The 143,529-nt window shown below is 45.4% G+C and overlaps 4 protein-coding genes across 7 annotated transcripts; 2 read left to right on the top strand and 2 right to left on the bottom strand.

Annotated features, from left to right (window-relative positions):
* The first annotated feature begins 22,012 nt into the window (after positions 1–22,012).
* Positions 22,013–35,030, top strand: ATP6AP2 (ATPase H+ transporting accessory protein 2). Of its 2 annotated transcripts, none has more exons than XM_036460515.2 (9): positions 22,013–22,181; positions 26,498–26,628; positions 27,330–27,461; positions 29,758–29,853; positions 30,001–30,138; positions 31,724–31,777; positions 32,656–32,805; positions 33,600–33,719; positions 33,755–33,799. In XM_036460515.2, the coding sequence occupies exons 1-9, from the start codon at positions 22,142–22,144 to the stop codon at positions 33,788–33,790; spliced, it is 897 nt and encodes a 298-aa protein (XP_036316408.1). In that variant the 5' UTR covers positions 22,013–22,141; the 3' UTR covers positions 33,791–33,799. The 2 variants fall into 2 exon arrangements, with proteins under 2 accessions (XP_036316408.1, XP_036316406.1); XM_036460513.2 differs by lacking the exon at positions 33,755–33,799 and adding an exon at positions 34,017–35,030 and having other exon boundaries at positions 22,015–22,181.
* Positions 35,031–45,908: 10,878 nt separating this feature from the next.
* Positions 45,909–46,772, top strand: MPC1L (mitochondrial pyruvate carrier 1 like). Its single transcript, XM_036460461.1, is given in 6 exon segments — positions 45,909–46,287; positions 46,290–46,310; positions 46,313–46,471; positions 46,474–46,519; positions 46,521–46,576; positions 46,579–46,772. Coding segments are annotated over 6 exon segments (855 nt in total).
* A 7,969-nt stretch (positions 46,773–54,741) lies between these two features.
* CUNHXorf38 (chromosome unknown CXorf38 homolog) lies at positions 54,742–66,409 on the bottom strand. Its single transcript, XM_036460666.2, has 6 exons — positions 66,138–66,409; positions 65,812–65,946; positions 61,080–61,199; positions 59,580–59,729; positions 58,899–59,078; positions 54,742–54,904 (listed from the first exon to the last, which is right to left on the bottom strand). Exons 1-6 carry the CDS (start codon positions 66,345–66,347, stop codon positions 54,743–54,745), a joined length of 957 nt encoding a protein of 318 aa, XP_036316559.1. The 5' UTR covers positions 66,348–66,409; the 3' UTR covers position 54,742.
* A 3,642-nt stretch (positions 66,410–70,051) lies between these two features.
* MED14 (mediator complex subunit 14) lies at positions 70,052–128,240 on the bottom strand. Of its 3 annotated transcripts, XM_036460502.2 has the most exons (31): positions 127,722–128,240; positions 123,109–123,135; positions 120,363–120,468; positions 115,084–115,257; positions 114,329–114,458; positions 113,773–113,901; positions 113,350–113,457; positions 112,683–112,815; positions 111,744–111,894; positions 111,155–111,266; positions 105,438–105,563; positions 103,563–103,641; positions 100,815–100,974; positions 99,113–99,307; positions 98,600–98,734; positions 95,904–95,980; positions 91,752–91,912; positions 91,519–91,665; positions 90,172–90,263; positions 89,078–89,230; positions 88,553–88,822; positions 86,549–86,686; positions 84,109–84,220; positions 81,191–81,322; positions 79,295–79,477; positions 78,148–78,383; positions 75,670–75,849; positions 75,470–75,577; positions 74,049–74,174; positions 73,286–73,478; positions 70,052–70,672 (listed from the first exon to the last, which is right to left on the bottom strand). In XM_036460502.2, the coding sequence occupies exons 1-31, from the start codon at positions 127,934–127,936 to the stop codon at positions 70,599–70,601; spliced, it is 4,362 nt and encodes a 1,453-aa protein (XP_036316395.1). In that variant the 5' UTR covers positions 127,937–128,240; the 3' UTR covers positions 70,052–70,598. The 3 variants fall into 3 exon arrangements, with proteins under 3 accessions (XP_036316395.1, XP_036316396.1, XP_036316397.1); XM_036460503.2 differs by lacking the exon at positions 81,191–81,322; XM_036460504.2 differs by lacking the exons at positions 115,084–115,257; positions 120,363–120,468; positions 123,109–123,135; positions 127,722–128,240 and having other exon boundaries at positions 113,773–113,932; positions 114,329–114,459.
* Between the last annotated feature and the right edge of the window lie 15,289 nt (positions 128,241–143,529).

Here is a 143,529-nt window from a genome sequence, read left to right as displayed (position 1 = left end):
CAGACGAAACGGGAGGGAAAATTGCCACTGACACAGCAAACACCCTGAAGAAACGTATTTATCAATGAGTCAATTTTTATCCCATAAGAGTAATTCGATTACATAATTACGTAGCCCGATACCGTGTAGTGGCAATTTAAGAAGGCATTTGAATTGCTCTTGTAGGCCCTAATTTCAGATTAACTTTATATATTTTTTTGGAATTATTGATCAAACCAAAAATCAATATTGAGTACGCAGCCAAAAGTTGTAAGATAAAGAGGGGTGTTAGGCAGTTTAAAAATATATTATGTTGCCTTGTCTGGATTTTGTGAGGTTTAGGTAGCTGTGAACTCTTAAAAATTCAGAATTTCTTGTGATTTCGCATCATACCGAACATTGGACCTGTAAGCTTATGTACCTTTCCTCAAAGAAGGACCTCAGCCCGGCCGGTGTGGCTCAGTGGTTGAGCATCAACCTATGAACCAGGAGGTCAAGGTTCGATTCCCAGACAGGGCACAGGCCAGGGTTGTGGGCTTGATCCGCAGTGTGGGGCGCAGGAGGCAGCTGATCCATGATTCTCTCTCATCATTGATGTTTCTCTCTCTCCCTCTCCCTTCCTCTCTGACATCAATACAAATATATTTTTAAAAATGCAAACAGCCCTAGCCGTTTTGGCTCAGTGGATAGAGTGTCGGCCTGCAGACCAAATGGTCCCGTGTTTGATTCTAGTCAAGGGCACGTGCCTTGGTTGCAGGCTTCTCCACAGCCTGGGTCCTGGTCGGGCTTGTGCAGGAGGCAACCAACCAATGTGTCTCTCCCTCTCCCTTCCACCCTCCCTAAAAATCAATGGAAATTATCTTCCAGTGAGGATTAAAATACATACATACATACATACATACATAGAAAGTTATCAATAATATGGATGAGAACTAACTGCTAGTTGTCAAATAAATTTATAAAAGTGAAAGGAAAACAAACAGAAAAGGGGGGGGCGCCCAGAGTGGGCTCCAGTTCTGTGTCTGACCACAAGATGGAGGCAAAAGGGTGGCCCTCCGTTCAGCCAAAAACCTCGTTAAGAGCCAATCAGGGAAGTGGGTTTCCGTTTCCTGCGCTGCCTCCCCCTTGGCCGGGCTCAGGCTGTCACAAACCCGCACTCCTGTTTGCGAGCTCGGCTGGAGCCGCAGTGTCTTCCACACAACTCGCCCCGCTCCTCCGGGTAAGGATTATGCTCTTGTTAACTGTTATTAGGAGAGTTTTCTGACTCAAAAGTCTCGGGACTTAAAAGCACAGTCTTAGCTCAGTGATGGCCAGCTCCTGCACTGCTGTGCTTGGCGCTCTCACTACCGGCTGCTGTTCGAGGGCATTTCCCCGGCTCTGCCCGGAGTGCTATCTGACCCAGCCCCTTGCCTGTCTGCAGACTGAGATAGGGGGCCCTCTAGCTTTACCAGGGCCTCGTGAGGGCTGAGTTACTATGGTAACCATAACAAATAGGACTGACTAGCCTAAGAAAGACAACAGTCAAACTAGAGTTGAGCCTGGCCAGCGTGGCTCAGTGGTTGAGCGTTGACCTATGAACCAAAAGGTCATGGTTTGATTCCTGATCAGGGCACCATCCCCAGTGGGGGGCGTGCAAGAGGCTGCCTCCTGCAAGTCCCCCACTGGGGATGGAGCCTGCAACCTGGACATAGGCCCTGATGGGGAATCAAAGCCTGACCTCCTGGTTCATAGGTCAATACTCAACCACTGAGCCACGCTGGCCAGAAAACAAATATATATTTTTTAAAAGAAAAAGGAGGAGGAAGAGGAGGAGGAGGAGGAGAAGAAGAGGAAGAGGAAGAGGAAGAGGAAGAAGAAGAAGAAGAAGAAGAAGAAGAAGAAGAAGAAGAAGAAGAAGACGACAATGACGGAGGAGGAGGAGGAGGAGGAGGAGGAGGAGGAGGAGGAGGAGAAGGAGGAGGAGGAAAAATATGAGAATCTGGGGTTCGGGTGCTGAGCACTTTTGCTTCCAGGGTTGGTGAGTTTGAAGCCTGAACTCACCGGTTCTCGCTGGCCTCACCTCTGGCTCCCCATGTTTAGGGGTACCACTGTCCCTGCCTCATAGTGCAGGTGTACGACTATAACGAGATAACATCCCCAAAGCGCCTGAGGTGCCTGTAGGGTTTTCAAAAACAATGGCTTTCCTCCTGCCCCCACCCCCCAGCCGGCAACATGAGCCAACCAAGCCCGTAGCGCCGGCTCGGAAGGGGCCCGAAGACGCTCTTTACGGCCACCTGCACGCGCCCCGCTCCGGTCTGCCCGATTGCTGACCGCAGGGAAGCGGGCACCGGGAGAGGTAAACGCTCCTGCTCCCGCGGAATGTGAAACGTTTAATTAGATGCCAAGGATTGAAACTCTTGATTCAGAGCCCGAAATGGCTAATAAGGTTTTATTGTTGCTATTACTTAGAGTTTTTATAGAACTTTAGGCTGGCAGAGTGCTTTTCAATCACTCGAGAGAATCTAACTTTGTTAACAGCCAGATGAAAAGAATGTTCTATTCATCAGGAGAGACAACATACATAATATTTTAAGTATTTAAGAATTACGACCCTGCTGTGAGAATACCTTCCGCGGGGATGCGGAGCCGGTGCGGGCACAGGGCATTCCGCAGACACCAGCCCGGTACCTGCCGTGCGGGCCGGCTGCTCGGGGAAACGGGGAAGTTTCAGAAGCAAACGTGAGCCGCCTCCGGCTACACAGACGGAGCTTTTGTCCACACGCGATTCCTGAACATTCTTCTAAGGGAACTCTTAAGGTTTTATGGGCGATCGTATTCTAAAGCCGTCCATGGTTCCAATCCGGCTTAATTTACGAGCGCTCCGGGTCAGAGTGGCCTCCCAGGACCCCGCGCTGGGGCAGCTGCAATCGGAGCCAGGCTCGCACCGATTCCTCTGTAAACGCTCTCAGCGGGCAGCCCGCCGGGGAGCGTGTGAAAACGGGTCTCCCGCCCCATACGCACGGGGGGCAAATTCAGGCCCTGCCTCGTGGCTGTGTCAGTCAGCTTCCGCAGCAAGAGCTGCCTAACAACCAAGTCAGAGGGCAGGGGCACGTCCGAGCGGGAGTGGAGCAGGGGGTAGAGCGTCTGCCTGAGGTCTGAAAGGTCCCAGGTTCAATTCCAGATCAAGGTCACAGGCCCGGGTTGCAGGCTTGATCCCCAATAGAGGGTGTGCAGGAGGCAGTCGATCAACGATTCTCTCTCATTGTGAATGCATCTGTCTCCCTCTCCCTTCCTCTGAGATCAATAAAAATGTGTTTGTTTGGGGACGGCCCTCTCCAGTCCCCATGTCATCCTTACTAGTGACCAAAGCAAGTCACATGGCCGAGGGGTGAGATGGCGGCCGTCTGTGTGAGGGACCGCAGGTGAGGCTGGGGAGAATAACTTTCTTGGGAAGGAAAAAAAAAAAAAAAGGCAAAAGCAAGCCATAGCAGCCACGCAAGCATCCATTTTGACAGGAGAAAAGGTTTTCACCCGGAGACCCAAACGGATGCAAACCAATTCCTAGCCTCGCCTCTTGGAGCAGTTCCTAGGCCAAAGGCCCTGGGAAATTTTTGACTAAGCACTAATGGGCAATTTTATCAACCTAATAAAAGGGTAACTCATTGACTGTACCTTCATGATGCCCACCAGCCAATCAGGAGTGAGTATGCAAATAAACCAACAAAGATGGCAGGTAATTTGCATACACAGGGGTGGGATGCTTGCATCATTGCCATGGTGACGACACAGGCATTCCGCACCACCCCAGCCACTCCAGGCCTCTAGGCAGTGTGGGAAGGCAGAAAGGCGGCTCTGGCCAGAGCGAAGGCGGTGCCGGCAGCCAGGGGAGGGAAAGCCCATTCTTGCACGAATCTTCGTGCATCGGGCCTCTCCTATATATATATATAAAATTGATTCAGAGAGGAAGGGAGAGGGAGAAAGAAAGAGAGACATCAATGATGAGAGAGAAACATGGATCGGCCGCCCCTGCACGCCTCAACCTGGGTTCGTGCCCTGATCCGGAATGAAACCGTGACCTCCTGGTTCATAGGTGGACACTCAACCACTGAGTCACGCCGGCCGGGCAAGGGTGCTTGTGAACAACACTCAGCACCCTCCTCCCACCACTGCCCCCCCCCCCCCCGTCCCCATAGGCAACCTGCACTCACAGCCCGAGGCGGGGGGGGGGGGGGGATGCCGCCCTGCAGGCAGAAGGAGCGGAGGGACCGGCCCGGGGCTGTGCTGGGACCAGGCTGGGGTGGCGGCCACACACGCTGCGGAGAGGCTGTGCTCCCTGCCATTAGGCCGAGCCGCAGCTGGCCCCGGGCCAGGCCGCCTCCGTGCCCATCTGTCAGGGTGGCACCTGGCCCTCTTCTAGAAGCAGATGGTTTCAATTGATGTTTCCTTGCCAGTCTCTCCTGCGTTAACTCTCCCAGCCCGCCCTGCCTCAGCCTGGGGCTTGGGCTCCTCCCGTGCTCTGCTCTCCCGTCTCTTTTCCCTGGGAGCCAATTCCCTCCCTCCCTCCCTCCCTCCCTTCCTTCCTTCCTTCCTTCCTTCCTTCCTTCCTTCCTTCCTTCCTAGTTTTTAGTTTTCTTCAGTAGTAAGAGTTTAAGTGGGTTTGTATATATGCTGGGAGAAATCAATAGCCTGTACTTTTTCTTTTTTCAGAGAGAGAGGGGGAAAGAGGGGACAGGGGGGAGGGAGGGGGAGAGAGAAACATCAATGTGTGAGAGACACATCCACGGGGCCTGGGAGGGAATCGGCAGCCCAGGTACACGCACTTGACCAGGAACTGAACCCGAGGCCCTTGGGGTGCGGGCCAACACTCTCGCGGCCGGTTGGCAATAGCCTGTATTTTCCGGGACAAACTAGAACCTGCAAAGCACTGACAGTTACAATAAAAATCATGTGTTTTCCATTTCACTGACCTTGGCGTGCAGCTCCCCTCCTATTCCCGGACCAAACCGGCTCGGGCCTTCCTGGCTGTGGACTTGGCCTAACAAACGCTCCCGGCCAGAAGCAGAAGCCACGCCCCTCCCGCCACACCTGAGCCTCAGGCCGGCCATGCAGGGCCTGGGACCAGTGTGTTTACAGGTGTTTTGCGTTAAAGGCGAGGCCTGGGTCTGGGCGCTGAATGCTGCAGACATCCCCAAGGCCAGGCTGCACCTCAGGCCTGAGGCTCCGGCCGGGGACAGGCGGCTCTGGGGCTCTCTGGCCCGAGGACAGCAGGGCACCTCCCCCTCCCCCCCTCCAACTGGCCCGGCCAGTGTGGCTCAGTGGGTGAGCCTCGACTTATGAACCAGGAGGTCATGGTTACATTCCCAGTCAGGGCACAAGCAGGGTTGCGGGCTCCATCCCCAGTAGGGGGCGTGCTGGAGGTAACTGATTGGTGATTCTCATTATGGATGTTTCTCTCTCTCTCTCTCTCTCTCTCTCTCTCCCCCTTCCTCTCTCTGACATCAATAAAAATGCTTTTAAAAAACAAAAAGGAAAGCACGTTTAACCCGATACCTGGGCCCCCAGAGTCCAGTCCAGTGACCCAAAATTCTCCATCATGTCTGTGTCCAGTCATTGCTCCTACAGACCGAGCGCCGTCCCAGGCCCTCGTTCCCTGGAGAACTGGGAACGCCTCTGGGGGGCGGCGCCCAGAGGCAGGCCCAGAGGAGTCAGCAGTCACAGCCTGTGTGGTCGGCAGCGCGGGGCCAGCTCAGCGCGGAGCCCCTGAAGGAGTGGCCCACCTGCATGCGGGGTCATATGTGTGAAAACATGAGCCCTGAACTGAGGGCAGCCGCGGACTGGGGCTGTGACGGCCACGCGGACGGGCTGTGACGGCCACCCTGTGCTCACTGAGTCCACTCGCAGGCTATTGATGTCAATTGCCTCCTCCTGTGAAGTGTCCGGCCGGTGTGGCTCAGTGGGTGAGCCTCGACCTATGACCAGGAGGTCACGGTTCGATTCCCAGTCAGGGCACAGGCCTGGGCTCAATTCCGGTCCAGGGCACGTACCTGGGTTGCCGGCTGCATCCCTGGCCCTGGTCCGGGTGTGTGGGAGGCAGCCCATCCATGTGTCTCTCTCACATCATCGATGTCTCTCTCTCTGTCTCTCCCCCTCCCTCCACTCTCTCTAAAAACCGAAGGAAAAGCATCTGGGGTGAGGATGAGCAAAACAAAAGGAAAATGAATGAATAAGTGCAGGGGAACCGGTGTGCCCTGCTTCTAGCACAGGCGCAGCTGCTGGGCCCCAGGACGGCAGCTCCCCCCTCACTCCGCGCCACTGCCCCCCCCCCCCGGCACCCCCCCCCCCCCCCCCCCGCCCCAGGGCTCCTGCAGAGGCTTCACCTGGGGGACCAGCCTCCCCGCCCCTCCCCTTGGGCTCACCATCGCCCCACACACCGCAGCAGGGGACGCGCTGGCCCGCACTCTCCAGCCTCAGAGTCCCTCATCCCTGGGGGCATCGATGTCCTTTGGGGCGCTGACCCCCTGTGGGGCGGCCCCCCAGACAGCCCTGAGGCGGGCTCAGCCGCATCTCAGCCCCAGCCGGCGGCAGAGTGCTCACTGCAGTGTGGCGGGAGGGGGTGTCTGGGGCCCGAGGGGCGGGGAGCAGGAGGGATGTTTACCAAGGCCCCTGGGAGAGGGGGAGAGGAGGCAGGGAGGGAAGACAGGCCCAGAGCTCTGGAGCCAGGGTGGCCCTGCAGCTTGTCCTGAGTCGCACCTACATGGCCGGATTTTCCTTTTCATTTTTAAAAAAATATGTTTTTGTTGATTTCAGAGAGGAAGGGAGAGAGAGAGAAAAAAAACACACCAGTGACGAGAGAATCACGGACCGGCTGCCTCCTGCACGCCCCCTGCTGGGGATGGAGCCCGGAACCCGGCATGTGCCCTGGATCAGAACTGAACCCAGGAGCCTTCAGTCCACAGGCCCGCACTCTGTCCACTGAGCCCCACCGGCCAGGCCTGGATGATCAGATTTTCATACCCCAGCAGCCATCGCTCAGTGGCAGACCCTGAAGGGCAGGAGAGCCGAGGGCATCAGCCAATCACCCAGCGGCGGGCAGCAGCTTGCCTGCATGGTGCCAGCTGTGCCCTGAGCGGCGGGTGCGGTGACAGGTGCCACAGCGCAGAGGCCACGTGGGAGGGGCTCCCCAAGAGCCTGCTCATTAGGGGCGAGGCCCCTCCCCATCACCAATAGCAGCCCGCCGCAGAGGTCAAGGCCACGTTCCCTCCAGGCCCCATCCACTCAGCAACCCTCTCTGAGCGTCTCGCATGGGCCAGCACTGAGCTGGGCTCCGGGGATTAGATCTGAACAGTTAGGGTGCGTGCACTGCGTCCAGGTCTGCAGGGAGGGAGCACTGTTGGAGGAGTCCGGGGAGATGATAGTGACCTAACCCAGTGGTCAGCAAACTGCGGCTCGCGAGCCACATGCAGCTCGAGAGCCGCGGTTTGCCGCTCTGCTACTAATGAGTTGGCCGACCCGTGGGATAGGGACTTAACCACAAGGAACAGCAACAGCCTGTGATTATTGGAACAGAGAGTCTAGCCCTTTTATTTATTTTTATTTTTTTAATTTTTATTTTATTGATATTTTACAGAAAGGAGGAAAGGAGAGAGATAGAGAGCTAGAAATGTCGATGAGAGAGAACCATCGACCAGCTGCCTCCTGCACACCCCCTACTGGGGATGTGCCCGCAACCAATGTACATGCCCCTGACTGGAATCGAACCCGGGACCTATCAGTCCGCAGACCAACGCCTACCACTGAGCCAAACCAGTTTCGGCTAGCCCTTTTATTTTTTTAATAGATTTGAATTGATGTCAGAGAGGAAGGGAGAGGGAGAGAGAGAAACATCCATGGTGATAGGGAATCATGGATCAGCTGCCTCCTGCACATCCCCCACTGGGGATCAAGCCCGCAACCCAGGAACTGAACCTTGAACTCCTGTTCGTAGGTACATGTTCAACCACAGAGCCATGCGGGCCGGGGCTGAGCTGGCTCTTAAAGGGCAAGTACATGGGTACCAAGCAGACAGCAGGCAGAGGAGGCCGAGCCTCCGAGGACACAGATGCAGTGGCTGTGGAGCGTAGCGGGGGCGGCATGCGGATGCCAGGCTGAATCTTGGTGATTTGACGATGAACCTGGGGAAGCAAAGGAGGTTTTGTAGCAGAGCAGGGTGTGGGGGAGACATTTTAGGGGAATACCTGAGTGGGACAGGTTAGAGGTGGACCAGGCAGAGGGCTGCTGCCAGAGTCCAGAAAGGGACCACGAGGCTCAGCCAAGGCACAGCGGGGAGGATGGGGGCAGGGACCAGGCTGAAGCAGTTCTGGGGTGAAAGGGGGTGGAGCCTGAGGGGGCCTCATGCTGGGTGTTTGGCCTCAGGTCTTCAGACAGTAGCTTGATGAGAATTTATTTGAACGCTCTGCTTAGGAAACAGCTTTCCGCCCTGTCATTTGGTCTGGGCAGGAGATGGAAGCAATCAAAGGCCGCTGCTCAGGATCCAGAGAGCACCGTCCAGTCAGAAGCACAGGCTGCTTTTGCAGCTTGCTCTGTTGCTAAGGAAGTAGGTCTCCGTTTCGCATTTTGGCTGATCTTCTTCCTTATGGAACAGATGGATGCATTTTCTCTCCTATCTTCAGGATCTAAGGGCAGAGGCCGGAGAATTTGCTGGTACATTGAATGTGCATGTGCAGGAAGGGGCAACAGGAAGATCACAACAGGCTCCGGGGCTGAGGTGGGAAGGCTGGGGGAGGCACGGAGGAGCACGGTGGGGGAGGCAGGCGTTTAGTGTTGGATGTTGATGAGCTATTAGGCATGTAGGCGGAAAAATGGAGAAAGTGGCTGCATATATTACCATAAAGTTCCAAGATGTGATCCGGAATGCAGCAAAGACAGAGAGATGAAAAATAGAAAAGTGGGGTTCATAGATATGGAGGATAGAACAACGCAGTCTAATGAGTATTTGATTGGCATCGAGAAGGAACAAAATGGAAGAAAGGCAATATTTGAAGAGATAATGGTTGACAATTTTCCAAAATTATTGAAATGTATGAATCTTCAGATCCAGAGTCCAACGAGTTCAAACAGGATAAAAAGCAACCCACATTGAGACACATCACAGTGAAACTGTAGAAACCAAAGGAGAAAAACAGATTCTAAAGCAGCCTGGGGGGCGGGGAGGGCAATTACCCAGAAAAGAATGACAATTAGGGTGTCAACATAGTTTCCAACGGCAACTGAAGAACCCAGAAGACAGCTAAATGCTCTTTTTCTAAAAAATCATAATAATTCACATATCATGCAATCCATTTCTTTAAAGTGTGCAATTAAGTAGTTTTACATGAATTCACAAAGTTCTGCAGAACCACTTCTGTCTGACACTGGAACATTTTCATCACCCCAAAAGATTGCCCGTCTCCTGGCAAGCACTGAGCTACTTCCTAATTCTGTAGATCTGCCAGTTCTGGACATGGCATGTAAATGGAATCCTACAATACGTGGTCCTTCGTGCCTGGCTTCTTTCACTTGGCATGTTTTCTAGGTTCATCCACATTGTAGCATGTGTCTGAACTTCATTCCTTTTTATGGTCAAATGAGATTCCTTGTGTGGATAGACATTTTATCTCTCTATTTGTCAGTTGGTGCATTTGGGTTGTTTCTATCTCGTGAGTATCTACACTAATAAGAGTAAAATACAAATTGACCATACCTTTGCAATGCCCACCAGCCAATTAGGAGTGAGTATGCAAATTAACCCAACAAGGCTGGGTGCATATGCAGGCACCAAGTGGGAAGGGACACTTGTGTTGTCGCCATGGCGATGACCCAGGTGTATCACACTGCCTAGCCCTTCCAGGCCTCTGGGCAGCATGGGAAGGCAGAAAGGTGGCTCTGGGCCAGAGTGAAAAGATGGTGCCTGCAGCCAGGGGAAGGAAGACCCATTCTTGCACAAATCTTCATGCATCGGGCCTCTAGTTATGAATAATGTTGCTATAAACATTCATGTGCAAGTTTCTCTGGTGGACATGTTTTCATTTCTCTTGGGTGTATACTGAGGAGTGGAATTGCTGGGTCAGATGGGAACTCTGTGTTTGACATTTCAAGGAACTGCCCAACTGCTTTCCAGAGCAGGAGCACCATTTTACATTCCCACCAGCATTGTATAAGGGTTCCAATTTCTCTATATCCTTGTCAACACATATTATTATCTGTCTTTTTTATCGTAGCCGTTCGAGTGGGTGTAAAGTAATATCTCATGTGGCTTTGACTTGCCTTTCCCTGACGGCTAATGATGTTGCACATGGGATTGGACATTGGTATGTGTTCTTTGGAGAAATGTCTATCCAAATCCTTTGCCCATTTTTAATTGGGTTATCTCTTTATTATTGAGTTGTAAGAGTTGTTTATATGTGCTTGATACTAGACCCTTATCAGGTATGCTTCTCAAATGTTCTATCTCATTCCATGTGTTGTCTTTTCATTTCATTGATGGTATTCTTAGAACCAAAAGAACTTTTAGTTTTGAGGAATTTTTGTATGGGGTAGAAGGGAGGAGTCCCGCTTCATTCTTTTGCATGTTTGTATACAGTTGTCTGGCATTATTTGTTGAAAAGACTGTTCTCCCCACCCCCTCGCCCCCATGGAATTGTGTTGGCACCAAATGCTGTCCTTAAAGTGCTGAGAGAAAATAACCATCAACTTAGAATTTTATGCCAAGATACACTGCATTTCAAGGAAAAGGGTAAAAACATGACATTTTTAGACAACAAACGCTGAGTGGTTTTACCAGCAACTGACCCCACATAAGGAGCTCCTTAAGGGGTGCTCTTCTGGGAGAAGGGAGGACATCTGAGGTGCCAGAGGAGCATCTCACAGCAGCATCCATCTGTCACCCTAGGAAAGCAGCCACATTCTGCAGCCATGGGGTCCTGCCACCGGCCAGGCAGCCACCGGGGGGGCAGACTCTCCGTGGCGAGGTGAAGGCTCTCTCTGTTGGACCTACAGGGGAAGCCAGCCAACCACAGCTAGCAAAGCCCCCATCTCCCGGCAGGGAAGAGAAGCCCATCATCTGAAGCCTAGAATAGAGATGAATGGGGGGGGGGGGGGGCTGCCCACCCACATAGCTGTAAGCAGACGGGGCATCTCTCCTTTCTCCAAGCTGCCCTGGTGTCCTGCTTCCATTCCTGGGTGCTGAGACCCTGTCAGGCATAAACCTCATGTCTGCCACCCTCTCTCCCCATCCCTTCCTCCCTCTCTTACTGTTTTCTTCATGTTTATGATGCAACACTAAATCTCCTCCACTTGATCACAGACTTATTCATATCAGTTTTCTAAAAACATTTCCCATGAAATCCAATGGTATTTAACACCAGTAGAATGGACCTTATGTACTATGATCACAGATCAGACAAAACCATTTTAAAAGGTTTAAAAAATATATTTCTTTATTGATTTCAGAGAGAAAGGGAGAGGGAGAGGGAGAGGGAGAGGGAGAGGGAGAAGGAGAGGGAGAGGGAGAGGGAGAGGGAGAGGGAGAGGGAGAGGGAGAGGGAGAGGGAGAGGGAGAGGGAGAGGGAGGGAGGGAGGGAGAGAGAGAGAAGGAGAGAGAGAGAGAGAGAGAGAGAGAGAGAGAGAGAGAGAGAGTGAGAGAGAGAGAGAGAGAGAGAGAGAGAGAGAGAGAGAGAGAGAGAGATCAATGATGAGGATCATTGATTGGCTGCCTCCAGCACGTCCTGGGGATCGAGCCTGCAACCCAGGCATGTGCCCTTGACTAGGAATCAAACCTGGGACCCTTCAGTCCGCAGGCTAATGCTCTATCCACTGAGCCAAACCAAATAGGGCAAAGCAAAACCATTTTAATATAGGGAAGTATCCAGTTGCCCTGAGACATAAAAAAATGCAGAATTCCTGTAAAGTTCAAAGGCCTTTAGACCTAGGCAGGAAGAAATGTAAATACCTTTAAGAGTCAAAGAAATACTAATTGCCCCAAGGAGAGGAGGCTGGTGGTGGTGAGCACACAGTGGAGTATGCAGATGTAGTATTACAAAGTTGTACCCCTGAAATTTATGTAATGTAATTAAGCAATATAACCCTAATAATTGTTTTTTAATGGCTAAGATAAAATGTTGTTAAGTGGAAAAAAAAAATCAATTGGCTTCCTCAGCCTGGGTGGGTTTGCAGATGTGAGAAGACTGAGAAGTTGGGTGTAATGTCGGGGGTCCTTGAAGTTACAGAAGCATTGACAGAGCAACTCTAAATGCTCTTTCTGCGACCTCAAGGCTGAGAAGGTGAGACACAGCAGTGGTTTCCGAAGTGGGAGTCAGAGGAATTGCCCAGCTCTCTGCAGCTCCAATGTGGCCAAAATTTCTGGTCAGAAACAACTTCAGCTTGGTCAGTGTGGCTCAATGTTTGAGCATCAATCTATGAACCTAGAAGTCATGGTTCAATTCCTAGTTAGGACACAGGCCTGGGTTGTGGGCTCAGTCCCCAGTAGGGGTGTGTAGGAGACAGCCAATCCATGATTTTCTCTCATCGTTGATGTTTCTCTCTCTCTCTCCTTCTCTCTCTCCCTCTTTCCTCTCTGAAATCAATTATATAGGTGTGTCCTATATAATAGAAGCCTAATATGCTATGTCTGGTCAACTAGTCAGCCATTTAAGCAATCAAAGTGTTACATTCTAATGATATGCTAAGGTTACTCAACCACTCGCTATGATGTGCACTGACCACCAGGGGGCAGACTCTCTAACCAACAGGTTAGTTTGCTGCTGGGGTCTGACTAATTAGGACTGGGCAAGATGGGCTGGACACACCCTGGAACCCTCCCACAGTCCCTCCCCAGCTGGCCAACCTCCCCTGTCTCTCCCCGTCCCCAATCATGCACCCGTGGGGTCCCTCTGCCTAGCCTGTGCCTATTGCAATTCGGGACCCCTCGGGGGAGGTTGGAAAGCCAGTTTCGGCCCCATTCCCACTGGCCAGGCTGAGGGACCCCACTGGTGCACAAATTTGTGCACCGGGCTTCTAATATATATCTCCTATATAATAAAAGGGTGATAGTCATGACACCCTCACACCGTAACAAACAATCAGCAGGAGGCTGCATGCACGGTGAAGCTCATAGGGGTGGGTGGGACTTGACTAATTCCCTTTAATGTGCACGAATTTTATGCACTGGGCCACTAATATATATATAAAATAACAAACAAACAAACTTAAGAACAGACTTCTGTCTGGAAGCTTTAAAGTTGAATCTAAAAAGAAAGTGATAAGAACACAAGGTTGAGTCTCAATTAATTTTTTAACTAACAAAGCATGGGAGGAAAATATAATCTCAGAAAAAAATCAGCCAAAAGTATGAACTTCACATCTCACATAGAAATCTTTGAAGTTTGAGACTATATATATATAATAAATTTTCAGAATGAATTCTTGTAGATGTCCATTATTATTCAAAGGAGACCCCAAATTAAACATAAGTTAAATCACTGAAAATGTGGTGAATTTTAACTAATTTCAACATTTTCTTTGAAAACTAAGGACATTAGAAACTACTGAATACATTTTTAAAATAAGACAAATTACAAAATTGTAGATTTTATAATAATACCATCCCTCACACACATTTACTTATCCAGGCATTCATATTCAATAAATACTCTTTGAGTGCCTACTATTAATAAGCATTTTTGAGCCTTTCTATACATCAGGTGCTATATTATATCATCTTGTCTAATCCTTGAACAGCATTTAGGATATTTTATTATTTAGAATATATTATTTGCTTTATTGCTGTAGCACAGATGAGGAAACTGAGGCAGAGAGAAGCTGAGTGGCTGGCCTAGTGACTAAGTGGCTGTGCCAGGTGTGAGCTCCAGGCAAGGTACCCAGTGCTCTGCCTTCCAACCACTATCCTCTGCTGCCTCCGTGTGCCCACAAGAAACTCAAGCTGAGACAGATGTGAAAATGAGCTCTTGCTTCACTTAGGGAGTTGACACAAGCACTGAAGAGAGCAAAGGAGCACAGGAACAAAGAGCATATGCAGGGAGGGGCAAGAGGAGGGTTGCAGTGTGGGTTTGAAAACACACTGTATTCTTATGGATTAATAAGAGGCCCAGTGCACGGAGTTGTGCACTGGTAGGGTCCCTCGGCCTGGCCTGTAGAGATCAGGCCAAAACCAGCTCTCTGACACCCCCCAAGGGGTCCCGGATTGCAAGAGGGCACAAGCCAGGCTGAGGGACCCCAATGGTGCACGATCGGTGCCGGGGAGGGATTGTAAGAGGGCTCCAGGGCGTGTCTGATCTGTCTCACCCAGTCCCTAGCAGCTGGACCCTAGCAGCAAGCTAAACTGTTTGGAGCGTCTGTCCCCTGGTGGTCAGTGCATGTCATAATGACTGGTCAGACACTTAGCATATTAGGCTTTTATTATATAGGACTATTGTGTTCTTTTCCATACTAACAACTGTAAACCTACTTTTGCCCTTCCCTGTATATCCTGGTAGAACAAATTTCACTAGTTTGGGGTTAAATGAGCACACATGGCTTGTTTTATTTTATTTTAAACATGTTTTTATTGATTTCAGAGAGAAAGGGAGAGGGGGAGAGAGATAGAAAGAAACACCAATGATGAGAGAGAACCATCGATTGGCTGGCTCCTGCATGACCCCTACTGGGAACTGAGCCTGCAACCCAGACATGTGCCCGGACTGGGAATTGAACTGTGACCTCCTGGTTCAAGGGTCAAAGCTCAACCTCTGAGCCATGCCGGCTGGGCTGTTTTGTCTTTAAATTTTTAAAAAACAATGTTTTCAAACTTACACAAACTGAGAGTAGTACAATGAACCCCCATGTGCCCATCATCCAGTGCAACTAGTATGAATTCATGGCCCATCTCAGTTCCTCTATGCCCTACCCACTTTTTTCTTCCCCACCTCCTCCCTATTGATTTTTTTAAAGAAATACCAACCATCATATTCTTTTACCCACAAATACTTCAATATGTGTCTTTAAAAGAGAAGGAATCCTTATAAACATAACCACAATACCAATTTCGCCCCCAAAATAATTAACAATGATACCTTACTATCACTTGTTCTGTAGGGAAGGAAAAATATATAATCTTCTCTCTACCCTTCTAGGTTCTTGGCTGAGACACACACACACACACACACACACACACACACACACACACACACGATAATAACAGGACAAAACAAAAGAAGTGTAATGACTTGTATACCTCCTGTGTACATAGGAGACACCCAGGAAAACCAAGTGACTTCCCTAAATGACCCAAGCCACCACCTTCAATACATCTCTGCTCCTAACAAAAGATGTTTTCAGATGGAAACCAGTTATGGGAGGTGACAAGGAAATGGCGGTAAACAAGGGGGAGGCTGTAATGCAGACCTAAAGCTGTGCATCCCCCATTGATAAGAGCCTCCAGAGACTTGGGGTCATTACACTTCTTTTGTTTTGTCCTGTTATTATCGTGTGTGTGTGTGTGTGTGTGTGTGTGTGTCTCAGCCAAGAGCTGGACTAGGGGTGAATTCGGGTCCCCGGCCAAAGGGTAACTTCTACTCCGTTTTCAGAACTCCCCGTGCCTGCTGTCTCTTAGACAACCCGCCTAAAAGAATCCTGATGCCAAAGAGGCAGGTTTGGGGGTGGCAGATTCTGCTCCCCTTCAAGTCTCATATTCAAATGAACTGCTCGAGGGTCCACACACCGAGGTTAATAAAAAGCCCAGATTCTTTCTTGGGGCCCCTCTCCTGGGAAATTATCCAGGACACAGTCCAATTTCCGCTTTTTGCTGCCATGGCTGCCCCCAGGTTTTGCTGGTGAATACCAGTGGTCTTGCTCAGTCCGGGGACCCGAATTCACCCCTAGTCCAGCTCTTGCCCCCTTCCTCCCGAGAGCCCTGGAATAAGGTGCCACGAGTTGGATCCCAAGTGCATGGCTCTACTTTGGCTTGAAACAGCCCTTGTTTCCACAACACACTGGGGGTTTGCAGGCCCAGCCCGGCCTTGGCCAGAATTCACCTTTCTTAACAGTCAACACCAAGGGTTCCCATATCTCCTCTCTGGCCAGCAGACACCCACCAGGACACTTTCAACCCATCAGAGAGGGATATTATGGGGCAGAAATATAATAGTGGGGACCAGATATAATTATAAAGAAATACTAGAGGCCTGGTGCATGAATTTGTGCATAGGTAGGGGCCCTCTGCCTGGCTGGTGATAGAGCCAATCGAGGCCATATTGCCAAGTCCTGATCAGGGCCAATGGGGGCTGCCCTCCCATGCAGCCTGATCACCCACAACTGCCCTTCCCTGATGGCCATCTTGTGGCTGCCATCTTGTGTCCACATAGGGACAGCCATCTTGTGTGTTGGAGTGACAGTAAATTTGCATATTACTCTTTTATTAGATAGGATAAGTCATGCTCTGTTAACCATGATTGTTTTGTTCTGGTTAAAGAAGGCATATTCTGGGCTTGCTCTCTCTCCTTCCCTCCTCTCCCTCCTTCTCCCTCCTCTCCCTCTGCTTCCTCTTCTTCCTCTCCCCTTCCTCTTACCTTTCTCCCCATCTCTCTCTCTCCTCCCCCTCCTCCCCATGAAAAACAAAATAAAATAAAATTAAAATTAAAATAAAGAAAGCATGTTCTGATCTGACTGGGAATTGTATTCCTTGGGGCCTGGGAGTTAACTTGGGAACTGCCTATTATCAAGGAAACAGCCTTGTTTGGCCCTTTGCACCAGCCCCCCCTCCCCCGCCCAGGCAGCATTGCCTATCAATTATACCCCTTTTTATTCCTTTTGCATACTCCTCCATGCCTGTAATCCCATTTTTATTTTTGCATACCCATTCTTATTCCTTTCACCCACCTCCCCACGCAATCTTCATCCTTGTACCCCATACACCAGGTAAGCAGCTGGCTTATAGGGGAGGCAGAGCAGATTTTTGTGGATGACCAGCTGCTCTCCCATGCAGCCGGCAGGATTGGAATAAAAACTCATATATGGTTTAACCTTGTGTCTGCTTAATTATCTCAAGGGGGTTAGCCCCGGACCAGCTGCTGCTGTCCATTGCTCCCCCAGATGCAAGTCTTGTGAGGTCCCTTAGAGGTTAGGAGGTGCATGGCTGTGGGGGTGAAGTGGGGGGAGGGGAAGGTATAGGTCTGCTCCGGGGCGCATGCTGGGTCCTTCATCTTGAGGATGTGAAACCAGACCCATTGGTTGCCTGGTTTCAAAAGGACACACCTGCCTGGCTAGTGTGGCTCAGTAGTTGAGCATCGACCTAGAACCGGGAGGTCATGGTTTGATTCCCAGTCTGGGCACATGCCCAGGTTGTGGACTTGATCCATAGTAGGGGGCATGTCGGAGGCAGCCCATCAGTGCTTCTCTCTCATCATGGATATCTCTCTCTATCTCTCTCTATCTCCCTCTCCCTTCCTCTCTGAAATCAATAAAAATATTTTTTTAAAAAGGACACACCTGGAAAAGCTGAAGAATAGTCTATTGAGACCCTTCCCTAAGACCTCCCCTAAACTCCCAGCCTTTAAAATCCTCTTCCTCCCCCACTTCATCCCCACAGCCATGCACCTCCTAACCTCTAAGGGAGTCCAAAAGACTTGCATCTGGGGGAGCAATGGGCAGCGGCAGCTGGTCCGGGGCTAGCCCCCTGAACCTGCCCAAGGCATCTTTCCCCTGGCTTCTCAGTGAGGAAGCAGCCCCACCCAAGCTCCCCTGTGGCTTACTCTATCCTGGCCCTTCCTGGTCGCCCAGCCCCCGCTGTGACAAACACACTCTCACAGTCACGGGGACTCGCTGGTGAAATCTTTCCGGCACGAAGTCAAGAAGCCACACACCACCGCCGGCCTGAGGCAGACCTGCTCCAGGCCCAGGCCCCTTTCCGGTAGCAGTTGTTTGCAATCCTTGCCAATTACAAATAACAGATTTTACCATGCAGCTTCTCTTGGCTAGAAACAAATTCAAATCCCAACTTAGGAGGCGCCTGCTGCATAAGGTAAAGCATACAAAATGTTCTGGAGGATCAGAAACGATGGAACTGACCTTTGGCTGGCTGGGCGCCGAGGAGGAGGTGTGTGGGGTGGGAACGACTGATCCCGCAGGAGGGAAATGGCAGATGAGTTCATTTAGAAACAATTAAGTTACATCGGGCTATGTATAGAATGGGGCTGAGTTGTTATTTCAATTAAAAAAATAACTCCTCTAACTTAAAGCTCCAGTGTTAATATGGCATTATATACTGTATGTACTGCTCGCTTAGGAATGTAAATATCAGGCACTCCAAAATAAATTACAGCCATAAAGCAAAGTCTGACCTAGTTCTTAGGAACATAGACTATAAAACACTATAATGAAGGCAAAAATCCACATCAAAATCTTCATCGCCTCAGAAGATGAAACGTAAAGAAGTTTAGTCAGTGGCATTACCATTGAGAAATTATTATTATATTAATTAATATTAATTGTTATTAATATACGGTCGCCACTTCCTGGCTTGGTGGGTGAAAGGTGAGTGCAGTGCAGCGAAGGCAGCAAATTGTTCCACAAGCAGGGCCTCCCCACGCCGCACTCGGCGCTCTGAATTATTAATTAGGATGTTCACTGTACTGCGTGATGCATGAGGTTAGATTTAACTTCATATTCTGACGATCGGATCTTGCCACCTTCCCAGGTTGAAAATTAGGTTGTAACAGCAGCATTCCTTATGTTTGGTCAGGAAACCACACGCGGAACCAGGATGGGGAACCCTTTCAAGCTGACCCAGAGGGGACAGGTCAGTTGAGGTCTAGAATGGACCCCCAGACAAACAGGAACTGGGGAGAGAGCAGCAGCCACGATGAGCCCCTGGTATTTAGACTCCCAGTTTCAATCTTGCGGAAAATTCTAGAAGTATTGGGAATGGCATGGGCTTTGGCCTTAACCAGAACTGGGTGCGGATCTAGGTTCTGCCAACACACAAAATACAAAAATAGGGGATGAAACTAATAAATTAGGGTGCATCTACACAATGACATATGATGCAGTTATTAAAAAGATACACTGAGTGGCCAGATTATTATGGTCTCTGAACATATAATAATCTGGCCACTCAGTGTATATGCAAACATTCTGTGAAATGGATGGGTAGCGCAGCATTTCATGTAAAGGCAAGACATTAAATGTCTGTTGAAACAGGTCTCGTCAATTAAAGTTTAATAATGCTGTAACTGACAAAGGCCAGTTTATTTTATTTTTTATAGCTGAGTCCCTTAAAAAAATTTTTTTAATTGATGTCAGAAAGAAGAAGGGAGGGGGAGAGAGGGATAGAAACATCAATGATGAGAGAGAATCATGGATCAGCTGCCTCCTGCACGCCCCCTCCTATGGATGGAGCCCACAACCCCAGCCTGTGCTCTGACCAGAAATTGAACCCAGGACCACCTTGTTCATAGGTCAACGTTCAACCAGTGAGCCACGCCAGCCAGGCTGAAGCGCCATTTTCCTCACATCACATCTGGATGTGTAGCATCAACATGGTGTGTGATTGTTGACGGGCACCTTGATCACCTCGCTGAGGTCTCTTGTCAGGTTTCTCCCCTGTGAAGTTACTCCGCCCCTCCCCCCCCCCCCATCACTTCTTCATTCTACAGAGTTGTATGCGCTAGCTTTTGAAAACAAATTCTTAATTTTAATTGAGTGGGGGCTGCATGGTCTTGGGGCATGACATGACCTTGGCCTCCACAGGGCTCCCCGATGGCTGATTTGCAGGGACCAGGCCACCTCATCTGCTCTATCTGGGATCACTCAGAATTTACTGCTGGAATTAATGGGGTGTGGGGAGGAGGGACGGGACGGAGGAAAAGAGTTAGGAAAGCAAACTGAATTATGCATATATTCTTTCAAATATTATGTGTACCTCTCCTGCAACTCAAGAACCAAGAGTTTGAAGTTTTTGTTTTCTGATTCTTCCTCCCATCAGGGCAATGGCCTGGGAGGAGAGGTGTGGTGAGGGAGGAGGCTTCCTTTTTAGGCTAGGGGTGTCGAACTCAATCAGAGAAGGGGCCAAAATCTAAAATCCAGCCTAAATCGCGGGCCGAATGGTTTACTGAACAGTCATAAACTGTCATTGTGATGGAAACGCAGCGGAGTGCAGTGATGACAGCGCGGTGCGGGCCACATTGCAAGGCCTGGCGGGACGGATTTGGCCCGAGGGCCTTGTGTTTGACACATGTGCTTTAGGCAAACATTACATGTCATACCTTCAACCAGTGTCCTGCCACTCACACATCCACTCCTAAACGCTTCACGGGAAAGTTAACCGAATCACCGGTTCCTCACAAAGCGCTCAATTGAATCCAAAGGGCTGCCTTCATGAAGCAGAGCTGCCGACGGGTCAGAACGGGACCTTACGGATGTGCCCTCCCCCAGGTTTCAGTCTCAGTGTGGGAAACAAGAGGCTGTCTTCCTGGCTTCTGCCGCTGTAAGAGGCAGCACTGCCGCTTTAAGACCTCAGAGGAAAAGGGCCTTAGATTGAAAGGGGAAGAGATTCACCCTTAGCTAAGCAAGGGATGTTATTTCTCAAGACATGGGTAGAGCCGAGACCGGTTTGGCTCAATGGATAGAGCGTGGGCTTGGGGACTGAAGGGTCCTGGGTTAGATTCTGGTCAAGGGCATGTACCTTGGTTGTGGGCATATCCCCAGTAGGGGGTGTGCAAGAGGCAGCTGATCGATGACTCTCTCTCATCGATGCTCCTAACTATCTCTCTCCCTTCCTCTCTGTACAAAATCAATAAAATATATTTAAAAAAATAAATACTTAAAAAAAAAAAAGACATGGGTAGAGCATGAGAGATGATGAGATTTTGACGTTTTCTTGCGAGAGGGGGAAGAGGAAGGATTTCATTCCAGTCTATTTACAATATTTTTGGTCATCTTCAAATTAAAAGACGGAAGAATGTTCTGGAACTCTTTCAAGAACAGAACAATCCACTCCTTTCCCTGTTCCTTTAGGTTGGATGGGTGCGCAGGCGCTCTGCTCCACCTTCAGCTGACTATGCCCCCAGGTAAGGTTCATTTAGGACAAGCTCTTCCCAGGCCCCGGTCTGGAACTTGTCCCAGGCTGGGCAGCGAGGTGAACGGAGTGAAATTTCAGGGCATGTGAAGAGAAGTGACTCCACCGTGTGCTGCCTCCCCAACAACTTAGTTTCCTACCTGGTAGGATCCCCTCCCCACATCACCTACCCTTGCCTATGGGAACGCACCCATCTTTCAAGGTCATCAGCTGGCAATCGGGGGTTCTAACTGCAGATGTTTACATTGCGTTACTTCTTTCCGCCCAGCACGGGCAGAGCGGCGGGGAGGGCGGGCCTGGTCTGATTAATATGTGTAGCCCTCACGGAGCCCGCAGTGAGTGGACGAAGGAAGTAATTGATGTTTCTGTCACGTCACTCCTGGTCGATCAGGAAGTCAGACAAGCTTAGGAGATAGGGTCACCTCATTTAGCAATCCGCACACAGGCCGCCCAGGAATATGTGAATTTCAGACAAACAACCAATTTCTTTTTTTAGCGTCAGTACGTCCCGTGAATATTCATCCTAAAAATTACTCGTGGGGCCCTACGTGGAGGACAGGGCTCCCGGCTTCCTCCCCGCCGGAACTCGGCATCTGGGCAATAGAGCGAGACCAAACCAGCCACGCAGCTTCCGCGGCTACCCCCGCGCAGGGAGAGCCACGCGACCGGGCCGGCCGGCCGGTGGGCACCCGTCACCGGGAGCGGCACGGGGTCCGCTCCCCACACCTGCGACCGCCCGCGCGACCCTCTAACTCGTGACCAGCTGTCACGGGCCAGGGGGCGGGCCTGCCCGGCTCCGCGATTGCTGTCTCCCATTCGAAGGGCCGCCCGTCCGTCACCTTAGCCCGCCCACCCATCGCGTTAGACCCGCCCACTATCCCGACGCGCGCCGGCCACGCCTCCCCCGCAAGCCGCGGCGTCGCCGGCGATTGGCGGAGCGCGCGGCACCGGTGAGCGCGGCGACGGTGGGGCGGTCCCAGCGCTCGGGCAGCGCCGGAGCTCGTCACCCGGAGCCGCCGTGGTCGCTCGCGTCCTCCCGCCGGTTCCTGGTCCTCCCGCACCGCCGCGGCCGCCGGAGCCATGGCTGTGCTCGTCGCGCTTCTGCCCTTGGTGGTGGCGGGTGAGGACCGGGCGGGCGGCCCGCTCCGCGGGGTCGGGGCGCCGGGCGGGTGCTCCGGGGGGCGGGCGCCGCAGTGCGGGCGGGGGCCGGCGGGCCGGGCCGGGCCGGGCCGGGGCCGGGCGGGGGGCGTCTGAGCGGCCGCACCTTCCTCCTCGCGGGAGGCCGTCCGCCCGCCTCGCCCCCCGGCCTCTTCCGGCTCCGGCCCGGGGAGGCGTTTCTCAATGGGGTGCGGACCGCAGCCGTCCGCGAAGGGCAGGGACTCCTTAGCTGCCGTCAGCGGCTGGTTTCTTCCGTTTCCCTGGCGTCTTCCTCCCTGGCCGCGGGCCCCGTGATCGCTGCGGGAGACAGAGTTGGAGGGGTCATTGACGCCTGGCTGTTTCTAAAGGGACTCCGAGCCCCTCAGCGGCCGGTCCGTGAGCGACTGTCAGGGTTCGGGAACTGGCTGTGAGTCACGGTCTGGGGGTCACATGCCAGATCATGGCTTTCCGAGGAGCCGGCTTCCCCGCCGTTCAGCCAGGGGCGTGCAGGCAGCCGGGTTCGGCCTCTTGTGCATCACGCCATTCGTGTGATTCCACGGCAGCCCTTGCGCAGGACAGAGTGGGCACGCCCAAGCACATTGCCCAACGCCGCCAGGCAGCAGCAGCAAGGCTGGACTTGAACCCAGACCAGCTCTCCTGAGCGGGGGCCTTCCCAGCCCAGGCGCCGTGGCCCAGGCGGTGGGAGGCCGCCGCTCTGGGAATCAGGGGGCTGGGGCCTGGCGCGTGGAAAACAGTTGGGAGGAATTGGGCTCCGCTCCCCAGCCTGTGCCTCTGCTTGCACAGTTCTACTTCTTTTCACAGTGTTCACGCTAGTTCTCCTTTTCCTGCCCCTGGATTTTAGGGCTGTTCTGTGTCTCTGGAAAGTCATTCTGATCTATCTATAAGTTACTTGGGGGCAACTTTTTATTTTAATTTCTTTTTGTTTTGTCAATCCTCACCTGAGGACATTTTTCCATTGATTACTAGAGAGAGTGGAAGAGAGAGGGAGAGACAGAGCAAAACATCGATGTGGGAGAGACACCCTGATGGGTGGCCTCCTGCACGAGCCCCCAACCAGGGCCGGGCGGAGGGGGAGCCCACAACCAATGTACATGCCCTTGACCTGAATCAAACCCCGGACCATTTGGTCCAGAGGCTGACGCTCGATTCACTGAGCCAAACTGGCCAGGACTACTTTAATTTTTGAAATTTCATTTTTGAACCTAAAAAATCTGCACACCATGATTTATCTGAACATTGCTAATTCCACGTTTAGTGTTATAAATGATATTATTGTGTTTCAGGGGGTTTTGTTTGTTTATTTTTGGTTTGGTGGATGGTCTGAACATGCTTTCCTACCAGAGTAGTAGTCCATCCATGCAGACCAGGAATCGCATCCTGTCAGCAGTTGCATTGCTTGGTCTTGTCAGCTGAGGTTCAATTAGTTTTTTCCACAATGACTAAAGGTGATTTAATGGAAGACATTTTTAAGAGACCAGACTTCTCTCTTAGTGAAAAGAACAGGTTCTTTAAAATGGTGACCAAGTCAGAGAGAGACTAGAGGAGGGGGGTTAGGGTATGAATACCACATCACAAGGAGTATCTGAAAAAGTTCGCATGTTCAGCCTGGAGAGGAAAGGCGCAAGGTCAAAACACAGTTCCCAAAGGGGGGGACTCCGCCTCTGGTTCAGCCTGGGAGGCTCACAGGACACACGTGGGAGGTTGGGGTGGGAAGGAGGCATTTCTGGCAGCACAGTCTGAGTGTTAGGGGTTCAGTTGAGAGACCCCAGAAGTAATGTTAGTGAGGTGCCCTTGCATTTGCTCCCCAAGGCTCTGGGAGTGAGTGGAGGTGGTTAAACTGAAGGGTGGATGAACAGATCTGTATTTTGAGGAGGTGACAGAAGGCAGGTCTTAAGGCGGCTAGTTCCCCAGGCCTGGCGAGGGCCTGAGCGTGCGCACTGGCCGTGGGTGGGAAGGACTCAGGGGGTGGACGGGTGAGCTGTGGTGCTGAGGAGGGATTTCAAGGCGCCCCGTTGGAGTAGCTGGGTGGCTGGCCGGGCATCCTGGAGGGTGGAGACCACGGGAGAACGGATGGAAAGCTGGGCAGTTCCTTTCCGAACCTGTTGGCTTTGAAAGACCCACGGGGCTGGTGGGGCCCATGGGAGGGGCACAGCAGACTGTTGGGGGTGCAGGTCTGAGGCTCAAGAGAAATCCAGGCTGAAAATCAAACTCTGGGGGCCATCTGTGTGTTGGGGAGCTTTCAGCCTCAGGAGAGAGAGGGAGACTAGGAGAGTGGGGGCACTTACTTTTTGGACTAGCAATTAACAGTCAGGTGTTTTGTAGAATACCCTCGCTTTGGGTTTGCCTGATATTTCCAGATGATTAAATTGGGGAAAATACTATACAGGCCTCTCCTTTTCAAAGACTGTAACTTTTGTGCATATATTACGAATATGTAACCTATTATACCAGTGTGTGCTTGGTAAACATGTGTCTAGGGGAGCTACGTTCAGATTTTGTGTTTTGTACTGGAAGGATTGAAACCTGCAAAGTCTGGAGTCTGTGGCTGATGTTCTCTAAAGTTCTAGGCTCCCACAGGACTGCTGTATGGACCAGAAGGAGAATCTAACTATAAAGTCAAGGCAAAGGCCCAGCCGGTGTGGCTCAGTGGCTGAGCTTCGACCTATGAACCAGGAGGTCACGGTTCGATGCCCAGTCAGGGCACAGGCCTCAGTTGTGAGCTCGATCCCCAGTGGGGGGCATGCAGGAGGCAGCCAGTCAATGATTCTGCCTCACCATTGATGTTTCTGTCTCCCTCTCTTTAAAAAAATCAATGAGCCAAAACCGGTTTGGCTCAGTGGATAGAGCATCGGCCTGCGGAGTGAGAGGTCCCGGGTTCGATTCTGGTCGAGGGCATGTACCTTGGCTGCGGGCACATCTCCAGTAGGGGGTGTGCAAGAGGCAGCTGATCAATGATTCTCTCTCATCGATGTTTCTAACTCTCTATCCCTCTCTCTTCCTCTCTGTAAAAAATCAATAAAATATATTTAAAAAATAAATAAAATAATCAATGAACTTGTGTGCGTGCATATTAGCATAACCAATGGACACAGACACTGGGGCGGTGGGGGCTTGCCCGGGGTAGGAATGGCTTGGGAAGGGTATCAATTGGGGGAAAAAGGAGACATATGTAAAACTTTAGACAATAAAAAAAAAAAGAGAAAACAGAATACAAAAAAACAATGAAAACCTTTAAAAAAATAATGAAGCCACGGCAAAGGAACTGAGTGTGACACTGCTGGGCCACATCTCAAAGCAGGGCTACTCCAGGTGCAGACGTGGCTTTTTAATGTGTGTGCTTTGAAAGAAAGCGTCTCTTGCTGCCCATTTTCCTTAGAGTTTGCAAAATACTCCTTCAGTGAACCAAGATGTGTACCCATTACAAACGGCTATTCCATCCTGCGCATTTGTTTGGTCCACCTCGGGTTAGAACAGTTTGGAAATTTCTGCTCTGGTGGCTGCACTGAATTGCAACTCATTTTATCAGCACCATCGGAGGCCTTTTGTTCACTGTCAACACCGCAACACCAAACATGGTCAGTGCCAACTACTGGACCACACCGGCTGGGCTTCTCCTCATATCCCTAGACTAGCTGACTTTATTATTACAAAATACCTTTTCTCACCTTCCTTATATGTCCACTGGGAATACTAGTTCCTGGGTTTTGTTTCTGTAGCCTGGTGTTGTGTATCCTGACTGGTAACATGCACCCCCACTTCACTGGCCTCGTTTCACTAGGTCTGTCTAGGGATGAAAGATCTGATCTTCCCTAAGATACTAACCTACTAACGTTTTAGGGTGAAATGCTAGGACATTTTGTGAATTTGCATTTCGAAGAGAGGGTCGATGGTAGAAATAATGTAGAGTTTTTAAGATTTCATTCTTGGTAGTCTGTGCTGGAGTTTGGTTTTTTGTTTCTTAAATTCTGGAGAGTGCCACTGATTTCTAATACTTGACAGATTGCCACGTGCCCCTGGTTAAGAGCCATGTGTAGGAAGCCCTCTAGATCATCCGGGGAACCCAGTTTCATAGTTGTGTCTTTGTTACAGCAGGATGCGTGTGCTTCAATTCTTTGATACCTTGAAATAGAACTCTGATGTTTATTTACGATCCGGCGTTTTGTCCCATCATGATTTAGTGTGCTAAGTCACTGGGAATGGGGAAACATGCTGCATACTTTCCAACATGGATGCAGAAGATTCATGTGCTCATCATTCACTTACTAATCTCTCTTCCAGGTGTTTTGGGGAACGAGTTCAGTATATTGAGATCTCCGGGGTCCGTTGTTTTCCGCGATGGAAGCTGGCCTATCCCAGGGGAGCGCATCCCGGATGTGGCGGCACTGTCCATGGGCTTCTCTGTGAAAGAAGTACGTGCATTAAAAATATGTATTGGGCCCTGGCGGGTAGCTCATCCCGATATGGTTCCATCCCGGGTCAGGGCACATGCAGGAATCAACCAATGAATGCATAAATAAGTGGAACAACAAATCGATGTTCTCTCTCTCTCTCTCAAATCAATTAATATTTTTTTTTAATTAGAGCTGTTTCTAAAAGCATTTTTGTTGATTTCTGCAAATAGCCCTAGAAAGCAACAAGCAAACATAGGTATATTTGGTACAGGTTGCAGAAGTAAAAAGGCTCATTTGTAGTTAGGGAGATTTGGGATAAGTACAAGCTTGGCTTATGAAACCAAATCCTTATAAATCATTGCCCATGTAATAATTTACTCATAGTAGTGACACTCTTCGTATATAAGAGAATGCATCTGCCCCACTGTTAATAGGACATATACTTCTATTGTTTTCAGTACAGATTTGGTTTAGTTCCTGCTGCTGTTACAGAACACTAGCTGGGTGGCTTCTAAGCAGCGGCCATTTCTTGCTCCAGGTCCTTTATAAGGGCACTGACCGTGGTATTTTGTAGAAGAGCCACACTCAAGGAACCAAAGAGCCGCATGTGGCTCTCGAGCTGCAGTTTGCTCACCACAGTCTTAGCTGTTTTCCCAGAAGCTCCAGCATGCTTCCCCGAATTGGTAACTCAGCGCAGTTTGGCGCTTTTCCACCTTCAGGACCTTTCCTGGCCGGGCCTCGCTGTGGGAAACCTCTTCCATCGTCCCCAGGCCACGGTGATGGTGATGGTGAAGGGCGTGGACCGGCTTGCACTGCCCCCGGGCAGCGTCATCTCCTACCCGCTGCAGAACGTGAGTACCGGGAGCCAGCGCTGTGACTGCTTGTCAGCTGTCACCAGGAGCCGGTTCTCCGCGCCTGTCTGTCTGTGCGCTGATTGATAAGTGAAACAACTGGAACAAGCAGTGAGCGGCGGCTGGGAGTTTGCGGAGGCTCGTCTGGCCCCGTGCACGGAGCACTGTCTCAGATAAACGGCAGACAAATGGCCCCACTCGGAACAGTCAGGCTCGGAAAACGGAAAGCAGTTGCCGTGGCTCCCTGACACTGTCTCGGGCGTTATCTTGTCACTTTCCCTTCAGAATTCACCTCATTTTTCTGGAAGGCGACTGGAGGCTCCCTCCCTCCCTCCCAGCTTCCAGCAGGCGCTGACAGCTGCTGTGAGACCCTCCTTTTCCTCCCCAGCAGGCAGCACTGACTCACCAGTCCTCCAACTGTCCGGCCACGTGTGCCGTTCCCCTAGGTGCGTGTCCTAGTGTTCCCTCCTGAGCCTGAGGCCGGAGTGGCTGCTGCACGGGCAGAGCTGTGGTTGACTCAGGATGCTCCCGCAAGCGTGAACGTTCTTCTCTCTTCATTTGCTCATTAACTCACTTTAGGAGAATTTTGGGGAGAGTTAATGTGCATCTTGACTAAGAGGAAATGATTTTGTTTCACAGCATCATGAGTGGTGGGATTTGATCAGTAAGGTTTATATAATCCCAATAATTTCTGCCTGTACCATGTTAGCATTACTTTGCTGCTTATAAACATGAACCTTTTAATAGTAAAAGGAATCACTGTAAGAAATCTCCATTAAAGCAAAACCACTACTACTATACTGCTTGTTTTTTTAAAAGTATATATTTTAATTGATTTCAGAGAAGGAGATATAGGAACATCTATGATGAGAATCATGGATCGGCTGCCTCCTGCACGCCCCACACTGGGGATCAAGCCTGCAACCCAGGCCTGTGCCCTGATCGGGAATCAACCATAACCTCTTGGTTCATGGGTCAATGCTCAACCCCTGAGCCACTCCAGCTGGGCTACAGTGCTTGTTTTAGTACCATAATATTGAGATTAAATAATTATTTTGTGGGGAAAATTATCACAATTTATTGTTAAAACTAAGGGAGAGCAAAAAGAGATCTGTGAGGACAGAAGTCAGACTTGTGCTTATTCTTGTGGTGGAGTGACTGATGGGGAAGGCTCTAGGGTGCTGATCACGTTCTGTCTGGATCTGGGGGGATTATAGGAGTGTATCCATTTGTGAACATTCCTTGAGCAGTTACCCCAAGGTCTGTGCACTGTATTGCATGTATGTTACACTTCAATAAAAAAAAGTTCAAGGAAGGTTTTACCACAAGTAGTTATTTCAGTTTAATATCACATAGTCCTACGATAAAAGCCCTTTGAAATTCTGTGACATAATTTAGGCCTTGTCTAAGAGTCTTCAGTGTATCTGAAGACAAACCCTAAGTCTTATTAAACATTTTTAAAATTTTGAAATGAAAAATGAGATCTGCCAAAACCGGTTTGGCTCAGTGGATAGAGCGTCGGCCTGTGGACCGAAAGGTCCCGGGTTCGATTCCGGTCAAGGGCACATACCTTGGTTGCGGGCACATCCCCAGTGGGGGGTGTGCAAGAGGCAGCTGGTCGATGTATTTCTCTCATTGACATTTCTAACTCTCTATCCCTCTCAATTCCTCTCTGTGTAAAAATCAATAAAATATATTTAAAAAAATAAAAATAAAAATAAATAAATACACATTTCTTAAAAAAGAAAAAGAAAAAAGAAAAAAGAGATCTGTTTCTTTCAATACAATTCAATTCAAAATCTTCTGACCTGGTTTCTTTTTATTAAATGTATTGGGGTGACATTGGTTAATGGCATTCTACGCGTTTCAGGTGTACACTGACCTTCTGAGTAAAAGTTTATATTTTATTGTAGAATATGCATTCTTTGTCAAATGTTTAATTAATATTGAGACCAAATATACTGCTGTTTAAAATACACACATGACCACCAGGAAATGATGGTTTATGCAAGACAGCATTGTGTCCGTGGTGTTTGCAGGTCATTTCCTGTTGGGGCGCATTGGGGGACAGGCTCATTGGCCCGCTAGGTGGCTGTCTGACCTTCTGTGCCCTCAAAAGGACTCAGTGTTCGGATATGATTTGGGTCTTTTGAATTTCCCTAGAAAATGCTGATGCCTTTTTTTTTTTTTTTTTTTTTTTTTTTTTTTTTTGAGGCTCCTTTTTTAATACCATCTGAATGATTCTTCTTCGCACTTTGGTTGAGATAATAATTAAGGTCCTCCTCTTCAATTTCAGGCGGTTCCTTTCAACCTGGACAGTGTTGCAAATTCCATTCACTCCTTATTTTCTGAAGAAACGCCAGTAGTTTTGCAGCTGGCTCCCAGCGAGGAAGTAAGTGATAGACTTTTTATTTAAGATGCTTTAAGAAAATAGCTTTCATTAGTTAATGAAAACTCAAAACCAGTTTTATGAACAATGCCGTGGTACATTGGACTTACTCTGTAGGACACAGCTGAAACTTTTGGATTCTTCTTGCAGAGAGTGTACATGGTGGGGAAGGCAAACTCAGCTTTTGAAGATCTTTCAGTAACGTTACGACAGCTCCGCAGTCGCCTGTTTCAAGAAAACTCTGTCCTCAACTCACTTCCCCTCAATTCCCTGAGCAGGAACAACGAAGTAAGTATAGTTACCGACGCATAAATTAATCTCGTTACTGCTTTCCCATTTGTTATGCTGCTGACTTTTGCAAGTTTATGGCTGGAGTCGATTCTTCTTTCCTTAGTGCAGTTTTCTCGTGGACTGCGTGAGTCCACGCCGCTGGTGAGCTGAACTGTGGTGGTAAGCAGGGTTACATTCTCCAATGAGGGTTGTCACCAGTGAATCGGGACAAACCAGAAATCACGGGACTTACCTGGCGGTGGATGAAGCTGGCCACTCTGGCAATGTGGGTGCCCTCATTCACTGCCACTTCTGATGTGTTCCCTCATGTTTCTAGTTCATTCTCCTTTGTTTCTTTTCTACTTTTTATTTTTTGCTAATCCTCACCTTAGGATATTTTTCTAGTGAGTTTTAGAGAGTGGAAGGGAGAGGGAGAGACAGAGAAACATCATTGTGAGAGAGATGCACCGATAGGTTGCCTCCTGCACACGCCCCACCTGGGGCCAGGGATTGAGCCTTGACCGGAATAGGACCCGGGAGCCTTCTGTCCTCAGGCTGACATGCTGTCCACCTAGCCAAACTGGCCAGGGCTCTAGTTTATTCTGACAGCGAATGGAGGGAGCCACCCTTACTTATGACTCCTGTCTGTCAGTTTCACCACCCGCTCACACACCCTCTTAACCACATGGCACGCCACCTGTCTGGCACCCTCGCTGCCTCCTCCTATGGTTGACCAGGACCATGTCCTTTACTCTCCAATGTAGGACATGCTCAAGGGATGTAGGCAAACGGGGCCACTGGCAGGGCCTCACTGCAGTGTACCAGAGCATTCTGACATCCTGAGGAAAAACTGTAGAGTTTAGATGCTTGATCATAGCTTTATCAGAAATGTAGCTATTGCCGAAACCGGTTTGGCTCAGTGGTAGAGCGTCGGTCTGCGGACTGAAAGGTCCCGGGTTTGATTCCGGTCAGGGGCATGAACATTGGTTGCGGGCACATCCCCAGTATGGGGTGTGCAAGAGGCGGCTGGTTGATGTTTCTCTCTCACTGACGTTTCTAGCTATCTCTCTCCCTTCCTCTCTGTAAAAAATCAATAAAATATATTTTAAAAAAAGAAAAAAGAAATGTGGCTATTGTGCCCCGGCTGGGATGACTCAGTTGGTTAAGTGTCATTCCGTACCAAAAGGTCACCTGTTCAATTCCCAGTCAGGACAATTGCCCAGGTTGTGGGTTACATTCCCTAGCAGGGAGTGTGCAGGAGGCAACTGATCGATGTCTGTCTGTTTCTCTCCCTCCCTCCCTCCCTCCCTCCCTCCACTCCTTACCCCCTATCCTTACTCTCTTAAAAAGTCAATAAAAACATTAAAAAATAAATTAAGACCCAGCTGAGTGGTGGTCACTGGGTGGGGATGGCCATCCCTTTTCTGGTGGGAAGTGATGTCTCATGTATTGTCCATGGAAATGAACCCACCAAATGGAGGACAACTGTTGCGTAAGCTCGCTCATGTGCTTAGCGTGTGTGATACCTGCGCCTCACTGATAAGTGGCCAGCTCAGCTCTGCGATGCATATTGAAGGCGCTGCGCATTTCTTTTGCTCTGCAGGTCGATCTGCTCTTCCTTTCCGAACTGCAAGTTCTACATGACATTTCAAGTTTGGTGAGTAGCTGCTCTGATTGTTCAGTTCCAATTATGTTGGTGCCAGAAGATGCTTCTAGAGAACCTGTGCATGCTAGTGAGCCAATAGCAAAGTTTGACCACATACACCCTGGCTTTGCGCTGCCATGCCAGTGGAGGAATTGGTGGTGGGGTGGGAATTTTGAACTCATGTTAGTCAATTTACCTTGGATTTCTGCTCTCAGGCGGTAGTAAGTATCTCCTCCAAGAACACAGGACTTAAGTGGGCACCCTGGCTGCAGCCCTGGCTCGGCTATGATTTCTTGTGAGACATTAAGACTTAAACCCTGTATTGAAAATAGAAATAACAGTTTGGATTAACAAAGCTGTCCACCCAGTCAGGAAGGGAATAAATCTGCCTTAAGGGTATTTTTGGTGAATTATTTTTTTCACAAAAATCTTCCTGTGACTGAAACAGAAAAACATACCTGTTCACTGTCTACTGAAGTCGTTGCCCAAACTTTTCCAGCAGGGCTGGCTCCGGGAGCTGGAAGCCCAGTCCGGGGGCCACCGGGGGGTAACTTTTCTCTGTAAGTTACTGTGGGAAGTGTCTGCTCTGAGCATTGATGGCTCGTGTTCTGGGATCAGACTGGTCCAACCATCTGTTCTTTCATATCTGAAGTTTTTAAAAGAAAATTTAAAAAGAGCTTTTATTAAATATTCATGTAGTCCTGGAACTGCTCTTAAAAATGAGATTTATGTTGGATTTATTGGAAACTCCCATTTAAACCAGCTCCATTTTAGACTATTGTGGCACACGGGCTGGTTCTGTTCAGCCTAGTTTAGTTGGGCATAAAACTTTAATTGGCTGTGTTTGATATGACTTCATCCACTTTATTTTGTTTTTTTGCTCTCCTCAGTTGTCTCGACATAAGCATCTAGCCAAGGACCATTCTCCTGATTTATATTCACTGGAGCTGGCAGGTTTGGATGAAATTGGGAAACATTACGGAGAAGATTCTGAACAATTCAGAGATGCTTCTAAGATCCTTGTTGATGCTCTACAAAAGGTAAATTATCAGTGGGGTATGAGAGGTTACAATATGACCATCTCACTTTTAGCCTCTTAATGGAAAAGTCTGTTTAGTGGAATATTTAATGTTGTTTGAACTCATGCTCTTTGGAGAACTTCTGATTTTAGTGGGCCAGGATAGAGTACAGCAAAGATGTATATGTATACTGGGACGTCTGGAATGCTGGCAGAGGCAGCGTAGGAAATGATGGATAACTCCAGCCCAATACCTTTTTCTTCTCATTGTGCTAAAATATATGTAACATAAAACTTACCACTTGATCATTTTTAAGCATAGACTTCTGTCACATTAAGTACATTCAAATTGCCGTGCAACCACCACTGCCATCCATTACTGGGACTTTTCATCTTCCCCACCGAACCCCTGTCCCCATTACACACTGAAATAATCAAAGGGGAGCACCAAGCTGGTAGCAGACATTCAGTAGGTAGGTAATAAACGCTCATTTCTCTTGCTCTTGAAATTACTCGCCTGTAATTCTTTAATGAGGTTTCCCAGTTAAATGTTTTGATGAACCAGAGACCGTTTAGGAAGATTCTTTCATTTCCCTTCCCTTCTTCCCTTCTCCCAACTTATATGCCAAAAATCCAGGCCCTTCAAGTTATTTGGAACATTTGAATGTATGTTGAAACGTTTAAGACTTGCCAGTTCTAAGCTTGTATTTCATGAGCCAATAGGTAGGTATGTTGTTCTTGTAGGTGCATAGAAGCTTTACAAATAATTTAAATAAACATGTAGTTAAGATTTACGTAATGTCACTGACTGCTCAGTTTGCAGATGACATGTATGGTCTCTATGGTGGGAATGCAGTGGTAGAGCTGGTGACTGTCAGATCCTTCGACACATCCCTTGTGAGGAAGACAAGGACTATCCTTGAAGCAAAACAAGAGGTAAGGAAAGGACTATCCTTGAGGCAAAACAAGAGGTAAGGACGTTTTCAGATCCTGCTTTAAAACTGTGACATTCACTTGAAAACCCCGCTAAACCTTAAGTCACCGGTGGCAGTTGAACCTGCTCGCGCTCAGTCAGCAGAGCGTGTGCTCCTCCTTGCAAGCTCCCTCCTGGTCCCCCCTCAACAAGCTCTTACCCACTTAGGAGTAAATGCCTGATAGAGATGAATCGGAGCTGCTGCATTGGGTAATTTCCTCTTAAAATTCTTCCCTCTCCCTTTTCTTTCTTCTCTGTAGAAGAACCCATCAAGCCCCTATAATCTTGCTTATAAGTATAATTTTGAGTATTCAGTGATTTTCAACATGGTGCTTTGGATAATGATCGGCTTGGCCTTGGCTGTGATTATCACCTCTTACAATATTTGGAACATGGATCCTGGATACGATAGCATCATTTACAGGATGACAAACCAGAAGATTCGGATGGATTGAACTTTCTCAAGTCAAACTTAGAAAAGGGGTTTGGAAATAGACTGTTTTGTGAAAATAAATCTTTCAGTGTAAAGTTGACAGTATACTTTAAATTTTTTTTAAAGCAAATTTTGTTCTCTATTTTGTGTGTGCCTGTGAAGTTGTTTTAGAATGAACTAGAGTATTGATGTGAATTGTTTGTGTAACAGATTCCGTAATATGCTCAATTATGATATAACCAGTAATTATAATTTCATTCCATTTAGTATTTGAAAATAATGCACTGAAATAAATGTCAAACGTTTAGAATAGCTTGTGTTATTTATGTTGACAAAGTGCACTGAATTTATTAGATTATGAATGCTTAACTTCCTCACAGGACAGGTGACAATGGTATTGGGTTGTTATGTACTGTGAGCTACTATAAATGTCTTAATTTGATGTAAATATCTCTGAGATTAGAGAAGACTTTTAACTTTAAAGCAGCTCTAAACTATGCATGTGCATATAGTCACTTAGATTAGGAACTGCATCTGTTTTCCAGCCTCTTGAAAGTTTGGTGATCCGATGGTCTAGTGTGGCTATTAAAAATACTAAATTAAGAAGAAATAGCTTTGTGGAGTTATAAGGCCTCATAATTATACAGATAGGACAGATATTTGGGGGATGTCTAAGGTCATGAATATAAAAATCTCTTTTATCTCAATAACTTTTCTCTGTAAGTTACTATGGTTTGTGGTACAATGTCGTTATCGAAGACTAAGTTTAGATGTTCCTACTTTTAATGTGGAAGTGGACCAATGTCTGTGAAGAGTGACAAATAAAGTTAATGATTCCAAATCTGTGTCATTTCAATACTAAATCTATTTTATATGGTAAAACCCTACCTAAACAGGATTTTATGTCATCGGAATTGGTCATTTTGTTACACAGTTTCATGCTTCTTTTTAACATCTGTTTATTCTCACTGCCTCCTGTGGTACCAAATAGAAGGTGGACACTTTGATCACCACTCCTGTGATTGCATTTATACAGAATATATGATCAATTCAAACTAGACATTAGGAAGGAAAGGCTTAAATTTCCCTATAGTATATAATTTTCAGACGAATAAGCAACTAATTGGTTAGAATATGAAGGACTATCCAAAGCAGAGGTTTAAAGGTTACAATTTTCTTAAATGACTTACATAGAATTTAAAATTTCATGATGATGTAGCTAAATTATGTTAGTATGAGAGTTACACTGCCCTGCCCCTGGGTATCCTATGTGGGTTTAATATCAGCTATTGCTGCCTCTTTGAAAAAGATCATCAAATCATTTCTAAGTAACAATAAGGGTCAGCAGATTTGAGAAAACGGAGTCTTTTTGGTTGTGTTTTCTACCACTTATTGCAAGATCCTTTGACAGCCGCAGTGTTAAGCATCCATAGCGCGAAGGAAATATTTTTATTTTTGCCTCCCATTAAACTATCCTATCTAATAAAGAGGAAATATGCAATTGACCGTCATACGGTCACAAAGATGGCAGCACCCACAGTGGAGGTGGGGGTTTCTATAACACAAGATGGCTGTACCCACAGTGGAGGCCAAATTCCCATAATGAGCCTTAATGAGCAATCAGCAGGGACCTGAGGCTGTGCCCCCACCCCCACCCAGCGGGCTTGTCGGGGGACCTGAGCCTGTGCCCGCGCGCGGCCCCCCTCCCCCAGCTTAAAGGGTGGGACTGGCCCTGTCTGGATCTCATCCAATGGGGGTGGGGCCAGATGGGTCTGGGTCTCATGAGATTTTGAGGTGCCACAGGTGGGCAGGGATTTGACTCTGGGTCCCGCAGCACGTCCCAGACTGACAGGAGGAAGGTTTTCATATACATTTTACTAATTTTCTTTCATCTCTGACACTTCTATTATAGAGAAAGGGCAAATAGCAATATTAAAATATTTCCTCTAATTAATCCCCTTTTAATGTGCATGAATTTCATGCACCGGGCCACTAGTAAATAATAATAAGGAATTATGAAGTTGATAGTGAACTCCACAGGGAAGAAAAACTACACTATTCTAAAATCACTCAAGTATGCTCCGCTGCTACCCACTGCCAAGGTTATGAGGTGAAGGTTGTTCAGCTGCCTAGCCCCAAATACTGACCCCCATGCACCCCTAAGGGCCTATGTTTGGGAAGCAGGAAATCTGTAATGCTGCAGTGATTAAAATTCATTTTTCTTCCACCAGTTTCTTCTATAAACAGTGCATAAAAGTTAGATTGTTTTGATTAACAATGAAGTAAACCAATGCCTTTGTGATTTAAAACTGATGACTTTTAAGTTCTAGGGGAAGAAAAAAAATTAATTACATGACAGCACTAATCCTTATAGGGTAAATGGCATCAGCACCCTTCTATCTGTGTTAGACAGAAAGCAATTAATTAAAATAAATGTTCTGCCAAGATTATTATACCTGTTGCTGATGATTTGCTCTTAAATTAAGTCTCATTTGTTCAGGAACATAAATCACTGTGTGTGAAAAGCAGGAAAGCCTCATGGCTGACTATCCACTGGCATTGAAAGAAAAACCCAATCACTTCATATCTTATTGGTAGAATATTCTGGATTTATAAAACATTTGAGATTTTATATGTGATAGATACTGCTTATAGCCTGATTCTATTAGGAATAATATTGAATCAATTTTTATTTTCTTTTGCTATGTCTTTTTAAAACATTGTTTTTTTATTGATTTCAGAGAGGAAGGGAGAGGGAGAGAAAGAAAAATCAATGATGAGAGAGAACCATTGATCAGCTGCCTCCTGCACGCCCCATACTGGGGATTGAGCCTGCAATCAGGCCCAACCAGGAATCAAACTGTGACCTCCTGGTTTATAAGTTGATGCTCAACCACTGTGCTACACTGGCTGGGCTGTACTTAGACACTTTAAGACTATGTTTATATCCCATTTTTCATCCTACTTTTACCCATTCATTTTAGCATCCATTGATTCTGGCCTGAAATAATAATTACTGTGGTGTTTGCCAAATAATGATTTTCTCAATCCATTATTCCCAGTATACTTACTAATTGGAACTCTGTAAAGAGCTTTCCCTTTTCTCCCACTAATTTATCAATTCTATTTATTAGAGGCCCGGTGCACGAAATTTGTGCATGGGTAGTGTTCCTAGGCCTGGCCGGCAATCAGAGCCAATCGGGGCCTTGGGGTTGATGGCCAGAGCCTTCCTTCCCCCACTGCAGCTACCAGCCAGGGCTTTCCTTCCTCTTTGTTCCGTGTCACCCCCTGGTAGCACACGTCATAGCGAGCAATCAAACTCCCAGTCTCCCGGTCGAACTCCCAAGGGGACACTTTGCATATTAGCCATATAGATAGATAGATAGATGATAGATAGATAGATAGATTACCTGAACTCATGGATATTTGTTTTAGTCTCTGTGTTATAATGCATTACTGGATTATAATCATTTATTCTGTCCCAGATTTGGCCAAATGGGAGCCCCTTTCTTTGGCTCCTATGTCCTTTTGACACATCCTCATTTTTTCTGAGCACTTGTTTGCCTTCTGGCACCACGTGATGTTTGTGGACTAAATATCAAGTAAACCACCTCTGTGTGACACCTTTATGTGATGGAGAGAGAGGGGTGGGACAAGGAAGGAAAAAAAAAGTGGTGTCATTTAGAACATGTAAGCATAACACAAGAGAGAATGAGGAAGAAATCAGGGTAGATGTTCTTGCCACCTTTAAAGGTCTTTGGTGGTTTTGGTGAGCTTTTTTTTAATCTCCACTAGCAATAGTCCCTCTACTTTCGGCTTCCCCGGAAAATGCAAGGAGTCTCTGGTAACTTGCCAGTGGGCCGGGGGCCAGAGACTGGTGCAGGTCTGGGCTGTTAGCAGTTTGCAATGCTATAAGTGTTGAGAAATTTTTATAGCGATTTGATGTGATGATATCCAAACACATGATCAACAGACTCATCTCAGTGAATGAGGCACAGACCAGTTTGGATACTGGAAAGCTTGTAGGGTGAGTCACAGAGGGCAGGTTGTCCTAGTCATGCACCACACTCCATGCTGTAATGGAAGCTAGTCTAAGGTTAGTTTGCCAACTGTTACCCACAAGAATATCACATTCAGAATTTATATTTAACTTTTACATCATAAATTGTTAGAGCTGGATGAAGATTTGAAGACATTTTGGGGATACATCATCACTTGCTTTTATTTTGGATGGGAATTAAAAATGAATATCCTGAACTTTCTGAATTACTTTAAAATATCTTCTTCCTTTCCTGTCAACAGCTCTGTGAGACTAGTTTCTCTACTATAAATGTTAAGACCAAAGAAAGAAGCAGCTCAGCTATATATCATCCCTACACAAGCCCTGTCAACAATCCAACCTCAATTAGATAGGCTGACAAGCAACCAAGCTTACCCGTCACATTCAAAATTTTTAAATATTGCCCCGCCAGCGTGGCTCAGTGCTTGAGCCTCGACCTATGAACCAGAGGTCATAGCTCAATTCCTGATCCAAGCACATGCCTGGGTTGCAGGCTCGATCCTCAGTGTGGGGCAGTCGACCCATGATTCTCTCTCATCATTGATGTTTCTCTCTCCCTCTCCCTTCCTCTCTGAATCAATAAAAAATATTTTTTAAAAATAAAAACTTTAAAATATTAATATTCATGCGTTTTTTTCAAAGTGTGCATATAGGTAGTTGATGTGGGAGAACTGCTTTGACTTGTAACTTTTTATTTAGTTACAACTGGGTAATGATAAAGTTATAAATATAAATAGTGATTAATTACCTATATATATTCACTTTCAATGAATGCATAGTTTTTATAATTTTTTCTTTTTTTCTGATTATATTGTTTTAAAATGCAATTTTGCCCTGGCCGGTGTGGCTCAGTTGGTTGGGCTCTGTCCCATGAACTGAAAGGTTGCTGGTTTGATTCCCAGTCAGGGCACATGCCCAGGTTTCGGGCTTGATCCTCGGTAGGGAGCATACAGGAGGCAGCCGATAAATGTTTCGCTCTCACATTGATGTTTCTCTCTCCCTTCTTCTCTCTAAAAAAAAAAAAAAAATCAATAAAAAAATCCTTTTATTTATTTTTTAAAATATATTTTTATTGATTTCAGAGAGGGAGAGAGAGAAACATCCATGATGAGAGAGAATCATGGATGAGCTGCCTCCTGCACACCCCCTACTGGGGATCAAGCCTGCAGCCTGGGCATGTACAAAGAGGGATCTTTCAATCTGCAGGCTGACGCTCTATCTACTGAGCCAAACAGCTAGGGTAATAAAAAATCATTTTAAAAATGCAATTTTGTCTGTTAAATATAAAACAATTAGGCTTGTATTTTTTATCATTACAAATGTCATTGTCACTGTATTTTACAAGAGTTCTGGTCCACAATGGATTTGAAATTAACAATTTAAAGCTGGTCCTTTCCCACAGCACAGGCGGAATGCCCCGGGGAGCCCTGCCTGTCTTCGCCCCGCTCCCGCCTTGTGTGGCAAAACCCTGTCTGTTCTGTGAGAGGAAGAAGAAGGTGCTATCCAGCTAGGAACTCTGTCCACAGCATGCCTGGGAGGAGAAGAAAGTAATTACTTCAATACAAAAACAGAATTACTTTAAGACAAAAACAGGAAAAAAATCAGCTCACAAAAATTCTCCCCATAAAAGCCAACCAGGAAAAATCCAAACTGGATTGCATTTAAACACATGTTTTTCAATATAAAAAATCCTAAAAGCAGAAATGTAAAAATTAAGAATGGAAAAGGACAGATAGAAATAAATGCAAGAGAGTTGACTGAACTAGGGAAAGAAATTGAAGTCAAAGTAAAAGGCAACCATCTCAAATGAATAAATTACAAGGAACCCAAAGGAAAATAGATTCAAGTGAAATCTAATAAAGGATACAGCATAAAGATAGAAAACCAGGTAAATAAAAAGGGGTCAGAAAAAAATAGTTGAAATGGAAAATATACAAGAAAAACAACAATGGAAGAGAACTAATTTTTCAAAATTCAAATCCAAGAAAACTCCATAAATAAGAAAAATCTACATATATACCTGGGAAAATTGACCTGAGTCTATCAACTCTGAGATGCATCTTAATACAATTTTATACTTTAGAGACAAAAGAAAGATTTTAAGGGCTTCCAGGAAAAAGGTCAAATCTATATATATAAAAGCCTAATATGGTAAGTGTCCGACAGATTGGTTGCTATGATGTGCACTGACCACCAGGAGACAGATGCTCCTACTGGTAGGTTAGCTTGCTGCTGGGGTCTGGCCAATCGCGACTGGGCGAGATGGGCTGGATATGCCCTGGAGCCCTCCCATGGTCCCTCCCCAGCCGGCTGGCCCCCATCAGTCCTGACTGGGACTGGGCAAGACAGCCTCAATTGCTGGCTAGGCCGAGGGACCCCACCCATGCACGAATTCGTGCACCAGGCCTCTAATTACTGATATAAGAGGAAATTTACCTGGAATCAGACCTCAAGAATAATACACAAGGTATTACAAGAATGGAACAGCATTTTCAAGAAAAGAAAATGCAAGCCAAGAATTTTATATCTAGCTTGGCTGTCATTTAAGAAATCATGTATATAGAAAATGCATTTCAACTTTGAAACTCTTAAAACACACAAAAATAGGCTTGACAAATGAAAAGACAGCTTTTTGAATAGGAAAGAGCAGTATATCAGTCAATGTGTTCCAGAGAATATATGATATATGTATGTATGTATGTATATATATATATATATATATATATATATATATATACATACATACACACACACACACACACACACACACACACACACACACACACACATTTATTTTAAGGAATTGGTTCATGGGGCAGGCCAGCAAGCTGGAACTCAGGCAGTATTTCTGTTACAGTCTTGAGGTAGAATTCTTTCTTGTAAGAATAGTCATATTGGAGTAAGGGCCCGCCCTATTCTAGCATGACCTCATCCTAACTACATAATTACATCTACAACAGCCCTATTCCCAAATAAGCTCACATTCTGTGGTATCAGGAGTAAGAGCTTCAACATAGCTTTTTGGTGGACAAAATTCAACCCACAGCATAAGAATGTCAGTAATCCCTAGGTAATGAACAAATTTAATGGGATCCCAGTGAAAACAAACATGTTTTTATGGAGCTAAAGTTTATATGTGCAAAATTGAAAACTAAGAAAACACAGAAAAAGGGAAGTTACAGAGGTGAACTAGCCCTGCCAGGTATAAAAAGCCTCTGTGATATAAAGCAGTATCATCTGGCAGATTAGAAAGCAGTCATGCCAATGGAAGAGAGTGGAAAGTCCAGAGATATAACTTGGGAGCAGTAGGACACCCATTTTGAAAAAGATAAAATTAGATCCACATCTTCCAGCAAACACAAGAATAATCTCTAAATAGATGAGAGATTTAAATTTTTTTTAATTTTATTTATTGATTTGAGAGAAAGAGGTAGAGGTGGGGGGGAGACTGATCTGTTGTCCCACTTATTGATGTATTCTTTGGTTGCTTCTTATATGTCCCCTGTCCAGGGACCGAACCCACACCTTGGTGTATTGGGAGGATGCTCTAACCAACTGACCTACCTGGCCAGGGCGAGATCTAAATTTTAAAGAGAGAAAGAAACCATCCAAGTACTAGTATTTTGGGTGAGAAGCTAAAACTGAATCTATGAGGAAACATCATGGAAGCTCCAATACTCTTTACAAAATGTCAGTCATGAAAAACAAAGGAAAGCTGAGAATCATACTCTGAAATCATACTGGACTGGAACCTGTACTGTAGGGGAAAATGCTATAAAGGACATTATTGAGACAATGGACCAAACTAAAACATGGAGTATCTATATATATAATCTATATATGTAAAAGGGTAATATGCAAAGTGTCCCCTTGGGAGTTCTACCAGGAGACCTGGAGTTTGATCACTCGAATGACGTGCACGGACCACCAGGCTTGGCATGGAACAAAGGAAGGCCAGCAGCCAGAAGGCCCGATCGGCCCTGATCGCCAGCCAGGCCTAGGGCCCCTACCTATGCACAATTTCGTGCACTGGGCCTCTAGTAATTACATAAAGTTTTCTATACAATGGTAATCTCTGATGACTGTACTATCGTTACATCAGAGAATATCTCTGTTTTAGGAAAATATGCACTGAAGTATTAAGGAGTAAAGTAGAAAAATGTCTGCAACCTACTCTCAAATGGTTCAGATAAAATAAATAGTAATGTGCCCTGGGCGGTGTGGCTCAGTGGTTGAGTGTCATCCCATGTAAAGGTGGTCACAGTTCAATTCCCAGTTAGGGCACATACCCAGGGTGTGGACTCAATCCGCAGTGTGGGGCGTGTAGGAGATGGCCAATTGATGTTTCTATGTCTTTCTCCCTTCCTCTCTCTGAAATCAATAAAAACTTTTTAAAAAATAAATAGCAATGTGTATATGTGTGTGTGTATATACCTTGGAAATATTGTGAGTTAGTTCCAGAGCACTGCAACAAAATATGTATTGCAATAAAGCGAGTCAGAAACAAAAGATTGGGAGGGAGCAACAGGTCACTGGGGAATGGACCCAACCGATCCCTTCCCGCCACCTGATTGCTAGAGAAAATGAGGTACCACACATTTCACTGACATTCTGGTAGCTACTGGAAGAAACTGGATAACTATCCAGCCTTCGGCCATTCTATTCACATGAGGGGAGAAACAGTGTAAGAAGGCAGGAGATTAGAATCAGAGCCACAGATGGCTCTAAAATTACTTTCAGCGGTAACTGAAAATAGCAGAGTCAATATATCCGCCTATTGTTTTATTCATCCAGCTTCTCCTGAGACACTATGCTATTTATTCCCTTTGGTAGAATTTAAGAGCAAATATTCCGAGGAAATCAGCATAGGATGTGGCAAAAAAATTCATAAAATACCTAAATCCTAAATGTTCGGTTTTCACAGCCATAATTCAGGACGTCTTATGCTTTGTAAATGTTGGCCGGCATACCAGGGCAACTTTAATAAAGTACATGTCTGACTTTCACACCACAAGACAGAAAATAATTTAAAAAGTAAAATGTTGGCTAGGGAATATAGTCAATAATATTGTAATAACTACGTACACTGCCAGGGGGTTACTGAAATATTGGAGGGAACACTTTGTAAAGTATAAGATTGTCTGACTATTATGCTGTATACCTGAAATTAATATAATATATTGAATGTAACATAATTGAAAAATAAATTAAAAAATAATGCCCTGGCTGTTGTTTCTCAGTGCTTAGAGTGTCAGCCTGGAGACTGAAGGATCGAGGGTTCCATTCCCAGTCAAAGGCATGAACCTGAGTTGCACTCTTGATGCCTGGCCCCTGTCAAGGCCCAGTCTGTCTCTCACATCAACTTTTCTCTCTTCTCCCTCCCTCCATTCCATTCTCTCTAAAAACCAATAAAAAAATATCCTCGGGTGAGGATGAAAAAATATTAATAATAGAGTAAAAACCAAATACATAAATTGTTACTATTAGATTAACACAAGGTACAGGCAAGAATCATAAATGGATGCTAAATGTACTAGGTTAAATATTAAATGAGGAAATGAGCATTTACAGAATCTCAAAGTATCTTCCCACAAATTACTTATTTTATTTATTAATAGAGGCCTGGTACACGAATTCGTGCATGGGTGGGATCCCTTGGTGTGGCCTGCGGGGATTGGGTCCCAGCTCATGCCTCCAGTCCTGCAGCCCCAACTGGTACCCCACCGTGGCATGGCAGTGCCCCCTCAATTGCTCCACCATCCCGCCTATGGGGCGATCAATTGGGGCTGCCCTCCCCCCCACCCCCGACAACCCTGCCGATCACTGTCTGGGGTGATCAATTGGGGCAGTGGCCCCGACCCCCACTGTCGCTGCTTATTGCCATCTGCAGGGCGATTGGCAGGACAATAGGGCCCCTGCTTGCACCCACCTTGGCCTGGCACCGCCCACTCACCTGCTGCACCATCCCACTGTGGTTCCGTTCTTGTTGGGGCCCATTGGAGCCAGCAGCTCCTCCACTGCTGCCCACTGCCAGTGCTGCTCACCAACATCCCACGCTGCCCCCTGGTGGGCAACACATGTCATAGCAAGCAGTCATACTCCCAGTAGAACAATTTGCCTATTAGGCTTTTATATGTATAGAATTTTTAATATACATTATATATATTTTTATTGATTTCAGAGAGGGAGAGGGAGAGATGCATACCCCCAACTGGGGATTGAGCTTGCAACCCAGGCATGTGTCCTGACTGGGAATCGAACTGTGACCTCCAGCCCTCATCCTAACCCTAACCCTTGTTCATAGATTGATGCTCAACCATTGAACCACACTAGCTGGGCAAGAGAGATAGAAACATCAATGATGAGAGAGAATCATGGATCGGCTGCTCCCACTGGGGAGTCCCTGGAGCTGGCAGTCCCTGGAGCATGTACCTAGGAACCAGGAGTCCAGCCCAAACTGCACATTTGTAAGGGCTGTTGTTCCAAGCCATTAAGTTTTAGAGTGATTTTTTTATGCAGCAATAGGTACCTGAAAGCAAGTTAGCTGATCTTTTAGGACACTGGAGCATGTGGCATTGTAGGCCTAAAATGTCAATCAATTCATGTTGCTAATTTATGAATTCAAACTAATAACCTGATTTATACCAGCCATCCATGTTTGGAAGCTTCGCCTTTTAGAGGGTTATCTAAAAATTACGCTGCTTTCCTTTCGAGCAATGGCTATACTACATATTTATGTGAAATGTCTGGGACATAAATGAACAGAATGTAATAACTTTTAAAGGTACAATGGGCTTATTTGTAAACCACTACTTAAAGTATTAGAATTTTAATGTATACTTATTATTTTTCAACAAGTATTATTTTTATTGGAAACGGTAGAAAACACTGGGAAAATCATCAGTTTTGTCATTAAGAATTTTCATCAACAGGCCCTGGCCGGATAGCTCACGTTGTTAGAATGCCATCCTGACACGCCAAGGTTGTGGGTTTGATCTTCCGTCAGGGCTCATACAAGAATCAACCAATGAACACACAAATAAGTGGAACAACAAACTGATGCTTGTCTGTCTGTCTGTCTGTCTCTCAAACCAATAAAATAAAATGCCAGTGTTACTGAAGACAAAGAACACTGTAGAACGATTCTAGATTAAGGAGGTGAATCTAAAAGATTAATCTAATAACTAAATGTGAATCTTGATTGACACAGTTCCATTCCAGTCAAGGACATGTGCCTGGTTGCGGGCTCCATCTCCAGTAGGGGGCAAACAGGAGACAGCCCATCCATGATTCTCTCTCTCTCCCTTCCTCTCTGAAATCAATAAAAACATTACAAATAAATAAACTTTAAACACAGCCATAAAATTGAAAGTTAAATGTGCGCTGCACAGTGGAGAAAGTACTCTACTAAACGTTAAGTATCTGACGGGATTACTGTATTGCGAGTAAGTTACTAAATTAGGAGAATGTCCTTGTTAGGAGCCAGATCTGGAATATTTCGGGGTGACCTGTAACTGGCTGCAAGTAACACTGCGGCAGACTGGAAGGACTGCAGCGTTTACCTGGGTGAGGGATTTCGTGTCAGCTGCCATCGACGCTGTCCACACGCTGACAGAGCCCAGGTGCCATCTGCACAGCTGAGGGGACACGGGCCGCGCAATGGTCGCCTTCCCGGGGCTGAGTGCAGCCCGGAGAGTTTTATGGCGGCCACACCACGGTGGTGCCAGCGACGGCGCTCTGCTTCCCCCTTTGCCAGCGGGGCACACGCAGACGCGCACACGCAGACATGCGCATTCTGCACACTCAGGTGGTCACGTGAAGGCGGGCTCCACGAGGGCCTGCTCGGGTTGCCACAGCGCACACAGCACAGCACCGGACGTGCTTTACGGCAGCCGCTCTCAGGCAGAAGGGGAAGCTGCGCTCCCGCCCGGCACTGACGCCCGTACAGCCGCACGTGCTGTCTGCCTCGCTTTACGGCAGTCGCTGAAGGCGGGAAAGCGAGGCTATGACCCGCCCCAAAGGCGCACACACCACAACGGCTTTGCTGTGTGTTGCACTTTACGGCAGCCCGGCCGAGGCGCGAGGCCATGGCAGCGGTCTCCATGGCCACGTCTTTGTGAGCGGGCTGGGCGTCTGTGGGCGCTCCCACTGCTCCGTGACACCCCTCCCCCCGCGGCGGCAATGGCGGCGCAAGGCGTTGGAGCACGTGAAGACCAAGGAGTTCGCGACTATGTGAGCAGCACACACTTCTGGGGTCCCCTGGCCAACTGGCCTGCCGCTGGCCGCCTTTCGGGACGTGAGGGCGACACCGGAGGTCATCCACGGCCGCAGACCGCGGCGCCCGTCTTCTACTTGCGGCCTCGCACCCGCCTGCTCATGGCGTGTCAGCTCACGGCGTGTCATGGCGCCAACGTGATGGCGCAGAGCGTGCAGGGCAGCCGCCTGCTCACCCCCGCTGCTGACGCCGGCACCGCACCGAGGCCGCCACCAGCACCCCCAGGGCTGCACTCATGGCACCTGTGACTAGGGCCCCCGGAATGAGAGTCATCGGATCTTGGCAGCTGAACTCTTCCTCCTCCCGAAGATGAAGGAAGGCTCGGTTTGGCTCACACCGTGCAGATCTCACCGGAACCCGCAGTTTGGGAATGAACTGGCACAGGCCTGACACCGAGCTCGCCTCTTCCCTGATGTGGACACAGTGTTTGTAGAAGGTGAGGGGCGGGCTGGCTGTTCTCCTGGGACCCGCAACTCGAAGGTCAGTTTGTATGCGGAAGGAAGACTGACTGAAAGGCATGTCTAACTATGTGCCTAAGTCATTGCCGCTTTCTCTCTTTTTAAAAAAGATGTTTATTGATGTCAGAGAGGAAAGGAGAGGGAGAGAGAGAAACATCGCTGATGAGAGAGAATCATGGACCAGCTGCCTCCTGCACGCCCCATACTGGGAATGGAGCCTGCAACCCGGGCCTGTGTCCTGACCGGGAATCAAACCCTCAGTCCACAGGCCGCGGCTCTATCCACTGAGCCACACCAGCCAGGGTTAACTCATTGCTTCTTTTATTTTCTTAAAGCTCTCTTGGGAATATGTTTTTGTTATTTGCTTGGGGTGTCCAGGGGCCAAATAAGGATGCTTAGCACACATGGCTTTTTAAAACCTTGGTAGAGCCACAAATCTCTTAAGACCAAAAAAGTGTGGGGCTATTTCTACTGATGGAAATACTTGGAAGTGAGTTTATATGAACTCAGTGAAACCCAGTTTAGACTTTTAAGGAGTACTTACTAAAAGACTCTAGAATCTCTTGGTGACAGAAATTCTAGAATCTTCCATGGAAACAGGATAAACAACTCAGGTCAATTGTTATCAACGCTGGAGTATAGGTACCTAAATTAGAAAATAAAAGTGACAAAACCATAATCCTTTCCTCTTCCCCTCATACCTAAAAATGGGGGAATGCAGTTGGTTAACCTAGTGGTCGGCAAACTGCGGCTCTCAAGCCACATGCAGCTTGCGAGCCTCGGTTTGCCGCTCTGTTGACTAATGAGTTTGCCGACCACTGGGTTACCCTATCACCCTGTGTTGAACACTAGCTATTCTGGCGGTGAGGGTCTGTGGCCAACAGTATTAGCCCAGATTATACCCCTGGGACCTCATGGGTGTTACAGATTTCTAAACCAGGGAGCAGGGGAGAAGGGGGAGAGAGTGGGCGGCTGTGGGGGTGAGGCCACAGCACAAGCTACCCTTTAGGATTTGACCCCAAATCTCTCCCTGTCTGTGCCGGATGCAGGGAGTTCCAGAGTGGTCTACTGGGGAACCCCAATGTGTGTGTTTAAGACTGCTGAAACCCTGCTTCTATTCAATATTTCAAATGCAGAGCAACTGGAAACAGCTCTCTGAGCCTGGGCCTGGCAGCTCAGTTGGTTAGTGTTAACTCCATGTACCAGGGTTTCCGGTTCCATCCCTAGTCAGGGCACATACAAGAATCAACCAGTGGCCCGGCGCCGTGACTCAGGGGCTGAGCATCGGCCTATGAACCAGGAGGTCACAGTTCATTCCTCAGTCAGGACACATGCCCAGGTTTCGGACTCCATCCTCAGTAGGGGGAGTGCAGGCAGCAGCCGATAAATGATTCTCTCTCATCATGGATGTTTCTTCCTCTCTCCCCCTCTCCCTGCCTCTCTGGAACCAATAAAAAATTTTATAAAAGCATCAACCAATGATAAGTGGAACAGCAAGTTGATGTTTCTTTCTCTCTAAAACCAATCAATGCAAATCCATTAAAAAACACATCTTTAGCTGAAACCGGTTTGGCTCAGTGGATAGAGCATCGGCCTGTGGACTGAAAGGTCCCGGGTTCGATTCTGGTCAAGGGCATGTACCTTAGTTGTGGGCACATCCCCAGTAGGGGGTGTGCAAGAGGCAGCTGATCGATGACTCTCTCTCATCGATGTTTCTAACTATCTCTCTCCCTTCCTCTCTGTACAAAATCAATAAAAAAAATATTTTAAAAAACCACAAAACAAAAAAACACACATCTTTAAGTTTCTGAAATTGTCAGGTTTCGGACAAGACAGGCACATTAGTGGAACTCTGGAAAATACTCCCACTGGGGATGTGCCCACAACCAAGGTACATACCCTTGAGCTGAATCGAACCTAGGAACCCTCAGTCCACAGGCCGACGCTCTATCCACTGAGGCATCTAAGCAGAATCCTCCTGGTAGTTCTGTATTTCACATTCCCCATGGTGGGCGGGCCAGACTCTGGAAAACTAGTGTGTTATCTGTTGCTATGTAACAACTCATCCCCAAACTTAGCTTTAAACAAACATTTAAAATTAAAAGCCCAGCCAGCGGTGGCTCAGGGGTTGAGCGTCAACCTATGAACCATGAGGTCACGGTTCGATTCCCAGTCAGGGCACAGGCCTGGGTCACAGGCTTGATCCCTGGTATGAGGTGTGTAGGAGGCAGCCAAACCATGGTTCTCTGCCATCATTGATGTTTCTCTCTCTCCCTCTCCCTCTCCCTTCCTCTCTGAAATCAACAAAAAGCCCTGACTGGCTTGGCTCGGTGGATAGAGCATCGGCCTGTGGACTGAAGGGTCTCGGGTTCGATTCCGGTCAAGGGCATGTACCTTGGTTGCGGGCACATCCCCAGGAGGGGGTAAGCAAGAGGCAGCTGATGGATGCTTCTCTCTCATTGATGTTTCTTTTTTTCTTTTCTTTTTTTTTTTAAATATATTTTTATTGATTTTGTACAGAGAGGAAGGGAGAGAGATAGAGAGTTAGAAACATGGATGAGAGAGAGTCACCGATGAGCTGCCGCTTGCACACCCCCTACTGGGGATATGCCCGCAACCAAAGTACATGCCCTTGACCGGAATCAAACCCGGGACCTTTCAGTCCCCAAGCCGACGCTCTACCCATTGAGCCAAACCGGTTTCGGCTCATTGATGTTTCTAACTCTCTCTCCCTCTCCCTTCCTCTCTGTGAAAAATCAATAAATTTTTTTTAAATTAAATATTCTCTCTCAGTTTCTGGCTTAGCTGGGTGCTTGCACTAGCTCAGGGTGTCTTAGCTATCCACTGGGACTGCGGTGTCTGGAGACTTGCCTGTGGCTAGAGAACCCTACTTCCAGAGTCACAGTTTGCAGGAGGCTTCAGTTCCGTGCCCGGAGGGCCACAGGGCTGCGCCCACGTACTTAACCTGGGGGGTGAAGTACCACCGCCTCCCCTGGGCTCTATTGGCCACCTGGTACCCCGTGAGAGGACAATACAGGAGTGGGAATACCAGGAGGTGGCCATCACGGGGGGGCCAAAACTCCCATGCAGTAATAAAAAGCTGTTCTTACACTTCTGAAATGAATCATAACCTTGTATCAAGATTTTTATTAAAACTTGGAAGGATTTTCCCCTTCGCTACACTATGAGCAGAAATTAATATTTTTAGATTTGTCTTACAGAATGTATTTTGTAAGTTGAGTATTAGATTTCAATAAAAGGCTATTGAACACAGTTCAGAGCAGGTAGGTTTCTAATTAACCTGGCAGGAGAAAAGGGGGGACTGCCTGCTGAGAACTTCCGCACTCCGCGCTTATAATCCAGTGGGCAGAGCCATCAGGAAAACCCCGGAAGATGACACCTCTCCTCCAACGCAGCCTCCGCTCACAGCATCCAATTCGCAGTACGCGCACCCAGCTAAGAGATCTAGCCCTCTGTCGCCTGGGATATTCATGCTGAAAGTCATACAAATGATTAATACTTTAATAAAAACGAACCTTTAAAATCATTGGGGTAAAATCATTTCATAATGTCCCCAAACTCTCAAACATAATCCTTCCTGGCCTTGGCAATTTAACTGAAACTGTCTGCAGATGCCTACCAGGACTTTATGAGGTTAATAACGCTTTCCGAATTGGCAGTTATTTTTCCCAAAGTTTCTGTTACTGACACATGCTTATTTCCCAGATTTTGTGTTTTACACTGAGTTTAAGAAGTCCTGAGTTCTTCCTGAGGTCCTCTGAGCTTCCTAGCAAAGCGCAGGCTAAAATCCAAAGAACTGCCATCTCTCTCCAACTACAATGAGTGGCTAGATTATTGATCTCTGAACGCGTAATAATCTGGCCACTTAGTGTGTGCATGTGTGTATTAGAGGCCTGGTGCATGGGTGGGGTTTGGCCAGGGGGAGGGGACATGGGTGGTTGGCCAGCCTGCCAGCTGGTCGAACTCCTGGTTGAGGGGACAATTAGCCTTTTATTATATAGGATATATACTGAGTGGCCAGATTATTATGCATTCAGAGATCATCATCATATATAATACTAAAACCATTTTCCTCCTCTAATTCTTTTATATATATACATATATATATATATATATATATATATATACATATATATATATATATATATTTTTTTTTTAATTGATTTCAGAGGGGGAGAGAGAAGCATCCATTATGAGAGAATCATGGATCAGCTATCTCTTGCACGCCCCATGTGCCCTGACTGGGAATGGAACCATAACCTCCTGGTTCATAGGCCAATGCCCAACCACTGAACCACACCGGCCGGGCTCCTCTAATTCTTTCACAACCATGAACCACTGTATCGTGTCCCAGGGAGAGGCCGAGAGCACAGTATTGCTGGATGAAAACAAGGCATTGCGAGATCAAACAAAGCTTTGGGCGAGGGAGGAGCAGCCACTTCCAGAGCTGCTTCTGACCTTGACAGCTAAGGTGGAGTTGACCCCCACAAAAAAGGAGGCTGGGACAGATTACAGGAAATGTGACACATGACTCTGTTTGGATTCATATTGTTCATGTCTCTTTATTATGAAATATAAAATTTTAAAAACAATGACAAAGGACACAAGTGTATGTTTGTTGTAAAAAGAAGTTTCACATGGGAGTATACAGAGTAGAAAGGCCCAGTTTCTTCGAACCACCCCTCGACCCCAATTCCTTTGAGGCAACAGCCAAAATGCTTGGGGAAAACACCCCCTTCCAGACCTGTTATTTTAAAACAGTTTTATAGCATGCTACACACTGCTAACAGTCTGCTTTTCTATTCATGTCTCAGAGCGCACTCCATAGGACTGCATGGCAGCACTTGCTCATCCTCTTTTCCCAATTGCATGATACACCGCAGCATGGCTGTGCCGTCACTTAACTGCCCCACCCCCCACCCCCACCCCCGTGCCTGGCTGCCAATTCTGGGACTACCCTTCGGTGCGCACTGTTCCCACACGCACAGGCTTGTAGGAGGCCCACAGGTCATGTCCCTGTGTCTGTCACTTTGCTGTAAGCCTTCTCTGGGAATGTCTCCCTTTGTTTCCATTTCAGTGTGATCCAATGCTGCCAGGATAGTTTTCTGAGCAGTATCGTAGTTTACCAGAGCGGACATTAAATCCAGGAGGTGAAAGCTCAGAGGCCATCCATCGGCTGTGCCTTTAAAACCCTTACATCTGCATTTGTTCATGCCTAGCACGTGGCTGACATTGATAAATGTTTGAGTAGATAAGGAAAAGCTAACTGCACGTGAGAGATATGAAAATAAGGTGTCCATAGCCCCAAAGTCCCTAAAGTTGGAAATGAGGTCAAAAATTGGTTAGTGAATCAAGACTTAATTTGATGCCAAGTTTTGTATCTTATGTCTCGAAGCTAGAAAACACTGCAGGGTTTCTTCGTTTGGGGGGAGTTTAAGATGGATGAAAATTTTTGTTTCTTTACTACTGAAGTCATCTCAAGGAACTCCATAAAATGAAGGGAGAGAGAAAATGTAAGATTAAAGACCAAAGAGCATGGTTTGTACCCAGGTTTCAGCACCAAAAACACACACAAAAAAACCCAACCCAACACAACCCCCCCCCCCCCCAAAAAAAATTAGAGTAACAAGAAAGATCCAAGAAGGAAGTTACAGGCACATTTGCATATATCTTAGTTTAATAAAATTACATTAGTGCCTTTTAATGTAAAAATATTTACATTGAACACCTGCCCTATCCTTGCCGCTTCTCTACAGATCATAACCATTTTTAAATTTTTTTCTTTTAAAACAATTTTGTTTTGTTTGTTAACCCTCACCCGAGGTTATTTTTCCATTGATTTTTTTTTGGGGGGGGGGGGGGGTAGAAGAGAAAGGGAGAGAGAACAACATCGAGGTGAGAGAAACACATAGATTGGTTGCCTCCTGCTCGAGTCCTGACCAGGGCCTGGGCCTGGGCCTGGGCCAGGGAGGAGCCTGCAATCAAGGTACCTGCCCTTGACCAGAATCGAATCTGGGACCCGTTGGTCTGCAGGCCGATGCTCTATCCACTGAGCAACACCAGCCAGGCCAGATCACATCCTTGATGGGCAGCCGAGGAAGCAAGAGCTCAGCTTCACTTGGGCCACTCCTCCAGGCGGCCAGGCCCTGGGCAGCGGGGACCGTGGCAATTCTGTCCCTGAAGGTTCAGAGGCAACATGGCCAGCTAAGCACCACAGCTGGAACCGGACAGCCGTGTCACAGCTCAGGAACACACAGGACAGTCAGAGTGGAAGTCTTGGGTAGGAATGGAGGAAGTATGAATGAGTTTGTGAACCTGTTGAAAAGAAAATGAATTTCCCTAAGAATGTAGTAATTCTTAAATCTCCTAAAGAGGGAGGAGAGAGGCTTAGATGACAGCGTAACCGACATGTAATCTACATGTGACCCTCCTATTCAGCCGAACATCGAACATCAGCTGAGCGCAGGAGGCCAGGCCGGTGCTCAGCATGGGAGCTAAGTGAGCGGAAGCTGTGGCTGCCAAGGCAGTTCCTTCCCTAAGTGCCAGCACCTGGGCACCTTTTCCCAACATGCGCTTGGGACACTGAGCTGCGACCACCCCCCTTTGGTCAGTCAGTCACTGTTCTCTAGCCCCACCCTCACCAGCATGGACCCGCCCTCTTGTCCTACTGCCTCAGGCCACCAGTTCCATGACTAATTGGAAATGGCTAGGAAATGGCCTTTGGGGACATTTTTTTCTCGCCTTCTTCCAGACACCCAGCTCGAGCCTTGGGCCTCCTCATAAATTAAGAGACAGCACTGCCACACTTCAGGAAGGAGGGGCGTGGCAGGAAGGGTCTGCAGGGGGCCCAGCCTTGCCTGTGCTCAGCAGCCAGTTTAGGACCAGAAAAGAACGACACCTTTTCAATGTAACAAAACAAAAGCAAACTCCCAAAACCCCGGATGACAGTTTTGGCTTAAAAGTACCGAATCTAACATCTTTTGGGCTCGCACAACACTCTGCTTATGAGTATAGAGTCGTGGTCAGCAAACTGTGGCTCGGGAACCACATGCGGCTCGGTGGCCCCTTGAGTGTGGCTCTTCCACAAAACACCACGGCCTGGGTGAGTCTATTTTGAAGAAGTGGCGTTAGAAGAGGTTGAAGTTTAAAAAATGTGGCTCTCCAAAGAGATTTCAATCATCGTACTGTTGCTATTTGGCTCTGTGGACTGATGAGTTTGCCGACCACTGGGCTAGAGCAAAACTCCCAAAGGTGGAAAGGGGCGCTCAGGGACAGACAGCATCCTTTGGGGGCAGAGTGCTCCGGGAGGTCTCCCTTTTGCACAGAGGAGGACGCTGAGGGAGGAGTCGTGCTGACTTTCAGAGGACAGGTCTGGCTTGGCCCAAGGGCAACCTGAAATCAAAGGAGACGTTAATTTTATCTGAGGGGGAAGAAGTTACTCATTTTAATGAGATCTTCCTATGGAGTAACAGGTTGCTGTGAACACAGCTGAGAGCTGGGCACCGTGGGCACCATGAGGGCTGCCCTGCCTTCTGGTTACGGTCTGACGCTGACTCACTAAGACCAGACCAGCAGCTTCCGGCACCTGCGGCTGCACAAAGCTGGTGCGAGAACCCGCACCAAGGCTGGGGCCCTTCTCTCCGCGGGACAGGGAAGCCTTGGGTGACACTGTGTGTCCGTCCGCTGTGACCCGACAGAGACCGGCATCAAGGGGCGAGGCTGTTCTATTCTTACTCACCTCAGGCCTCCCCTGCGGCTGCCTGCCTCGCAGGCTCCTCTGAATGCAGTGTTGGATGCTGCAGACACAGGCCGTCCAGCTTCTGCAGGTCCTCTGAAAGGCCGTTCCTGAGATCCTCATTGCTGCTCAGAAACTCTCTCACCGCCTCCAGCCGCGTCAGGATCTGCAGAGAAACCACACAAGTGCAGTCAGAGACTCTGATGGGCCCGGGATGCAAGGGAAAACTCCCAGCTCCAAGTCAGGCTCCTGCTCACGTGTCCACCAAGAGACAGAAACCGTGGCTAGATTGGGCCAAATCTTCCATCTACTGAGGTTGTACCAATTTAATATATATATTTTATTGATTTTTTACAGAGAGGGAGAGGGACAGAGAGCTACAAACATCGATCAGCTGCCTCCTGCACACTCCCCACTGGGGATGTGCCCAAAACCAAGGTACAATACATGCTCTTGACTGGAATCGAACCTGGAACCCTTGAGTCTGCAGGCCAACGCTCTGTCCACTGAGCCACACTGGTTAGGGTGAGGTAGCAATTTAAACTCCCACTGGCAACATTGACTTCCAGAACTTAACCTAACACAAGCACTCGCAGAACAGCAGCCTGGAAGCGCACCAAGGGCTGGTCCCTGTGCTTATGACAAAGGTGAGTGACTTGTATCTTGGGGTATGATGTGCTGTTGTTAATGCTCACCAGAGGATATTTCCCATTGATTTTTAGGGAGCGTGGGAGAGAGAGGGAGAGACAGAGAGAAACATCGATGTGAGAGACACACACCGATTGGTTGCCTCCTGCATGAGCCCTGATCAGGGCCTGGGCTGGGGAGGAGCCTGCAAGGAGGTGCTCTTGATCGGAATCGAACCTGGGACCCTTTGGCCAGCAGGACGATACTCTATCCACTGAGCCACACCTGCTAGGGCTGATGAAGTTTTTAAATGGGAAACTCTGGCCTCATTTAAAAGCTAGCCAGGGGGATCTAAATCTAATGAAGGATAGTGGTGAAGTGCCCTACCCCTAGCAGGAAGGTGGCCACATTCTGATGCAGGTCTAGGGGGCACTCAGCAAGCACACAGGGGACTGTGATGTGAGCAGGAAAGAGCCAGCGGTGCGGGGTGATGCCTGCCGGGGACAGGGGACGGGAAGTGGGCCGTGGCTGTCGCTCCGGGGAACGGGGAGCAGGAGGGGCGGCGGCGATGAGGAAGCACATGGCCGCCGTTCAGCGGAGCTGTTTATGGCGCGGCTGGAAACAAGCCCACGGCTCCTGGAGGACACCTGGGCTTTACAGGAGAAATCTGGAACCCATAAACACGGAAAATGCAGATCACCCAGCTCAGCACCCCCAGCACACAGCACGCCGCGGGCACCGCACCGGGAGCACTTGGGAAGCACCCCCAGGGCCTCCCCGCAGAGCCCGGGCCACGCTGGCGGGTCTGGGCGCCACACACGCTGAGGCGCGGGCCTCACGGGGCTTCTGAGAGCAGGAATGCATTGCAAGAAGGCGCCAGCTCTTCCCCTGTTTTTTAGCCGCTTACTCTGCTGAATTTCAACTGCCAGGGCCAAGCAGAGCATGGTGGCCGGCAGGGCCGTGCGAAGGGCGCTTGGGTGGCAGCCGAGCTCTGGCAGATGGCCCTTGGCAGCCACACGCCACACATGTCCCCGGGGAGCTGGCCGGCTGCTGCTCCCCGCGGATCTGAAGCAGAGCGCAAGTTACACACGCAGTGTATTCCAGGGGAGCCCCTTTGATAACGTTATACACTGCGTGGCCAGATGAGGATGATCTCTGAACGCATAATCATCTGGCCACTCTGGGTGTATCCTATAGAACAAAAGGCTAATATGCAAATTGTTCCCCAACCAGGAGTTCCACCTGCAGGCAGGCTGGCCAACCGCCCATGTCCCCTCCCTCTGGCCAGGCTGGCTGGACCCCACCCATGCACGAATTCATGCACCGGGCCTCTAATACACACACACGCACACACACATGCGCGCACCAGATTATTATGTGTTCAGAGATCATCATAATCTGGCCACTCAGTGTATATCATTACGGCTCATCATCGAGCAGAAAAGAATTGACATGATGAGCTCTCTCTGCCATGAGCTCCATGAGGCATTCTGGGAACCGTCACACTAAATTACCACCATGAGCCATTCTTCCTCAACTCGGCTTTCCACCCCGACTCCCACTGCTTTACCGAACACCAGAAGCAGGTCTTATTAAACACTCACAGGAGAAGTCCTGTGCTCATAATATAATCACCGGATTTCCGCATTCCTGGATGCACGTGCTGTTTCTTCCTATTTTAACATCTCAAATGAGAGTGCATCTTACCACTGAATGTCTTACAACAAACAGGCAGCATTTTTTTTTTTCTGTCTCAGAAGCAGTGGAATCAATGCTGTGTCTTACAAACGGTGGCATCTTAGAGCCACTGAAAGGTGGTCTATCGAATCATCTGCCTTTGGAGCCTGACCCTGGCGAGCATGGATAACCATATCGGGACTGAACTTCCTCAACAAGGTCAAGTTCCTCACATCACGGAAAGCCAACCTTCAACTTCTTAGAGATAACATGCCAATCCATCCGCATTTACATTCTGATCAATGGAAACAGCAAGAGCAATGCCATGGTCCACTGAACAAAAGCATGCAAAATGAGAACTTATCAACATATCTGGAGGCTTGGGACCCGGGGAACAAGCCCATTAACCCCAATTTGTTCCTGGAAAACAGAGATAATGAGGGTTTGAAATGTACGGTCGCCAGCTCCTCAGTGACACAGAGGCAGTGAGGCATGAGGCACAGCCTGGAGCGCGGGCACCCAAGGCCAGCCCCAGGCGCGGGGCAGCCTCACACCCGCCAGAGCCTGCTCCAGGGCTGCCTGCTCCTGGGCTGCCTGCTCCTGGGCTGCCTGCTCCTGGGCTGCCTGCTCCTGGGCTGCCTGCTCCAGAGCTGCCATCAGTGATGGCCAGGCTCCCTCGCAGCTCGCGGCTCAGACTGCTGGCAGGAGTGTGCTGCTGCCGGTGTGCTTTGCTCTTTGTTACACACACAGGAAAGAACCGCAGCTCCCTCAAGAGGGAAGAGGGGACCCCAGACACCGCTGCGGCTGAGATCCGGAGCCCCTGGCTGCCTCCTCTTACACAACCTGCTTCTGGAAGCAGCAGCAGGAAGAGAAGTGGGGCTGGCTCCGTGCATTTTAAACCAAAGCAAGACGACGCCCAGGGACTTGGAAAGCAAAACTCAGTCTCATTCATCATTTAATATGACCCTGGTGTGCCAGGGAGCACCACTCACTCTCTCCCTAAACCAATAAACGCACCCTCAGCTGAGGATTAAAAAACCAGACTATCGCTCTCTACCACTTTCGGGAATAAGGTCCAGCCCCTGGGTGAAGCACAGAAAACCTTTCAAATATGGCTTCAACCTACCTGACCTCACATCTCATCACACCTCCTCCCAGGCTCACCTTGTCACTGTCCAGGCCCAACCTATTCTGGCTTTTTGAGAAATATTGATTTCAGAAAGAGGAAGGGGGAAAGAGGGAGAGGAAGGGGGGGGAGGGAGGGAGGGAGGGGGGGATAAAGAGAGAGAGAGAGAGAGAAACATCCATGATGAGAGAATGATGGATTGGCTGCCACCTGCGTGCCCCTACTGGGGATCAAGCCCACAACGTGGGCACATGCCCTGACTGGCAATTGAATTGTGACCTTCTTGTTCTATGTCGACACAACAACTGAGCCACACAGGCTGGGCCCAAGCTGTTTTCATGCCTTGACAGGTGATGTTCCTTCTGCCAAAAATGCCAATTTGTCAAACGGAGCTGATTCTGTTAGTCCCAGCTCCACAGCACCTTCTCAGCGAAGCCTTTTCCCACCCCCCACCCCACGCAGAGACTCCGGCACCGCTGTTCGGAGCTGTGGCAGCCTCACCGTGTGGCTCCACCCTGTGGCAGGCATCAGGCACTGAAATGTGTGCTGGCCAAGGGAAAAGAACGGTTTAAAGATACTGTTCATCCGCGCCAAAGGGGTACTCGTTTCTGGAAGGGATTTGTCTTATAAATCAGAAACATGGTTGGTAATGGGCTAAAATTAGCTCCTCTTCCTCCCTGGCATCTGTTTGTTTACTCACGCAGAGGAGATAGTACTTTTCATTTTTTACCTCTTCTGGCAACACCTCTTGTTCTTCTGCCTGAAGATAAAGCTCGTGAAGCTTTTCCTTGAGAAATTCCATTTCGATTTCATGGACTTGGCTCTCACTCAGGTGAACGCCGGAGTCACAGTCACAGCCATCTCGGTGATCTTCCTCGGGGATGAGGACGGCCCAGTCCGATGTCAGCAGCTGTTGAAACACCGGACAGAGAGAGGAACTGAATGAATGAAAAAGATGTTCCACTGGATGACTCCAAGAATTCATTCACAATGAATGGTCACTGACTGGACCCATTTTAATAGCATCCTGTGACCATAGAAAAGCTTCCTAACCCAGTACAGTTCTAGATTTCATATCAACATGTTTTACCGTTTACATGCTAAAATTTCATTTAAACCTAATAAACTTCCAATTCTAAGTGAGTGACTGTGGCTACTTTCCCCCCTTAGTTCTTTAAAAAAAAAAAAAAATATATATATATATATTTTATCAATGATGAGAGAGAATCATGAATCAGCTGCCTCCTGAACACCCCACACTGGGGATGGAGCCCACAACCCGGGCATGTGCCCTTGACTGGAATCGAACCCGGGACCCTTCAGTCCACAGGCCAATGCTCCATCCACTGAGCCAAACAGGCTAGAGCTCCCCTTAGTTCTTAATGCCAGAAGTGTTCAACCTAATTTTTACCTCTTCTATTCTGGAGTACGCCTCCACAATCTCTGGGATATTATGGAATTCATTCAGAAAATTCTGGATCTTCATCTGGAAATCCCGAAGCCACACAGAAGATACCTTCATCTCTGAAGAGTGCATGATATCGTTACGACACTTAATCACCTACAGAAAGACGAAAAACGGTAAAAGCCTTCAAAGTCAAACAGCGGGGTAAACTGACATTTTTGTAGTTCCAAACAAAGTTGCAGCCCAGCCGGCTTGCTCAGTCGTTGAGCGTCGGACCCATGAACCAGGTGATCGTGGTTCCATTTCTAGTCAGGGCACATGCCCAGGTTGTGGGTTCGATCCCTAGTGTGTGGCATGCAGGAGGCAGCCGGTCCATGGTTCTCTCTCTCCCTCTCCCTCTTCCTGAAATCCATAAAAAGAACAAACCATTTTTATTTTTAAAAGAAAAGTTGCAGAAAGGCTTTTTGCTATGTTCAATCCCCTGCCACTTGAATAATCAATTCATCAGGGAAAGAAATGCAAAGCTTACACCTATCCTTGGTCCTTGCCACCTTGTGCCTGGCTGGGCTGTCTCTTACAACCCCCACACCCCTTACCTGCAAACAGCCGGGAGAGCAAGAGGATTGGCTGGCGGCTCTGCGCGCCCGAGGCTGCAGCAGAAAACGCAGAAACCCTTAGCTATCGCTGGAGCCCCGGGAAGCGGGGCAAGGGAGCTTTTTGTTGCAGAAACCATGATGAAAGAGGAGCGTGTGTTTTAAGACAGATGGTGCTGCCGATGTGTTCATTAATGCACGGAAAGCCTTCCAATCTTTGTGAGGAGAGAGCACAGGGGTCAATTCCGCACTGCGATCGTTTTTGTCTCTGCTGATGTCACACAGGCTTCTCAGTCCTAGCCGCTGGCGACCTAGCAGAATGTCCATGCGTCTTCTCTCCGTTATAAACACTCCATTCACATGCACCCTCAGTGCCCTCAGAGTAATAACTGCGCAGAGCTGTTCTCTGGTGAGAGACACGTCTGTCTAAATCTCCAAGGAATCTGACATAGTGATCTATTCAGGCCTTTATTCACTAGTGTTCCTGTTTTCTCCAGTTCTATGTAGCTTGGTCTTGTCAATTAAATTTTTAAAAAAGTTTTTTAAAAAGACTTTTACTGATTTCAAAGAGGAAGGGAGAGTGGGAGAGAAACATCTATGAGAGAATCATGGATTGGCTGCCTCCTGCACACCCCACATTGGGATGGAGCCTGCAACCGGGGCCAGTGCCCTGACCGGGAATCAAACCGTGACCTCCTGCTTCATAAGTCGACACTCAACCACTGAGCACACTGGCCGGGCTAGCCAACGGCTCGGCAGCAAAGTCTAGGTTTCTTTGCACATTGGAGTTTTGGGGAGGGGCTGTGTGCTGCGCCTGCGCGCAGCTTCAGCATCACTGGGTGTTTCCCAGCTGGCTCCACAGGGCAGACGGGACTGACTCCTGCTGTGTGGGCTGAAATCAGACGGCTCTTACCTCTGTGACTTTCTTCCGATCCACCAGGAAGTGATCGCAGGCGTTGATGAGGTTTAGAAGAGCCACTGCGTCACATTCCTCGGGTCCTGCTTTGTCTGCCAGTCCGCGGGGCATGAAGGCCTGTGGGAGGGAGAGACGAGGGCACCTGAGTTTCCGCCAAGCCCGTGAGCTAAGGGGCCCGTGCCACGTGTCTGCTTCCCAAGAGCTGACTGCCCTTCTCTCAGTGAAGCTTCCAGTGAGAGCCTCGTGAGTCCAAAGCACCAGCCGGGAAGCAGGGCGCAGCTCAGCGGGCAGGGCAGTAATGGAAGGGCTGTTCTATCAGTCCCTCTGCTCGGAGAGACACTTAACATGTCACACAGCTGGTTTCCTGCACTTTCTTAAAAGCACGTCAGCAGGAAACATGGGTAGAAAGCACCTCTTTCTTGTCCTTACTGAAGTGTCAGTGGCTGAGTTGTTAAAGGAGATTTAAAATTTTAAACAATAGTTAGACACTAGGACTTGAGAAAACTCAGTACAGTAGTATAAAGGCAAGGCTGTGGGCTTGGGAGTGTGGGGGACAGCTGTGTGACCTTGGCCAAGGTCCTCGCCCTCAGAGACCTCATCAGGAAACGGGGTAACGTTCTCATGTACCTCCAAGTGTGTTGTGACGATTAAGGAAGTTGATGTGAATGAACAGGCCCAGAACGCTGGCTGTCACCTTGCTGGTGGTGCGGGTGACAGGACCTGCGGAGTTCCAGATGGAGCTCCGGGGCTGGAGGCCCTAGGCCAGTGGTCGGCAAACTCATGAGCCCGCAGAGCCAAATAGCAACAGCACAACGATGGAAATTTCTTTGGAGAGCCACACTTTTTAAACTTAAACTTCTTCTAACGCCACTTCTTCAACATAGACTCGCCCAGGCTGTAGTGCTTTGTGGGAGAGCCACACTCAAGGGGCCAAAGAGCCGCATGTGGCTCTTGAGGCGTGGTTTGCCGACCACGGCCCTAGATGACAGCAGAGGGCCTGTTCCAGCACGATCTTGCCTTTCCCAGCATTTTCTGGCACAAGCCCCCAAACGGCGCTATAGCAAGGCTGGGGCACATTTCTTTCCTGAAACATTGCCAAATTTACATCTGAAGGCAACAACTTCACCGAGCTCAGCAGCTCAGGAGAGCATGCCTGCCAAGGGACTGGAAAAGATGACATATGAGAAACTGCGTGCAATGAGGACTCTAAATAAAATACAGCGTTCCCTTGAAAACAAACACATTTCAGTAGGCAAGCGACAGCACTGCCTCCTACAGGGCTGCTTGAGACGCCAATGCACCGGGAAGGGGGGGGGGGGTGTCAGGGCCGTGTTCCTGATGGTGGGGGACCCTACACCTGAGCCTCATGTCATTCAGAAATGGCCCCTATCAGAAGGTCCGGTGGTCAGTACCAGCCCCGTCTTTCTAGATCTGACAGCCACCATATGCCACCCTCTGAAAGAAGTCTGTTATGGATGCTGCAAAGGCTAGCAGAGAAATAGCTAGTGCAGTGGTCGGCAAACTCCTTAGTCCACAGAGCCAAATATCAAAAGTACAACGATTAAAATTTCTTTAGAGAGCCACATTTTTTAAACTTAAACTATATAGGTAGGTACATTGTTATTATCTTAATTAGGGTACATCTCAGCTGGCCTTTGCTAAAAACTCAAGGGGCCTCCTGACCGGTGTGGCTCAGTGGATAGAACGTTGGCCTGCAGACTGAAGGGTCCCAGGTTTGATTCCAGACGAGGGCATGTACCTTGGTTGCGGGCACATCCCCAGTAGGAGGTGTGCAAGAGGCAGCTGGTCGATGTTTCTCATCAATGTTTCTAATTCTATCCTTCTCCCTTCCTCTCTGTAAAAAATCAACAATATATATATATAAGACTCCTCAAGGGGCCAAAGAGCCGCATGTGGCTCATGAGCCGCGGTTTGCCCACCACTGAGCTAGAGCATCAATAATGAATTCCAAGAAAAGGAAAGAGAAACTCTGCTCATTACTCAGGCTGTTGCTGAGAGGAAAACAGAGTTAGAGGCCTCAGTGGCCTCAGACCAGGTCTGGTTTCCCTGCCACTACAAGGCACACTCTGGCATTTTCTCGCCACGGTGAACCTGTCTCTCGCGCAGTGGCATTTTATTCTAGCCATCATTCCCTTTCTCCAGAAACGGAAGCCAACAGGAAGGGCCTACTGCCTCGAAAGCTGTTCCTTAAAGCCATGTCGCATACCGTGTGCTCCACGTGTGACATGCAGCCTCCCGCATGTGTCCACACTGAGGAGGAGGAGGAGGAGGAGGAGGAGGAGGAGGAGGAGGAGGAGGAGGGGAAGGGGGAGGGGGAGGGGGAGGAGGGGGAGAGGGAGGAGGGGGAGGAGGAGGAGGAGGAGGGGAAGGGGGAAGGGGAGGAGAGGGAGGAGGGGGAAGAGGAGGAGGAGGAGGAGGAGAGGGAGGAGAGGGAGGAGAGGGAGGAGGAGGAGGAGGAGGAGGGGAGGGTGGAGAAATAAACAAGGCTCTGGAAAGGGGTCTGGGATCTATTCTAAGGGCATCAGAAAGCCCCCCAAGGGCTTTAGGCAAGGGAGTAAAAAGGAGAGGGAGTAAAAAGGAGAGGGAATAAAAAGGAGGGCGAGTGTGTGCCGCAGAGAGGGCGAGAAGGGGGATTTCGTAACTACCATGCAGGCACAAAGAGGGTAGTGAGAGTTCGGAGAGATGAAGCAAGCATGCCTGGAGCCCTGGCCGGTGTGGCTCAGTTGGTTGGAGCATCATATAATGAAAGGTTGGGGGCTCAACCTGTGATCAGGGCGCGTACAGAAGGCAACCAATCAATGCTTTACCTGATATTGATGTTCCTCTCTCTCCCTTCCCTCTTCTCTAAAACTGGTGATCTGCCGGGACCGGTTTGGTTCAATGGACAGAGCGTCGGCTTGGGGACTGAAGGGTCCCGGGTTCGATTCCGGTCAAGGGCATGTACCTTGGTTGTGGGCATATCCCCAGTAGGGGGTGTGCAAGAGGCAGCTGATCGATGACTCTCTCTCATCGATGTTTCTAACTCTCTATATCTCTCCCTTCCTCTCTGTACAAAATCAATAAAATATATTTAAAAAATAAATAAATAAAAAATAAAACTGGTGATCTCTTGGTTCATGAGTTGATGCTCAACCACTGAACCACCCTGGCCCGGCAAGATTTCATTTTTCTAACTGCTGAATAAGATTCCATGTGTACCACACACACACACACACACACACCATCTTCTTTATCCATTCACCTAGCTTGGCTAGTACTACCCGTGTGTCCCCGGAAATAAGACATCCTCCGAAAATAAGACCTAGCGCAACTTTGGGAGAAAAAATTAATATAAGACACTGTCTTATTTTCGGGGAAACAGGGGAGTAATGCTGGAATGAGCCTAGGAGTGTATAATATTTTTGAATTAGTGTTTGTTTCCTTCTTGCCATTTGTGAACATGGATGGACCGGGAGGGCATTATGCTAAGTGAAATAAATCAGAGAAAGACAAATACCATGTGATCTCACTTATATGTGGCATCTAGAAAAACAAATGAATAAACAAAACGACATAGAAACATACCCATAGAGACAGAGAACAAGGTGATGGTTGCCAAAAAAGGGGGGGGGGGAGGAGCGGGGGGGAAACAAATAAATCAGTAAACGGTGCTCATGAACAAAAGAAAAGAAAACTGGAAAGTGAAACCAGTCAGCTTCCCTGTGAGAGCCCTCCTCTCAGCAGCAGCAGCGATGGCGCCATCAGGGCTGGAGCTGGGCCAGGCAAGTTCAGAGAAGGGAGAAAGGGGGGTGGGAGGGAGAAAGAATCTGAACTAGAAGGTCTGCAGGTGACAGCAACACCAAGTGGCATGAGCAGGTGGCCTGTGCTTCCAGAGAATTCCAAGGGTATAACAGCAGCAACAGAGACCAAACGTCACTGTAGAGGACGGAGTTTAGGGTGTTTTCTTGTCTAGGTGAGAGGAGTTGGCTTAGAAAAAGGGGGCCGGGGGTGCAGGTGTGTGGGTTTACGGGACCCTGACAGCCACCAGTCTGGGTGCTGAGACAGTTCAGCTTCAGTTTGGAGGAGAGGGAACGGGCTGGCCCCACGGCACTCACAGCGGTTGAGCTGGGACTGATCGCTGCTTCCCAGGCACCGAGCCTGTGCCCGCTGCTCACTGGCAGGAGGCTGCCTGAGCCGCCCACCCCCTCCACGGCTTCTGGCAAACATCAAAGAGGCAACAACAACAACAGAAATTCCCACTTGGCCCGGCTAGTCAGTCAAACTGCCAAAACCTAAAAACAAGTCTCCTGGAACCCTTCCATCTGGCCGCCTACCCCGGCTCCGGCTTCCCTCCTTAGCCGGCATGGGGCCTCCGTGCTGGAGCCCGTTCCGCCTTGGCTCACTTCGCCGTCCTCGTGGGACATGAGAACCGGGCTGAGGAGCGGAGCAACTTCCCCTCCACACCGCACTCCATGCGGCCCCCGGGGCCTGTGCCCGGGACCCCCGCTCCATCCTGTCCCCGCGTCTCCCCCGCAGATCGGCCCCCGGCTTTGCAAGCGGGAGCAGCAACTCCCATGCCCCCAGGCCGCGGACAGGCCGCAGCAAGCCTCCCGGAGCCGCCCCGACGCCAGCCCTGGGGCTCCGCTCCTCGGGCTGTGGATGAGGTGCGGCTCCGGTGACTCCCGCCCGCGGCGCCGCCCCGCCCGGCCCACAGGCCGCAGGTGCTCACCTTGGCCACCTCCCAGGCGTCCGCGGGCCAGCGGCCCGGCCGGCAGTTGCCCCAGTGCACGTCCCCGTTCCTGTTGGTGTGATGTCTCAGGATCTCCCGTTTCCACTCCGCGCACAGCGGACACTGAGGCTGGAACTGCAGGGCGCGGCAGGGACAGGCATTTGGGCATCTGGGCCCCGCACCACGGAGGGCCCGGGACACTGAGCTCGAAACCGGGGGGGGGGGGGGGGGGGGGGGGGGCGCGCGCGCGCAAGGGGTCGGAGGGACTAGCAAGGGGATGGGGCGGGGTGGGGGAGGACTCAATGGTCAAGGCCCCGGATGCTCACCTGGCGGCCGCGCGGGCAGCACCTGGAGCTGCAGGTGGCGCCAGGGCCCAGGCCCGGGGCGCAAGCGAGCAGGCCGCGGTGGAAGGCCAGCATCTCCCGGCCCACGAAGCCCTGCAGGCAGCGGCGCAGCAGCAGCAGGCAGTGGCCCGCCTTCACCCAGTTCTTGTACTCGGCGCAGTTGAGGCGAACCGCCAACTCCGACAGCACCATCTCCCGCTCCTGCCGCGGCCACGGGGGGCGGGGCGGGCGGCAATGCGCAGGCGCGGAATCCTAGACAGAGCCGGAAGCGGCGCGCGAGGTGGGCGTGGCCCCGCCCCACGTGCAGGGCGCGTCAGCACGGCGCGCGGGCCTGTGGGCGGGGCGTTCGGGCTCCCAGGAAAGTCGGCCGCACCCGTCTTAAAGGACCCACACTTTACCCAGCGTGTCTACCTGAAACTGTTCCCCCAAACTGAGACCCCGCCAGCCCCGAATTCTCCTTCCCGTCCGATGTCCGTGCCCCTTCCTGTCTTCTTGTAGGAGTGCAGAAGGCGCTGGAGGCACACTTCTTGAATGTGCCTAGCGTTATACAACTAAGCTGCCTTACCTGGTTTCTAAACCCACAGATTGGGTGTAGCAAATCCGGGAACTAGCGAAAAGTGAAGGCGGTAGCCTGCACCACGCCCCTATCACCGGTTTGCCTTGTGCCAAGGTGACACCTTTGGGCCACCAAGGAGAGGCAAAGTGGACAACACATCACCTGGGTTTTGGAGGGTGGATTCTGGAAGGCCGCACACTCCGAGCCAGATAAGGGTTTCTTCTTTGGCGCTGAAGCTTTGGATGATTATTGTGTACTCCACATTATATGATAACTAGTGCTCCTCCATAAGGGAGTCTAAGTTCCAGGTAAGTGTGCCAGAGGGTCAGAAGGCAAATGAATTGTCAGTTCTGAATGACAAGAGGTGATCTCAGTTGTAGTTAGGTTTCGTGCACTTCTTGAGCTTGAGAAGGAAGTTAAAACTATCGCCAAAAGGCTCCGAGGGGAGAGTCTAAACATTGGAGCCTGTCCTTGACTCCCTATTTCAGAGAAATAGATCTGGACTCAAATTGCCTCCACTTAGCTGTTTGATCTTAAGCAGTTGTAAATTTGATCTCATCAGTTACATTTCTCTAGACCTCAGTTTACTCATCTGTAAAAGGAAGATATTAATGCCTACCCCATTTGATTGTTGTGAGGGTTAAATACACACTGACATACTTAGAATGGTGTCTGGCAATAGTAAGCTCTCAGTAAATATTAGCTATTGTTTTATATTAACCCAAATGTGCCCTTTCATCAATCAATCATATCCCTGGGCAAGGTATTAACAAATCGCAGCCACTTGGAAGCGGAGGCCATTTACAGAAAACTGTCAGATCATGGCTTCCTGGAGTTGTGTAGCACAATGCTGGTTGGCCTCTGCTCATTTTTTATTGACCTCAAAGCTATCCAAGTAAATTTCAAATCATTCCCCTAAGACACACTGTCCATTCCCATCAAACCAAATGAAAAAGAAAATTCCCCAAGAAACAATGAAATACACATTATTTTCTCTTTTTGTCCCTGTAAGTTTTCTTAAGATTTTGGTACAGTGATTTCGTACTGTGATAACACTTGGGCAGTCCAGCTGGTGCGGCTCCATGGCTGAGCGTGGTCCCATGCACTGAGGTCACCGGTCCCATTCATTAATATTTCTATCTCTTTCTCCTTTTCCCCTCCTCTCTCAAAAAACAACCAACACCCCCCCCCCCCAAAAAAAAACACAACAACAAACACACACTTGGGTAATAATATTAAAGCAAAATGTAATAGATATTTCTTTGGGGGGAAATCATTAAGGAAACAACTTTTTATGATGAAATTGGATCTGAATTTAGAGTAACAAAATTATGCTTCTTGAAGTTATAAAATTAATCACAGTCCAAAGAATGACTAACAAACTATTAGTATCCTGTGGACAGGTTACAGTGTGAACTGCAACAAAGTAAAGTTATTAGTGGTATTCAAATTCACAATCATATATATTTTAGTTTACACCTATACATAACTCACTCAGAAAGTTAATTTCAGCCCATTAACTTGATATGCTCTGTTGAAGTTTTCACTTTTTTCCTAATTCTGAAAGTACTTCTATACATTCTGAAATGGCATTTCAGTAGATACAAAAAAGGTGGCAAATCAGAACCAATTTCTTCTTTCAAGGTTAAACTAACACTAAATCTCCATGAAAATTAACTACTGAGAGTTGGTAGTTCTCTGAAACTTGTATAAATTTTATTTATTACTAAACCCACATTGAAAACGTCTTAAAGTTAAGACCCAAACCCTCTAGTAGAAAAAATCTCTATGGACATCCAATCCCTTTGGTGGAAACTAGGTAACAAAAGAGGCAAAAGACATGGTTTGTGATGAAGCCTAAAATTCAAATACTAGTGTTTCCAAGCTTTAATAAAGTATATTCCAATTCCAAGTATCAAGTATGATATCAAAATTCAAATTCACCAATGTACTCTTAAATAAGCATCAAAATACAAGTTTTGTTCACTGAGTCCTATTTTCCTTTTCATTTGCACAATGCATTCAGAGAGGAGTCATAATTAGGAAAGAAGTGTCCACTGAATGCATCATGTTTAAAATGCAATTAACAGTTCAAAACCAATCATACTTCAGAGGGCACACACCTAGAAAGTCAACTTGGTTCATAGAATTATTTGAGGCAGTATTATCCTGTAGATAAAAATACATTTGTTGTATATACATGTAGGCTTCTACATGAAAGAGAGGATTCCGCTCCAAACAGAAAAGGACTGGCCCTTGATAAAGATACGTTAGACTGACAGACAGATGTGATTACCACCGCGAGGAGAACTGGAAATGGAAGGACAAAGGTAAGTTAAAGGAAGGGCAGAAGTTTAGTCACCTGCTCCTGAGTAGTGGCAGAGTTGGGCAGGAGGCAGGGGATGAAGGCAGAAGACAGAAGAAAGGCAAAGAAGGCCTCAGCGCTGACCAGAAAGAAAGACAGAACCAAGCAAAGTTGAGAACAGACAGGCTACAGCTGCGGTGAGATGCTTGAAATTAGAGTTTGGTAGTAGACAGTTACAGAAGCACAATTAAATAATCTAAAAGGGAATTAGACAAAGCATCTGCAATTTCATGGAGAACCAACATTACAGTGACAAGATTACTCGGCATGAAGTCATTCATAAAACTTCCCCAAATAGCATCAAGTCACCAGAAGACCTTTGCTTCCGACGGCCTTCTTTCAAGCTTATCAAAGTCCCTGACTGATTGGCAGACACAGCGCAGTGCCCCCAAAGGAAACGCTGCTGAGAAGTGACCTTAGGTTCTTCAAAGGGAGGGGACTGGACCAGGTTTCTTCCAAGCAAATCATTTTACCGTTTTGTAGGCAATGAATCAAACAGGGATTGTTTGAATAACCCCAACTTTGGTGGGGAGCTTAAGCAAGATAAGGATCCCCTGCAGAAATTTCATGCAAAGGCAGAGCATTCAACTTCTGTTTCCTACTGAATGCTGTGCGCAGAGGCTCCTGGAAACTAAATTTGCCTAACGGTAAAGTTCCCGCATCAACAGACCGGAACACTGCAGCATTCGAGAGCCTTGGTTAACGTGAAGTGCTCACTGTCTCTTCTCAAAGACCGGGTTCTTGCTTTTGCCAAAATCCTACACTGAAAGACAACCAAGGGGCTAAGTGTTGGCCACGGTCAATGTAGGAATGCTTGAAGAAAATAAACTTGAAACAAAGAAGTTGATGTTTTTGGTCACATTTTCATCATGTATTATTAGAGATTAGTTACTGGCCACCAGGCTGAAGATGAAGGAGGCCTGAGAGGTCTTTAGGACTGATATATACACACAAGTGAGGGTCACTGTTTTTTGTTTTTTTTAAACCTCTAGTTTTATTAAATATTGCTTCTTTGGGATGTTTTTTTTTTTTTTTTTTAATAACAGCTCCCAGAACATATTCATGTAAGGATTCAAAGTGGTCATATTAAAATACAGCTTCATATAAAGTTTATCACAGTTTTACAGTATTCAAAACGACAGACCTGCCTTAAAAAAACAAAACAAAAACCAAAAAAGGACTATTACACCCAAAACATAGGAAAACAATTAAATAAACAAGTTTGGCATTTCCGTAACTTTATAGTATAAAACAGAATATTAAATCTAAGATTGGCAAGCGAGACACTGATGTATTTACCTAGTTTGAAACGTGTCCCATTTAAACACACTTTACAAGTTCACTATACAAAAGATTGATGGTTTGATGAAGTGCACCCTGAAAATTTTTGCAAGTTTAGAATATTTAGCTCAAAGTAAAAAAAAAAAGTCCTTTTCCTTTTTTAAACTGAAGGCTGAATTCAGACTTTTTTTGTGTTGTTTTGTCTCATTTGTCAGCCTTCCTGGTTTAAAAACAATAGTGTCTATGGACGCCCACCAGGGGGCAGTGTAAGATTAGCCATTAAATCACGAACAGCTGCAAATATTGTGCATTCACCTGCAACAGAGAAAAATGGTCATTAGCTATTCGCAATACAGGAAAGATGATGTCAACACACCGGTGGGGTAGGGGCAGTTAAATCTAAAATTAGCAAGAACTTTAAGGATCAAAATAAAAGAATAAATTTTAACTGCACAGGTTACAGGGGATTAAACTGTGGTGTTGAGTATCAGATACTGATTTCATTTGGATTTTGTTTTTTCTTATGAGGAAATTTTGGGCAAGCCCCATTTAGGTTTGAGTTTAAGAAGATGCCTAGAGTTTACAGGAACACCGGAGAAGGAGCACTGGCTAAACCTCTGAAGTTGGGCTTCAAGGCTGCTGACAACTGGCTTGTGCATTCTGAATGTAATGAAAAGATCTACACCCCGGCCTGAATGGCTCAGGGGTTGAGCATTGACCTATGAACCAGGAGGTCACGGTTCAATTCATGGTCAGGGCATATGCCCAGGTTGTGGGCTCGATCTCCAGTGAAGGGCGTGCAGGAGACAGCTGAGTCATGATTTCCTCTCATCACTGATGTTTCTCTCTCTCTCTCCCTGTCCCTTCCTCTCTCAAATCAATGAAAATGTATTTTTATAAAAAGGTCAGGTAAAATATCTGTGACAGCACCGTCCAATTGAACTTTCTGTGAAGATGGGCATATTCTATCCGTGCACTGTGGCTACCAAGCAGCACCTGTAATGTAGTTAGGGTGACTGAGGGACAGAATTTTAAATTAAATTTAAATTGAATTAAAATTAAATAGCCACATGCAGCAGTGACAGTTAAATTGGACGGTACAGTTCTATGACATCTTTTAGAGTTTTCTCTCAAATTTGAAGGAAATGATCAACTTCTTGAGTTCAGCATTAAAATCAATTAAGACAAAAATAAAGTGGTTTTTCTTAAAAGCACTTTTGCCACCACGGGGAGGAAGTGATGGCTTGGCAGGCGGGAGGAAGGCTGGATGTGGCCCAGCAGCATCCCAAAGCAAGACACGTTGGGGGAGGCTGACGATTCATCCTCTCACTGTCCCCTTTGCTTGAAGAAACCAAACACCCTGCCTCTTCCTTCTTGTAAATATTACAAATATGTCAATATAATAACCCAAGACCAGCCGTTAATATTGTAAACTAGCACAGCCTAACGCTACAGTGGCTGAATTGAGAACTGAAGACCTCAACTGAGTAATGGCCTTCCAGCAGAGGGCAGAGCGCAGCAACCCTGTGCAAGTCACCGCACCCTCTCACCTACCGCTGGCAAATGCAGGTACAGAAAGAAAATGAACTGCAAAGGTATAAGCTGTCTAAGGTAGACATGAAAGGAAAACAATTTCAAAATAGCCCAACCATTTATTAATTCAAAGAGGTTACATCTTTCTTTTTCTAAAAACACATTTTCATTAATGACAGGCAGAAAAACTTGCTTGATGGCAATAGGATCAAAACATTCTTTCCTTTCAACTTTAAATTCCACAAGACATAATGATAGCCCTCTGCTTATGAGAGAAAGGTGTTTATTATCAGAGTTCTCCTGGACTACTACTTGGAAAATTGGTAGCTGTAAGCTTGGATTGTTAAGGACCTACTCTTTAGCTGAAAGAAGAAAGAAGTCAAAGGACGAAAGCAGAAAATTATAAGAAGTGGAAGAAGTTTGACAACAAAAGAAGCATACCCTCTCTACTGCCCAGTGCATTTCTCAGCAGCTGTACTTGAGTGAGAACTTGGCCTTGTACACAATATGGGGAAACAAACAGCTGAAAATAAATCATTTCTCCCAGGATTCCTGTTACTAGTAAAATGTTCACACTGCGGTACATAAAAATGTTTCAGAGAACAACTTTCCCTCATTTAAAAACCTAATTCCTTTGTCATACTATTCTCAGCAGAAAGATGGCGGACTCCCTTCACATTAGAAATAAGCGAAAGGGAAGAAAGTTCTGAGCTTGGCTTTGTCACCCAGGCTTTCGCACTGCCAGGAGTCGTGTGTTAGCATAGGCTGCAACAGTACTGACCAGACCTTGTTTATCTTGCCAGAACATTCTGGTTTCCTTGACAGTGCTCACCTTGAGAGCTTCATTGTGCATTTGGTGAAAAGGTGCACTTACACCCGCCTGAACTTACATAAGGAGCCCAAAAAGCAGCGATGCCATTTGTATCAGCCTTTATTCTTCACAAAACATTGAGAAGATACAGAGCTTTGAATGATAGTATTCTCTTCATGACTGAACCATTAAATATGAGAAAGCAACATGCATTTCAACTCGGTGATGTACAGAGTGGCGGGTATTGATGGCAGGGCAGGGATTCACATCCATGGAAAGTTCTAGCAGCCTAACCTGGGGTACTGTGGCACTGTGCGCCATAAATACAAGCTTCTGGCATTAGCAACTGGGTCGGTCCCAACAGTAAATCACTAGTGGAAATGAAGTCCAGGCAGCAGAGACATGGACGACAACAAAGAACCAGTGAGAACAGAGGAAAGCGACAGCAGACACCGAGAGGCCACAGCACCGGAGCTCTAGGACTAGGGCTGGCGGAGGCGGGGGAGGGGAAGCAGCAGGAGAAGGGGGTCTCTGGAAAGAACTCTTACGACACATAGGCAACAAAAGAGCTACGGGTCATGTACCTTGTCGCGGTGGGTTCATCTCTGCAAACCTCTTCAGAATGTTGCTGACCATCATGGGCGCAGCAACAGAAGAGTTCTGCTGCCTGGGAATGTCTGCCTGCTGGGTGGTACCTGAAGCCATGTCATAAATGATGGGAACTATTATACTAACAGGTTCTTGGGGAGGGACCGACGTCTTCTGGGTTAGTTGAAGCTGCAGACACAAAACACACGCAGAGAAGGAAAACACAGTAAGTAAGGAAAACGTTAGACTAAGATTTATCAAAGGTACTATCATTTCCTGTCAGATTAACATACGTGAAGCAAAGAAAATTAAATATGACAAGGACAAACAGGTATGATTAACATGCAACTGTCCCACAACGATCGAGTTCAATAACCTTCTGGTATCACTAAAGCAGTGGTCGGCAAACTCATTAGTCCAAGGAGCCAAGTATCAATAGTACGACGATTGACATTTCTTTTGAGAGCCAAATATTTTACACTTAAACTTCTCCTTACGCCACTTCTTCAACATGGACTCGCCCAGGCCGTGGTATTTTGTGGAAGAGCCACTCAAGGGGCCAAAGAGCCGCATGTGGCTCACGAGCCGCGGTTTGCCGACCGCGGCACTAAAGGAACCAGGGCCACACGAGTCTAAGCCGACGAGGAATCTGGACCTATATTGGGCAGCGACGGATCATGTGTGCAGTTAGCCACAAGCTGCGGCCCCATCCCACACGGCTTCCTCCAGAGGCTGCGTGCACACACCCCGGGTACTCACAAAAAAGAGCATTTTGGATTTCAGCACCACAGCAGGCGTCCCAGGAGGTGCGATGGGCGGGGCGCTGGGAGGGATCGTCAGGCAAAACTGAACGTTCCACTTTAGCTGCGTTGCCTGGTCAGGAAACTGTTCGGAAAAAAATCAAAAATCAAGACAAAGTCCTATGAACATTAGGAGTCTAGAAAGCTAAGGCAGAAGGTTGTTTTATACTCAACAAAACCAAGCTGATAACCTGCATGTTTAAAAAAAAATAGATATACAGCAAGTTACTAATGGAAAAGGCCACTAAGGATCCAGTGGTATGTTCCTCTCCTCCCCACTGGCTACATCAATTCCCACGGGGCCTGCTTCCTCGGGGTCTCTGGCACTGCCCCCTTCTCTGTTTCACTGATGCCAGCCCAGGGCTTTGGCACTTCCCTGTGGTCCCCTAATGGTCCCATTCGGGGGCCGTCCCTCCCCGTCCACCTGTGCAGCACTGCCAAGTGTTCTGGAGGGTGGTTCTATTCTAGCTCACAATGCTCAGTGACAGGCAGTGACACATGCTGTCTCCCACCCCCTCCAAGGATCAACAGCTGGCATCCAAGGCCCTTCTTAACTGGTGCCAACCCAGACTTAAACTAGACACACTGTGTTAATAACTTTCAATTATATCCACGGATGCTTTTGTAGCCACAGAAAGATTTACTCCTTTAAAAACTCAGATGGATATCTTGTTGGCATAAATAATGTCAACTACAGCCCATCAGAGCAGAAGCCATGCTGTCCCGATATTAAAATATCAACGGAAAAAAGTGAGGTGTTTGGAATCACCCAAAGCAATTCTAGAAACATTAAAATGAAAGGACTACTGTAAGGTTGGAAAAATGTCATCGGCTGCCACCTGGATGCCACCGATATAATTGTTTAGTTTCAGAGAAAGGAAGAGGAATTAAAAAATCTCCCAGGGAAGACAGACTTTTTGATAAATGGTATTAGGGCAATTAGGGGCATGTGAAGAACAGAGATCCATACCTCACACCTGACACAAAGACATATTTAAAATGGACCCAAAATTTAAATGAGTAATTTAAAAAACGGGTCCAAACAGTATGAGAAGAAACCATGGGAGGGTTACTTCATTATCCAGGAGTAGGAACAGGGTATTAAATATATTTGCTTTCATAAGAGAGAAGCCACCGGTAACTTGGGTTGTCTGAGGGAAGGAGGTCTAGACGGCTGGACAGAGATGGATGGGAAATGGCCCACTGAATCACCTTGTTCTAAATTCAAAGGATGCAAGAGGAGGACTGTGTTGCCTATTCAAAACATAAAAGTAAGTGAGAAATGAAGAAGAATATAAGAAAAATAAAAGTGCCTGCCTAACCGGGTAAAAACCAATAACCCTGCTCCCACCTTTCTCAGCCGGTGTTTCTGTGACTTACCAGCTCCAGTTTCATGATATGCACACAGTCTCTGAGGATGTGCGTAGGAGCGCCTAACAGCTTGGTGAAGGCTATTAACGTATTGGCTTTGAACGGCGGCCCGGCTACCTGCAGGGATAGATACAGCAGGTTACTCTTCATTTCACCCTGACTCTTCTGTTCGCTGATTACACTAAAACGATGCATTCATAAACACCTACTCTTGTTTCAAAGAATTTCTCTAAAACTTGAAGTTCGTCCGGCTTCCACTGTCCTGCGTTCTCGGGGGTCACTTTCAGCTGAAGCGTTTGGTTGGTTTGGGGACTAAGGGCTACTCTGCATTTCAGCGCGTCCGTCTTAAACATGATCACCCCAGGTTCGTTGGAATTTATCAGCTGTAGCTGCAAAACAAGGGTGCGGCAAATTAGCATGCAAGACAATATGTAAAGGGAAAAAAAGACAGCATGTAAGACAAAGAGGAAATGAAATGCTGCCCAGGGAACTGTTTCCTGTTTCAAAAGGAAAACAACTCAGTTGACACCTATTCCAAAACAGACGACCTCCACCCAAGAGAGGCAGTCAAACATCATGTGTCTAGATGGAAAAGCGTAATACCACCTATGAAATATTCTTGCAAAACAAGAACCAACTTGAGGCTGAATTCAGCAGTTAGATCTACAGGGTTGATACATATTATAGATCTATAGGGGTCAAAAGAACATGTTAAATGATTCTAAAATGATACAATCAGCAAAATCCAGACTGAGAAACTCTATAGGACAATGATATGGTTTCTTCAAGAAATAAGTTATGTAAGAAGAAATGGAAGGGGAACCTACAGTTTGAAAGGGACTTAAAAAGTAGTTTGGGCGGAGATTGGTTTGGCTCAATGGATAGAGCATCGGCTTGGGGACTGAAGGGTCCCGGGTTCGATTCCGGTCTAGGGCATGTACCTTGGTTGCGGGCATATCCCCAGTAGGGGGTGTGCAAGAGACAGCTGATCGATGACTCTCTCTCATCGATGTTTCTAACTCTCTATCTCTCTCCCTTCCTCTCTGTACAAAATCAATAAAATATATTATAAAAAAAAAAAAAGGAGTTTGGGGCCCAGCCCGAGTGGCTCAGTTGGTTGAGCATTATCCCATGCACCAAGAAGTTGCCGGTTTGATTCCTAGTCAGGGCACATGCTCACGTTGTGGACTCAACCCCCAGAGGCAGCTGATCGATGTTTTTCTCTCTCTCATTAATGTTTCTATCTCTCCCTTTCCCTTCCTCTCTCTCTGAAAAAAAATAAAAAACATATTAAAACAAACAAAACTATCAATAGTTTGGGTTCGGATTCAAACTGCAAAAAGAGTGATAACTTGGGAAAGAAATCTGGTCACCAACCATATTTGATAATAAAGAAACTGTGTTTGGATGAAATGATGTCTGCAGTTTGCTATCATACAATCTGGGGGATCCGTAAGTGAAACAATATTGCTATGAGTTCACTGTTGAAGGCGGGTGATGAGAAAAGACAGGTTCATTATCCAACTCTACTTTTTTGGTGTGTGTGGGGGGGGATAGATTCAGATTGGGGCCTCTGACAGCCCAGGGGTGAGTAAATATTTTAGGCTATATGGTCTCTGTTACCACCACTCAATGACGCCACTGCAGCTGAAAGCAGACATAGATAGTGTATATTGAGTGGGCGTGGCTGTGTTCCCACAAACTTTTATTTGCAAAAAAAAAGGTGGTGGGCAGGACTTGCCTGCAGGCCCATAGTTGACTGACCTCTGCTCTAGACTAATATGTTGATTTTACAAACGAGCACATTTTTTAAAGAGCTGAACACTTACATGGCTTTTAAGTGGCAGAGGTGAGCCTCGATCACAGGTCTGATGATTACCATTTTAAATGCTAATTTATTCAGCTTATGTTAAGACCTTTATCTTTTTCAAATCTGAATATAAAGGCTGCAAAATAGCATGGTGCCACCCCTTGAGTGGATATTTTCAACATTCACCATTCTGACCACCACCTTATTAACATAATAATTAAAAGTAACTAATGTGTACTGAATACCAAGACATTATGCTATGAGCTTTTTATGAAATATCTCTGATTCCCACACTGTTCTGCGTTAGGCAGATACCATTACCTACTATCACCAGAAAGGTGAGGAACTAGCCACGCTCCTGCCAGCAGGTGGCTTGGCCTGGCCACAAACCCAGGCAGCTGGACTGGGAACGGTGCTCTCAGCTCTGCGCCGTCTCCTGAGCCATCGCCACAGGACAGGTTAGGCGGCCTTTTGGTCAGGGCTTTACATCCATTCAATGGCTCGTGTATTTGAAAAATAGCTTTCGTCCCTGTGATCTTAAGTCAGTTTTTTCAATGGACTCTGGTTCAAAGGAGCCTGCCCGCAAAGCATTCGAGGACAAGAGCCACTCTTAAGCTGCTCTGCAAAGCCAGATCCGAGCACACGTGTCCTACGACACTGAGCAGACCTGCCTCCGGGTCCATGGGAGCCACAGCAGGGCAAGTTGTAAAAGGAAGGAGTGTGTTAGAAGGGAAAAGAAAACAGTGCAAAGCGGAACTCTAACCAGCCGGTTAAAGGAGGGAGGGGATGTCACTTTAGTTCCGATCCTATTCTGAGGGGAACGGGCACCTGCCTTGGACAATCCCCACTTAGGAGTTAGTCCTCTAGGTGGCCATACCGTTTCCTGCTGGATGATTCTTTGAAGGTGCCTTCTCATGATGACCGATCCCAGGAATCTTTCAAGCGGAGAACACAGGTAACTACCAGCCAGGCCAGGCACGAGGCCTGGCGTCGGGGAGGGCAGCAGTAAAATGTTCAAGGCACTATGAGTGAGGATGGTGGGTATGGAGGCTGCCCAGGAGCGCTGAGGTAGTTTGCGAGGTGGGGGCATGTTGGTTGGCATCGTTTGGGAACCTTTTGGAAGGAAAAAGTATTTCACTTATAAAGGCACATTATCTCATTGCTCCCTGCTTTGTTCTTGGTAGGGATCTTTGCTATTCTATAGCAATCGGAACTGGTGAATCACTCCTTGTAGTGTAGCAATCATATACGAGCTTCCTGTTAGCAAAAATGGCCACAGTTCTTCCTTGGCCAGGTAGTCCCTGCCATGAGACTTTGCAGCAACCGCATCTAGAAGTGGAGTGTGTGGCTCCACCTGGATTCTGGGTTGGCTCTGTGACTTGCTGTGGCCAGTGAGGCAGTGCTGCTTGCAAGCCTAGGCTTTCATTCACTCTTGGAGCACCCTGTCCAGCCACCAGGTCAAGTATGAGACCATCTGGAGCAGAGAGAAGCCGTGTCGCTGGGGTCACCTTAAATCAGCTAAGCCCAGCCAACCCAGGAGCTGACTACAGAGGCAGGAGTGAGCCCAGCAGAGCCTGGGAGAACTACCCAGCTGGCCTCAGCCGGACTGCCACACTGCAGAACGGGGAGCAAAGAGGACTGCTGTTTTCAGTCACTCAAAGTCAAGTAGCAAAAGCTAGCTAGCATTTTGCACAATTCTTCTCTTCTGTGTTAAACTGCATAATCTTGTCAGATGCCTTTAGGATCTTTTTAAGGTCTAGTATTGTAGCTAGCGTAGCAGTCATAACAGAGGCACTGGGGTCTCAACTCAAAAAACTTCTGGAAGAGACAGTTCCCTTTCTTGTTATGTCTGACTTGGGCAATGAACTAGTATTACCACCAGTTTATACTAAATGGACAAGGGCTGAAGCTATTAAGTAACCCTTTCAACAAGCAGGTCGCGATCTTCAAATGTGAGGGAGGAATAAAACAGGCCACTGGTTGGTTACACTGAAAGCAGACATAACCGTGTTGATTGCACTCACTTGTCCCAGCTCGAGGGGAATGAGAAGCGTCTGGAACTGGAGAGTGTAGTGATGGGTTGGCTGGTGATATCCCAGGTAACCGTGTTGCTGGTGAGGGGCCAGACACTTGAGGAGAGCCTGGCCAGTTCCCTGCTCGCCCACTTGGTGACACCATAGTGTAAGGAGAACTGGGGTCCAGGGCTCCTGGAGACAAGTAAATAAATGGTTTGCAAAGTCTGCATTTTAACATCTGAAAAGCACCGGACAGCATTTAGGTGCTTGTGCTTTACATGATGATCATTTTATTTTCTCTTTCAGGATAGTGTTTCACTGAAGCATGATGCTTCTTAACACGGCACATCTGAATATTTTGTGTGGTTCATGTACTTTTTAATGAAATAAAAATTAGATAAAAAGACGGAGAAAGAATAAAATTTACCTTCATGTGAACTTCAAGATGTAGAATATATAACAATTTATAGCACAGAACAATCTTCGATAGGTTTGAAAAAATTAAGCAAAAAAATCTCAAAGCTCCCTTAAGGAAAGAAATTTTACATTTTCAAACTAACCCTGACAGATTACGTTTTCATTCTACTCAGAGGAGGCTGAGGAGAGGGAAATTTTCCATTTTCTTTATTTAGTAAAGGTGACGTGGACTAAGAAATGAACCAAAGAATAATGTTTTGAAAGCAGCGACTTCCTGGACAATTTGGTATTTCAATTCACCCTGCAGGGTTACACCACTTTGGAACCAAATGACAAACTGAAAAAAAATACTTCTACCAACTATCAGAGAACAAATGGTCCTCACTTAGAAGTCTTACGGAGTGACAAAAACTAACATAAGAACACAGGAAAAGCATATAAGCAGGCACACATAAAATAAGCAGCACACATTAAGCAATAAGGTACCATTTTTTACCTATCTAAATAACCAAGGTTTTAAAAAACCGTAATACCCTGTGTTGGCAATGATGCAGGAAAACAGACATTCTAGTATGATACTAGAGGAAATTGGTAATATGTTTTAAAAGCTTTAGAATTTCTCAAACCCTTTGAGGCAGCAATTCCACTTCTAGGAACTTACCTAAGAAAATAATCATGCGAGCAGACACGACACCACTTTTACTTGTGAGAAAATGGAAACATTCTAAACATAACATAGTAGGAGAGCAGTTAAATATGGTATGCCCAGATAAGGGAATACTATGAAGCCATTTAGTATGACAATGTAGAGTTCTTACTGCCAGAAATGTTGCCACAAATATTAATAGTAAAGAGTAAAAAAATCTCCAGTGCTACACAGCTGTCAAATCTGAGGAATGGTAGTCATGACATATTAAGTGAAAAAAGTAAGGAACTGTGCTGCCTGCCATGTGCATATAACCCGAATTTGCTTGTGTATGCATAAAACATCTCTGCGAGAACAAGAGGAAATGAATGACACCAGCTAAATGCCCGTGGGAGGAGGAACTAGGTGGCTCGTGGAACAAAGGAAACACTCACTGGCTACTTCTTCTATTCTTTATGGATTTGAACCAATCTGAAATAGGACTTCTGAATTAATTAGTGAAAAAAGTTGTCTCAGCATAACATAAAGGGGAGGGTCCCAATTTTGGGGTGTGTGTGGGGGATATGTTTGAGGCGGGAGACAAGAAGATGGATGGGTAGAGAGCAAGCAAGAGACTCGAGCAGGCAGGCAAGCAGGGGCGTGTGACCGGAAGGGAGAGGGAGAGAGTCCAAAGCAGACAAAACTGGTAGGTCTCTGCATGGTGTGGCTAGGAAAAATTTATTTTCTTTTGCTATTTCCCCCATAAACAAGCGCTCGTTTTGCAAAAAGAAAATAATTTATGGAACAAAAACTACTTCCACGGCAAACTCTCGTGCTCCGGCGGTTTCCAGGTACGGACTCACCATGTGGACTAGCAAAGCTGGCCCCTGGTCCTATAGAGAGTCCATGCGAGGAGGGGGGAGGAGTTGGAACAAATGACGCTGGTGACGGGGCTCTCAAAGCCCCACTGGGGGAGCTGGCAGCATGCAGATTTCCTAATAAATGAAAATAATTATAGATGATCTTGCAGGACACATAGGATGTCCTGCCCAAGGACCCCAAGTTAAGACTCTATAGACTAAAGAAGTAAGTAGTAAAGCTCCCTGAAGTAGCGCAAAGGAAAACTAGAACTTTCATTATGGAAAGAAAAAAAAAAGAGAGAGGCCCAAATTCCAGCTCTTACATTGGCTAATATTAAAAAAAGAATCCAATGTACTCTTTAGTCACCATCCACTCATTCACCAACCAGGCCTGAACGTCAATTTCATGCCTAGCACTGTGTGTGGTACGCATTGGGGATTAGCAGTTAGCAAGATATAAAAATTCCTGTTGTCATGAAACTTATATGCTAGTAGAATGTGAAAGACTACAGATATAGGTCAGGCAGGGAGTGGTGAGAGCTATGGAGAAACACAGGGCGAGGGAAGGGGCGATACTGAGCAGTGGTGAGGTGGGTGCTGTCTTTACGTAAAGCCACCAGAGAAGACTGTGAGCCGAGAACAAAGGAAGTGAAGGAAAGGCATGAGGTGTACAGGGCTTGAGATATTCCAGCAAACATCTGGTGCAAAGGATTTAAAGGCAGCCAGTTATAAATAACAGGGAAGAGGCCAGTGTGCTGGAACAGCGTGGGGGGGCGGGGGGATGGGATATGGAGTCAGAGAGGCAGGGGTGGTCCTAAATCACGCTGGGACTTGTAGGCCACTCAAAGGACTCAGGGTGTACCCTGAATGAACTGGAAGCCACTGCAGTCTGCAGCTGAGGAGTCCTGAACTAACTTCTGTTCCAGAAGGATCCGTCTGGCTGCCGTGTGAAAAACAGACTATAGGGCAGGGCCAAGGCCAGCGCAACCGGTCAGTGCGGTCCTCCAGATGAGAGGTGGCTACTGACCTGGGCGAGGGCACAGGCTGCCATGGTGAGAAGTGGTTAGATTCTGGGTGAATTCTAAAGACAGAGCTGGCTGCATTCGGTAACTGGCTGAATGTGGGGGTGAGAGGAAGAGGACTCCAACATGGCTCTAACAGCTTTGGTCCAAGCAGCAGGAAGGAAGGGGCTGCCATTTCCTGAGAGGGGAGCTTGTGGGAGGAGCAATTTGGGGTGGGTAGGAGGGGTGGTTGGTGAGTTTCAGATGTTGACTAGACAGCTAAATGGAAATGTTGAATAGACAGCTGGAAATACAGGACTTGAATTCCAGGGTGAGCCTAGATAGGAGATACGAGAAAACGGGAGACATGAGCTTAAAGATGGTATTTAGCTACAGGATTAGTTTTAACTTAGAATTACCAAGGGGGACTATGGCTACCAAAACTATGAATAAATGCAACACTAAAATACCTGCTACTTTACATAACTATCCTCAATATCATCAAGTTTCAAATTCTCTACGTCTGTGTAAGAGAATTTCACATGTCCATGTCCTATAATACCTGGCGCAATGCCTTACTTTCAACAGATATGTTGATCAACTTGCTTAACCTCTGTTATTTTACTTATTTAACTGTGTGACCTGGACAGTGATTACAGGGTAAGGTGCTTAGAATGGGGCTTGGCACAGACTAAGTACTATCTATTCCTGTCTGCTATTATCGTTATTTCAAAATAATCATTTCTCCTACCTTATATGCAAAACCAGTCTCAACTCTATCCTAGAAAAACACTCTCCTGCCCTAGCCGGGTTTGCTCAGTGGATAGAGCGTTTGCCTGCGGACTGAAGGGTCCCAGGTTCGATTCTGGCCAAGGGCATATGCCTGGGTAGTGGGCTCGATTCCCATTAGGGGGCGTATAGGAGACAGCCTGTCAATGATTCTTTCCCCCTCCCTCTCTCTCTCTCTCTCTCTCTCTCTCTCTCTCTCTCTCTCTCTCTCTCTCTCTCCAGTCCTCTCTGAAACCAATAAACATAGATATTTTTTTAAAACCCTCCTTGGGTTCCATGCCGTGTCGCCTGTCTTCCTTCTTGTTCTCTTGGCTGCTCCTTCTCAGGCTAAGCTCACCCACACACTTGGGCTTCAGTGACATGACAACCACTTCCATGTCTTCATCTGCGGCCCAGACAGCTCGGATGGGCGGACAGGCGATCACGTGCCCCAGAAGTCTGACGCCTGTCTTCCTTGCACAGTGGTAAGCTCCCGAGCAGGACTGGTCCCAGGCCCCCCGTCAGTCCTCAGCACCATGTGGCATTTGGCACAGAGCTCCAGTGACACCAATGAACTGTTAGGTCACCAGTCAAACTTTGGCCTCCTCAAGTGATTTCACCGCATCCTTCCTGGGGGTGCCCGCAGAGCCACTTTGCTTGGACAAGCAGGCTGGGCACTGCCTACCTCCGAGGGGCGGGGACCATCCACAGTCCCAGGGCTTGGCAAACCTTCTGGGAGGGCCGCTCGCCGTGGTGGGAAAGCGGCCTGGGACACCACAGGAACGGTGTGGCTGCATTCCAGCGAAACTACCCACAGCACAGGTGGAGGGCAGGACCTGGCCCACAGGCTGGTTTGCCAACAGAATTCTGACATAGATCATGCGATTAGATTAGCACTTCTTGGAGTTGTGCTATGAGCCTGGCTCCGGGTGATAACACCAACATTCATTTCAAGCATTTTACAGTGCTTTGAATCATCAACGTGGATTTCACAACCCTGCCGCCATGAATGAATGGCAGACACGTAGCCACAGACTAGAAAGGAAGCTCTCTCTGAAGTCCGAGGCTACATGCACAGTGCTTCTGTGTGTGCAAGAGCGCGCGTACTTTCGATTTAAAGGTGACAGGACAAGAAAGTAAGTACTGCCTTACCTGGAGACTGTGTGTGCATCATAGAGGGAGACGGACTAACTGTGCTATGGTAAGATGTAGGAGGTGAAGTAAGAGGATAAGCGCCTGATGATCCTGGCTGCTTGGGAAATGGCTGAAAAGAAGAAATTGAAATGTTTGTCAAATGGCCAACCATAGCATGAGTGTATGGCTTTCTCCAATAGTGCCGGTAATACCATTTCACACTTCAAGAAAATGTACAAAATGCACATCAATAACATAGGTTTTCAAAAACTGCCTGACTTTCAAAAAAGCAGCATCTGCATTCCTGATCTTGCGATGCCATTGCTTAAATTCCTCAAGATTGTTTTCTCTCCTTTTCTCTGTCCTAGTTTAACTGGCAGTACAGAAAAAAATAACGCTTCTTTCCTTTGGTGGAGTTTGGAGTCAATGAAATATGGTAGTTCAGCCTGACCTCTACTTACCTTTGCCTTCATCTCCAGTAATGAAAACAATGCAATCCTTTCTGCTCTGTTTTTGTAAAAATTGAGGAACAAATCACATATAGTAAAGTGCACAAATCTTAAAAGTACAGTTGGATGGATTTTTTTTCAATGTCTACAATCTATTATTTTTTAAAATTTCTTTATTAAGGTATCACAAATTTGTCCTCAACCCCCCGTTTCCAATCCCCACCCCCCTAAGTTGGACGGATTTTTACAAGCGTGCTACCACACAGATCCCAGTACTGAAGAGGACCAGAACCCGAGGCCTCCCTTGTACACCTTGTCTTTATCACTTCCCAAGGTAAGCACTATTTCGACTTCTATTACTCCAGTTTGGTTTTGCATTTCATATACATACTGAATGTACTCATTCTATACATGGCATCTGGCTTCTTTTGTTCAACTCTGTCAGTGAAATGCATCATGTAGCTGCATGAAACAATAATTTGCTTTCTCATTTCTATAAAGTGTTCCATTGTATAAATATACCCCAATTTATCTACTCATGCTACTGCTGCTAGATATTTGAGTTGTTTACAATTTTTTTGATAAATAATGTTACTAAAAATGTTCTTGTGTTTTCCTGATGCATTTTTAAAGAATATTTTGATTTTTTACAAAGAGGAAGGGAGAGGGATAGAGTTAGAAACATTGATGAGAGAGGGATAGAGTTAGAAACATAACAGTGTGGCTCAGTTAGTTGGGCTTCTGAAAGGCTGCCAGTTCGATTCCCAGTCAGGCACATTCCCAGGTTTCGGGCTCAGCTCCCAGTGGGGGAAGTGCAGGAAGCGGCTGATCAACTTTTCCCTCTTACACATTGATCTTCTGCCTCCTGAATACCCCCTACTGGGTATGTGTCCACAACCAAGGTACACGCCCTTGATCAGAATCAAACCTAGGACGCTTAAGTCCGCAGGCTGACGCTCTATCCACTGAGCCAAACAGGTGAGGGCTTTTTGATGCATTTCTGTTGCATATGCACCTAAGAGTAGAATCGTTAAGCCATATGTTACACAATGTTCAGCTTTAGCTCTCTGGAATGCTGCTAAACCCCACGGCAAGCTAGTTGTACCTTTCTCAAGGCCTCCAGGAATAAGTGAGTTTCAGTTGCTCCTAACACCAAATGCTGGCAAGGATTATCATTTTCCTTCTAAAGCCTCTATTTTTTTCCCCCAATATATTTTATTGATTTTATACAGAGAGGAAGGGAGAGAGAGAGTTAGAAACATCGATGAGAGAGAGTCATCGATCAGCTGCCTCTTGCACCCCCCCCACTGGGGATATGCCCGCAACCAAGGTACATGCCCTTGACCGGAATCAAACCCGGGACCTTTCAGTCCCCAAGCCGATGCTCTATCCATTGAGCCAAACCGGTCCCGGCTAAAGCCCTATTGTGGCCATGGAGCATTACCTCACTGCGCTTCTGATTTGTATTTCTGTGATGCCACATGACGTTGAATACCTGTCCTGTGCTTACTAGCCATTTGGATGAACTCTGTGGTGATTACACGGGTCATCACCTGCCATCACTGAGTGCACAAGCCTGCGGTTAATGCCGCTTCTGGTACCACTCCCTTCCCATCGCTGGAACCCTCCTCCTCCTCCTCCTCGTCACTGTCACTATTTTTCCATATGCACTTCCTGGGCATCTGGGAACCATCTCCTTGTCTTTCAAGAAGAAAGACAAGTGAGCCAGTGTGGCTCAGTGAGTTGGGCTTTGTCCGGTGCACTGAAAGGCTGCCAGTTCAATTCCCAGTCAGGGCACACACCCAGGTTTCGGGCTCAGTCCCCAGTAGGGAAAGTGCAGGAGGCGGCTGATCAACTTTTCCCTCTTACACAAATGTTCTCTCTTTCTCTCCCCCTTTGCCTTTCCCTCTCTAAAAATAAGTAAAAAATCTTAAAAGAAGCCCAGACACCTGTAGAACTTGTTAAATTAAACGAATGTGATGCCATGTGGGATTTCAGCAACACCTTACCTGTTGCTGAGGTGGCGGCAGTTGGGAGATTAGAGAATCCATCATGTCTCCTCCTATGGGAGAAGGCGGATTATCGTCCTCATTTACAGATCTTCTCCGCGCATCCTGATTGCTGTCAACAAACATATTCAGGAAGGTCTATGGATAGAAACAGGTAAAACTTACATTATTTTCCCTAACTTTAGTATGGTATTTTAGAGTATTGCTAATATTTTAGCAGAAATAAACATACCATGTCTATTTCTGAAATAGAAATGTAACACATGATCACTATCACTAGGACAACCTGAAAGACATATTGATAATCTTGAAGGAGGGATACTGAGGAAAACTGTTAATGGCCGCCACAAAATCAACATCAAGGTTTAAGAAGCACAGTGCAAAGAGTAGAACAAAGAATTACACCCTGGCACTTCTTAACAATAGGCCAAAATATTTTCTTATTAATTTCTGAAGCAAAAATGGGGGAGGGAGAGGATCACAAGTTATATGTTGGAAAATTTACTACTTAGTGAGAGTTTTCACTTAAGCTAGAAAATGAGAGGAAAACTGAATAAAGAAACTAAGCCATCTTTTCTCTTTCTTATCTAGTGACTTAATCTTGAATCATCAAGAATGGGACAGCCTTGTTTATAAGATATGTCACCAAAGGCTACCAGAATTTGTGTCAAGCATAGCTTTTCTTTCTTGTAATACTCTTCATCTTCCCAGTCTTTAAAAATATAAGTCATGAGATTATCAGAATCACTCAAAAGCATTTGAAAGTACATAGTCTAATTCCTAATTAAAGATGACAATCACAACACATTTCATCTTCTCCCAATAATGCATATGAAACGCTTATAAACATTTTTTAAAACAATAACTCACAACAAAAAAAGAAAGGGAAAAAAAAAATAGCAATAAACTCTGAGGCTGCAGAGCAGATGGCTGAGTGGTAACCACAACGTGAGGGAGCTGTATGCGAAGCAAGCAGTGGGGGAAGCCAAGAGGCGAAGCTATTTCCATCTAGATCCGCAACACATGGAGGAACTGGCAGCACCAGATATCTCTGCAAATGAGGATGAAGGGGAAAAGTCACCCAATCAAAACTGCTATCTGGCCACAGTGTAAGCCACATGTGTCAAACACAAGGCCCGCGGGCCAAATCCGTCCCGCCAGGCCTTGCAATGTGGCCCGCACTGCGCTGTCATCACTGCACTCCGCTGCGTTTCCATCACAATGACAGTTTATGACTGTTCAGTAAACCATTCGGCCCGCGATTTAGGCTGGATTTTAGATTTTGGCCCCTTCTCTGATTGAGTTCGACACCCCTAGTGTAAGCATAGGAGGAAAGGAAGAAGGTGTTTGTGCGCAGCAGCCTGGAACGAGGAAGGAGCACATAGAAAGCATTAAAAAAGAATTAAATCCTCATCTTTCATTGTGACAATCAGATAATGCCCTCAACTAAGCAGTCAACAAACAGCAATGTAAGCACCTAGTTAGAGATAAACTATAAATACCAAGAGAACCAACTATATAAGAGTTGAAAGCATAACGGGAAAATGGCAAGAGAGGGTTGCAGGGAACTAATTTTCAAAACAAGTCATTTGGAACTACTCGACTCTACATGATAAGCAATTGAGCTGTTACATCAGGATCTCCACGGATTAGGGCCCAGGGCCCAGGGCCCAACATTTTAAAAAAGCACCATAGTTCTATCGGCATAGCAAATCTACTCAATAGGCAGGATGAAGTAGCAAACAGGACTCTCTTCAGTATCTTCCACCTTGCTCAGCAGAGTAGGGAAACAAAGGGAAAGACATTTTCTCACCTCATACACAGGCACAACCCTTTAGGAGAGCTTCTAGCTCTTTCCGAGTCAAGTGGCAGAAATAATGTATTAACACGACTACTTATAAAATTTAGACAGGAATTTGTTGCTTTTCCCCATGATTTCCCCCTCGAATGAATTGTCTGAGATCACGTTTATGTTTATTCATGCTGTATCACTTAGTCCGTTACCTTTAGTCCTGGTGCAGGATAAAATCCTTCAACTAACTTGCTATTGTCAAAGAGACTATAGGCACCATCCCGTATGGCCACCACGCCCCGGCTCCGGCAGTAGATGTCAATGCAGTACATGTTCCTGAAGGCCAGTCTGATGTGGGTGGATGACTGCGGCAGGATGGAGAAGCACTGGTAGGCAGTGTTGGTTCTCTGGGTCAAGCCCAACATGGGCACAGTGGGGAGTTTGTTGATGGCGTTTAACGGAGCCTGAGTATCAAACAGTACCTACGAGGAGCAAACACAGTGAGAGCAGCCGGCTTCTGTACAATGACAGAACCTCAGAATTTTCAATGTGGAACCATCATAAATGAGACGATGTCCTTCTGACACATTGCAGAAAACTTTTCCTAGATCGCTCTGTCCACTTTGAATCAAAGAAAATTCTCCAAGAAAAGTGCAAGATATGAAAGACACAGACGACCACCCTCGTCACTAGTACTAACCGAATCTTATTTTTAGAGAGAAAATAAACTCAATTACCTGTAGTAACTGAACCACATTTGGTGTTTTGTTGAACATTTCTTGAAGCTGATGGAGAATGGTATTGTGACAGTTACTGCAACCTGAGTTTGGACCAACAGTTCCCAAAGAAATGTGGAATTTCTGATGTATCGAATTCCACTGGATACTAATCTAAAGCAAAGAGAATACAGATTTCAGACACAGAGAGTAAAAGATTCAAGTAGTCGAAAAAATGTTTCAACAGTAAGGCAAAATTCCAAAGATCTGAATTAGCTCTTTCCTGAAAGCAACTCCTAAGACTGGACTCTCTAAATCCCAGACGTGCTGGTACTAAAGTCTAGTGCATTTGCTGAGCGTGCATTAGAGAGCCCACTTCTAAATGAAACAGAGGGCGCTAAAGAAAACATTTTGTTACTTAAAAATTACCAATGGTGTTTCTAATGTTCACTTTTCCTTGAGCTGAAGGAGAGTCTCCCTGTAGGTGCAAACAATCATAACGCAAAGGAAGCCACCCCCAACACAGATGGCTTCGTTAACAGATTTTTAAACACTCAACTAATTTCTGATATTACTTGATGTGGAGAGTGCAGAAAGAAGCCAGCTGGCTGAATTTTCATATTAAATTTCTAGGGCTTTACATGTGAAGTAGAAAACAAAACAAAACAAAACAAAAAACCCATAGCAAAAACTATGAATTATGGGGAATACCTTAAAAAGCAAGATAAGATCAAACAATGTTCATTATCACATGACCAAAAGTAGACATACCATATTGTTCCAACTCCTATGTGAACTTCATCACAGTAATCACATTGCTAAGCAAATTTGAAATCAGTTAAGAATAAAATGCAAAAACTAAAAGTACATTATTGTGTCAAAAACTCAAGATTATATACCCATCAAAGAGGGTATAATTTTTGTTTCCAATTTAAAAGAGTTAAACATTATAGTACACTATATTTATGTCAACAAAATATTTAAATTTTACCATTTATCCCTAATTTTTACTTGAGCCCCCAATTATTTCAAGGCAGTTTTCATAAATTTTTGAATTCTTGCTTTTTACAAGATTGATGAGAGGAACTTCAGTTTTAATTAATTCATACACTTACTGAGCTTCCTTTGGTGGTTCCGTAACATAAGATAAGTTTTCGATAATTATAAACACGAACTTCTGAGAAAATATTTAGATGAGCAGGTATGTCTAAATAGAAAGGAAACAAAAAGGAGATTAAGATTACACATGCAAAATGAAAAATATATATTTGAAAAGGAGGGTATTTTGGCACTATTATATTCCTTGATCAAAAGGTGTCTAAAATGTGTAATTTAGTAAAAAAAAGAAAAAGAAAAAAGAAAAAGAAAGCAACAGCATAAATAGAAAGTAAGTGTCCTTCCATTTCCATTTCTACACCAGGGGGCCTGGGCAGGGGTGGAGATATACTGAAGCAATAGCATAGTGGTCAGAGGCTTCAATTCCAGCTCTGCCATTTACTAGTAGGTGACCATCAACAAGTTTCGTAAGTCTCTGTGATTTTTCTTCAATTGTAAAAATGAATAACTTACCCACCTCATAGAGTGACTGATTATGAGGAATTAATACAAGGAAACTGTTTATTACGTTGTACAATACATAGTAAACTCTCTAAGTATTAACTATTATTATAACCTATACTAATAAAAGGGTAATATGCTAATTAGACCGGATAGACCAGACGTCTTTCAGACACCCTTCTGGACAAAGCCACGGTTGCGGGGGCTAAGGCAGAGGCAGTTAGGGACGATCAGGCCAGCAGGGGAGAGTGGTTAGGGGTGATCAGGCTGGCAGGGGAGAATGGTTAGGGACGATCAGGCCAGCAGGTAGAGGCAGTTAGGGGCAATCAGGCCAGCAGGGAAGAGCGGTTAGGGGTGATCAGGCAGGCAGGCAGAATGGTTGAGGGTGATCAGGCTGGCAGGAGAAAGCAGTTAGGGGCAATCAGGGCCAGCAGGCACAGGGGTTAAGGGCACCAGGCAGGCAGAGGGGTTAGGGGTGATTAGGGAGGCAGAGAGGTTAGGGGCAGTCAGGCTGGCAGGTAGAGTGGTTAGGGGCGAGCAAGTAGGCAAGCAGGCAGGTGAGCGGTTAAAAGCCAGCAGTCCAACATTGCAAGAGGGTTGTCTGACTGCGGGATCAGGCCTAAACTGGCAGTTAGACACCCCCCGAGGTGTCCTGGACTGAAGAGGGTGCAGGCTGGCCTGAGGGATCCCTCCCACCCGTGTGCACCGGGCCTCTAGTACACAGGTATACCCACGTGCAAAAATTTCTGGAGACATAATTAACAGTGGTTGTCTCTGAGAGAAGGAAACTGAAGCCTAAGTTAAAAGGGAAACTTATTTCTCATTAGATATTCTTTTGCATTTTTTTTTTTTCAGTAGTGCATGTTTTCTTTAGTTAAAAAAAAAAAAAAGATTATCACACGTACCTGGTAGAGAACGTGCGAATTCCAACACACACTCATATAATCGTGCAATGCTGTTCCAGTCATTAAGGAACATTTCCACCACTTTCCTGCCACCAACGGGTTCAGACAACAGGTTTTCATATGTTAGATAAACATGCCGGGATGGTCCTACAGGATTGAGAGAGAAATTAATGGCAATCAGTATGAAAAAAGGCCCAGAAATATCCAAAGACAAAGTGTGTAAAACATCTCACCTTGTTCCCTGGTAGAAGTGCCATTAAGCGGACAATTTGCAAACACTAACTCTGCCACCCACGTGCGGTTATTTCTTCCTTGCAATCGGAAAGTGCAATCGAGGAGACAGCGGTCCAGCGCCTTCTGGGTTTCCTCACTTACACCCTTACAGGGGGGGATTCTGGGGAGGAGACAGCACATGAAGCGCTTCCCACACAGAAAGACAAAAGCACAATCGCTACAATGACAGGAGAGCATTTACATTGGAGCTTCAGTTCAAAGTCCCTACTTGGCACCTTCTGTAAAGGAAGGAGGCAACTCATAGCAATTCTAGGCAATTAATAGCATTTAACTCATTTCCATTCATTTCAACACAGGTTAGCTCTCATCTTAACAAAATGCTGTTTGCTTTCATCCTTAATCTTGTTATTAGAAAAGACCATAATTCCTGAGAATGAAAAATCAAGGATATTGACTTTCTACAAAATCTATTAGACCATCCTCAAGGAAAAACTAAGGGGAACAAAATGCTGGTGAAGTCACTTTGGAAGGCAGGATGACACAGTGGGAAGTACGGGGCGACGGGATCAGGGACTGCATTTGAATTCTGACTCAGTCGCATTTAAACCCTTGGATTTCAGTTTCCAACTACAAAATGGAGACAAATAACTCCCTCATGGTCCGTGATTTTTAAGACATATAAAGTGCTATGGTGGCTGATACAGCAGGTATTCACAGAGGTTAACCCCCTTGCAGTCAAACAAATCTTCGTCACTGACTGCCATGACAGAATTCCAGGTTCATTATTGTCCCTTTTGCCTCCTCTGTAGAGTGACATGCACTACGATGAGCTTTAAATGTATGAATTCAGTTAGCACACATATTATCATTCACATGTATCACATATACAAGAGGAATGTATTAATTTAGTTATCTTACCACACCTACCTGTCCATTTTCTTGCAATTGTATGACTCTCTTATTTGTCATAATACACTGAGAGGTACAACAGTTTAGCTGTTTTCAGTAATGGATGAAACAATAAGATAATATATTCTTTAACCCTGCCTACATTATCCTGTAACTCATAGGGAGGTGGATCAATTCTCAGGCTTGGTATGATTATCAATAACTAAGGAAACCAACAACAACTCTAACTGGAAACGGACTCTTGTTCAGAATGTAACTCCCAGAACAGGGATTTTCAGTGTTGGCAATACTGACATGTTGGGCTGGACTCTGCTGTGGAGGGCCATCCAATGCAGCCCTGGTCTCTCCCTCCCAGATGCCAGGAGCACCCTATCCCCTCTTTTAAGTTAATGATAACCAAAAATATCTCCAAACATTGCCAAATATCTAGAGGGCAGAGTACCCTGGGGTTGAGACCACTGGCCCTAGAATAAACAACTTCAGAGAGCAAACAAGAGACGGAAATTGCATATGGTAAAAAATAAACTCTGTAGGGGGAAGAAATCTATAAGGTTGCATAAAATTAACATAGTACTGAAATTTTCTCAATTAAAAATTCATTACAACGCTTCTTAAATGTACAGCTTTTTAAGTCTTTCAAAATTGAATCTTTCATACTAGAGACCTTTTATTACTACCAGGAAGATTTTTATTTGGGGTAGTTATTATAGGAATCACATACACTGCATGTATGTTTTTCTTTAATCCTCACCCAAAGACATGCTTATAAGGAGGGAGGGAGGAAGGGAGGGAGGGAGAGAGGGAGGGAATAAAAGAACATCAATTAGCTGCCTTCTGTAAGCGCCCCAACTGGGGATGAAACCTGCAACCCAGGTGTATGCCTGGACTGAGAACCAAACCGGCAACCTTTCGGTGCACAGGATGATGCTCAACCAACTGAGCCACTCCAGCCGGGCACACATATGCCTGCCCCTACCCATAAGAGTTATAAAGCAACCAATCAGATAAAATAGGTATTTCATGAAACCATCTGGTTAGGAGATGAACACACAGGAGCCAGCACATTTTCAATAAGAACTAAGTTAGACTAAGACTCCTTCCAATTTACGGTCTCAGGACCAATACAACCTTGAAAACATATTCCATGTCACGTTCTTCATCTGTGACATAAATATATAATTGGCTTACCCTAAGCAACTTGGACAATATTTACTTGCTTTTAAGGTTATAAATGTAGCAGAGAGAATAAAAGTAAACTACCTTCTTAGGCAGGAGGATTATGAGTTCTCAAAAGGGGACTGAAATTGCTTTCATAAAAATGCTGAGCATAAGATATTTTAAAACTCTTGCAAAGTATGAAAATGTAAGTAACTAAGAAAGTAGAACACAAAAGTTAACATCACCTACTCATCTGCAGTTGCCAAGAAGAGTGAAAAGAAAGAAATACCCTGCATCTGAAGCCTAAGTAATTCCAAACCGAATGTAATTAAAGGAAGAGTACATTGCCCATTGATGGCCATTGTAAGGCTGGCTCTCCCGCTCCGGAAAACCACTCTTCGTAGAGATGGCATTGTGACAGCCAGGAGGGGAAGCTACGCCAGTTCAACGCTTCCTCTGGAGCAGACACCGGGACACGCAGGTGGTGTGCGTGCCGCCTGCTACCCTTCCCTTCTCCCGCTGCAAGACTGACTCCCAAGTCCCACACCGAAAGCCCTGCTGGCTCAGGCCGCAGAGCTGCCAGGTCTTCGCAGACAGGAGCTCAATCAGTAAAACTGCTTATATGATTTATATTATTAAACATCATCAGAAAAAAGAAAATGTTTTCTGCACGAAAAAGGTGGATCCCTTGCCCTGGCCAGTGTTGCTCGGTTGGTTGAGTGTGGTCCCACGCACCGAAGGGTCTCCGATTCATTCCCAGTCAGGGCACATGCCCAGGTTGTGGGTTTGATCTCCCATCGGTTTATTTAAGGGAGGCAAATAGTCAGTTTTTCTCTCTCTCTCTCCCTTCCTCTCTCTAAAACAAAAGTCAATAGAAGTGTCTCTCTCTCTCTCTCTCTTAAATGGCATGCTACCTTTGGAAGTCCATCCTGGTCGCCTTCTGGAGCACAAACAATACATTAGCTTTCCTTTTAGGCTTCCTTTGGCCCCTTGCCCTGTGTTTAGAAGCAAGCCAAGCCCCCTGCCCATGTCCCTCTGCACCCTCTCTCCTGGCGATCTAATCTACGATATCAGCTCAATTACTGTCACCTTGGTAATGACTGAGAAGCACCGCGCTAACCGATTGCACCACTGGAGATCCTGACTCATCTGCCTGTGCTGCCCAGACCTGTCTTCTGAGCCTGAGACATCCCTGCCTGCCCAAAGGGCTGTCCAGGGACATCAGACCTAGGAAAGCCCCTCAAACACACACCTCCAGTGCCCCTCATCTCAGAAAACACCACACTCCCCATCACCCAAACACCACACTCCCCATCCAAACACCACACTCCCCATCCAAACACCACATTCACCCATCACTCAAACACCACACCCACCCATCAGTCAAACACCACACTCACCCATCAGTTGCACACCACACGCACCCATCAAACACCACACCCACCCATCATTCAAAAACACTTATTTAATGATGTCATTTTGTTTCAAATCATTTGGTGGCTTCTTACTGCCCGTAGGATCAAGTCTGAATTCCTTAAGGACACTTTCAAAACCCCACAAACCTGCACCCGCCCTGCTGACCTCTCCCACTCCTGCCATGCTCTCCCCGCGCCAATGTGCTGAGCTCTCTTGCCTCCAAGCCTTCACAAAAGCAGTCACCCCCTCTGGCGAGGACCGCCCTTTTCTCCCCTTGCCCTCCTTCCTCTAATTCTCACCTCTCCCTCGGTCAGAGCACAGCTGGTGCTTTCCTGACTTCCGAACTAGCCCAGATCCCTCTGCTGTGTGACCCCCGCCCCCCACCCAGCATCCTGAAGGCTCCATCAGAAAGCAAGCCTGACAGAGTCACTCAAGAAGCATCCGCTGAATGAAGCAAAGCAAAGCAGAGGAAAGAAAACCTAAAATACCAATAGACTGGCACTCGGCAGGGGAAAGAGAATCCTCCCCCAGGTCTTAGCAATTCTCTGCAGAACTCCGTGGCACCCACACTTCTGACTGCTTTGTGCTGAGCCCTGAGGGGACAGGAGCGGCTCCGGCCGGGGGGCTGCCACGGGTGGCACCCAGCGACACACACGACAGGGACTTACTTCAATAAGCGGATCGCATGGCTGAAGCCATCGCCTTCCATCTGCACTCCTTGGTGGGGAATCTCCAGATTGGACAGCTAGAGGAGAAAGGCACAGTTAGATCAGCCCACCGGCTGGACCTTCTCTAAATCCTCTTTCCTAGGGCAGCGCTTTCTCAAAGCTGCGCCATATGAGGCAGAGCACTGTGCGCATCGTTTGGTTTTCTGGGAACTAAAGTCCAGAGAAATTCAAAGGTGACCCAGAGCTTCTGGTTAAAAAATACCTCCCTGGGTGATAAACCTTCAAAATTTGGGAGACTGATCCCATTTTCGTGGGAACCAGAAGCAACCCATAACCTGTTCTGGTGGCTCCAAATGATTCAATTGTAAAATAAGATTGGTTTACCAATGTAATTCAATTATATTCGTTTGAAACACTGTTTCAATGATAGTCAGATCTCACGTCTAATCACAGACAATTATTTTTTTAGTTCAGAACCTTTCTGGAATACATTTTGATTTTTTTAAAAATACATTTTATTGCTTTTTTACAGAGAAGAAGGGAGAGGGATAGAGAGTTAGAAACATTGATGAGCGAGAAACACTGATCAGCTGCCTCCTGCACACCTCCTACTGGGATGTGCCTGCAACCAAGGTACATGCCCTTGACCAGAATCGAACCTGGGACCTTTCAGTCCACAGGCCGATGCTCTATCCACTGAGCCAAAGCGGTCAGGGCACATTTTGATTTTTAACCATTTCCTGTAGAGCCCGGGAAGGAGAGCTCCCAGTGGGAGGGCTGGGAGAGGGCGGTATAAAGATGATGCGGGGGTGCCTGAGACTCTCCATGGCACTCCAGCTTACGGAGGTGTGCCGGAACGTCACCTGACCCACCAAAGGAAGGTCTGCCTTTGGCAGAGGGCCCCGGCTTCTATTCCCGTGGACCTGGGTCCAGAAAGGCTTTAAGGCAGCCCTAAGGATCTGACCGGGGAAGGGCAAAGGTTTAGAAAAAGCAGCCCTGGCCAAACAGGCAGTAGGGGTGTAGATTCAAAAGGAATCGTAGGGTGAAGGGCTCAAAAAATGTTGCCTTTATTCACGTCATGGATCCCATAAATAAAGAGCCCAGGTAAGATTAGGTTTCGTTATTCATATTGCTTTAAGCAGAAAATGTGCTTGCTTGTCTTTAATGTGTCTTTTTCGTTGAGAGAAGGAAAGTAGGCAAGGTTTTAAGAGGTTGATTGAGATGACAAGAGCTCACATGTCTCATGTGTGTAACACATATGGGAGTGCAGAGAAGGGGACAGAGAGGACATGGGTCTATCGGTGCTAGTCCATGTGGGCACTACAAAGACACATTTCTGTGATTGGGGGTGAGGGGGGGGGATACCAGGCAGGAAAAGAGGAAACAATTGCATTACTCTGCCCCTGGACACCATGCACCCTCCCTTCCCCCTGCAAAGGTAGCACTGCCTGACTCACACACTCAGCCTCAAAGCAGTGAGAAAGGCCCAGAACACAGCCAAGCAGACGGGAGGCCTGGGCGCGGTCTGTACAGTCTGGGAGCTGTGGCCAGAGCCCAGAAAATATCCCTCAAGCTCTCAGCTCTAGCAGCTGCAACACCGAGGACAGGAGGATCTATTGTAGGTGCCTGTTCTGGGCTGGCATTTATCAGGGCTTCTGATGCTCTTCACGATGCCACAGCTGATGCCCACCTTGAGATCCCACAGCTCTATAAGGCGGGGCTCAGCGCAGAACAGCTCGGGGCCAAAGGCAGCCCACTGCCTGTTCTTATAAGTGTTACTTGACGACAGCCGTGCTCATTTGTTAAAGTACCAACGTGGCTGGTTGACACTTCACAACAGATTGAGAAGCTGTGGTAGGGGACCATCTGACCCACACGCCTAACTATTAACTATCTGGCCCTTTCCAAAAGAAGCTTGCCAACCCCTGCTCTAAAGCACAGGAGTGTTTTCTGAAAGTCTTCCTGAGACTGTCATCATCAGGGCACCGGAAACACTCCATTTCCGCACTTCCAGATCTCTTCCTTCCTTCACAGTAATTCCCAGAGGGAAGGAGTCTTACAAAAAAAAACAACACAAAACTTCAACTAGAGCGAAATAATCGAGGATTTAAGGGGTGCTGTCCTTGTCTAAAGCCCTTGATGGAAAGCAGATTCTGTCTGCTCCCTCCCTTTTACTTTCGCATTTGGGGGTCATGCTGGATGATACAACTGTGTATTCTTGAAAAACACGAATATTGCGCAAGTCTACGCCTCTTCCATGTGACAAAAGTAAATTCAGTTTAAGATTCTTTCTGACCTGCTTCTCAGAAAAGAACCCATTTTGTTACTGTGTAAGCAATACATATAGTTTCATCCACTCAAAATAAGCCACCCCTTTATCCACTGGCCATGTCTAACAGAGTTAAATAAAGCTGCCACGGAGAGGTATACGAGATGTTAGCTCTCAAAAGCTGTCCTTTTGTTTTAAAACTGACAAGAATTTGCTTTCCACTTCCACAAAGAGCGGAGGGCACACAGTTTCGGATGAGAGAGATGAAATAATGTGAGTTGTTTTACGTGGATGATTTCAACCCCACTCCTCCTGAGACGAACAAGACTGACAATCGTTCTGATTCTCCTAAAGGAATCCACGTGGCTTTAGCAAAGCATTTGAAAAATCACTTCATTCAGAGTATCCAAAACTGTTACAAAATTACCTCCAACCGAAGTCCTACAAATGGCATGTTTGTATCACACACAGCGACAAAGTGAGCTAGGATTTTATTGAAGGCACACATTTCTCCTGAACGTTTGGTTTTCTTAGGTTCTAGTGGACACGTGTCATCAGACAGCTAGAATATAAGTAAGAAACAGAAAAAAAGTGTGTGTGACACAATTAGTTAAGGCAGTTAAAAGTACGATAAAGCTCAAGGTTAAGTACAAATCTTACTCATTCAGCAAATATTTATTGGACAAATACTGGCCTAAACACACGAAATGTAGCAGTAAATATTGTGTATTTAACCAGTTCTCTTGTGGAAAATGGTGTATAGTTAATTATTAATTAAAAGAGAAGCATTTCCAAGAAAATGTAGACAACTATGACTTAAATCTTATTGCTGCCTCATCTTTTAAAAACGATCTAATTCCTTCCCATATTAAAAACATGCTAAGACTACAATAAAGTTAATGCCCACAAACGCTGTGCTTATCTGCACATGTCAGCATACCTTGCGCTTGGTGCCGGTTCTGGGCGGTTTCCCGGGTTTTGTCCGGAAAATCAATTCCTGGATGTTGTCCTTGAACTGCTGCAGCAGGAGGGCCATGACAGGGCCGTCCTCACGCTCCCCTGCGCTCACGGACAGGAAGTAGTACTTGTACGACAGCTGCGTGGGTTTATTGGGAACCTCCAGCATCTCTACAACCTAAAAGGGCCCACATAAGAAATGAAACTCAGAAAATAATAGGGGTTGGATATGTTCCTCCCGATATCAAGTAGGGCTTAGAATTGTAAATCTAATGATGTATTTTTTCTTTAAACAAGACTAATTAATTGCAATGTCCAAAAAAAGCATTCCTACCCAGTAAATCGATAATTTTCTAAAAAATTGATTAGACTAAAGAACAATAGTAAAAACCTTAAACTATAGCAAATGGGGCATGCAGACTATTTTCATTAGATGTTCTTGATATTCCTGCCTTAGCTTATAAATTGGGGGGGAAAAGTTATGCTTAAGATCAGCAGCTCTGCTAGATTTTCTACAATGTTACCTATTTCAATTTGCCCTGCTGTCTCCCTTCACCATTATAACTTCCTAAGAATTCCACTATTATGGCAGAAAAAAAGGACAACTCTCTCATACTTGGAAGAATATAAAAATGAACCCCGTCTTTTCAACAGCAAAATGTAGCCACTGTGAGGATAATGATAACAGTATCACCCAGATGACAGGGAGCTTGCTATACGCCATGCACTGTCCTAACTACTTGACAGGTGCTAACATATGCACTCCGAACCATTCTGGACATTGGCTACCAGCTACTCGATGCTACTTTGCAGCGGACACGTGCGTTGAATTAACTCAATTCCCCGTAATCACTAATAAACTGCAATGTCCCCCCTGAGAGGGGACATCCGAGTGATATGCTAGAATATCGATGTCCCCTGAGAGGGGACAGCTGTGCAAAGGGGTAAACCTAATAACTCTGGGAAATAAAATTATCTTCCTTTTCCTGATAAGGAAACTGAGGCACTAGAGTTAGGTTACTTGCCCAAGGTCTCAGAGCTATGAAGCGACGGATTCACACTCTGATCCCAGAAGTTTGGCTCTAGAGACCACTTGTTCTAACCCTCAGTACTTACCATTTTCAAGGTCTACCTGAAATTTAAGCAAAGTCTCCTCAATACTTTAGTGAGAGAAAGAAATGCCCTTAGGCAAAGCTCTTGACCAGCACTTTCTTATCTCTCACCTACCTCTCCTCTCCCTCCCCAGATATTCTTTTCAGGAAATTGGCCAACACCTAAGCATCACACTGATACTCCCGAGGAAATGGAAGAATTAAAAGTAAAATGGACACTTCACCAAGGAAGATCTACAGATGGCAAATAAGCATATGAAAAGATATTGAACATCATCAGTCATGAGGGCAGCGCAAATTAAGACTGCAGTAAGATACCATCCCATATCAGAATGGGTGAGAAATGGGGATATATCTTATATTCCCCTAGCCTGCCTGCACATTATAAAATTTCTTAGAATTTTCCTCTCTCCCCCAACCCTACCCTTCTTCCTCCCTCCTGGGTTTAGAATCACTATACAAAAGTCAGTTACCCAATAAAATACATTTGCAAATGAACTTAAACAATATATCATTGAAGACACTGACAGAACCACTGAACTGCACCACCCAAAACCCCCTTTGCATACTTACAATGTAGTACTGCGGAAGGCGAGTGAGTTTAATGAACAGCTTATTTTTAGAAAGTTTTCCAATAGGATGAGTTGAGTAATTGGACAGCTGCAATGTTTCAGTGCTTATTGTAGGCAGATGCTTTATAGATTGTTTGCAACGCTGTTGTCCAAGCCAAAACCTTAATTTAAAAAAGGTAATCCACATCATAAAATCATACAATTTTCTGATTAACGTTATGCTGAGTGAAAGAAGCCAGTCAGAAACGATCACATACTTTATGACTGCATTTGTTTGAAATGTCCAGAAAAGGACAATCTGCAGAAATGAAAAGTAGGCTCAGACTTGCCTGAGGCCGAGGCTGGGAATGGGAATGAACTGTGAATGAGCACCTTTTGGAGGTGATAAAAAATGTTCTAAAACTGGATTGTGGCTATGGTTGTAAACTCAGTAAATTTACTACAAGTCATTGAATTGCACACTTAAAAAGGGTGAATTTTATGATAAGCAAATTATACTTCAATGGTTATTTCAAAAAAATTAATGTTCCATGATAAATTAGTGACGAACTGGTTATTCATCAAAGATCATTTGAGAAACAGTATAACTGACAACCAGAGGATTTTTTTTTTTTTTTTTAAATCATCATCTGAGCCTGTTTTTATTGATTTTAGCCGGAGGAAGGGAAGAAGGAAGAGAGGGGAAGGTAGGAAAAGAGACATAGATCAGGTGCCTCCCGTATGCACCCCAATCAGGGTTCGAACCCACAACCTAGGTATGTGCCCTAAGCCGAATCAAACCTGCCATCTTTTGGTGACCGGGATGGTGCTCCAACCAGCTAAGGCACCTGGCCGGACCAGGGGACCTTTCCTATAATCACATATGTGAGTTTAAGGCTTTTGGGGTTTAGCTATCTGGTTTTAGTTATATTTCGGCAGGCTGTAACTGCCAGATAACCTTAAGTTATGCAAAATGTGAATTATGAAGCATTTAAGTATTTAAACCTTGCTTGTTTAGCTAAAATGTACAAAAAATGATGCTAAACCACAAAAAGTTTAGAAATTGTTATCTAGAGTAATGACTATCATTTTTCACATACAAACTAAACAGCCGTTCAAAAGGCTCATGTAAAAAAAAAAAAAAAAAGGTTCATCTCTCTATTGGCATTTAAAATCATGTCCCGTTAATGAGAAAAATGACTTGATATCAAAATGTTTGAATTTTTACCACCTAAAACTTCCAAAGGGGAAGAGGTAGGCTAGAAGATCACAAAAGCAATAGATCCGCCCCTTCTCCATTTGCCAGCTCTAGCCTTGATCTCTAAAATTTATATTTCTCTCTTGGAATTTTTGTTGATTTACTAATTTTAAGAGAGTTTGCTAGAGTTGCTATAATGATACCTGTGTGAACTAGAGTGCTAATGAAACCTTCAAGGATTATCTCTAGCTCAGTTTTCCATTTTATTTAGTTTCACAGCATGAAGCATTCAAAGGATTTTGAGACAAATTGAACGATAGTATCAGAGAAGTAGGAATGATTATTTTGGAAGTGTCAGCTGGTAGATGCATATCCTGGATAAGAACAAATAAGACACTATTGCAGAGATACGAGCTCCAATAAAATTCCCGTGCTGCGTGCTTGTGCAAGAGAAAAAGTGGCAAGAACGCAAGTTGAACGCCATGCCCTTCATACCTCCGTTTGCTCTAGAGGGGAATTTAATACGAAGCACTGCCATCCTGGACCTATTCCAAGAGAATTTAGATTTGACCATTTAGTACTAAAAGGTGTTCAAGCTTCATGTCATAAACATTAAGGACTGACCAAGAGCAATAATGGAGCCCGGCCGGCATGCTCAGTGGTTGAGCATCCACCTAAGAACCAGGAGGTCACGGTTAGATTTCTGGTCAGGGCACAGGCCTGGACTGCAGGCTTCATCTGCAGTGGAGGGGTGCGCAGGAGGCAACTGATCCATGATTCACACTTATCATTGGTGTTTTTATCCCTCTCTCCCTCACCCTTCTTCTCTGAAATCAATAAAAATATTTTTTATATATTTTATTGATTTTTTTAGAGAGAAACGGAAAGGGATAGAGAGTTAAAAACATCAATGAGAAACATCGATCAGCTGCCTCCTGCACACTCCCCACTGGAGATGTGCCCACAACCAAGGTACATGCCCTTGACTGGAATCGAACCCACGACCCCTCAGTCCGCAGGCCGACACTCTATCCACCGATCAGGGTTAAAAATATATTTAAAAAAAGCAATGATGGGGAAAATGTATCCATTTTGCCCTAGCCAGTTTGGCTCAGTGGGTAGCATCAGCCTGTGGAATGAAGGGTCCAGGGTTTGATTTCAGACAAGGGCACGTGCCCAGGTCTTGGGTTTGATCCTCAGTGTAGGGCGTGCAGGAGGCAGCCGATCCATGATTCTCTCATCACTGATATTTCTCTCTCTCCTTTCCTCTTTGAAATCAATAAAAATATATTTTTTAAAAGTTTCCATTTTTAGCCGAAACCGGTTTGGCTCAATGGATAGAGCATTGGCTTGGGGACTGAGAGGTCCCGGGTTCGATTCCAGTCAAGGGCATGTACCTTGGTTGCGGGCATATCCCTGCTAGGAGGTGTGCAAGAGGCAGCTGATTGATGACTCTCTCTCATCGATGTTTCTAGCTCTCTCTCTCCCTTCCTCTCTGTAAAAAATCAATAAAAATATATTGGGGGGAAAAAAGTTTCCATTTTTAGTATTGAGCTAAATAATTAAGCTTACTTAAGTTGTTGAACCCAAGGAACAATCCGTTTCATATCATCATTTACAGACTTCTCCATGTCATCCAAAGTGGCCTGATCTACAAAATAAAGCATTATAATTAATTACTTGTACAAGACACAAAATATCTAGATAGCCCAAAACTTAAATGAAATTATTGTTTTAGGCAGAAAGGAGTGTTACTTTGGAGTTAGAAAAAAATCTAAACTAAATGCATCATTAGGCATAAATTAACCTAATCTGTTTTTCCTCTTTAACATTTAGGGAGAGTTATAGTTAAGACAACTAATTAATAGCAAATGTATACTTGCAATAAGAATAAGTAACAAATACATGAATTAATTCTTTGCCTATATTTTAATTCCCAAAATTCTTAAGTCAATTGATATTTTTAACTTATCTATATTGAAAGCTCTTAATATTACTAGACGAAGAACTTTAAAATTTATATAAAAACTATAAAATTCCATTTTAATACTTATTAAACACAAATGGTCTCTGGCATAAACAAGAGCTGCTGGCTGAAGATTAGCATACTAAATGTCACTTAGAATTTTTAACGACACTAGATAATGCTAATAATAGAATGTTGAGCAAAAAGCTAAATATAAAATGATTTCAACTAAAGAAAAAAAATACAAAAAAAAGAAAAAAACACTGCTATGGACTGAACTGTATTCCCCTACCTGCCGGTGATAGCAGAGGCAGGGCCTTCAGGAAAAAACTAGGCTCAGATTAAGGTTGGGGGCTTCCTGGTGGGGTTAGTGCCCTTATAAGAAAGGCCAGGGAGCTTGCTCTCTCCCTCTTCCTGCCACGTGAGAACAAGTGAGAAGGCCAGGAAGAGAGCCCTGACTATAACTCAGCCGTCTGGCCACCTGCTCTCAGACTTCTGACCTCCAGCACTGGGAGGAAACGCATTCTGTGCGCAAGCCGCTCGCTCTGCTCTTTGTTATGGCAGCCTGAGAGAAGTAAGATAAGCAGATACACTAAAATAACAATGACTGCCAAGAGAAACTATTGTTTACTTCTCTCATTTTTACACGTTTAGGTTTTTACTGATGAGTATTACTGTGTTAATAATCAACAAAACAGTTAAGTAAAGTTTTTAAGAGCAAACAACAATTGCCTGGTTGGTTTGGAGCCATAGTTGGAAGGTAATTCATAAATGTGTCACTTGTCATTCAGCCATCACACATGTGATGTCATTCAAAGTAATGCGGCCAGTACTCCACCAGCAGCTGGTAGAAAAAGCTACCTTTATAGCCATACAACAGAACTAGAAAAGCTTTTATTTTCAGCAATCTGTGTAGCTTAATGTTCATTTCAAATGGCAAAGGGCTAATATGCTCAAGAGCAATGTTCCATTGGCAATACAACAGCACTAAGTTCCTAGTAGTTTACCATTTTAGAACGCCAGCTCAGTAACAGAACATGTAAGAAATCAAACTTTAATTTCTACTGTATTTAAGCCAGAAAAAAACCTTTCCTCCAGGATCCTGTACCTCAACTTATCTTAGATGTTTACAGCCATGAATGACACGAGAATCCCTCGTGGCCATCTTCATGTCTCCCAACTATTAGTGGTAAAATCATTACATCTGAACCACATCAGCCATCAACATTATGACTTTTATGTAAGAGAAGCAACGTGAATGTAGTTCATATTGGGAAGTTTAACTTCTGGTACAAGAAAATCCAAAGTGGAGCTAAAATGGGCCCCAAGGAACAGATGTCAGCCAATTATTCTTTTCATATCTACTCCTCTCTTCACTGCTCATCCGCTCTTCTCAATATCTAGTGGCAGAAATTTTTGATTCTGCTTTTGTTAAAAGTAGTTTTCCTTACATTGAATGACTACAGCATTTACTAACTTACCAAGTCCATAAAGCATCAATTGGAACATTCCAGAATGCAAATCCACAAAAATGTGTAGACACTCCGAATTACCACAGGGCTCCAAGATGGGAACAACAAGAGCTGGAAGTGCAGTCTCTATGGAAGCTGAACAGTTAGAATTAAAAATTATATTTCTATCTGAGCATTTAAAAATATATGTATATATCTCAGAGACTAGAAACAAGTCAACTATTAAACAATCCTGACAGAAGAAAAACATGATTTTTGCAAAATTAGGATGCATGAAGGCAATTAGGCGCTCAAAAGGAAGAATGTGATCTTCAAAGTGGAGTAAAACAAATATGCCCAACTCAAATATTATAGCAAAGAAGTCCCAGAGGGCCTTAAAAAGCATTAAAATAGCCAGGGGGAATTTAACCCCATCAGTGAGCTGGGTCCTAGTTTTACTTTCACTATGAATGACCAATAAGTTAATTTTTAAGGATTTTCTTTTATATAGTGCAAAGCAAATCAGTTGTTTGGTAAATCAAAGAAGTTTCATCTACGGCATAGTTTCTCTTCTTTAAAATATTTTTTATTTATTTTTTACAGAGAGGGAGAAGGATAGAGAGTTAGAAACATCATCGATGAGAGAGAAACATTGATCAGCTGCCTCCTGCACATGCACACACACACACACACACACACACACACACACACACACACACCGGGGATGTGCCCGCAACCAAGGTACATGCCCTTGATGGGAATCAAACCCAGGAACCCTCAATCCGCAGGCTGACTCTCTATCCACTGAGCCACACCGGTCAGGGCGGCATAAATATTCTCAATGCCACTCTTCATAAAGAAAGGTTTTCTGGCAATTAGGGCCCATGTGTTTAGAAAACAAACCACACGTGAGAATTATTAAACATTACTAATTATACATAAAAATGTTTTTCATTATTTATGTGCCTCATTTTCAAGTCACATATAAAATAAGGACATAGGCAACTTCTATACACAAACTCCCAAAGCTGCCAATGCACCTGTTCTCGGGGTTCTCAGCATTTCCAGCAGGCCTAATGACCCTTCCCCTTCACCCCACAAGCTGGCAGGACAGAGCAAGAAAGAGCAAAGCACTGAGAGCACCCAGCTGATGGGATCAGAGGGGAGCTGGGAGAGGAATGTGCTCTCTGGCGGCCCATTTCTAAGGCTAGCACGGAGAAAGACAGAGGGCGGAGAGGACATGGAGGCCCAGCCCTCCCTCAGGTGTGGCTTCTCTGTGCTATTGTGTTAAACAAGGACAATAACATCTTGCTGTCCATGCCAGGGGTCCTTAGGAGGAAAAAGTGACCAGTTTGTAAAGGTGGCTTAAAAAGCAACGTGATTAACAAGGTAGATTACCTTTATGAGTCAAAGAGACAAACCAAAACATCTCATTGTGAATTTGCAATAATTAAAATGAGGGAAGTTACCCTTGGTACTATCTATACAAATTATCGAACAAATTAATAAAGCAAAAAAAGGAAAGACAGTCAGATGAAAACAAGCTGCTTTCAAGTATATGTGGTACATCTCTATATACAATGTTTAACAGCAGACCCAGCAGAACTCTCACCTAAAAACAGATAAAAAACAGAACAAAAAGGCACCCACAGGAATTTCTTTACCACATTTTATAATTCAGAACAGTGTTCCAAATTAGTTCACGTTCTGCTGAAATGACTGTTAGTAAAATAAAAAGTACTTACAGACTTGAAGCAGGGTTGCTGACTTTAAAACTTATCTGTACTGTTCTAATTCCTAATGAGGCAGAGATATATTCCTTAAAGCAAAAACATTTTTGAAGTGTAGCAATGGAGTAAAACTAGTTCTGACAACTGGGATAACCATTATGACTTCAATCTGATTATGAAAACGGAGCGTTCTTGAAAAGACAGGGTATCAAAGGAGAATACACAACACAGTCCAACAGATAGAAAATGCTTTGATGTCTATCTCTGGACATATTTTATGACCACCAATGTCCATAAAATAAAATAGATAAGGCCCTACGCACTTAAAGGCAACAGCTGTTAAGTTATCCAAAAATGAAGAGCCCTGCGAATAAAATATAGAAGGGGAATTACAGGCTGCACAAGATGACAGGACTAGGGACTACTGCCTGCAACAGCGATGTATGTACAGATTTCCTCTTGTTCCTCCCTCTTTTCACTGAGGACAGCATGAGGAAGGCACCAGCAGACAGCAACATGAAGGGGGAAGACAGAAGACAAGCAAGTGGGCACAATTAGGAACGGCTGTGTGCTTCACAGCTTCGGAACTGACCGGGACACCCAATGCCAGTGCTGACAGAGCACAACCCAAGGAGAGCACCCCAGTTTTCAAGTCAGGCAACGCTGCTAATGGGGCATTTCATTCACTTTCTCTCCAAAACCCTGCCTGCTTTCCCGGAGCCTCCGCCCGCCCCCACTTCCCACCGGTCAGAACCCACAGACTGCCACCTGGCCACACACGCCCTGCTGTCTGTGCCTTCTAGCCAAGCCCTGGGATGCTCCACTCTCTGAGCTGCTCGTGTCCTCAGATGATGCCAGCGAGGCGCTGGAGGAGAAGCCAGGTGCTGAAGAGGGCTGCAGAAGGGATTCCAAGAACAACCCTGGTCCCAGGCCGGGATCTGACTAAAGCAGGCTTTACAGAAGAGATCCAGGAAGACTACATGAGGAGTATAAACGCATGAACATGAATTTAAAAGACAAAGTAAAGCCCTAGCTGCTGTGGCTCAGTGGATAGAGCGTCGGCCTGCAGATGGAAGGGTCCAGGAACACAACAACAAACACAAGGTAAAGCATATGTCCTAAGACGGTGGGTCCGCAGGCCCTTTATTGTTGCGGTTCTCATTTCCAGGACTGTCTGACTAAAGGAGGACAGAGTTCCAACCCCACATGCCAGCACCTCCCTCCCCTCTACAGCTCCTTCTTAAGCACCTTTCTCCAACACTGAGGCCTCCACACGCACCCCGGCTGGAAAACCACACTTTCGCTAGAGTTAGAGATCCCGGAAGAGCCTGCACATCCTCTAATGACGAGAGAGGAGAACGGGGCCCAAAGAGTGTGGTCATTCAGGACACGCAGCTGAGCTCAGGTCTTCTGGCAGCTAACTCAAGTAGTGACATCGCTACAAAATGCTGCTACAGAAAAACCTCCGTGACTTATTCAAACAGAACTTCCTATGTAAACACAGGCGTACAGTCTATTTTTCCAAGTAACTTAAATATCCCCTGGGCAATCATATTGAGTGTTTTTACTTACTAACCTTGTTTACAGACGACACTAAAGTTAACCAGAGCCTATCACAAGATCACAAACTCCTATTTTCTGCAATCCCAACAAATGAAATTTTAGAATTTCTCTATTTTGAAAAATTAGAAATAAGAAAAATTAGACAAGTTACTAGGACAACTGCATATCCCTAAACAAAAAACTCATTTGGATCCCTACCTGAAAGTAAGAACTAAAACTATAAAACTCTTAGAAGAAAACTCAAGAGTACATCTTCATGACCTTGGGTTAAATAATGGATTCTTTAGGTTTGACACCAAAAGCACAAGCAAAAAAAAAGAAAAAATAGCCAAATTGGACATTGTCCAAATTAAAAACTTGTGTTACAAACAATACCATTTAGAAAGTGAAAAGTCAACTGATGGAATGAAAAAAAATTCTTGCAAATCATGATACATGAAAAGGAACTTAAATGAAGAACTGTTATAAAAAGATAATTAATCTAAGTATAATATGGGCAAAAGATCTGGATAGACATTTCTCCAAAAAAGGTAAGTGAAAAGATGCTCAACAATCATTAGGAAAATGCAAATCTAAACCACTATGAGATACCACTTCACACCGACCAGGGTGGCTAGAAACAAAGATAGACAATATAACAAGTATTGGTGAGGATGTGGGAAAAACTAGAATCCTCACGTGCTAGTAATGGAATAAAAAATAGGTGTTAAACATGTCAAAAGGTAAAACATTCAGAGTCACTATATGACCCAGCCATTCCATTCATAGGAACATATATGTGATATTACTCTGAAATGTCCCGGAAGGCAATTCTATAGACAGAAATAGATTAGTGGTTGCCAGGAAACTGGTGGGAGGGGTGAATGGGAGAGTGACTGCTAATGAGTACATCATTTCCTTCGGGGATGATAAATTGTTCTAAAATTAGATTGTGGTAATGGTTGCACAACTCTTTGAATATATTAAAAAAAACACAGAATGAGTGAATTATATGTGAATTATCTATACTAATAAAAGGGTAATACGTTAATTAGACCAGGAGACCTTCTGGATATCCTTCCAAACAAAGCAATGGTGGCGAGGGAGAGGCAGAGGTAGTTGGGGCGAGCAGGCTGGCAGGCAGAGTGGTTAGGGGCAATCAGGCAGGCAGGCAGGTGAGCGGTTAGGAGCCAACAGTCCCAGATTGAGAGAGGGATGTCTCCTAAGAGATCCCAGATTGGAGAGGGTGCTGAGGGACACTCCCCACATACTAGTATCTCAATAAAGCAAATTTAAAAAAAAGGAGGGTCCAATGCAAGTTTTAATTATGCTTTCCAATCATAAATTTTAGGTTTGTATTTAGTTACATTGCTTGAGGGATTAAAATGGGAGAGGGGGGGCAATTTACACTACATCTTATAATTAAATTTAAATTTAAAACCTGAGAAATCTAATGCTAAACTTGATGGGGTTAAAGGACACGCCCCCTCAAAGTAGATGGAACCGCTCCATTTGCCAGAGCCCGCCACACCCTCTATTTCTTTAAGGCTCACATTTGCTTTTTAAGGTAAGCTACCCTTCCTCTTTTAGCTTGTCTCAGATCCTCTTTTTCACCTTCCTTGGAGATTATGTTTTCTAAACACAAATTTATTTTCCCGACTTCCTGTCTTTTCTTCAGGCAGTTTCTCTCTACTTCATCAGAGCAGTTCATTCCAGTGTGACTAGTCTGGACCTTTGGAAGGATAATGGGTTGCGGTGGGCTCTGTGATCATGAAACGCATTCCTTTTGCTGCTCGCGCCATTAGGACTTCTTACTTATATGGGACTTCAACTCATCTCACTTAAAGGCTGCTCACTGTGGGCACAGGTAGTCACAGCCAACAACTAGGGCGGGGACAGTACAGATGCCCATAATGATACCGTGAAACTGTGTTTCTAGAACGAAAAGTACTTACTTTCTAAATGACTATCTTCCAAAGCTCTGAATCTACTAGGTAACTGGAAGACGATTTTTCACTGAGTGTCTCTCTGTATTTCTTATTTTGAACCCTGTTAATGTGTTAACAATTCAAAAAAGGTTTTAAAGGACAAAGCATACATTCTGCTTCAAAGAGGCATGTTTTATAACTACATTATAAACATTTGCAAAGCTGCCTTAACCTTAGGAGAAAACCTAAAAGAAATAAAATTCAGATTAAAATGTTAAAATAGCTTCCATTCTAATAGGAAAAAAAGAATTTTAAGGAGGGTTAATATGCATGCATTTCAAAAGTAAGGCCAAGCCGAATCAAAAGAAAATAAGGGAAAAGTTAGGACAAGCTGGGTAGATCACAGGTTAAAATGCAAGCATGTCCCACCTTCACAACAACACTATACAGCAGGAAAGAGGGCATGTTAAGATTGACCCTTCGGAAAATAAAAGGAATACTAATGTAAACGAAAGAAAGACGAAGACGCCCATTTAAAAGCACCTACAGTTTTCATTGGCATTGTAGCCTCTAAGAATGGTCTTCAGTTCCTGGAGCTTCTGATGCGCTCGTGCACGCACGCTGTCAATCAGGAGCTTTTCTATTGATAAGTGGTCAATCTGCAGAGACAAGAACAACAGAATCGCACGTGCAATTTAGACATTTTTACTTGAAAGCTTGAGCAGATTATTGTGCTTCAAGATATTTCCTTTTAGAATCACAATGATTAAGCACAAAGTTAAAGTAAAAAAGTAAACATGTGGTACTGGTAGCTTAAAGACTACACGTAACATTCTGTTGAGTATAGATCAAGATACTATATGTATCAGTTATCATAGACTAAATGGCCTTAAAAACAAAATGATGATCTGATCAAAATTATCAAATATGAAAGAACATCTTTTAATTATAATATTCGATATTAGATTTAAAAAATAACAAATGCAGAAGCGTAACAGTCATTTAAAACAAGTTCCATAAAGGGTATTAGGAAGAATTAGGTAATTTAAAGAATTTACACTAAAAGTTTAAGTATAAATGATGTTACATTATATCCATTTAATTAAACCAATATTAAAATATATTGAGATCTCTACCTTCATGGCTCTTTCTACTAATTTGGAATCAGAAACTGGCAAAGGAGGATCATGAAAAATCTGTAAAGGCTTCGAGCCATCATTCTCATCGACTTTAATTGTAACCTTGTGAACAGATGCCGTTCCTGTTTTTCTCCCAAGAACCTGTTGACTAAAGAGAGAAAATATACAATTTTTTCAACGCCTGTTAACTTGTGGAATGAAGTAGAGGCAATCCATTGTGTGCCTTAGCCAGAGGCCAGAACAAGGCAGTCCCTCACTGTTTGTGGAGGGAATACATTACTATTGGGAAGACAGCTATTCTGTAATCAAACACAATATTTGATTTACTGCATCCAAAAAAAACAAACAAAATCCACAAACCCCACAAACCAAAAAACACACCCACGGAATTTAAAAATAAAACACATGCATACAAGTAAATTAAAAAATCCCAAAAGAACAAACTGTATTCTAAGTGATATCTCTTCATCTCGGATTCCTTTCCAGAAAATGGGGATCAAGCAAAGTTCAAATAGGAAACTGGGACTGTAAGCAGCTCGATACTAATTTTTCCCAAAACCCTCCCCCAAAAAGATGTTAAAAGTAGCAATTCAAAATGTAAAGCTGTGATAAGCAAGCAGGTTTGTTTTTAAAACAATATCCAATAATCTAAGTCTCTTAGCAATCTGGTATGAGCCCAGAATCATCTCACTTTTTAAGAGTAAGTCTTAATACAGATAGATGTCTACATACTTAAAACATGCCACGTTCTAAGAAAGCTGTCCTTTACAGATGTCCTCTATAGTTTCTATGATACCATGGGGCCTTACTACACAAAAGCACATTGTGGGAGGCACACAGCTGTCAGCATACAGTGCATCAGATGTACGAGAGAGAAAGAGAAACAAAGAGTGTTTACAGTCAGAGCTGGAACCCGCCAGAGCCAGCTTTACTTACTTCCAGACGGAGAGGGAGAGGCACTTCCCAGGATGGTACCTTTCCACCTGCACAAGGTCTCCCCACCGCTCCCGGATTAACATCAGAGTTTGGGAATGTAGCACTTCTAACTGAAGTGACAAGCAAAAAGAATCTGATGGATCTCGTTAAGCAAATACGATACATATTACTACAACAGCCAACGAAGTACAAGCAAACTTCAGTTAACAAAAGCTCTATTCCGAAGAACTGGTTCTGAAAGAAATTTCTGGAATTATATTTCGCCAATGGCTTATCCTAAAAAGTGGCATCATTTGTGGCATAGTTTTAGAAAAATGTGTATTTAATTTTGATCCAATATAAACGAACCATTAAGTTACCCCTTAATTCATCATGGTTTAGAGAATATGGGTAGACCAGAGTACTATTTTTTCTCCAAATAGCACTACTTCTAATTCATCATTTTTTATTTTACACGCAAAGTCAATAGTAAATTCACAACTTGGTTTACTTCAGGTTACTATCCTTCACACTGAATAGTTTCCCCAGCCCCATTTCTACCCAAAACAGTGGATGGGGAGAGTTTGGCTGCTACGGTTTAAGATGAGGGGCAGATGGAAATGCGGAGGTGAGAAGGAGACGAGACACAATTCCTTCTAAACATGTGTCTCAAATTCCAGAAGGATACGCAGGCAATTGTACATGTCCTGAAGAGGTTTCTCATCAGCAAAGAGCCTAGATTGTACCAGCTGATGGATAAAGTTGATTTGCATGCTATGAACCAAGGCTCGTCCATCTTCCATTCACAGGAGAAAACAAAGTGGTTAATCAGAAAAGCATACAGATCATCATAGTACCAATTATGGAAAAATATATTAACTAATAATAAATTTTTTAAAAAGAACTGAAACTATCTATGGAAACTAGAGAACATATACTTAAACGCTGATATCTCTAAGGTCAGTAGGTAACTATGATTACCATAAAATCTGCTTCAAATTACAGGATAAATTGCTAACCATATTTATTATTCAGCCAAAATGTTTCAATGATATAAAAACTCCAACATTTAAATCAATACTTAGGATTTCAATCCATATTTACGATTTACCTCCTGTTTCCTTATCCTCTACTAGAATCTCTAGCTTGAGAAGACGCCATGGAACCTCAGGATCATCTCCCATTACAGTCAAGGTGGCTTCAAATTCTCCTTCAACTCGAAACTTCACCCGGCCATTTGCTTTTAAAAGAAGAAGAGTAAGTCTACTTTGCTAAAAAAAAGAAAAAAGAGTAAGCAGCTCTTTGCTAACCCGGAACCTTCAGTCTTGCATATAAGAAATTGTAAATAGATGGAATGTTTTTTCACAAATGTTCGAACAATCAGTGGTCCCTGCATAAGCAGTAGCCACGTTCTGGGTCATTAAGCAACCAAAGGCAACTCTCCCAGCATCAAGGAGCAACAGTGATCTCACCGCCTGTCAGCTTCAAATACCATCCCTGTTTCCAGGTCATAAAAGAGAAATAAACGGCAGGGCTGAGCAGCCACAGGTTCAAACACCACCAGAATTGTAGGGCAAAACATCGTAGTGACATTTCTTTTAATAAAATCCCAAAAGCTTAAAAAAAAATTCCAACAATTCTTAAAATGAGAGCCTTCAGGTACATACCAACAGTAAGATTTGCTAATTGAGGCGGAAGATCGGTGGTTACAAGCCGATGTCTAAGGATCTGGTTCAGCTGGTGAAGGGTGGCTTGTTTCTCAGTTTTGGTAATCGGGTCTGGAGGAATAATTTTGTCCTTCAAAAAAATTTAAGTGATTTTAAAATAATGTACAAAGGGGCATACTTTTTAGCTGTGTCTTCTTAACATAGTATGTTCTTACTTTACCCAAGAGAATCTTAACACTCATTCCTGCCTTCTACAGCCAATAATAGTGACCTTTATTCTCATGCATTAGAGTGCCTCGTGATTCCCCCAGTCACCCCGCTAAGACGGTCATGCAACACGATCTTCTTCCTGCTCTGTTTATGAAACCACCTTACTGCCACGAGATGATGTCCACCGCTGCTTAAAAGTATAAAATACAATGCTACTAAGGCAGTCAAAAACCAGCACAGTACATTTAAAACACTTCCCAAAAGCAAGCAGCATGCAGTATTTTCATATGGGAAATAAATGTAAGTTACACCTGCATATCTGCCCTCCCTCAGCGAAAACAAGTGATCCACCCATTTTCATGGCTGCTCACATTCTGACCCCAATTTACTTAAACAAAACGCAATTTTAGTTATACAGGAAAAAGCAAGTAAATATTTGTTGTGAAAGTATGAAGGTTTTTGGTGGTCTACTTGATATTGTAGTAGTTCCAATGCCAAAGCCGTCAGCTTTTAAGAATGGGGTTGGTGGGAGAGAATATACTTACCCTAATGCAGGTTGGCAACCGTGGGTAAGACCCAGTAGTCAATACATCAATGGCATACGGGATGGCAAAACTAGGAAGGCGTGCATGGACCAGGGCATCTCTAGCTAATGAGGCCAAGCGATCAGCAGTGTCCACAAACAAGATGGCTTGTTGGTCTAAAAAGCTCGAGATCATCTTTAAAGCAAAGGGTAAATGCATTAATTACGCTTCCTTGGAAACCAGCAACTTTTCACTTCAAATATCATTGATTCCTTTCAGAGTAAACTTCAAGGGGAATTAATATAGGTATTTGCTGTTATAAAATATTTCTTCTAAACATTTCCAGCCCTGGCTGGTGTGGCTCACTTGGTTAGAGCGTCATCCAGCGCACCAAAAGGTGGTGCGCCGTGGGATGCTGTGGGAGGCAGCTGACTGACGGTTCTCTCCCACATCGATATATCTCTCTCTCTTCCCTTCCTCTCTCTCTCAAATCAATTAAAAACAAAACAAAATATATCCTTAGGTGAGGATAAAAAAGAGAAATTATTAAAAAGTAATTTCCCCCAGTATCTTTTTGAAAGCAAGAACCTTCTATTAATTTAATTCATTTCTTCATCCTTAACATTCCAGATACACACTATCACATTAGAAAACATAAACAGAATAAAATCCTTTTTACTACTCTTATAGACTTCTGGAGTTGGTTGGCGACAAGGAGAAAATGCTGAGATGTCCTAAATTAACTTCCAGAAGGCCAGAGGGTGGAAGGAAGGGACAGAAAGGGGGGTCAACCAGTTAGGTGCAGTGCAAAACCGACTAAAGGCTGCGCAGACTCCTTAGTGTAGGTTGGGATTATTAGATAAACTGCCAGCTGGCTGTTTCAGAGATTATCTAAAAAGAGAGAAGAGCCAGGCACCTTGAACCCCAAGAACCTCCTCCTCTTGTTGACACACGAGCTTTACAGTCATGGAATTAGCCCTAGCTACACCTTCCCCCACCCCTTTCTCTACAGCGAATGGACAGCCTTTCAGAATGGCTTACATCTTCCCCACCCCCAACTTGCTGTATGCAACCACTGGCAAAACTCCAGGATAGACATGTCTGTCTTTCCTACCTAGTCATGTTGCTGGTGGTTTAGACTCCCTGCCCCAGACAGTCTTATTTATTTGTTTGTTTGTTTGTTTATTTGCTAGCAATAGCCTAATAAATGGCAAACCATCTCTTTCAAAAAGACTTTCAGTTAAAATTTTTAACAATTGGCATTGAAGTGTGGACTCCTGGACCCAGACGACCTTGGTCTCAATGCTAACTCTGTAACTTAACTGACCCTATAACCTTGGGGAAGTTACTCAATCCCTCTGCACCTCAGTTTTTTCAACTGTGAAATGGAGATGATTTCCAACCTCATGAGGCTGTTCTGAGGATTAAGAGTTAATGCAGCCCTCGCTGGTTTGGCTCAATAGATAGAGTATCGCCCACAGGCTGAACAGTCCCGGGTTCAGTTCCAGTCAAGGGCACACACCTCATTTGCAGACTTTATCCCCAGCCCTGTTCATGGTAAGTGCAGGGGGCAACCAATCAATGGGTCTCTCTCACATCAATGTTTCTCTCTCTGTCTCTCCCCTTCCCTTCCACTCTCTAAAGATCAATGGAAAAATATCCTCCGGTGAGGAGTAACACAACAACAAAAAGAGTTAATGCATATGAAACCTTTGGAGCAGTGCCTAGAACATATAAAATACGCAATAAACATAGCTCAGTATGAGATCTAGGTCAACTTTATGCCCAATGCTGCCTTTCAAAAGGGCATCGGGGCTCTAGGCTCGTCACAAAGCTGAAATCTATTTCCTTGAAACTTCTATCTCCTACTTCTATTCTGGAACAATACTTAAGTCTCTCATGCCCTTCAAATCGGGGACGTCTAACCTATTTTCAAGCTAACAATTCCACGTCACTTCCATTAGTCTTCACATCTCCAAATTCCCGACTCCCATCCTTGTCCCACTACCTGCAGATGCTTGTATGGCAGTGGCCAACTTAAATACGGCATCCAGAATGTATACCACATCATGCCCTACACTTTCTCAGCATTTCCACACATTTTATTATCTGATTGTCACAAGTCCAGGAAACAGACAAAACCATACAATCACCATCAGCTTAGAGATAAGAAAACTGAGGCTTAGGTTAAGATACTTGCTCAAAAAAAGTCAGTCAATCAGAGACTCTATCTACAAATGTTTCTTCCGACTCTATTAGACCAGCAAAGCCCAGCAGTGCAAGTGCTACTTCTGAGACTAGTGGAAGGGACCCAAGTTTTGCCATCCCAACATATACTTTGGGGGATATTTTAAGCTGGTTATTTTTAAGAAACAAGGAGAGAACCTCGCCTGTCTAAAGGAATTTGGATGGAGAAGCCTGTTTAAGGAAAGGGAGCATCACCTTAGCATCATAATGGAAATGAGATGTGGCAGACAGGGAGGAATCCGGCAGAGCCTGTTTGTTGGGCTGCCCTCTGCGCCCCATTGTTTCTGGGTGGCGGCAGGAATGTTTACCACGCTTGCTCTTTCCCAGCTGCCTGGAAATTGCCTGCTTTTTCTCTCTGAAACACCAGGCCCCTGCCTCCCTCTCCTTTCCAAAATAGCATATAAACCTCCCTGCCCAGCGCGTCCTCCAGTCTCAGTCTTATGTAACTTCCGTAGGTACAGATTAATAGATTTGGATATTTTCTCCTATTAATGTCTCATGTTAATATGATTATTCGCCTAATCAGAAGAACTTAGAAAGATGGGAGGAATATTTTTTTGCGCCCCCACACTAGTAAAATGGATTTCTATTAATGCCACCAACACTTTATTAGAAGCCATTGCTAGCACACAGCAAGCTCGGAGTTAACTAAAAGGCCTTAATCTTTTGTTCATGAATCTTTATGAATCTCTAACAAACAAGATCTGCTTTCCCATCCCAACGTAATGCAGGCCTGGAATGTGTTTGATTTTAACATATTTAGAACCATTTTTAATCTTGCCTTCTCTCACCTTCTGAACTGGTTTTTACTCAGGTTTAGGTCCCAATTCTCCCTTTACTCGGGACACTAAAAATGCTTATCAGGCCAAAGCCAAGGCCAAAGAACAGCCAAGACCTGCCTCCAGGAAGACATGCATCAACCCCAATGGGGTGCCAAAGTTTATCCAGCCCAAGTCCCTCTACCCCAAACGTGGGTAATTAGTGAAACACTCTAAACCACCTTACTCAACTCAAAATATACTAACTCCAGCTACACTCCTTTGTCTTGGAAATCAAATGCAGAAAGATGAAAACTTTTAGTTCTGAGTAACTTATTAGTGACTCCATGTAGGCCCCTAATATCAGCACGTTCGATTTTTTTCTTTTAAGTACTCACATACCAGCTGCTAATATGGCTAACAATCTTCCTTTAAAATTTAACTGAGCACCAAACAGATATTTCTCTAAGAAAAATATACAAATAGCCACGAGCACATGTTCAAAACCATTAGTCATCACAGAAATGCAAACAAAGCCCACAATGAGACGCTCCGTGCCACCTACTAGGACAGCTGGCATCAGAATGCCACCCAAGAACAAGTGTCCGCAGGGAGAGAGGAGCCCTCCCCTCCCACCGTGCTGGCAGGAATGTCAAATGGACAAGCGTTTTGGAAACAATTGGCAGGTCCTCAAATAATTTAACACAGAGTTACTATATGACCTATAAGTCCACTCCTAGCTATACACCCGAGGGAAATGAAAACACATGTCCACACAAAGCTGTACGTGAATGTTTATAGCAGCATTATTCGTAATAGCCAGAAATTGGAAATAACCTAAGTGGCCGTTAACTGGTGAGTGGATAAACAAACACCATACAATTCAGCTACAGGAAACAATGAAGTGCCACTACATGCTATAATATGAGTGAACCCTGAAAACATTATGCTTGGTAAAGGACAGTCACAAAAGCCCACATATGATTATTTCAATTATATGAAGTGTTCAGGAGAGGCAAATCTATAGAGATAGCAGATTATTGCTTGCTGAGGGCTACGGGCAGGTAGTTGGGGACGACAGCTAAAGGGTAAGTGATGAAAATGTTCTAAAATTGACCGCGGTGATGGTTGCATGTTCCTGTGAATACACTAAAAGCCACCAAATTGTGCACTTTAAATGGGTGGATGGTATGGTATGTAAACTACATTTCAATAAAGCTGGTTTTTGTTTTTTTAAATAGCTCTAATAGAATAAGAAATATTTCTCTTTTTCTTAGATAAAACATTAATCAGACTAAACTATATTTATACACTCAGCTATACATGTAATATGTCTGGCATGGCTAAAGATCATGATCTATTAATCTCAAGCACCTCTAAAGACACTGAATAATCATTAGGTTGAGAACAGAAGTGTCAAGACACAAATAATTCTCTAATTCTCTAGCTGATGAACTTTATCTTTGACATAAACACATCTGTATCTACATCCACAAAATGGAAACAACATAAATTCAATGAGACTTTATCAGAATGACTTATTTGAATAGCCAATTCAAAATAAATAACAACACTATACTATGAATCAGTGAAAGATGAATGCAATATGGCTTGATATCAAAATTAAGAGTTTTGGTTTTTGTTTGATATGTTATTGAAGCACACCTCAGTAGTAACAAACAGGTAACTTAAATACCCATAACTTGGGATTTAACAACTGAACACTTTGAACAACTGAACAACTGAACACTTCGGTTTGATATACTTTAGTAACACCTAGCTTTTCACTGAACATCTTAAGCTGTGCTCAGTAAAGTTTGGAGAAGGAGTAGATGAATAAACAAACAGATATATGCCTTTATCAGCTCTGTGACCTTGAAGGAGCCGCTTAACTTCCAGGGAACGTATTGCTTCCTCGTTTGTAAAATAAGAAATACTGACTGTCATGCTCACAGGGCGTCAAGAATCAACAGGCAAAATATAAGGGAGTGCTTTGCAAACTAAGGAATCATACAAGTATAAGTTAACCACTCCCCCATTTAGTCAAAGCCTCTTAATTAATATCTTCTGGTTAATGATGTCTCCAGATATTGCCTAGTTTTATTTCTATCCATAAGCAAATACTAAGCTTCTACAGAAATATATTATACATTATCATCAGAAATATTTTTCACATAAGTAATGTTTCTCAAATCAGTGTATGTCAGTTAAAGCTAAAATTAGAATCTCTGTCTATTGTAAATTAACATTCCACAAAGTTTTTTTATATAAAATAAAATAAAAAGTTTAACTCACCGCACATTTTTCCACTTTGCCAGCATTATTGGCCCATTTTACTAAAGCTAGTAATCGAACAAAGAGCTGACGTGTCCGGCTAGCAAATTGTACTATTTCTATTTTCCTATAAAAATAAAACAATTCTTAATAAATCAGCATATTTAAACGAGAACTTCACAGTTTATTTAATCTGAGCTAAAGTATGTCTCAATCTTTGTTTAAAACCATTACAACAAAATGAACCACTTAAAATATTTATCTAAATACATATAAATTATTATGTTTTATATACCACCTGCATATGCCTTATTATCTGTCATAAATCCAAAAGAATGTTTTAGCAATAAATCACATTTAAAAATTAATTTTATACTGCAATAAAAGTTGTTTGCTAAAATATAGTAAACTCATAGATATAAAGTTACTATATAGACATTAACTGGGTCACAGAGGGGACCAAATTAGGAATTAGGAATTTTATAATTGAAATTATGAGTTATGCATTAGTAACCTTTTGGTAAGAGGAAAGAATTGAAATAGAGCTCACAACTGTATTATTCCTACAAAAGCAAGGGCACAACTTAAAATTAAATAATAAAAGAATTTAGCCATGCAACTGTACCAAACGAATTTCAATGATAAACTTAGATATTCAATTAGCCAAGCAAAGAAAGTAAGTTGAGTACTAAAAGTAAAAGCTATGTCTGTCCATACTATTTCTATTCTATGCCCACTATAATCCTTTTTCTCTCAATGCTTATTCATCTCCTTATAAAGTCTTTAAAGCTTAATTAAAGGCTTTATGTTGTCAATCGATGTATTAGCTGGACCTCTCAACTTCATGTCATCTACAGAACTGATAATCAGACCTCTCATGGTTTACCTACGACACTGAAAAGCATCTTTGATGGGCCAGGACCAAAGACAGGACCCAAACAGCACACCAGGCTCTCTCCAATTGGATTCTGGAAGGCAGCTATGCTCACCACTATACCACCAACACTGCTCCAACTGGATTCTGACCTGTCAATCTTAGTACAGCTGTTCAATGACCTGCAGATCCGATCCACATCTCTGCATCTCGCCAACAGCAATACTCTGGTACAAGGCACCAGAATAAAATGTCTGCTGAAGTATAATCCTGACTGAAGACTATAGAGTTGAGCTCCTATCGAGAACACACATATGCCCGAACAGTATGGCTGAGTGGTTGAGCATTGCCCTATGAATCAGGGGATCACAGTTCAATTCCCAGTCAGGGCACAGGCCCAGGTTGCGGGCTTGATCCCAGTGAGGGGGTGTGCAGGAGGCTGATCCATGATTGTCTCTCATCATCGATGTTTCTCTCTCTCACTCCCCATTTCCCTCTGAAATCAATAAAAATGTTTTTTTTTTAAAGGCATACATAGCCCACAAATAACCTGACAGGCTTTCTTTTTTTTCTTTTCTATTTTATTGATGTTTTACAGAGCGAAAGGGAGAGGGATAGAGAGCTAGAAACATCGATGGGAGAGAAACATGGATCAGCTGCCTCCTGTACACTCCCCTCGGGATGTGTCTGCAACCAAGGTACATGCCCCTGACCAGAATCAAACCCACCCTTCAGTCCACAGGCTGACGCTCTAACCACTGAGCCAAACCGGCCAGGGTCTGACAGGCTTTCTTAAGGATCATCCAGCAATATTACTGGAAGTATAAGGAGAAGAATCAAGGGGGCAAATACAGTTGTGACTTCTGCCAGTGAAGGATCCTAAAAGAGAAAATGAGCAAGCCTCACAGGCAAGAGGGACACGGCAGGATGATAAAGGTGCCTCATGATCTGGCAGCACCTCAGCACAGGGGCTCAGCACTGACTGTCCCTCTAAGGCTCCTCTTCCAGGACAAGCCTATTTGTACATCAGTGATCTGGCTTCCCCCTTCGGCCCACCGTACCGCGGGTTTTTACACCGTGCTTTCTCACCACGCTGTCTCAGGGAGAGGTTCTCCAGAGCCCTGCCCACCGTGTGGACAGCACACATCCTGACTTTCATTTCCATGTCCCTCCTGTAGAACTGGCCAGCCAAACTGTAACGCAGGCACGCTTCACTTTTCCTTTCACCTCTTTCTGATCTATGTCTCATTCTATCAGAAAGGTCAGTTGAGGGGAGAGGGAGAGTGTAATCATCAATAAAGGCTAAAATCCTCTCCAGTGGCTTGGCCTTTAAAAAGCTTAAACTAAGGAGCATAAGAGGTGCCAAAAAAATAGCCAAATAGCCTATGCTGTAGCCATGCTATCTCCATCACAAGATTTCTTTGAAACGTAATTTATCTTGCTCCTTCGCTATGGAAACATAATAGTGTTTAGTTGTATCTTAAGCCTCAAACTGCAACTGAATCAAAATCCTCTCAACTCTAAAACAGCAACAATAGTAGGCAAATGTCAAGTCTCTAAAGATATCTAATTGCATCATTGTAGCAAATGGTAAACTAGCAGCCAACTTTTCAAGCCAGTCTATTCCTTAGCTTCTTCCGTTTTGTTTTACAACTTCTCAGGGATTTGACCGGGCCAGTGACTTAGAAAAGGTTTTTAAAACCTAAGATCCACAGCTGGTCTCACACCAAGAAATGATGAGAAAAAATCACCCCGGCTCTCTGGGCCTAGGTTTCCGGCCTGCAGCGCTGCCATCATGTCCAGCCGCACTCTCACTCTCTCACACATACACACACACACATACTCATAGATACAGCAACACAGACACAGACTGAAGGTTTTTTTCATACTCACCTTTCCACATCAGATTTCCTTGGCAGTCTGAGAAGAAGAAAAAAGAAAATGACTAAATATATGCACACCTTCATTAAAACATAATAGTTTTTACTTTGGCCCTATTAACCACGTTAGGTTTCAGAAAAACTAGATAAACGGCCACTACAGGCCTGTGTGGCTACCAACTCTTTTATAAGTTTCCAGCAATCCGGCTATCAGGGAGAAGCTAACAAAGGAACATTTCTCTCCATTCAAAACGCTTCCAAAGTATTGTAGGAACCTCACACGTTCACGAAGCCCCAGCCTTACATTAGCACACTGCAGCAGAGAGTCAGAGAAAGCGTTATTTTGAGGCCAAAGTGGCCCCCGATGCAGAGCACTACTTAGGTGCCAGTCCCCCCATATCCAGGGGAAGCTCGCCTCCAGCAGTGCGCCTCCCGGTTTTGTTGTGGGCAAAGCTGGCAGCTGAGCACACAAAAGAGCCAGTGTCCGCCAGGGCTTCGCAGTAATTGTGATGCTGCGTGTGAGCAGATGTAAATTATTTATGTTACTTTCAAACAGCTCCAGTAAGGTTTTGGGTCTTCCTAATTTCTTTGTTTGCTAGTTAGTCCTCCAGGACTGACAGCCACAACCACCATCACCATTTCCCCTGGCCCCCCTGGCTGGTAGCACTCTCCACCCACAGATGCTTTGAGAAAGGCCCTGAGCTGCCTGCCTCCTGAGTCACCCCAGGGTCCCAGACGCAATGGCCTGAACTCTGAAGCCTCCCCCAACAGTGCATCGTTCTTGAAGAATATACACCAAGACCTTAGACCCTCTTCTCCCACCCACATGCAGGCAGACGAAGCCCACCACGAGGGAAAACTATTAAAAGGAGCTCTGGCTGGCAGTCACCTACAGTCCCTATGGCAGACAGTGGGATGGGAGCTGAAATATCCCAGCACTGAAGGAGACCAGGTAGGAGCTGGGAGAACAGGCAGACCAGAGGGTGAAGCAGAAAGTCCAGCTTTGTTGGAAGATGGGAGTAAAAGCAGCTGCTGAGTTCCTCTCCATGTGGAAGCTCTTGAGAGCAGGGCCCTGTCCGCAGGGAAGGAGAGACTGAGAACGACGGGGGCCAGAGAGACAGACAGACAGAGCCTTTGGGGTAGAAAGCACTGCAGTCATCGCTCCAGCTCTCCACCTGTCCCTGAAAGGGTCATCCCATGTCACAGGCGGTGTCATGTCAGGGACAAAGGGCAGGCTTTGCTGTCTACATCCCCGCCCCCCAAATTCCTCCTAACCTATTTTAAATTCCTTTCCAGATAACAAAGCCACCATTTGGGGCAAAAGCCTTAAACTGCTAGTCTTTTGGAAATGGTAAGTCACAGAAACTTATTTAAACCTAAATGTGGGTTAAGTTTACAAGACTGAAATGCTAGCACTTTCTGATTTTAAAGAGGTTTAAAAAAGAATAGAAAGAGTCAAGGCAGAGTATAAACTCTAAGATGTGGTCGTGTGTATTGGGGAGTGGGGGTGGGAGAGTGTGGCAGGAGGAGGAAGTGGACAAGCAAAGGAAAAAACAGAAATCTGGGGCCTAAACCAAATCACCTTAAGTGCTAAGGCTGCTTTTTCATTCCATAGTTCACAGACAAGCATCAAACGTGGCAGAAATAAGACTCTTATAAGAACACAGGTCTTACATTATTAACACATTACTCCTGACAGTTCCTACCTGGAACAAGGAGAAATACATGACTTAGGAACTTCCAAGGTAAGTTCCTAAACCACTGGTCGGCAAAATGCGGCTCTCGAGCCACATGCAGCCTCTTTTCCCCTTGAGTTTTTAGCAAAGGCCAGCTGAGGAGTACTCTAATTAAGTTAATAACAATGTACCTACCTATGTAGTTTAAGTTTAAAAAATTTGGCTCTCAAAAGAAATGTCAATCGTTGTACTGTTGATATTTGGCTCTGTTGACTAATGAGTTTGCAGACCACTGCCCTAAACTAATTTTGGTAACCACAAATCGAGAGAGAAAAAAGTTTATCAAAAGCAACAACAAATCTTCCCATCAAATTCCCCATGATCTACAACGACCATTCTAAAAATCCACTCACTAACGTGTTAAATCAATGAATAATCAGGTAATCCCCTACTGTGTCAGGCACTGTCCTAGGCCCTGGGGAAAGGAGCAACCAAATCAAAATCCATCCTCACTGAGCTTCCAGGGCGGGGAGAAACCAAACAAAGCAGTGAGCAGAGGACAGACTGAGGAGACAGAGCTTCCCAGGACAGTCAGAAAAAGTCTGAACCAAGTCCTGAAGGAGGTGAGAAAGCAAACCTCACAGATTGCTGGGAGCAGGCAGCGGCAGGTGAAGTTAGAGGGGAGGGAGGGAGGGAGGGAAGGAGGGAGGGAGGGAGGGAGTGCAGGCACAGGTCAATGCAGGGGGTTACCTGATTACTCATCGATTTAGCACATTAATGAATGAATGTGGGGAACACCTGGCCGGAGGGCTGTATCAGGCCCACGAAATCATTTGGTCTGGCCCTGCCAAGACATTAGAGGTGAGTTAATTAAATATCTGACCAAATATAGCAGGCTAATGTTTAAGTTGACAATTTTGTTCGGCCTGCAAATGATGTTATAAATATCCAAATGGTCCTTGGCAGCAAAAAGGGTCCCCCACCCCTGATAGAGGGCCTTAAAGCCAAGGTGACCACATTCCTGGTTTACCCAAGATAGTTCCAGTTTATGCCTGCTGCTTTGACATGACTACCAACAGCACCATCTTTCATGCCCAAAAGCGTCCTGATTTCAACCATCAATTTTATGGTCACCCTATAAATAGGTGACTATAAAAACGTTTACTCTGAGTGAGGTGGGGAACCACGAGAGGGTTGTGAGCAGGTCTCAAAGGATCATCCTGGCTATTTTTTGGAGGAAAAACCTGAAGAGGGAAAAGGCAGCAGTGAAGATACCAGTAGCAGACTACTGAAGTAACGTGGGCGAAGGACTAGCACCGGATGGAAATACTGACAAGCGGTCAGATTCTGAAGTCCAAGATGACAGGCTTGCTGCTGAACTGTACTGTGGGGCTAGAAAAAAGAGGAGCCAGGAATTATCCCGGTATTTTTGGCCGAAGCAACAATAGGAGGAATCGAGATATTATTCCGTGAGACAGGAAAGGTTTGGAAAGATTGAGTGGAAGCAGGAGTTTGGTTCTGGACTGGACACTTAAATGCCTGTGAGTATTTACATGTAGGCATCTGGGTAGAGAGTCTGGAGATCTATGCTAGAGATCTAAGTACGGCAATCATAGTCATGTAAAGTGTATGGGACTAAAAGGGTATACTTATTCTACAGCAATAAACAGATGTTCCTCTCTTCATAAGTAAATCCTAAAATAGCAAGAACACCACAATAATTCAAAGAATTTCTACAAATCCCTATGGGAAAACAAATTACACAACCACTCAGAGCAGCAGTTTTTAACACTTCGCCAGAGCTAAACATAGGACACATAACCTTCACATACATGAAATTTTCTCATGGACACGCTTGGATTTTTATGAAATCCAACAATAAATGGTATAAAGAAGTATAATACTACAATAATCCCTAATCATGACATCTTACGTTTCTTATTAGAAAGGAGTAGACTTTTTTCTGTCCCATTCAATAAAGTACAGAATGTGAGAATGATGTTTTACAGGAATGAGGAATCTTTTCAAATTCTTTTAGTCATATGCAAACAAATATTTTAACAAGTTACTATGACAATTTATAGCCTAATATCTATATACTAATTATTTCCATTGAAAACACTGATCTGTTCTGCAACAGATAAAAGATACAAACTAATATAGATTAAAAACTTGTAATTCTCAACTTTTCCTGAACCTGGAATAAAACATGCAAAATAGTCCAGTATACACACCGCCGAATTTTATAGCGCCTTTTCTCAGCACACTGAAAATCATTCCCGTGCTCTGACCCTCCTCCGAAGGCATTACATCCTAATCATGTGCCAAGGCAATTCATGGGTAACTTGATTTATAAATTCTCTTCATACACCAAGAAACTGTAACAGCACACCAGTTACAAAATACCTTTTACTTACACTACCTGCGTTACGATTCCAAATGTTCTAGAAAAAAACCCGGGGTCCAAATTATGGTATTATTGGATACACACTCCAGCTCCGAGCTCAAGCTTAGTCAGAAGCAATTACAACCCACATCTCAAATGTACCGTCAAGATGCTGTAAAACAGATCTCGCATCTTTGAGATTTTTTTTTTTTAAGCTCGATTGTATTCCTCAACCCTAACGTTGGGCTCCGGGCTAAAACGCTTCCAGCCCAGAAATCAATCCAGTTCTGCTGGCAACCTGAGCAAGAATCCCCAAGGTGAGGTTCTCAATGCGAGCCTAGCAACATGCATAATTAACAAGTCTCGGTGGCTGCTTCTCCAGAAAGACCCCAAACGCCAAGCCTCTGTCCTCCCTGCGCCTCCGCTACGCCCCGGGAGCTCAGCGCTCCGAGCAGCCGGCACAGGAGAAAACAGCAGCCTCTAGGGGAAGACAGCGGTGCTGGCCCCTCCGCCGCTTGGGCGGGAAGGGGAACTGCGGAGCGGGCATGGGATCGCGGCACTTACAGGTCCGTCAGCACCAGGAGCTCCGAGTAGGCCCGGTGCAGCAGAAATTCGATGAGGGTGCTCAGCCGGTAGCCGGGGCTCGCCGCGGCCGCAGCAGCCGCCGCCACGGCGGCTCCAGGGGGAGGAGGCGCCGGCGCTGACGCGGGGCCGCTGCTGCCTCCGCCGCCGCCTCCGGGCGGGACCAGCTGGTGGTTCTCCAGCTGCACGGGGGGCATGGCGGCACGGGGTCGGGCGAGGCGCAGCGGCCCTGGAGCCTCCCGGGGGGCTCGGTCGCCGCGCCGAGGTGGGCGCGGGCAGAGTCAGCCGCCTACCGCCCGAGCGCCTCTGAACAGGAAGCCGAGCGCCGGGCGCGGAGGCCCGCCCCCATGAAGCAAGGAGCCCGCCCGCCCCAGGGACAGCAGCGAGGGGCGGGGGGAGGGCGGGGAAGCGGGACGGCTGCCGCAGAGAAGCTGCGCCTCCGCCACGGATCAGAGTCCGCTCCGCCAGGCAGCCGCAGCAACCATATTGACGGCCCAAAGCGGAAGTCGATAGCAGACCGGAAGGGGAACCTGCAGGGGGACTTCCGACAGTTCCTGGCCTTTCTCCAGGCGGTTGGGCGCCAGGACGCTCGCGGCGGGGCGGAGACGGGGCGGAGGGAGGCGGGGTTAGGGGAATAGGCGGGGCCGAGGCGCGGGCGGGAAAAGCGGAAGCGCGGCCGCGCGCCACCGGAAGCGGCTGTGTGGGCGGAGCCTGCGCGTCACCGTGAACGTCAGCGGTCGCCCCGCCCTCGCCCTGGCGGCCCTCAGGTTTTAAAAGGCTGCGGTTTGCCTGAGGTAACTCTCCGCGCTCCCGGGCGGTTCGCCGGTGCGGCCGCCACCCGCTCCTCCTCAGTTTTCGTGGGTTGTGCTTCTGGAATCGCCAGGAGGTGGCCGCGGCTGGTGATTTCTCAGGCCTTTGCGCCTCCCACGATCCGCTCATGCGCCTTCCGTGGGATAGAAAGCGTTGCCGTCATTTTTTTTTTTTTATGACTGTGGGAAAAGGTGCGAGAAAATATGATTGGAGGGAGAAGCCAGGCCGCTGGCGGGATAAGGTCACTAATGGCGTTGAATGGCTGCTGGTCTTATTACGACCCCCCAAATCCAGGCAGTTTTAGCACAAAAAACGGCCCCTCAGCCCTCCCCGCTGGCCTCACCCGCTCCTGGCCCTGCCCTGCGGGAGCCGCCCTGCCCGACGGCTTTCGGCTCATCTGTGCCCCCCACACCCGCCACTCCCTCTTCCAAACCCGCCTTTCCTCTGGCTTCCTGCTTAAAAACGGGATCTCAACCTCGCCTGCACCTGAGACTAAGGGGCGGGGAGGGGGAGCTTTAAAAAATACTCTGCCAGCCCCACAGAGACTACTTAATGGGTCTCATTGTGAGGTCTGGGTTTGGGATTCTAGAATATTCCCAGCGATGTGCAGAAATTCGGTTACAAAGCGCCCGTTGCTGCGACCCGTTTCCAACAGCCTTTGGCAGATGCCGGTCTGAGGCGCCGTTCCCTGCGGTTAAATCCTCGCCCTCTTCACCCGGCGGTCCCTCCAGAGCCATTCCGGGGCTCCCGCAGGTGTGACCTCCTGGGGAACAGCCGGCCCCTCCTCTGTGGCGATCAAACACTTTTCCACACAGTTCGCCGAGGTGCGCTGCCAGACTCCCCCGTCCCCACGCAGGCGACCTCAGCGAGCAAACACATTTTTAAAACAAGTTAGCTCCAATTACCATTTCTTTTGTAGTTTTGATTTGTTTTATTGAAGTTTTTCCCGAACCCTATTTTGAAAAGTATTAAGTTCAAACCCCTGGTGGTCACATACACACAAAAGAGAGGCGGTTGTACAACATGGTCCTTGAGATCTTTTTTAAAAATATATTTTTATTGATGTCACAGAGAGGAAGGGAGAGGGAGAGAGAGAAACATCCATGATGAGAGAAAATCATGGATCAGCCGCCTCCTGCATGCCCCACACTGGGGATAGAGCCCTCAGCCCCGGGCATGTGCCCTTGGTTGGAATTGAACCTGTAACTTCAGGTCTTTTCTAACGCTCAGATTCTGTGTGATATTGTTAGGACTTTTACTCTGCCTTATTGCACATGTTAACCACTTTCTGTTTGGCAGTAGGGTTCTACTAGTATCTACAGAGAATACAATGACCTTGCAAATAAAAGGAAAAATTAATGGGGTTTTATAAAAGAGTCACACCCATAAGATTAGAGTTTATTGAAATTTCTGTGAGTTTGAATAGATACCTTTAAAAATTGAAAACTCGTTATTTAAAAGGATGTTCTAAAGGAAAATAGGGCCCTGACCAGTGTGCTCAGTGGTTAGAGCACAGGCCCTCTCACTGAGGGGGGCACCTTCCCCAACCCCAGTAGGGGCACCTCGAGGGGAGGGGGCAACCAATTCACGTCTCTCTCACGTGGTTGTTTCTCTCTCTCCTCTCCCTCCCATCCTCTCTAAAAATCAATGGGGAAAGACTATTGCTGGGTGAGGATTAACATAAATAAAGGAAAGTAGGTTGAAAGTACAGTAGTTGGACTGAGACTTTGTATGCTTGGATTATTGGAAGTCAGGCAGGTAGTGTACATGAAAGCTCACAAAAGGGGTGATGGCCCACCTTCCAGCTGAGAGGATAGCCACCAGGCAAAAAGAAATAGACAGTGTTACCCTAACCGGTGTGGCTCAGTGGAGAGAGCATCAGCCTGTGGACTGAAGGGTACCAGGTTCATTTCCAGTCAAGGGCATGTACCTTGGTTTTGGGCACATCCCCAGTAGGAGGTGTGCAGGAGGCTGATGATCCATGTTTCTCTCTCATTAGTGTTTCTAACTCTCTGTTTCTCTCCCTTCCTCTCTGTAAAAAAATCAATAAATATATATATTTTTAAAAAATAGGCAGTGCTGGTAGAAAAAGTGAGCAGGAAGGAAAGAAAATGTCAGCGTGTCTGTCCTAGAGAGGCACACACAGCAAGGCCATGCAAGGCCCCTTGAGACTGGTGGCCCCCTCTCCCATAAACCAGTGGAGAGATTTGTATAGAATTCATTTTTACTTCAAAATTCCAGCCCATCATTTCTAGAGATTTTTCAATAAGATACAGTGAGCCAAAAAGGGAAGGAAACTCCCAATGCTATGTTAAGAGCAAAGTTGAGAGAGAAAACAACGCTCAAGAACATGTGAATTATAATTTTTATTTTCTATTTTTGAACATCTCCAAAATTCTTTCCTGTGAATGTTACCAAAAGATTGTTGAATTAGATACTCTTGAGGGATAGGTAGGGTCTGAAATAAGATTGCCAAAAACTATGAGGTGGTTAATTCCTCAGTAATTTCATTTACATATATATTTTCCAAATTTTCAGAGTTTTATCTTTTTGCCAAGCCCAAACTGGAAATGTATTCGTTGTATTGAGACCTAGACTATATTAAATCCAAACTATTTGGGATTTTTTTGTGTGGTTTTTTTAAACATGTTTTATTGATTTTTTTACAGGGAGGAAGTGAAAGAGATAGTTAGAAACACTGATGAGAGAGAAACATCGATCAGCTGCCTCTTGTACACCCCCCACTGGGGATGTGCCCGCAACCAACGTACATGCTCTTGACTGGAATCGAACCTGGGACCCCTCAGTCCGCAGGCCAATGCTATATCCACTGAGCCACACCAATCAAGGCGAATCCAAACTATTTGACTTTGAGGACTACCAGGATATAAAAATACATGTGGATAAATCTTTACCCTGAAGTCTGATATCAGGGAAAGCTTGTATCATTTCCTGGAATCATTGTATTACCATTTCTCTCACAGCAGCAAATTTAGACTACATTGCCTTATATTTGGCAGCAAAGTAACAGTTATGTCATGCTGGATTTCCATATCAGTCCGTTATTTCCTCTTTATGGATGTTGCATTCAATTACTCTGATATTATAGGCCATTATTTATGTCAAAGCCTTTTCTCTTTGACAACAGAACATGCAGAAACCTATATTGATGAAGAGTGGCACTGAACACTAAACTCATCTGTCTCTGGTATGCAGTTGTCACAGCCCAATTCCAGACTTTGCCAGTTCTAGACTGACCTCAGCCAAACACCAGGTTAGGTTTCACAGTGGGACTGGGCACTGACTTGAGAATGATAAAAGAACTGCCTGAGTAGAAGCTGGTGCTATTTTTTAAAACTCGAAGCCACATAGCCCCCATTGTGTGAGTTAGGAATGATTTGGACTGCAAGAACAGGCAGTGTGTGGCCGAAACCGGTTTGGCTCAGTGGATAGAGCGCCGGCCTGCGGACTGAAACAGGTCCCGGGTTCGATTCCGGTCAAGGGCACGTACATTGGTTGCGGGCACATCCCCAGTGGGAAGTGTGCAGGAGGCAGCTGATGGATGTTTCTAGCTTTCTACTCTTCTCCCTTCCTCTCTATAAAACAATAAAATATACTATATTTTTTAAAAGAACAGGTAGTGTGCTAACAGTAGATAGGAATTCATTTTCTGTTTAGCTCAGTGCCGCTGACTAACTGGTCAGGTATTGCATGTTTTAAAAATTCTTGCAGCACACCAATTGAAAAATCACTGCTCTGCAGTGTCCTGGGTTGCCAGCAGTTTTTGTATATTGTGCTTTGTGTTTTCATGTCACATCTTGTCTACGGAACACTCTTCTGTGTCTCTTGATTCTGGGGAGATGAAGAAGAGGAAAGCAACTATCCTTAAAACAGAGTTTGGCCCCCAAATAACTATTGAGTAAATATTTCCAATAGCCCCTTTTCAAATTGATATTAGAGATTCTAAGTAGAGAGGGACCATTTTCTGATGGGCCCACTTAACTGGCGGTAATGGAAATGTAGTGCTACATATAATTTACGGAGTAATTCTGTTTGTTTCATACAGTAGTACCTATTATATTATTTGATTTTGTATTTCAAAAACATGTAACTAGCAAATATCTCTATCTTTTTCTCTTAATTCCATACCCTAGCCAACAAAATAAGAGCCTTAACATACATTCAGTTTTCTCTTTCACCTGTGTCCCTTACATGCTGAGGTCACCTGGCCAATTAGTGGGACTGTTGTTGGTTTTTTTCCCCCACCAATGTTTACTTAGATTTGTTTTATTTTCTCTTCCTTTAAAAAAAATATATATTTTATTGATTTTTTACAGAGAGGAAGAGAGAGAGGGACAGAGAGAAACATCGATGAGAGAGAATCATCTATTAGCTGCCTCCCGCACACCCCCTACTGGAGATGTGCCCGCAACCAAGGTACATGCCCTGGACCGGAATCAAATGCGGAACCTTTTAGTCCTCAGGCTGACGCTCTATCCATGGAGCCAAACCGATTTCGGCTCTCTTCCTTCTTGACTCGTTTTTATTTTGCCATATCACATCTTCAAGTAATTCTTTCAAAAATAGTTTACATATCTAGACACAGAAAGTTTGCAGTTGTTGGTGTTTGGGAAAAACAATTTAGAGGTGCAAAGCAAAAGTGTTTCATCTAGCCCTCAAGGCTGAATGCTACAGAGGCTTGGTATAAAATTCTAGGATCGAGACAAATTTCCCTCAGAATTTTCAAGGCACTGTCTTATAGTATCCATTGTTATGGATTTGATCTTATTTATTTGTAGCTACTCAGTTTATTTTTTTCTCTGAATGCATTTAGGATTCCCTCTAAATGATAAGATCACAGTTTCACAATAAGGTATGCAGGTAAAGGACTTTGTGAAAGTAAAACCCTCCGTGCAGGCGGTGAGACATAGGGGCCTGCAGGCGTGTCCTTTCTGAGCTCTGATAACATTTACTTCTTCATTCCTTTCCTTCCACTATCTTGTTTCATCCTTGGAGAAGTGCCACCATGTGGACGTTTAAACTTCTGGATCCAGCTTCCGTGTCTCTTACACTTTTCATTTCTTTGTTCCTATGCACTGTATTCTGGAAAAATCCCCTGGTTCAGTTTTCATCTGTGTGTAAGGCTGAAGTTAAGCCAGCATACAGTTTTAAAGGCATACTGTTCCAAGTCTCACTGATTAGGTGTATATTGTGATTGTTTGATACTTGTGCTATACTGTGTGTGTGTGTGTGTATTTAATTTAAAAAAAAATATTGATTTTTTACAGAGAGGAAGGGAGAAGGATAGAGAGTCAGAAACATCAATGAGAGAGAAACATAGATCAGCTGCCTCCTGCACACCCCCCACTGGGGATGTGCCTGCAACCAAGGTGCATGCCCTTGACCGGCATAGAACCTGGGACTCTTCAGTCCGCAGGTGGGCGCTCTATCCACTGAGCCAAACCAGTTAAGGTGTGTGTGTGTATTTTTAAAGAGGCCTATGCGGGGAAGAGTTGTTCCCAACCATTTATTTATTTATTCATTTATTTGTTTTTATCTTCACCTGAAGGTATGCCTTTCAGTGATTCCCAAGAGAGAGACCCAGAGAGAGAGAGAGAGAGAGAGAGAGAGAGAGAGAGAGAGAGAGGGAGAGAGAGAGAGATTGATGATGTGAGAGAGAAACATGGATCAGTTGCCTTCCATATGTGCCCAGACTGGGGATGGAACCTGAAATTCGGTTATATACCCTGCCTGGGAATTGAACCGGTGACCCTTCAGTGTGCCAGGATGCTCCATCCAACTGAGCCACCCCAGCCAAGGCATCAGTAAATATTTTTAATATCATCCCTGGGTGTTTTGTTATTCTTTTTTAGCACATCTCTTGAATATTTTAGTTCAGTGATCATATATTTCATTTCTAAAAGATCTAGTTTTATCTTTTGCCTCATGCACTTTCCTCTAGACTATCTCTGAGAATATTATACTTAATTTTAAAGTCTTCTTTGGCCTGCTGTGTTAACTGTTTATTCCATATGGGTAGTTTGCTAATCTTTTTTATGGTTATTCTTGGTTTTGTGCTTATATTTCTTTGAGTTATTTTATTCTGTCTATAGATTTTTGTTCCTGTAATGAATCTGGCATTGTGAGCAATAAGAAGTTCTAGATAGGTTTTAGTTATCTGAATTAATCTGTAATGTAACACTTTTAGTAGTAAAATATATAAGTATTTTATATATTGGACATTTTTGTTTTTGTTAATCCTCACCAAGGATGTGTTTCCATTGATTTTTAGAGAGAGTGGAATTGAGGGGGAGAGACAGAGAAAGAGAAATATAGATGTGAGAGAGACACATCAATTGGTTGCCTCCCACACACACCCTGACCAAGGCCGGGCCCTGACCAGGGGTAGGGATCTAGCCCGCAACCAAGGTACGTGCCCTTGACCAGAATTGAACCCAGGACCCTTCAGTCCACTGGCTAAAACTCTATCCACTGAGCCACACCGCTAGGGCGGCATGGACATTTTATGGGTATGGGAATAACTGCTACAGGAGTGGGGCCACCTTTATGAGCAGGCATGCTGTGTGGGAGGTTTTGAGGGGGAGAATCTCCCTGAAAAATCAAAATCTTAGGAATATGCCTCTTTTGGGTTTGAAGTCCAAATTTATACTACCCACATAGTTCAGTTATCATACACTCTAAAATCAACATAAAAAAATTGATCCTGGTCCCATTTTACCTCCTCGAGAACTGGATGTGCCAATTATCACCTCGCTGCCTCTCAGCTCTAAATCCACCTTTCTTGGCCCTGCTTTGTGATCCTGGATCTGGTAAACATTTTTCCTTTGCCAGATGGTGCAATGTCAGGCTTTGCCAAGTGAGGGTGCTGAAGGAACAGTGCAAAGCCTCGCAGCGGCAGGAGCTCGTCTTTCTGGTCTGGCGATTTTGTTTGCCCCCTGAATCTATGGTTCAGCTGTCAGTGGTGTGCCGGAGACCAAGTGGTGCCTGCCATCCAGCAATTTTCACCAGATTCCTAGCAGGCATCATTGCCAGCAGCGTACAAGAGACTCATTGTCACCCCCTAACTCTCAGTCTCTCTCTCTCTCTCTCTCAGCTTCCCTAGTATCCAAACACGCTGCTCCCTGCTCTCCAGCCCTAGCTCACTAGCCCCAACTCCCTGATCGCCAGTCTTGGCCTGCTACTTGTGGAACGGCTCTGACCTGTCACGCCTTAGAAGACTTGTCCACCATCCCGTGGGCTGCAACCCAACCTCTCTGACAATTTTTGTTTGTTTTCTCGGTGTCCTTGGATCTTCTCCCTCAACTCTACAGATGGTAGCTGCTCCACGTGATTCTGCTCCTGTGTTCTTCAGATTTTTCTTTTATTGTTTCAGTAAGCAACTTTAACTCCTTAGTAACTCTGTGTACTAATTATGTTCAAATTACTGGTGTGGTTTCAGTCTACTGACTGGACCCTAATTAATACACCTGGCAAAAGTAAGTGCAAAGAATTGGATACACATAGAAAAATAAAATGGCCCACCAATGTTGAACTTATATTAAAAAATTATAGGGGGTGGGGGCATGTGTGGGGAGGGGTTTGGGATGGAAATGAGGGGATGAGGACAAATATGTGATACCTTAATCAATAAAGAAATGAAAATTTTTTAGACCTTATAAGGAAATAATTTATCACAAGCAGAAATCTGCAGACATAAGTGGAAGGATTAGATCCTGCCAAGCAAGAGATATTATAATAAAACTTGAAAGATAATATAAAATCAGTATATTTTAGATAATTAGAAACCTAAAAGAAGGATCAAAACACTAACAAAAGAACAGACACTATGATAAAAGAATGGATAGATTAGGAAAAATTGCCATAGAAATATAAAGATTAAAAAAACATAATCACTGCCCAGCTAGCGTGGCTCAGTGGTTGAGCATCGACCTATGGACCAGGAAGTCATGGTTCAATTTCCAGTCAGGTCACATGCCCAGGTTGTGGCATGCAGGAGGCAGCTGATTAATGATTCTCTCTCATCATTGATGTTTCTATCTCTCTATCCCTCTTCCTCTCTGAAATCAATAAAAATATATTTTAAAAAATAAAATAAATACAGGCACTCTAAAGCAATTCAATGGATAAGTTAAAAACAGACACAAATAAAAAGAATAAATGAACTGTAGGATAGATTTAAGGAAATGTTTCAGAACTCTGTGACATGGAGATTGAAAGTAAAGAAGTTTAAGAGATCTGGAGGATAAAATGTATAAGACTCAGAGCAAATAATATGCTACCTTTTGTGTAAGAAAAAGGAAAACGACTTTTTTCATCTTTTATAATATTTCCATTAAAAGCTCAAAAGTATACATGGTACATGACAATTTGATAAAAGGCAGAACACCTGTGTGAGTGTGGTTGTGGTGAGTGAAATGGTAGATGTGGGCAAAGGTGGGACTTAGACTTTTATTACCGATGTAGAGGCCCGATGCTCAAAATTCATGCAAGAATAGGTCTTGCTTCCCCTGGCTGCCGGCACCGGCACCGGCTTCCCTCCAGCACCCGGGACCCGGGCTTCACTGGCCCCTGGCAGGCACCCAGGACCCAGGTGGTTTCGCTCCAGCCCCGGCTTCATCTGGAAGGATGTCTGGAATGACGTCCAGAAGGATGACCAGTCTAATTAGCATATTACCCTTTTATTATAGACTAGAGGCCCGATGCGTGAAATTCGTGCAAGAGCAGGCCTTCCTTCCCCAGCTGCCAGCACCAGCTTCCCTCTGGCATCGGACCCAGGCTTCCCGCATAGCCCAGAAGGATGTCCGGTCTAATTAGCATATTACACTTTTATTACTATAGATATGTTTTATATTGTTTTGATTTCCAAACCATGCCTGTTAGTCTAGGTCCTCTGAAAAGGAGAACCCAAGATGAGACGACATGCAAGAGATTGAATTGGGGAAATGCCTGGGAGTGTAAGTCCCAGAGCATGAGAAGCATTCAGACCACAGTGCAGACATGACCCGGGCATGGAGGAAGGGTTGCACAGGCAGATTTTAAGGTTGCACTGCAGTTCTACCAAAGGCTCTGCCAGGCTGATGAGGAGTGCTCCAGACAAAGCAGCCATCCAGAGGAGTCACGTGACTTGCAGCAATAGCCCTGTCTTCGTATCCTTGCCGAGCTTAATCATTGACTGAGAGCAGCCTGCGTGAAGCGTGGCCTCGGTGGCCTCCCTGCTCACGTGGCGGTAGATTGAGAGTGCAGCAGTGAGGCCATCTGTCAGCTACACTCCTGTAGCAAGGGATCTGAATGACATATTGTCATAGCTGCCACACCATGTGATTACATTTGGTATTCAGAGGATGAAATAAAGACATTTTCCAGACAAAGACAGAAGGAGTTTGTCACATAGTCTTGTCACCCTAAGAATCTCTGAAGGATTCACTTTGGAAAGAAATATTTTTAATACTAAAGGACAATGTAGGATGCAGGATGCAGGAAGTAAGAAAGAAATTGGTAAATACGCAGATGAATCTAACTGGGCATTGATTATTAAAAAAATAACAAAGATACAATAATGATTAATTTGACTATTAAAAATGAGGTAGAGTTCAAATATTGGCAATAATATGTAACATTGGAAAGGGAAATTGGAGGTAGAGTATTTTAAGGACCATACAATGGCTGGATTTAATGAACTAAAGAAAGGAGGGGAGAGAGAACCAGGATGGTGGCATAGGTAAACCCCTGTGCCCACCGCCCCCCACAACCACATCAAAATCACAACTAAATTACAGAACAGCCATCATTCAGAATGCTGAAAGCTGGCTGAATGGAAGTCCTACAGCTAGAGAAGTAAAGGAAGTGCACCGAGACTGGTGGTGGGGCGTCAGCGCAGAACGGACTGGTCCCACACCCACATGCTGTTTTTGTAATGGCGAGGGAGAGATTAGAGGGAAGAAGGCCGTTTGATAATGGTGGCAGGGGTTGGAGTGATACAATTGTAAGCTGAGGAACATCAAGAATTGCCAGGAGTCTCCAGAAGCCAGGAAGAGGCAAGGAAGGATTCTTTTCTTCAGTCTTCAGCAAGCATAGCCCTGCCAACACCTTGATTTTGGAGTTCTAGCCTTCAAATCTGAGAATAAACTTCTGTTAACAAGTGTGTGGTGATTTGCTATGGCAGCACCAGGAAACTAATACACCGCCAAACTGTTTTCTAGAGCAGCCTTTAGCAGTTTACATTCCCATACCAGTGCATAGGAGATCCAGTTTCTCTGCATCCTCCCCAGCATTTGGTGTCATTGTTATATTTTAGTTTAGCTCCGTGGTCGGCAAACTGCGGCTCTCGAGCCACATGCGGCTCTTTGGCCCCTTGAGTGTGGCTCTTCCACAAAACACCACAACCTGGGCGAGTCTATGTTGAAGAAGTGGCATTAGAAGAAGTTTAAGTTTAAAAAATTTGGCTCTCAAAAGAAATTTCAATCGTTGTACTGTTGATATTTGGCTCTGTGGACTAATGAGTTTGCCGACCACTGGTTTAGCTGTTCTAATAAGTGTAGACAGCTCATTGTGGTTTAAATTTGTCTTTTCATAATGACTAATTATGTGGAGCATCTTTGCATGTACTTATTTGCCATCCATAGCTCTTCCTTGGTGAAATGTCTATGTATGTCTTTTGCTCATTTTATAATTGGATTTTTAATGATCAGTTACTTATTCTGCAAAGAAAGCTTCGGACGAACAGATACATGGTTTGCAAATATTTTCAACCATACTGTAGCTTGTCTTTTCATCCTTTGAATAGAGTATTTCACAGCACAAAAGTTTAAAATTCTGTTGAAGCCCAATTTATTAATTTTTTTTCTTTTGTGAATTGTGCTTCTAGTGTAATTTCTAAGAACTCTTCACTTAGTCCTGGATCCTAAAAATTATCTTGTGTTTTCTTCTAAAAGTTTCATAGTTTTACATTTTACATTCAAGTCCATGATTAATTTTGAATTAATTTTTGTATATGGTGTGATGTTTAGGTCAAGACTCATTTTCTTTTCTTTTCTTTCTCTGTGATGTCCAATTGTTCCAGGACAGTTTGTGGAAAAGACTGTCTTTTCTTCATCGAATTGTTTTTGTACCTTTGTAAAAAAAAAAAAAAAATCAATTGGCCATTTCAACAATTACTGCTGGGGAAACTGGATATCTACATGTAAAAGAATGAATTTAGACTGATCTCATTTTTTGTACAAAAATGAACTCGAAATCTATCAAATACCTAAATGTAAAGCTCTCTGTTGTTCAGATTATGTAAATTCTATTGATTTGTCTTTGAGTTCACTGATTATTTCCTCCATCCTCTCCAATCTACTATTAAACCCATCCAGTGAGTTTTTTATTTCAGTATTGTCTTTTCCAGTTCTACGATTTCTTTTAAAGTATCTTCTGTTGGTTTTTGTTTTTTTTTTTCTGAGAATTTCTATTGTTTCATTTGTTTCTGGAGTGTTTATGATTACTTATTGAAGTATTTTTATGATCGATGCTTTAAAATCCTTGTCAGATAGTTCCAACATCTGAATCATCTTAATGTTGGCATCTGTTGCAATTGACCTGGTTTTTGGTATGATGAGTCATCTTCATTAGTATCCTGGATATTTTGGGTATTATGTTGTGAGACTCTGGATCCTTTAATCATTCTTAGCAGGCAGTCCTGTCTAGGTATAGGGAGGAAATCCAGCTTTTTATCCAGGTATAAAATTGGTTTGGTTGTTTTCTTATTGAGTTATAAAAGTTCTTTATATATTTTGAATATACAAGTCCTTTATCTGGATATGTGACTTACAAATATTTTCTCCCAGACTATGGCTTTTCACTAGTGATGTTTTTTGAAGTTCAAAAGTTTTGAATTTTGATGATACTGGATTTATTAATTTATTCTTTTATGAATCATGCTTTTGGGAGTCATAGCTAAGAAATTTTCCTAATCACGATCCTTAAGATTTTCTCTTGTTTTTTGTTACCTATTTTATAGAGTTAGCTCTTGCATTTAAGTCTCTGATTCATTGTAAGTTAATTTTTTATAATGGTGTACATGTAGATATCCAATTTTCCCAGCACCATTTGTTGAAAAAACTATCCTTTCCCCCATTGAAATCACTTGGCACCTTTGTCAAAAATCAACTGACCATTAATATAAAGTTTACTTATAGATTCTCAATTCCCTTCCATTGATCTATATGGCTACCTTTATGCCAACACCCCTTTGTAATGATAGCTACAGTTTATAATAAGTTTCAAAATTGAGAAGTGGAAGTCCTCCAATTTTGTCTTTCATTTTCAAAATTATTTTGGGTACTTTAGGTCTAGTCCGCTTAATTTTAGGATCAGTATCAAGTCAGAAACTGTGAAGGGTCTGAGATTTTCCCCTACTTTCCAACTAAGTCTGTCAGTTCCACATGCATACACTGACAGAAAACGTTAGGGACACAAATGGTTTATTACTCATGGGGAAAGCATCATCCAGAGTAGCGTCTTGCATCAGTTCCCCACGTGGCAGCTCCCCATGGGGCAACAGGAGTCCGAGCAGCAGTCAGATGTTTACCTGCAGCACAGTGGGTTTCACTGCAGGGAGGGATCCCCAAAATTACGAGACTCCAAGCTTTTGTAAGGTTCTCTGGCACATCTGCCCGTTCTCCCCTTCAAGGAGAGAAAGATGCTGAGTTCATATTTACTCTAGAATATAAACAAATCTTCTCCAGGGAAAGGCCTGGAGATTTATTGCCTTGGAATGTCAGCAGATATCTCGAAGGGAGGCATATCTCTAAATCTCAAGCTTCCGCAGCCTTTGTTGTTCAAACACGTTCTGTGCTAAGAAGACCTAGATTGTGCAGAACTGTGAAATATTCATGGAAAATTGTCTCCCAACTACCAGCTTGTCAAGTTTTGCAAAAATAAATAAATAAATATCTGTTGGCACTTTGGTAGGGATTCTGTTAACCTATAGATCAATTTGGGGAGAATTTCCATATCAATAATATTGAGTCTTCCAGTCTATGAACATGATATGTCTCTCCATTTATTTAGGACTTCTTTAATTTCCTTCATCAGTGGTTTTAAACTTTCAGTGTACTTGTTTGGTACTTATTTTGTTAAATTTATGCCTATGTGTTTTTATTCTTTTTAATGCTATTGTGGATGACATTATTTTCTTTTTTTGTTGTTGTTGTTGTTGTTGTTGTTAATCCTCACCCGAGGATATTTTTCCATTGAATTTTTAGAAAGAGCAGAAGAGAGAGGGAAAGACAAAGAGAAATATCGATGTGAGAGAAACACATGGATTTCTTGCCTCCTGCACGTGCCCTGACCAGGGCCCGGGCCAGGGAGGAGCCTGCAACCAAGGTACTTGCCCTGGACCAAACCTGGGACCCTTTGGTCTGCAGGCCGATGCTCTATCCACCGAGCCAATTCTTAGTTGCAATTTTTTGATTGTTCATTGCTTGTAAATACAATACAAATACAATTGGCTTTTGTATATACTGACTTTGTATCCTGTGATTTTGCTGAACATATTTATTAGTTAAGAAATATGTGTGTGAATTCCTTAGGGTTTTCTACATATAGGATCATGTCATCTGCAAGTAAAAATAGTTTACTTTGTTTGCAACCCAGATGCCTTTTATTTTTCTTGCCTGATTGCACTGGCCAGAGCCCGCCAGCATGTTGAAGTGGCAACAGTGAAGTGGCAAGAGTGGGCAACCTTGCTTTGTTTCCAGTCTTAGGAGGAAACTTCCAGTCTCTCATCACTCAGTATGAGTTAACTGCAGGCCTTTGGTCCATGTCTTTGTCAGGTTGAGAAATTCCCCTTCTATTCTAGCTTTGCTGAGAGTTTGTATAATGAATGTCAAAGCTTTTTTTTCTGTGTCTATTGAGATGATCAGGTGGTTTCTTTACTTGATTATGTTGTTCATCTTCAAGTGAATTTATTTTTTCCCAAATTTTAGAAGGGAGATAATGGATTTTATAATTTTATGGCTAGCGCTCTCGCCTGTTGTTTTTTGAAGTCTCCAAAACTATGGCGGCTTAATTTCTGAGATCTCTAGCCCCTGTTTCCCTCCCCTGCTTTTTCTGTACCAGTCTTACTGTCTCAATCGTCACTCTGCTGTTCAATTTCTGTTCATCAGCAGATTTCCTCAGTGTGGTCTTCTTCCTCAAAGGATGCTCTGGCTAGTTAGTTCCAAGAGCTCAAGTTTGAGCCACGCTACTTCCGCTTTCTTAGGCCTTACTGCAGAGCCATGGGCCTCACTTGCCACTGGGCTATTAAGCCCCTTACAGCTTTGGATCCTGTCCTCATTGGGCTCTATGAGCTGCCACTGAGTGCCTGTTGGTGGTTTTGTTGTTCTCAGGTCAGTGAGAGAGCCTGTGACATCCCCGTGCCTCTCTGCATGTCGGTGACGTCGTGGTGTGACTGTCACTAGTTTAGTAACTACTTGCTCATATTTTGTGGGGGTTGGGGGTAAGTTATTATCTAGTTTTGTTGCACAAATTACTCCTAGTTAAATGTGCCTAGGTTGAGGGCTCACTCCGTGCCCCAGGTCCGGGCAAGTGCAGGAAGCAACCAGTCGATGTGTCTCTCACACAGATGTTTCTCTCTTTCTCTCTCCCTTCCTCTCCTTTCCTCCCTTCCACTGTCTCTGAAAAGCAATGGGGGGAAATATCCTCATGTGAGGACTTAAAAAAGAAAGAAAGAAAGCTAACAGCTGAATAACTTGAACATGAAAGTGGGGTATCAAATAACAAAGTGAAGTATGTCAGTTCCTGGGACCAGGGCTTGCGATTTCTTTTTAAATTTTTAATGAAAAATTAAATTACATTAGGGAGCCTGGAGTGATATTTTATGCAGGTGGTTACGAGTGGAGAAGAAAGGTGATTAATGAGCTGGCGCTTTGGTTTTGCAACATGTAATTTGAATCCTTCCACTGAAGCTGTTTGAGGT

The sequence above is a fragment of the Pipistrellus kuhlii genome, unplaced genomic scaffold (assembly GCF_014108245.1).
Source record: "Pipistrellus kuhlii isolate mPipKuh1 unplaced genomic scaffold, mPipKuh1.p scaffold_m20_p_32, whole genome shotgun sequence".
NCBI lineage: Eukaryota > Metazoa > Chordata > Mammalia > Chiroptera > Vespertilionidae > Pipistrellus > Pipistrellus kuhlii.
This window is presented reverse-complemented; position numbering and strand designations above follow the sequence as displayed.

Coding starts and splice junctions, on each gene's coding strand:
- ATP6AP2 (XM_036460513.2), top strand. CDS start 22,142: ATGGCTGTGCTCGTCGCGCTTCTGCCCTTGGTGGTGGCGG. Junction 27,462..29,757: donor TCTCCTACCCGCTGCAGAAC/GTGAGTACCGGG, acceptor CTTCAATTTCAG/GCGGTTCCTTTCAACCTGGA. Junction 31,778..32,655: donor TACATGACATTTCAAGTTTG/GTGAGTAGCTGC, acceptor TGCTCTCCTCAG/TTGTCTCGACATAAGCATCT.
- CUNHXorf38 (XM_036460666.2), bottom strand. CDS start 66,347: ATGGTGCTGTCGGAGTTGGCGGTTCGCCTCAACTGCGCCGAGTACAAG. Junction 65,947..66,137: donor GCTGCCCGCGCGGCCGCCAG/GTGAGCATCCGG, acceptor CGCGCCCTGCAG/TTCCAGCCTCAGTGTCCGCT. Junction 54,905..58,898: donor AAGAGGTGTTGCCAGAAGAG/GTAAAAAATGAA, acceptor GTTTCTCTGCAG/ATCCTGACGCGGCTGGAGGC.
- MED14 (XM_036460502.2), bottom strand. CDS start 127,936: ATGCCCCCCGTGCAGCTGGAGAACCACCAGCTGGTCCCGCCCGGAGGC. Junction 95,981..98,599: donor TTGTAGGACTTCGGTTGGAG/GTAATTTTGTAA, acceptor TTTCTCCTCTAG/CTGTCCAATCTGGAGATTCC. Junction 91,913..95,903: donor CATGCGATCCGCTTATTGAA/GTAAGTCCCTGT, acceptor TCTCCTCCCCAG/AATCCCCCCCTGTAAGGGTG.